A 144,179-nucleotide genomic window follows, 5' to 3' on the forward strand; every position below is an offset into this window, starting at 1 on the left:
TGGGGCTACTTCTTGAAGACAGTAGCAAAGCTCATGGGAGGAAGTGAGGGATAAGTGAAACGACTGACAAGTGGTCACAGGACCCCAGTCAAGGTGTCTTCACTTTCCATTTGCCTATTTCATAGAGAAAGGCTTTTAACTGCCTTCTATCTAAATTGGATAAAAAGAAAGACAGAAATATAAAAGGAAATAAGAAATGGACAAGGTGACATTTACTCGGTAATTAAGAAGAGGGTAGGTTTATAATTATCCATTTGCTTATTTATTTATTTTTCATTATTATATTTTTGAGACAGGGTTCTTGCTGTGTTGCCTGGGCTGATCTTGAACTCCTGTACTCAAGCTATCCTTCCGCCTCAGCCTCACAAGCTCATTCACTTATTCATTCAACAAATGGTAAACAGACCAAATTCCCACCTCATTAAGCCTACATTTTAGTCCTCTCCATATATAGTCGTCTCTTGGCATCTGAAAAGGATTGGTTCCATGACATACCCCCACCTCTGTCACCCTCAGCCCCAGCAGATACTAAAGTGCTCAAGTCCCATAGCCAGCACTGTAGAACCCAATGCTAAGAAAAGTTGGCCCTCCATATGTATGGTTTCTGCAGCCCACAGATACTATATTTTCAATCCATGGTTGGTTAACTCTGTGGATGCAGAACCAGTGGAGACAGAGAGCCAATTGTATACCAAGACAGTCCTTGCTAAATTTATTAGAAGTTTTTGGTTTTATCAGCACTCACTGCTGTACAGCATGTGCAAAGAGACAGACTCTCTTTCTAATACAGGGCTGTTTGCTGAAGTGCAAACAAGTGTGAATTAGCTACAATTTGGACAGATTGGCTAATACCCATGCAAATAAAGCCAGAAGGGCATTTCAGAAAAAGAATGCCATCATTCAGCTGGCATTTCACCAGGCTTCCAGACTTAGTCTCTGAAAGAATTAGTGTTTTCTAGTAATCCACCTGACAGATTAGGTTCAGAATGTAATTTTCTGATTAAGGCACTAGGCACGAAAATACTTCTGGACTAAGCAGCCGCCAGACGCTGCAAAATCAATGCAAGTTCCCCCAGGTGTTTGCTGCGGAAGCTGAAAGGGGCAAAGGGATGTGGCCATATCCTTTCTGGTCAAGTTTCAGGATACATAGATTTAAAGGACAGAACTGTAAGCAGGATTTGGCCACCTTGGGAAGGAACGTGGTATTTGGACAACATCCTTCCCAGACTGAAAGCTGCTCAGACATGGATCATCATTCCAGGCATTTGGCATGCTGGTTTGCACTAGCAGCCAAGTGCATAATTGCCAGGAACTGGCCAAATCCACAGAGACACCACTCACTTCTGAATGCTGAAAAATGTGTGTAATATACAGTAATAAATGTAAGCCTGACTCACTTAATCAGATTTGAATCCCAGACTGGGGCTTTCTGCACAAGAAGGAGATGTTTACTGAAATCCTGCTTTTCTCGGCTGCCATCGCCCATTCCAGGAAGAACAGAACTATCTGGATGGCCTTGCTATTTCTGTTTTATATTTTTGGTCATTAATATGGATGCTTATAACATACAGGTTCTCAGCTCATTCTGAACGTACTTCAATATGAAATGATGAAAACAAGGCTCTTTCTCCTTACTTTAGATTATATTTAAAAAGAGCTAAGTGCTGGGCACAGTGGCTCATGCCTGTAAATGCAGGCCTTTGGGAGGCCAAGGTGGGCAGATGGCCTGAGCCCAGAAGTTCAAGACCAGCCTGGGCAACATGGTGAAACCCTGTCTCTACAAGAAATAAAAAAAAAATCAGCCATGCATGGTGGCACGTGCCTCTGTCCCAGCTACTTGGAAGACTAAGGTGAGAGAACCACTTGAGATTGGGAGCTTGAAGCTGCAGTGAGTCATGATTGTGCCACTGCACTCTAGCCTGGATGACAGAACAAGACCCTGTCTCAATAAATAAATAAATAATAAATAAAATAAGATAAAATGAACTAAGTATTTCTGAAAGACAGAGATTTAAGATTATCAGGCCCTTCTCCATTCCTGGCAAATTTATCTGCCCAATCTCATCTCACTCCTGAAACCAACGAGATGAGATGGGGAAAAGATGCCAGTTACACTCTCCTGTGAGAGTTGTCTGATTCAAGACCTCTCTGGGTTTGAAGCAATTGGCTAGGTGAATAGCCCAGCTTCTGAAGCTGGCTGAACTTTCCCCTAAAATTAAGGTGGGAATCAAGTCGGTTCCAAGCTGATATTCCCAGCATCCTTGACAAACAGCCTTAGTTCCTCAAGTTCAAAAATCTGACTTTTCCAAAGATTAACCCAGCCCCAGGCAACTGATTGATACCAAACAAGCTCAGTAGGAAATTCTCTGAGTTCAGAAGTCAATTCATCTGTTTTCAAGTGGCAATTTCATTCTACCTGCCACAGATGAAGGGATTATTATTCAGGTTAGGTATCTAGGTGATTCATCCATGGACACATGGCTAATTGAGAAAGTAGGACCTGAATCAGGTCTTTCGAATTCAGAGCCCTTGCCCTTTCTGCTATAGTACCTTGCCTTCCTGGTGGAAATCCCACCTACAAGTAAGAGGAGTTACAGCACAGCTTCTAAAAAGAGCAAACTGCACTTTGGGCAGGCGGGAGAGGCAACAGGGTAAGAGAGGCCATGTGAAGAGAGCTGCAGTGGATGGCAGATCCTGTGTCACTGAGGTCAACAGCCAGAGTCCAGGTCCAAGGCAGGCCGAGGATTGGAGGAAAAGACAAGAGACCATTAGGGCTCATTCAGAACTAGGAAACAAATGAAATAGAAACTGTCTCCGGAACACAGCCGAGGCCAGGTTAGGAAAACTAGGCACAAGGGTATGGGAAAGACCCACCACAATGATTAACCCCTGGCTGGGTTTCAGAGCATCCCACCCCAACTCATTCAATCCTCCACTTGTGATCTCTTTCAATCACAGGAGCTCCTTCTGAGAAAGGAAGAAATAGTCTTCCACCAGAGCAGAGCAGAGCCTGTAGATGGAGCCAAGTAGCTGCCAGCTAGGAGCTGAGAGGCAAGGCAGGACTCACAGGCTAGGAGATTACTACAGTGTTCACTCCAGCCATCGGAGGTGAAAATTCTTCTCTACATAGTGTATTTCTCGACTATTCTATATGTGTTGGTGATTCTGTTCTACTTCTGTAATGTTTTCCTAAAGATGGATTGAGAGAGGGTAACCATATACAATGAACCGTTCAAAGGAGGAGGCTTTCAAGAAGGAAAGAGAGAGCTATTAATAATTATGCCAGTACAACAGTCATAAACCAGGACTAACCCATGCCAATGAGGACACACGATGAGTCTCAGCTTGAGACCAAGCCCTCAGGACTCACCCAGCTTGGGCACAGGTGGCAGAGGGTGAAGTAATATTGCTAGGATTGCTTACAGGAGAGACCACAGGACTCCTGGGAAGTAACTCACCCAAAGGGAAGAGAAAGTCAAAGCACACAAATTGAGCTCAGTGACATCAAGACAAGGTCAGAGGGGAGGGAAGAGTCTTGGTGCCTCCCAGTGGTGGCCAGCCCCAGTGTCCTCTAATCCAGGGACCATGGATCTTAAAAGCAGGTGAAACTAAAAAGATCTGTTTTGTTAAAACTTCCAAAGAACCTTGAAGATGCAAGGACTAGCAAAATCCTGTGCCAGCATTATCAGCAGCATCAGAGAAAGTACAGCTGGCATTGCAGTAGAGTGGGACATTAGTGGGCTTGGGCAGTGACCCGAGACTTTACCCCAGCAAAGGAGAGCCAGATGTTGGGTGCCTTGCTCTTATATCTCAGAGAACACAGAGGCCATCCTGGAGGACTCACTGAACTACTATGAGGGGTAGAGAGAGAGGTTGCAGTTTCACATAGTGGATAGAGGAAGAAACAGAAAATAATATTTTGTAAAGGACAGTAACTGTGACTTTAATTTCATTCCCAATCTATGATGCTTGGAAAACTTAGGTAACGTTTCTTTCATCAGAGTGTGAGGTGCTCACTGATGTTATGTCTAAATTAGAGGACCTTCTTAATTTGGAGCCACTCAGTTTATATCAGTATGGTCTAAAGTAGGCATGTACTCCCAAAATATACACATTGCAATTATACGTGCATTTAATATATAATGCAGCAAAATATTTACACATGGTTGACAGGTAATACAGGAACATTTTCTTAAAAGTCCTAAAAATTATGGGCTTTGCGATCTCTTAAAGCATGGTATCTACTGATTCTAATATTCAACTGGTTAGTCTTTCAACAATTTGAAATTAAATATTGCTCTGAAACAAAATAGCTCGCTCATTAAATAGCTAAAGTGAAAACCACAAGCAAAGATGTTGAGCTAGAATTCTAACACAGTGCCAGTGGAAATGTGAATTCATATAACCTCTTCGGAAAACTGTTTGGCAGCATCAACTAGAAGATGAACATATGTACTTTCGCTCCTATGATATACCCAACAGCAATGTATACAATATGTTTACCAAAGACAAGAATGTTTATAGCAGCACTATTCATAATAGCCCCAAACTGGAAATGACCCAACAGTATATTGGATGAATAATTTATGGTATATTCATAGAATGGAATACTGCCATGAGAACAAACAAGCACAACCACACACAACAACATGAATGAATATCACAAACATAAAGTTTAGCAAAAGAAGCCAGACAAACGATTCCATTTAGATAGAATTCACAAACAAGCAAAATTAAGTTATGACATCAGAAGAGAAAATAGACGTTACCCTGGGCAGGGGCTAGTGGATGGGGACACAAAGGAGGCTCTGGGTGCGGCGAATGTTCCATTTCTTGATCTAGGTGCTGGTTAACGGGTATGAAAATTGATCGATCCTATTATTTGTCCCTTGTGCTGCATTCTACTAGGTGAACTGGTCACTAGGGCCAGCCCATATTTAAGAAGAGAGTATTGGACTCTACCTCTTGATGGGGAGTGGTAAGCCACATCACAGCAGAGTAAATGAGACGAGTGATATCATTATGAAAAAACAGTTCATTCCTATTATAAAATACAATCAAATTTTTCAAATTTAAGGAGTATTTTAAATAAAATTTACAATCTACTCCAATTATCCAGTGCAAATTAGAACTCCGCATCCTCTTGGGGTAAAGCAGAAAACTTAGAAAGATAGAGAAGAAAGTGAGAGCGCCAGCCACCAAAGTGTGGGAGTTCACTCAGGGTGGTGGCAAAAATATTAAGGAAAAAAATATTAGATAAAGGTATAGAACATAGTCTCAAACCCTTTTGGAAGGCCTACGGCTTTTTCCATAGTTTCAGTAGAAGTTTCGGCTGAAGGCAGCCTAAATTCCCTTTACATTTAGTTAATAAGAAAAGCAAATAGCTAGGGTATGGGGGGAGTTTATCCGAATAACCCATTTACTCATGTGGTCTTAAAACTAAACTTTGAGCCACATGGCCCTCTTGAGGGGAAGACAACCAGAAATACTACCCACTAATGGAGTTTGCTTTGGACATAGGAACCTGTCCTTTAATCTTTTACTCTAGCGGTGTTGACTAAAGCCTTTGTCAATTAAACTTTTCTAAATAAATGTGGGTCTGACCGAGTGGTGGGGCCAGCAGTCACAACTGTTTACAGCACTCTCCAGGGAGTCTGTAAGCTGCCAGTCACTCAGTCAAACTGTCAAAGCATAATATCTGTGTGTCAGTGTACTTTATTCATCTGTCACTGAGTCAGGGTCTGCATGACACACTGTTGCAGGTGGTGACCCTGACAGTGGCACCCAATGTGGGGCGACCCAACACCAAAGCGCACAAGAAAAGGAAGGATGCTGCAGCCTGGATCACATGCCTTCCCTGGACCCATAACTACGACCAGACAAACAGGGTACATTTACAAGTGAGTTCTAACCATGTGCCCAACAAGACCGCATGAAATAAGAGAGAGGCAAGTCACCAAAGGGAGAAATAATAATGGGGAAACAACATATGTCTACTAAAGACCACATGAACTGTATCTGACGGTCATCACAAGAGAAATTATTGTGTTTTTTTAGAGATGGGGTCTTACTCTGTCACCCAGGCTGGAGTGCAGTGGTGCCATCATAGCTCACTGACACTTCAAACTCCTAGATTCAAGAAATCTTCCTGACTCCATCTCCCAAGTAGCTGGGACTATAGGAGTATACAACCATGCCCAGTGTCATGCAAGAATCTTTTTTTTTTTAGTGGAGTCTCGCTCTGTTGCCAGGCTGGAGTGCAGTGTTGCAATCTCCACCTCCCGGGTTCAAGTGATTCTCCTGCCTCAGCCTCCTGAGTAGCTGGGGCTACAGGTGTGCGCCACCATGCCTGGCTAATTTTTGTATTTTTAGTAGAGATGGGATTTCACCAAGTTGGCCAGGATTGTCTCAATCTCTTAACCTCATGATCCACCCACCTCAGCTTTCCAATGTGCTGGGATAACAGACATGAGCCATCACGCCCAGCCACAAGAAATTCTTAAACTTGGTATGTCAAGAATGAGGAAGCGTGTTTTCCCCAAATTACATTCAACTCTGAGACTCCAGCCTTCTCTACTGAACACATGTCAAATCCATTCACATTAATATTGAAATATTTTTAAAATATGTATCTAGTGGTAAAACACACATCCAAGTACAACTATGGATAACAATCATGTTTAATTTCTCCTTAAGCACTTCTCAACAGGCTCACTTGTCTATGAACATGTGTTAACACTTTCCTCTCTGGTAGTTTGAAAAATCCTCCACATTATTTTGAACACATACGTTTCTGTTAACAGCCAAGAGTCATACATCAAAAATTTAACTGAAGACTACAGGTGTGGCAGGCTGAACTTAAGCCTCCCCTCTTCCTCTCAGGAGAGAATCTTGGGGATTAGAGGCAAATCAGGTGACTATGATGCCATCTAACCAGATGGCTCAGTCAGAGGCCTTGTCTATTTATGTGGGACCCTCCATGATGAAGGGACCAACCTGAGCAGAAGAGAGGACTTTCGCATCATAAGGCCAGAATTACTGGTTTGCAAGTAGACTTTATTAGAAGAAATACATCTCTCTCTCAGAGACTAGACTGGGGTAGGCAAAATTTTTCTGTAAAGAGCCAGATAGTAAATATTCCAGGCTTCTCAGCCACGAGGTCTCTGTTGCAACTACTCATCAGTATTGTTGTAGTACAAAAGCAGCCATAGATAATTCCAGGAGAAAGGAGTGTGAAGCTTGAAGAAAACAGGCCTGTGGGTTTGAGCTCATCAGCCATAGTTTGCCAGCTCCCGGACTAGCCAGAAAACAACAACAACAGCTACATCACAGAGGTGAATTGTGTTTGTCACGGGCTAAAGGGAAAACCTGGGCAAACCCCGCCTGCAGATAGAACAAATGGAAGCTGAAACACCCCTAATTTACTTTAGCCCCCCACCTCTTTCCTACCATGGGAACAGAGCTGGTCCTCCCCTCTCTGCAGAGTCAGCAGGGGCTAGAACAGATTGGGACTCTGCTCATATCCTGCTGACACCAGAGGTGGCAGAATTTGTACCACACTCTAAGGGACTGGGATTTCCTTCATCACTGGGAGTAGGGTGGCGGAGACAGTAGGTTCTGAGGAAATGAGCAGACACCTGATATTGAAGAATGAAAAGAAAATCTGGGGAGCCAACCCTAGGAGAACGGGGAGAAGGTGAGAGTTAGAGAGTAAGGGAGTACCCAACATCCTGAAGCCCACTCACAAAGGACTTGTCCCCTGTGTCAACACAGAGGTGTGAATTCACTTACCTGGACCCTCTTCTTGGATCCTTCAACAAAGGAACCTCTTAAGACCCCACAAGGTCCTGCTTCGCCTCCTCCTCCGGTCTTCCTCCCCCAGTCAGCTCCTCCCACACTGGCCTCCTTGCTGTTCCTCAAACACATCCAGGCTCTGCACCTCCTTACTCTTGAAAATGAAAACTCTTCCCCTAAATATTCATATGGCTCACTCCCTCTCTTCATTCAGGTGCTTCTCAAATGACATCACAGAGATGCCTTCTCTGCCTTTTCTATTTAGAGTAATATCCTCTTCAGTCCCCATCTTGTTTTAATTTTTTTCCATAACACATATCACTACATGACTATCTCTCCCAAGAGTATGTGAACCCCAAAAAAGCAGCTATCTTGGCTATTTTATTCACTACACTATTCCTAGCACCTTGAATAGTACCTGGGGTATAGATGGTGCTCATAATATTTACTGAGTGAAGCCAGGCGTGTGGCTCACGTCTGTAATCCCAGAACTTTCGGAGGCTGAGGTGGGCAGTCACCTGAGGTCAGGAGTTGGAGACTAGCCCGGCCAACATGGTGAAATCCTGTCTCTACTAAAAATACAAAAATTATCTGGGCATGGTGGCAGGTACCTATAATCCCAGCTACTCGGGAGGCTGAGGCAGGAGACTCTCTTGAACCTGGGAGGTGAAAGTTGCTGTGAGCCAAGATTGCGCCACTACATTCCGGCCTGGGTGACAGAGTGAGACTCTGTCTCAAAAAAAAAAAAAAAAATACTGAGTGAATAGATGAATCAAAATTTAACATGCATGTGATGGTCAATTTTACATGCTATCTTGGCTGGGCCATGGGGTCCAGATATTTGGTCAAACATTATTCTAGATGTTTCTGTGAGAGTGTTTTGTATGACATTTACAGGTAAATCAGTGGACTTTGATTAAAGCAGATTGCATATGTGGTTAGGCGTCATCCAATCAGTTGAAGGTGTGAACAGAACAAAAGACTGGCCAAGCAGGAGGGGATCCTGCAGCAGACGGCCTTTGGACTTGAACTACAGTGCCAGCTCTTGTAGATCTCCAGCCCGCCAGACCACCCTGCAGAATTTGGACTTCCAAGCCTCCATAATTACTTTAGCCAATTCCTTAAAATAAATGTCTTGATCTATTAGTAGATTGGTAGATAGATAGATAGTGTGCATGTGTGTGTATCTGCTATTGATTCCATTATCTAGAGAACCCTAACTAATGCAATGTGTATCTGGCCTGAAGAAGATGTATAAAGAGGTATTCAGAAAGTGGTTAGCCCTCTGCTCCATAATAATCCCATGGGCACTGGCCACCCACTGTGGAGAACTACCAGAACTAACCAGTGCATAGCTTATTAGACCAATCCCTGCCTCCTTTCCTGTACCTCCACTCATAAGAGTAACTAGAGATGTGACTATGTGACGTAAAAAGAGAGGTTGCTTGATTATGTGTTCCCTTCAGTTTGGTTTTATTTTCCCATATCAGTTGTTTTATTGGAGGGTGGCTGTTTTTGAAGAGAAGGAACTTCCCTTGTTAATTTGAAAAGTGAAGATTATACAGTTTTATTTCAGAAGGCTCAAACTTCAATGCCTATGGGACTCTGAGAACAGAATTAAGCAAGGTAAGGTTGTAATTGGCAATAGGGAGTGATGAAGCTTATGGACAAATAATTTGGCTTAAAAGAGGTCTAATGGGCTTTCAAGGAATTAAAAAGAAAGAATTAAACAAAGTAGCTCTGGCTTATTGTTTCCATGCGGAAAAACAGAATCTTTGCTGTCACATCTGATTTTTTTAAGAGAAAACTAGCCCTTCCATGCTCCCTGCTTTTTTTTTTTAAGACAGACAGGGTATGACTCTGTCACCCAGGCTGGAGTGTTGTGAATATAGCTTACTGCAGCCTCAAACTCTTGGGCTCAAGTGATCCTCCAACTTCGACCTCCTGAGTAAGCTATGACTGCAGGTGCATGCCACCATGCCTGGCTAATTTTTTTTTTTTTTTTTTTTGGTAGAGATGGGGTCTTGCTTTGTTGTTCTTGAACAACTGGTCTTGAACTCCTGGCCTCAGGCAATCCTCCTGCATCAGCCTCCCAACACTCTGGGATTACAGGTAGAAGCCACCAAACCCAGCCACCTCACCCTTTTTTTTTTTTAATGTAGACTTTTCCAATGATTAGAACACTGTACAAGCTACCAAGATGTGCTGACCAGATTCAGCCTGTTGGCCATTAGTTTACCACCCCTGCTTTGGTCTTTATTTCAATCCCATATTTTAAGCAATTAAGCAGAGGAAGGAAAGGTGAGAAGGGAGAAAGACAGAAAGAGAAGAAAAAAAAGAACAAAAAAATAGAAAAAGAAAGGAGGAAAATAGAACAAGGCTGATAAAAAGGGAAATGAGCAAATGATTATGTTTTTATTAACTGCTAAGTTTTTGGGTAACTTGTTACACAGTAATAATTACTTCTGCCTCAAGAAGTAAAATAATAAAAATTAAAACTGAATGGGCACAGTGGCTGACGCCTATAATCTTATCCAGCACTTTGGGAGCCTGAGGTGGGTGGATTGCTTGAGCTCAAGAGTTTAAGACCAGCCTGGGCAACATGGCAAGACCCCATCTCTACTAAAAATACAAGAATAGCTAGGTATGGTGGTGCATACCTGTGGTCCCAGCTACTCAGGAGGTTGAGGTGAGAGGATCACCTAAGCCTAGGAGGTCAAGGCTGCTTGCAGTGAACCAAGATCGCACCACTGCACTCCAATCTGGGTGACAGAGCAAGACTCTGTCACACACAGACACACACACACACACACACACACACACACACACACACACACACACAATTAAAACTAAGCAAAAAGAAAAAATGAAACAATTTTTTTAAAAAAACAGAAATTACTGAAATAGCAAACCACCACACAACAGAGAGGGTCAACAATCCACAAGTTCTTTGAAACGAATAAATCAATTTACAGGTAATAACAAAAGGTACAAATACTTCTTATGGTAAATTTCATATAGCCAATTGAGTCTCATAAAATGTTTTTGTTGACTTTTGCCAAACTATTGTATGCTTTTAAGTGATGGACAAGTGTAGCCATAGCATGAATATTGACTGGCACATTCATTCGCGTTAATGAACAAGACAAAAGTGAAACAACAAAGAATTAGATTCATTCATCAGTGACATGAGCAAAGTCTGCTGAATCGGATAATAGTATTCACATACTAAGAGAACATTTCCTCAACATTTCGGTGCTATTCACAAGAAAACAGCTAGAGATATAGCACACTATAAACTGAATCTGCCTTTTGCCCTCCTGGAGACATTTAGCAATGGCAATTTTTATTGTTATGACTGAGAAGGTTCTATTGCAATCTGGTGGGTAAAGGCCAGGGATGCTAACAAACCTCCTACAATACACAGACCAGCCCCTCACAGCAAAGAATTACCTGGTCCAGAATGTCAGTACTGCTCAGGTTCAGAAACCCTGGTCTAGACTACCGACCAAATAATAAATCAAGGCTGATTTCTGGTGTTTTAGCCATTTCCGACTACCTTAAGGCAGATAGGGATTGAGATGATTCAGAGCTGGCATCAGATCCTCTGGACACTGGTCTACTTTCATTCACTCTTACTCCTAGGGTATGGCCCTTTAGAGTCCCACTTGAAAGCCTTGGGTGCTTATCGAGACCCTCCTTTTCAACAAGTCTTGAACCCAAATTTTTTATCTACTGGCACTGTGAGTCCATAGAAAGCTCCACTCAGCTTCTCAGATTTTCAGCTCCACTTTCAGAATTAAAGCCAGCCATTAGGGGCAAATAGCCCCAAATGCCAGACCTATATCTCTCCATTCCTCTCCCCTCCCAGATCTTTGCCCTATAATTTGCCACTTTCTTGGTAGCTCTCTGATGCCTTGACGCATTTTTTAAAATATTTTTATCCAGCTTCCCTGGTTGTATTAAGTAGGAAGACTAGCCCAAACCACCTAGCCAGTCATTGCCACAAATGAAATCCTGGAATAATCTATTATAATTCTTAAAGGATGTCTCTGACTAATAAGAACAGTCCATAAGAGGCAGGAATGCCATCAGAAAAGCCATCAGGAGCTGTGACAATAGTCTAAGAGACATGATGATGATAAGGAGTTTGGTGGTATTCGTGTGTTTTAAATTATCTGATCCAAGATATAGTTCAAAAGGAGGGTATAATATCTTATAAGGCAATTGTGTGGATTAAATATCTGTAAAGTGCTATATAAGTCAGTATAGTCTAGGTTTTCCTCAGTAATAAAAAGAAAAGTCTCAGTGATTTAAAATCACAATAAGGTTATGCCTTTCTCATACTGCATGTCCATGGCAAGTTAGGTAAAGCCTCCACCTGTGCCATCCTCACTCCTGGCTGAGATCCTCTCTCTGTAACTAGGACAGAAGAAAAGAGGAAGTGGAAAAAATCATACACTGGCTCTTAAAAGCTTCCACCTGGATGTGACACATGCCACCTCCACTGTCAATGTATTTACTACAACAGGGACTAACAAACTTTCCCTGTAAAGGGTCAGATAGTAAAAAGTTTCAGCTTTGTGAACCACATATGGTCTCTTTCACATATTTTATTTTTTTATGATGCTATAAAAAATGTAGAAATCATTCTTAGCTTACAGGCTGAAGAATGTATTTGCTGACTCTGGACTAAAGTCAGTCAGTTGGCCATCTCTACTTCCAGAAACCAAGAAAGTGAAATTCTACTGTGGGCCCTGGAGAAAAACTGAAGGTATTTTTGGACAGCACCAATGATTACTACAAGTGCTTAGCAATATCCACCACTTAGCAGATGCTCGATCTCTATTAATCATCATCATCATCAAGCTTTTCTCAACATGATTCTGAGATTTATTTTCTATTTTTCCCCTGAGATCTCAAAGCTTGCCTTCACAACATTACATTCAAAACAAAGGTAGAAGAGGAAGGTTCTAACATGATTTTCCATGATTCTCTAACACAATTATTTCTCTTCTCTCTTGCTGGCCTCCCGACTGCTTTCCTTACAAGATGTGCCTATTCTTACCTGAGGCTTTGCAATTCTCCCAGTTCCAGCTGAAGCTCCAAGATGGCGGAAAGCAATTGTTAGGCATGCAGGCTTTAGAGTCGAAATTCTGCCTTCAGATCCTGGCCCTTCCACTTAGAAGCTGTGGGACTATGGAAAAATGGGACCTTAATTTCCCTCTTTGGTTTTCTCAGTTTCCTCATCTATAAAATGAAGTTCATAATATTTACCTTGGCCAGGCACGGTGGCTCATGCCTGTAATCCCAGCACTTTGGGAGGCTGAGGTGGGCAGATTGCTCGAGACTGGGAGTTCAAGACCAGCCTAGGCAACAATGATAAAATCCCATCTCTGCAAGGAAAAAAATACAAAAATTAGCTGGGCGTGGTGGCATGTGCCTGTAGTCCCAGGTACTTGGGAGAATGAGGCAGGAGGATTGCTTCAGCCCAGGAAGCAGAGGTTGCAGTGAGCTGAGATTATGCCACTGTAGTCCAGCCTGGGTGACAGAGCAAGGACCTGTCTCAATAATAATAATAATAATAATAATTACCTAATAGTGCTATTGGGAGTGTTAAATTCGTGTATCATTTAGCTACTGCCACAAACCACCCTAAAACACAGTGGATTAAAACAATTATTCTCACAGATGTAAGGGTCACCTAAGGATTGACTGAGGGTCAGCTTACCTAAGCTGGACTCAGCTGGACAGCTCTGCCTATATCAGCTGAGCTCCTCACATACAGAGACCGCCCAGGGTTGTTGGTTGATTTTGACTGAGGTCTTCTGGAGACCCAGCTTTATTTCCTATATGTCATATATTCCTCCTCAGATAAGTGGGCTACACCAGGAGTGTGTTTCTCATCATAACAGAAGAGAGAAACAAGGACGAGCTTGATTGGCCAAAAACTTTTTGAACCTTTTGCCACATCATACTGTGCAGAAAAGAGCATAGCAAGCCTGGTACTGCTGTCCTTAGAAAAACCTGCTTGCAAGATTGCCCTTGGCTGGTATCTGGGAACTTGAATTTGGGGAGAGTTCACATTGTCTGATAAGAAACGTTCACTATACCTAAGCATTTTGTGCAAACAATATGTTTATCCTGAAAATCTGCTTTCTTTCCAGGAGCCTGAAATATTATTACATGCTAGGCAAACACGCCTGCATGATCAGCCCCCACTAGAAACTCTAGTCACCAAGTCTCTAATGAGTTTCCCTGATAGACAACATTTTGAAACGGGAGAGTCCCCTGACCCCCTTTGCAGGATGGCAACAGAGGTGTGGCTCATCTGTTCGGTCACCACCGCTGCTCAAACCCCTTACAGGAGGGAGAGCATGCAGACAGGTGCAGGAGCCCAAGAAGGTGTGTGTTACAGTGCGCTCTTTTAGCCTTGCTGTCCGTGGACAGCTTAAGTGTTAATCAGCTCAGTAGACCCTCTGCCTTTTTGCAAGAACAGAGAGCCAGTGTGACAGATTTTTATATCCTTAGCTCTTGTCCCACATTCTGGAAGAATTGGATCACACATGGACTTGAAGGACAGTGAAAGCAGAGGTTTTACTGAGTGGTGGAGGTGGCTCTCAGTGGGAAAGATGGGGAACTGGAAGGGGGATGAAGCAGGAAGACGATCTTTCCCTGGAGTTTGGCCACCCAATAGCTGATCTCTTTCCCACCATCCCCAGTCAAACTCCTCAGCATTTGGTTGTTCTCTCTCTTCTCTCTGATGTGCCATTCTGTCATCCTTCTGCTCTCTGTTCATCTCCTGGTCTCCCTCTGGAGCCAGGGGTTTGGGGTTTATATGGGTACAGGATAGGGGGGCATAGAGGGCCAAAAGGCAACTTTTGGGCACAAAGATAGGAATGCTTGTTCCCATTTAGGACTGTGGGTATCCAGGCTTCAGAGTGGGGCCTTTGCAGGGAACTGCCCTCTTCTACCCAGTATTTTCCTGTCTCCTACTGGTATCAGTTTCACACATGTTGTCACAACTCATTGCTTGGAGAATTAATCACATCCTGTGTGATTCCCCTGGGAGACTATATGTGAATGCTTGAACATAGTTTCCTCCAGACTTTGTCCCATGTCCCTTTCTTTTTGCCGATTTGCGTGGTATCCTTTCACTCTAACAATTCCTAGCTATGAGTGCAACTGCATACTGAGTCCTGTCAATCCTAGTGAATCCTCAAATATGGAAGTGGTCTTAGGGATCTCCCTGACATATATTTTGTGTCAAAAGCAGGATTCTCTAGACCAACTCTGACTCAATGAAATATGAGAAATGCATTCTTTCGTTAAAGGAGGGATTAAGGGACAGGAGGTGACAAAGCTTTAATGCCTGGGTGGCTATAAAGTTACCCATGATATGAAACAGCATCTGGGCTGCTCAGTGTTGTGAGTTAAAAACTACCTATGGAACTTTTAAATAATAGATCCCTCCCCAGGAAAGAAGACTCATTCACTGGATCACCTGGCTATTTTCAGCTATTCTGGCTAAAGTGAGAAGGGAAAAAAGTATAGCTCTAGTAATACCTTTGGTTTTCATTCTTTCCTCTAGTTGGGAGGAAAAAGGACCAAAAATACCCAAAGGTGAGTTTTGGATGAGTTAAAAATGTTAAAAAGAGCTTGGTGCAGTGACTCTCATGCCTGTAATCCTACAGCTTTGGGAGGCCGAGGTGGGAGGATCACTTGAGGCCAGAAGTTCAAAACCAACTTAAGCAACATAACGAGATCCCATCTTTACAAAAAGTAAATAAATAAAAAATTAGCCAGGCATGGTGGTACTTGTCTATAGTCCTGGCTACCTGAAAGGCTGAGGCAGGAGGCTCCCTTGAGCCAAGAAGTTGGAGGCTGCAGTAAACTATGATTGTGCCACTGCACTCCAGCCTAGGTGACAGAAGGAGACCCTGTCTCTAAATATTTTAAATTAAGAATTTAAAAGTTTATATTGCTCTTTCCTCCAAGTAAGTCGAGGGAACCATTAAATCAATCCAGGGCTAGACAAAGCTCTCGATAAACCAGAAAGTGGAGGAGGACGGGGAAGAAAAAGACACTCTGTCCAGTCTTCAGCCTAGCTGCCGCCACTGCCACAGTAACCATTCCTATTCCCTTGCATTCTAGCAAGAATCTTCCCTGACAGCTGGAATATTAACCCTACAAATGTTGAATTTACTGCTAGAGATTTGAGTAAACCTGCAATGAGAAAAAAATAAATTTTTAAAAATATCTTGTTTTGTGACTATTGCATCTGCAAGTATGATAAAAATTGATGCAAAATATTATATGCTTGTAATCTCATAATTACTACTGAGATCATTTCAATCAGGGAAAGTTGCAAAGAAAGAGTGTTAATGAGACAGGAGGTTCTTACTTTTTGCCACCAGTAAGTGAATCAGAATGTGAACTCTGTTAGTACATGAATACTTCATTTTATTGAACTTTGTTTTGCTGCATTTTGCAGATATTGCAGGTTTTTTACAAACTGAAGGTTTGTGGCAACCCTGCCTCAAGCAAATATATCAGTGCCATTTTTCAATAGCATATGCTAATTTCATATCTCTGTGTCATATTTTGCTAATTCCCACAATATTTCAAACTTTTTTATTACTACTATAGTCATCTGTGGTCAGTGATCTCTGATGTTACTACGGTAATTATTTTTGCGGCATTACAGACTATCCCTGTATAAGGCAACAAACGTAATTGATAAATGTTGTATATATTCTGACTGCTCGATGGACCGGCTATTCCCCCACCTCTCTCCTTCTTCATAGGCTTCCCTATCCCCAACAATATTGAAATTAGGCCAATTAAGCTGGGTGCAGGGGCTCAGGCCTGTAATCCCAGCACTTTGGGAAGCTGAAGCAGGCAGATCACCTGAGGTCAGGAGTTCGAGACCAGCCTGGCCAACATGGTGAAACCCTGTCTCTACTAAAAATACAAAAATTAGCCAGGCATGGTGGCAGGCACCTGTAATCCCAGGCTACTCAGGAAGCTAAGGCAGTGGAATCGCTTGAACACGGGAGGCAGAGGTTGCAGCGAGCCAAGATTGCACTAGTGCATTTCAGCCTGGGCAACAGAGGGAGACTCCATCTCAGAAAAAGAAAAGAAATTAGGCAAATTAATAATCCTACAATTGCCTCTTTAAGTATTCAAGTGAAACAGTCACATATCTCTAACTTTAAGTCAAAAGCTAGAAATGATTAAGCTTAGTAAGGAAGGCATGTCAAAAACCAAGGCAGACTGAAAGCTAGGTCTCTTGTACTAGTTAGCCAAGTTGTTAAAGCAAAGAAAAGCTCTTAGGGGAAATTAAAAGTGCTGCTCCAGTAAACACATGAATGACAGAAAGGTGAAACAGACTTATTGCTGATACGAAGAAAGTTTGAGTGTCCTGGGTAGAAGATCAAACCAGCCAAAATATTCCCTTAAGCCAAACCCTAATCCAGAATCCAGAGCAAGGCCCTAACGCTCTTCAGTTCTGTCATTGTTGTTGTTGTTGTTGTTGTTTGTTTTTTCTCTTTGAGACAGAGTTTCACTCTGTCGCCCAAGCTGGAGTGCAGTGGCGTGATCTTAGCTCATTGCAACCTCCACCTTCTGGGTTCAAGAGATTCTCCTGCCTCAGTCACCCAAGTAGCTGGGATTACAGGCATGCACCACCACACCTGGGTAATTTTTGTATTTTTAGTAGAGACGGGTTTTCACCATGTTGGCCAGGTTGGTCTCGAACTCCTGACCTCAAGCTATCTATCTGCCCACCTCAGCCTCCCAAAGTGCTGGGATTATTGGCGTGAGCTACCATGCCCAGCCTAACTCTCTTCAATTCTATGAAGGCTGAGAGAGGTGAGGAAGCTGCAAAAGAAAAGCTGGAAACTAGCAGAGGTTGGTTCATGAGGTTTAAGGAAAGAAGCTGTGTCCCAAACCTTCTTTCAAAGTATAAGCAGCAAGTGCTGATGGGAAAGCCACACCAAGTTATTCAGAAGATCTAGCTAAGATCATTGATGAAGGTGGCTACACCAAACAACAGATTTTTAGTATAGATGAAGCAGTCTTTTATTGGAAGAAGATGACAACTAGGGTTCTCATAGCTAGAGAGAAGTCAATATCCAGCTTCAAATCTTCAAAGAACAGACAGACTCTCTCATTAGGAGCTAATGCAGCTGGTGACTTTAAGTTGAACTCAATGCTCCTTGACCATTCCAAAAATCTTAGGGCCCTTAAGAATTACACTAAATTGATTCTGCCTGTGCTCCATAAATGGAACAACAAAGCCTGGATGACAGCACATCTCTTTACAGCTCGGTTTACTGAATATGTTAAGCTTACTATTGAGACCTGCTGTTCAGAAAAAAGATTCCTTTCAAAATATTACTGCTCATTGACAATGAACTGGTCTCCAGAGAGCTCTGATGGAGATGTGCAAGGAAATGAACATTGTTTTCATCTCTGCTGACATGACATCTATTCTGCAGCTGATGGATCAAGGAGTAATTTTGACTTTCAAGTCTCATTATGTAAGAAATACATTTTGTAAGTCTATAGCTGTCATGGGTGGTAATTCCTCTGAAGAATCTGGGAAAAGTAAGTTGAAAACCTCCAAAAAGGATTCACCATTCTAAATGCATAAAGATCATTTGTGATTTGTGGAAGGAGGCCAAAATATCAACATTAACAGGAGTTGGGAAGAAGCTGATTTCAGTCATCATAGATGACTTCCAGGGGATCAAGTCTTCAATGGAGGAAGTGACTGCAGACATGGTAGAACTATCAAGAGAACCAAAATAAAAAGCCTGAAGTTGTGACTAAATTGCTGAAATCTCATGATAAAACTTGAATGAATGATGAGTTGCTTCTTCTGGATGAGCAAAAGAAATGGTTCTTTAGATGGAATCTGCTCCTGGTGAAGATGCTGTCAACACTGTTAGAATGACAACAAAGGAATAAGAATATTACACCAGCAGTTGATAAAGCAGCAGCAGGGTTTGAGAGGACTGACTCCAATTTTTTAATTCTACCATGGGCAAATTCCTATCAAATAGCATCACATGCTACAGAGAAAACTTTCATAAAATGAAGAGTCAATCTAGGTGGCAAATTTCACTGCTGTCTTATTTTGAGAAATCACCAGGGTCACTCCAACCTTTAGCAACCAGTCTTCAACTGATCAGCCAGCAGCCATCAACATCAATGCAAGAGCTTCCTCCAGCAAAAAGATGACAACTTCCTGAAGGCTCAGACGATTATTAGCATTTTTTAGCAATGAAGTATTTTTAAATTAAGGTATGGACATTGTTAGACATAATGTATTTGCACATACCTAATGCTATATACAGCGGTATGTATAGTGTAAATATAACTATGCACTGGGACACTAAAAAATTTGGGTAACTCACTTTATTGAGGCAATCTGAAACTTGAATCTACAATGTCTCTGAAATGGGCCTGTAGTAAAAACAGAGCTAGTCTCCATAACCCATGATTTTTACTATTTTTGCCAATTAGAGCCTCAGGGAAAAAGGAGGTAACATGAGAAAAAGAGAAGCAATCTCCAGATAGAGATACATTTTTAGAATTTTAAAGACTAGCTTTTAGTTTGCTAATGAACTCTCTTGAAATCAGATGTCTGACCCTTAGAAAGGCTGATGAATTTCTGGCCTGATGTGCATATTTTAAGGAGGTCAGTTTGGACTGACATTTATCATAAGACTTAAAAAAAAGCTTTGCTTGTCACCTGGACTTGGAACACAGCTGTCTGCCCCTGCAAGAGTTTGCCTTTGCTCCTGCCAAAGCAAAGCCTCTGCTTTTTTTTTTGAATTTTGAAATCAAAGATCCTATTTCCTGGGACTTAAAGCTAAATGCTGACACTATCTGTTATGAGCTGTTACAGCTTCCAGACAAGCTGTACTCAACTGAAAACAGGCATAGGTTCGATGAATAGGACTTCAACTGGAGGACCAGTGCAGGTTTGAGACACTCCTCTGTGCAGCCATATGCCCTGAAAACATCATGGATGCTGGCTGGACCATCTGGGTTCACATACAGATGCTCAGGGAAGAGAGTTTACTCTCTGATGGGACCACCTGAAATTGAGCTGTTCAGTTCTGTGTTTCTAATGCATCTGCAGACTGTGTCCCTAACTTGTGTTTACTGCCAAAAGCTACACCCTGGGTGACTGTGATGGAAGGATCACAGTGACCCCTCCATCACCCGGACAGATCAGACTATCAGGCCCCACTGGGTCTTACATCTGTTGACCTGTTGTGTTGTGGATTCGCTGCCGTTGACTATAATGAATTGATAACCTGACTCTACTTCCCTCACCTTTCTCCTGGTACACACAACATAGAAGGCAGTTTGATTATTAAATGCAGCTGTTTCCAGAAAGAGGTTGATCCTTTCTAGGCTGCTCACTAGATAAGTGATCAGGACAAAAGAGATGTGAGGTTCTGTACATCATTTTGAAATTTTTTGAAACTTCAGGATTCTTGCCTGACTGATTCCTGAACATGATGTGCCTTTCTGGTCAAGTGGTATAAAACTGTTTTTCTGTGAAAATGCTTTTGTCCCCTTGCATATAACCTTTCAGACAAAGGGTCTGATGAGTTGAAAAAAAAAGTGACTAGGAAAAACTATAAAATAATGATTACGAAACGGGAAATACTGATTTTGTAACAAGGATGATAAAACAAAACACGGGATGTTTGAGGCGGGGGTGGGGAGGCATTAATGACCTCTGTGTTTAGAACTGTTTCTGGAAGCTTCCTCCTCTTCTTGAAGGAAAACTCCCCATGCCGCCTTTCCAAGCTCAGAGTAGGCACTTTGAATTCAAACTGACTCCTCAGCCAAGACCACAAAGGGCCAGCACTGACCGGGGCACCCACAGCTGGCCAGCCCCCTGCTCTCCATACAGCACACCTACAAATGTTCACACACATAAGACAAATGAAGCCCTGTCACTGACAAGCAGAGCTGTTTGGAACTGACTGTCTCAGAAAGTCTCCCTAAAGCCAAGGACTGAACCTAATTTATGTGGACTGGAGTGAGAACCCTGGAGTAGGAGGCCCCACCATGAGGCGCTGCACTGCAGCACTGCACTGCTCATCTATCCTTCCTGGCCCACGTATGTCCTGCCTGCAATGCCTTAGAATTGTAAATTCTGTTTTAAGGGGTAGCGTGTACACCCTACAATTCTTGGGGGTTTACCTTGACTACGGTGGAACTGCCCTCACCCTGGAGGCTCCAGCTTACTGGCAAGAGTTGTACTGCACCTGAACTGATGCCTCAGGCCAGAAACAAAAGGTTTATACAGAAATTCAAAGAGGAAACTGTCTGGCTTTCTAAGATAGACCTTTATGGTTAATGGGGTTAATTTTAACTGGCTAAGCCCAGGACTCCTAACAGGGATAACTGCAGGTGGGTTCCACCCTACTGCATGGGATCCTACTGATAATTTTTCTACATGTCCCTATGACAAAACTTCATGTGGGTTTTCACAATTCATTGCTAAGAAAGTTAGTCATGTCCTGTGTGACTTCCTGGGGAGAGAACTCTGGACCTGGTTCCCTCTGGACTTTGACCCATGCACCCTTCTCTTTGCTGATTTTTCTTGGTGTTCTTTCTCTGTAAGAAATCATAGCTGTGACTATGAATGTATGCTGAGTCATGTGAGTCCTACTAGCAAATCATTCAACTGTGGTGTGGTCTTGAGGACACCCCAACATATATAATTACTAACATTCCAATGGCCAAAACAAGTTGCATAGCCAAATCTAAAGTCACAGGTCTGGAAAATATACTTTATTAGTGGGAGGAACTGCATCTCATGGCAAATGATGTGGTAACAAAGAGAGACAAAGATTGGGGTCATTAATTCTATCTACCACCATTTGTGTAAACACATAAAGAAATTAGAATAGCCCTTGACACATTGACAGTGTTGAATAAATTGTTATTCTACAAAGCCATCCCAGATGTTTCTCATGTTGATTTCTCCTTTCTCTAATCTTTTTTCAACAATTGTTAGTTACCTATATGACAGAACTTCGTTTTTCTTCAAGTTTCTTACAAAATAGATTGTATCCCCCAACAATGCTGTCAACCATTAAGGTAAAATGGCTGATTCACTGAGTTTCTTGCCACCATCTGAAAGCCTTCCCATGGCTAAGTCTGAGGAGAGCTGACTAGTTTGTCAGGCAAGGCCTCATGGAGCCACAGGCGGCCTCCGACTTTGTATTCATTCCTCCAATAAATGTTTGTTCATGTGCAAGGGGTTTTTCAGGTGCTGAGCAAACAGTAGAGAACAAAGCAGATAAAACTGAGCTAACATACTAGTGGTACTGATCAAACCACATATTGATCAAACCCTTCAGGACTAAGGCATTCTAACTAAACCAACAAGAACTCAACATATAAATCAAATGTTCATATATCGATTACAATGGAGACGTACCTTTCCAGGGATCAACATATCCCCATTCACATATTTGAGTAAGATTCACTTTTTTTAGCATTTAACATTGCAGAAGTTGGGTTATATCTTACGATCAATGACATCTTAAAATTAATGTGCAAGGTATTTTCTTCTAGGCTTCCAAGATCACCTGCTTCTCTGACTTAAGCTATTGCTACAACCAAGAAGGCTCATCTGTGCAAGGCTCTTTATAAACCAGGCCCAGTAGAGGCTCACAGCACCTCCTATCCACTAACTAGAATACAGTCACATGGACACCAAACTGCAAGGGAAATGCAGTCTAGCTATGTGTCCAAGAAGAGAAGGAAACTCGTTAAGTAAAAAACCAGACTCTGCCATACTCCTCCCAGGGAAAGTAAGGAAAAAACACAGCCATTTTATTTTTTAGAGGTTCTCTTTTCTGAACTTTAAGCCAGTCACCATCCTATTAGGATATTCTTGAAACAGATTTATTAATGCAGTTATCAATTTAATGATATCTTTCACATTTAGTTATGCCTTCCTGATACTGAACCCTAGTTTGCTTGATTCGATTTTTGTAAAACTCTACCATGAGACCCATTTTATCTTTAATTAACTTCTGCAGATCACCTAATGTATGTGCAGTTTACTAGTCTGACATTTAGTCACTAATATGGTTTAGCTGTGTCCCCACCCAAATCTCATCTTGAATTGTAGCTCCCATAATTCCCACACATCATGGGAGGTAATTGAATCGTGGGGGTGGTTACCCCTACACTGCTGTTCTCATGGTAGTGAGTGAGTTCTCACGAGATCTGATGGTTTTATAAGGGGCATTTCTCTCCTTTGCTCAGCACTTCTCCTTTCTGCCATCATGTGAAGAAGGGTGTGTTTGCTTCCCATTCCACCATGATTCTAAGTTTCCTGAGGCCTCCCCAGCCAGGCTGAACTGTGAGTCAATTAAACCTCTTTTCTTTGTAAATTACCCAGTCTCAGGAATACTTTATTAGAAGTGAAAGAACAGACTAATACAGTCATTATGCCAAAGTTCTGAGGACTTTCTATTGAGCACAGATAGAAAAGATACAGACCCAAGTTCTCCTAGGGATTCAGTACAGCATAGTGCTTAAGAGTGTCAGCCTCTAGTATCAACTTGCCTCCATCAGCTCCCAGGTCCACCCCTTACTGACTGGGCTGTTAACCTTGAGCAAGTTGCTTTCATCTTTTTAAACCACCTCTTTGGAAAACTAAGTAAATTAAAGGAAAAGATGCAGACAAAGATCTTAAAACAGTGCTTGGCACATAATAAGCCTTTTTTAAAATGGCAGCTATTACCAATTATTGTTAAAGACCACTTAGTTCTCAATACCTCTTCCCAACCACTGAGCTCCATTCTATGTGCAATGTGGATTCTTATTCCATCAGCTAACCAAGAAGTATATATTTTCTTTTTGAACTTTACACATTCCTGACTGTGGTTCAAAATAAGTTTTTCTTTTAATGACCTTTTCTGACCACCCAAGGAGGCAGCAATTGTCTCTTCGTTCTTTGGGCCTGCCCTGAACACAAAGAGTGAGGGGCATCTGCTGACCCAGATGCCACAGGCATCATCCCACTCCTCAGTTCCCAGAGGACCCCACCCACCTCATTTATTATTCCTTCTTTTCAGCCCTCCTTAACCTTCCACTCTCTTTTCAACTCAGCTGTTTATTTTGCTAGCATCACTCAGTCTTTTCTAGTTTTCCTCCCCGCCTAGTATCTACAGTTAGAACAGCGCTATACAGCACAGGCACACTAAGGCAACATCCTTTTTTTATTTTTTAAGTTCTTTTGGAGACAGAGTCTTGCTGTCACCCATGCTGGAATGCAGTGGCGAAATCATAGCTAACTGTAGCCTCAGACTCCTGGGCTGAAGTGATCCTCCCACCTCAGTCTCCCAAGTAGCTAGGACTACAGGCACCTGCCACCATACCCGCTAATTTTTTTAATTTTTTTAGAGATGGGGTCTTGATATGTTGCCCAGGCTTGTCTTGAACTCCTGGACTCAAGTGATCCTCTTGTCTCTGCCTCCCAAAGTGCTGGGATTACAGGCGTGAGCCACTGCACCTAGCCTAATTTCTTAATTTTGGAATAGACAAGCAAGGAACAAAGAAGCATACGCATATATTAATAGTTTTATATTAACCAAATAACACGTACAGAGATAATGACATGCCTGGCAAAAGGGTACAAGCAATTAGGTGTTTATATAATTAACAACTTTATAAGAAGTCAAAACAGCCAGGCATGGTGGCTCACACCTGTAGTCCCAGCACTTTGGGATGCTGAGGTGGGTGGATCACCTGGGGCTGGGAGTTTAAGACCAGCCTGGCTAACATGGTGAAACCCCATCTCTAATAAAAATTACAAAAATTAGCCCATCATCATGGCAGGCACCCTATAATCCCAGCTACTCAGGAGGCTGAGGCAGGAGAATTGCTTGAACCCAGGAGGGGGAGGTTGCAGTGAGTCAAGATTGTGCCATTGCACTCCAGCCTGGGTGACAAACAGTGAACTCAGTCTCAAAAAAAAAAAAAATTAAAACAAAATTTAAAGTTCTTTTTTTTGTGTGCTAACCTCAAATGTGTGAAAGACGTATATATTCATGGGATGATGGGGGCTCCATTCCAGAAAACTTAAAATACTATAAAATCCCTATAATTACATCTTCATTTTTAGTCACAATTTTCAATCACATGTCATTAACGATATTTTGTATAGGTTTATCTTCTATTTCTTTTCCTTCACAATTAATCTCATGTGGTTGACCCATGCTAGGTTCATTAAACATCGAATTGAAACAAAGTTTTGCTGCTTTGAATGTGCTTAAGATTGGCATCTTAATTTTGATTGTAACATGTTTATACTTAGCTTCCTATCATATGTTAAGACTTCTATTTTTTCTTAATTCTCCTCATGTTTATAAAAAAATAAGGATAAAGTATAATAAAACAGTGAGTTGATTTCTGGCAAGATGGCCAAATAGGAACAGCTCCGTGCACAGCTCCCAGAGAGAGCAACACAGAAGGCAGGTGATCTCCTCATTTCCAACTGGGGTACCAGGTTGATCTCATTGGGACTAGTTAGACAGTTGGTGCAGCCCAAGGAGGGCGAGCTGAAGCAGGGTACAGCTTTGCCTCACCCAGGAAGCACAGAGAGCCGGAGAACTCCCTCTCCTAGCCAAGGGAAGTTATTCAGGACTTTTCCCGGCACTCTGGCACTCTGGCTTATATACTGCGCTTTTGCCATAGTCTTCACAACTTGCAGACCAGGAGATTTCCTCCAGTGCCTACAACAACAGTGTCCCGGGTATCCAACACAAAATGAGGCAGCCATTTAGGAAGATACTGAGCTAGGTGCAGCAGTTTTTGTTGTTATTTTTTTTTTCACACCCCAGTGGTGCCTGGAACACCAGCAAGGCAGAGTTGCTCATTCCCCTGAAAAAGGGGGCTGAAGTCAGGGAGCCAAGTGATCTGGCTCAGCAGGTCTCACCCCCATGGAGACCAGCAAGCCAGGATCCACTGGCTTGAAATTCTTGCAGCCAGCACAGCAGTCTGAGCTCAACCTGGGACCCTTGAGCTCGGTAGGGGGTGGGGCGTCCACCATTGCTGAGGCTTGGGTAGGTGGTCTTAACCTCACCTGTGTATACAAAGTCACTGGAAACTTTACACAGCAACTGGATGGAACCCACAGTAGCACAACAAGGCCTCTAGAGGCAGACTGTGTCACTAGACTCCCTTCTTGCTGGGCAGGGCATCTCTGAAAAAAGGCAGCAGCCCATCAGAAACTTATAAATAAAGCCCCCACCTTCCAGGGACAAACCACCTGGGAAAAAGGGCATTTGTGGGTACAGCTTCAGCAGACTTAAACGTCCCTGCCCAGCAGTTCTGAAGGGAGCAACAGATCTCCTAGCACAGCACTCGAGTTCTGATAAGTGACAGACTGCCTTCTGAAGTGGCTCCCTGACCCCCATGTATCCTGACTGGGAGACACCTCCCAGCAGGGGCTGACAGACACCTTATACAGGAGAGCTCTGGCTGGCATCTGACAGCTATCCTTCTGGGACAAAGCTACCAGAGGAAGGAACAGGGAGCAATCTTTGCTGTCCTGCAGCCCCCACTGGTGATTCCAAGGCAAGCAGGGTCTGGGGTGCACTTCTAGCAAACTCCAGCAGACCTGCAGCACAGGGTCCTGTTAGAAGGAAAACTAACAAACAGAAATAATTTCAATATCAACTGAAAGAACGACCACTCAGAGACCCCCTCCAAAGATCACCAACCTCAAAGATCAAAGGTAGATAAATCCATGAAGATGGGAATAAACCAGTGCAAAAAAGCTGAAAACTCCAAAAACCAGAATGCCTCTTCTCCTCAAAGGGATCACAACCCCTCACCAGCAAGGGAACAAAACTGGATGGAGAATAAATTTGACGAATTGACAGAAGCAGGCTTCAGAAAGTGGGTAATAACAAACTTCTCCAAACTAAAGGAACATGTTCTAACCCAATGCAAGAAAGCCAGGAACCTTGAAAAAACGTTAGATGAAATGCTAACTAGAATAACCAGCATAGAGAATAACATAAACAACTTGATGGAGCTGAAGAAAACAGCACGAGAACTTTGTGAAGCATACACAAGTGTCAATAGCTGAATTGATCAAGCAGAAGAAAGGATATCAGAATGAAGATTAACTAAATGAAATAAAGTGAGCAGGCAAGGTTAGAGAAAAAAGAGTAAGAAGAAATGAACAAAGACTACAAGAAATATGGGATTATGTGAAAAGACCAAATCAATGTTTGATTGGCATACCTGAAAGTGATGGGGAGAATGAAGCCAAGTTGGAAAACACTCTTCAGAATATTATTCAGTGGAACTTCCCCAAACTAGCAAGGCAGACCAACATTCAAATTCAGGAAATACAGAGAACACCACAAAGATACTCCTCGAGAAGAGCAACCCCAAGGCACATAATCATTCAGATTCACCAGGGTTGAAATGAAGGAAAAAATGCCAAGAGCAGCCAGAGAGAAAGGTCGGGTTACCCACAAAGGGAAGCCCATCAGACTCACAGCAGATCTCTCTGCAGAAACCCTACAAGCCAGGAGAGAGTGGGGGCCAATATTCAACATTCTTAAAGAAAAGAATTTTCAACCCAGAATTTCATAGCCAGTCAAACTAAACTTCATAAGTGAAGGAGAAATAAAATACTTTATGGACAAGCAAATACTGAGAGATTTTGTCACCACCAGGCCTGCCTTACAAGAGCTCCTGAAGGAAACACCAAATATGGAAAGGAAAAACCAGTACCAGCCACTACAAAAACATACCAAATTGTAAAGACCATCAACACTATGAAAAAACTGCATCAGCTAATGGGCAAAATAACCAGCTAGCATCAAAACGGCAGGATCAAATTCACACATAACAATAATAACCTTAAATGTAAATGAGCAAATTCCCCAATTAAAAGGCACGGACTGGCAAATTGGATAAAGAGTCAAGACCCATCAGTGTGCTGCATTCAGGAGATCCATCTGATGCGCAAAGACACACATAGGCTCAAAATAAAGGGATGGAGTAATATTTACCAAGCAAATGGAAAGCAAAAAAAAGCAGGGGTCATAATCCTAGTCTCTGATAAAACAGATTTTAAACCAACAAAGATCAAAAGAGACAAAGAAGGGCATTACATAATGGTAAAGGGATCAATGCAACAAGAAGAGCTAACTATCCTAAATATATATGCACACAGTGCAGGAGCACCCATATACATAAAGCAAGTTCTTAATGACCTACAAAGACACTTAGACTCCCACACAATAAGAGTGGGAATCTTCAACACCCCACTGTCAATATTCGACAGATCAACAAGACAGAAAATTATCAAGGATATCCAAGACTTGAACTCAGATCTGGACCAAGTGAACCTAATAGACAGCTACAGAACTCTCCACCCCAAATTCACAGAATATACATTCTTCTCAGCACCATATCACACTTATCCTAAAACTGACCACATAATTGGAAGTAAAAGACTCCTCAGCAAATGCAAAAGAACAGAAATCATAGCAGTCTCTCAGACCACAGTGCATTCAAATTAGAACTCAGGATTAAGAAACTTACTCAAAACCATACAACTACATGGAAACTGAACAACCTGCTCCTAAATGACTACTGGATAAATAATGAAATGAAGGCAGAAATAAAGCTGTTCTTTGAAACCAATGAGAATGAAGACACAACATACCCGAATCTCTGGGACACATTTAAAGCAGTGTGTAGAGGGAAATTCATAGCACTAAATGCCCACAAGAGAAATGACGAAAGAGCTAAAATTGACACCCTAACATTATGGTTAAAAGAACTAGAGAAGCAAGATCAAACAAATTCAAAAGCTAGCAGAAGACAAGAAATAACTAAGATCAGGGCAGAACTGAAGGAGATAGAGACCAAAAAAAAAAAAACCCTTAAAAAAAAAAACAAAAAATCAAAAAGCTTTTAAAAAAAAAAAAAAAAAAAAAAAAAGATCAACAAAATAGACCACTAGCCAGACTAAGAAGAAAAGAATCAAATAGATGCAATAAAAAACAAAAAGAGGCTATCACCACCAATCCCACAGAAATACAAACTACCAATCGAGAATACTACAAACACCTCTAAGCAAATAAACCGGTAAATCTAGAAGAAATGGATAAATTCCTGGACACTTACACCCTCCCAAGACTAAACCAGAAAGAAGTTGAATTCCTGAATAGACCAATAACACGGTCTGAAATCGAGGCAGCATTTATTAGCCTACCAACCAAAAAAAGTCAAGGACCAGAAAGATTCACAGCTGAATTCTACCAAAGGTACAAAGAGGAGCTGGTACCATACCTTCTGAAGCCATTCCAAACAAAAGAAAAAGAAGGACTTCTCCCTAGCTCATTATGTGAAACCAACATCATCCTGACACCAAAACCTGGCAGAGTCACAACTGAAAAAGGAAATTTCAGGCCAATATCCATGATAAACGATAACATGAAAATCCTCAATAAAATAGTGGCAAACCAAATCCAACAGCACATTAAAAAGTTTATCCAGCATGATCAAGTTGGCTTCATCCCTGGGATGCAAGGCTGGTTCAACACATGCAAATCTATAAACATAATCCATCACATAGACAGAACCAAAGACAAAAACCACATAATTATCTCAATAGATGCAGAGAAGGCCTTTAACAAAATTAAACAGCCTTTTATGCTAAAAACTCTCAATAAACTAAGTATCAATAGAATGTATCTCAAAATAATAATAGCTATTTATTACAAACTCACAGCCAATATCATACTGAATGGGCAAAAACTGGAAGCATTCCCTTTGAAAACTAGTACAAGACAAGGATGCTGTTTCTCACCACTCCTATTCAAATAGTACTGGAAGTTCTAGCCAGAGCAATCAGGCAAGAAAAAGAAATAAAGCGTATTCAATTAGGAAAAGAGGAAGTCAAATTGTCTCTATTTGCAGACAACATGATTGTTTATTTAGAAGACCCTATCATCTCAGCCCAAAATCTCCTTAAACAGATAAGCAACTTAAAGTCTCAGGATACAAAATCAATGTGCAAAAATCACAAGCATTCCTATACACCCATAACAGACAGAGGACCAAATCATGAATGAACTCCCATCCACAATTGCTACAAAGAGAATAAAATACCTAGGAATACAACTAACAAGGGATGTGAAGGACCGCTTCAAGGAGAACTACAAACCACTGCTCAACGAAATAAGAGAGGACACAAACAAATGGAGAAACATTCCATACTCATGGAAAGGAAGAATCAATGTCATGAAAATGGCCATACTGCCCAAGTAATTTATAGATTCACTGCTATCCGCCATCAAGCTACCATTGACTTTCTTCACAGAATTGAAAAATAACACCTTAAATTTCATATGGAACCAAAAAGCTCCCACATAGCTAAGACAATCCTAAGCAAAAAAAAAAAAAAAAAAGCTGGAGGCATCATGTACCTGACTTCAAACTTTATTACAAGGCTACAGTAATCAAAACAGCATGATACTGCTACCAAAACAGATATTTAGACCAGTGGAACAGAACAGAGGCCTCAGAAAGAATGCCACATAAATACAACCATCTGATCTTTGACAAACCTGACAAAAACAAGCAATGGGAAAGGACTCCCTATTTTAAAAATGGTGTTGGGAAAACTGGCTGACATGAGCGGAAAGATGAAACTGGATCCCTTCCTTACACCTTATACAAAAGTTAACTCCAGGTGGATTAAAGATTTAAACATTAGACCTAACACCATAAAAACCCAAGAAGAAAATGTAGGCAATACTATTCAGGATATAGGTATGGGCAAGGACTTCGTGACTAAAACACCAAAAGCAATGGAAAAAAGCTAAAATAGACAAATGGGATCTCATTAAGCTAAAGAGCTTCTACACAGCAAAATGAAACTATCATTAGAGTGACCTGGCAACCAACAGAATGGGAAAAAATTTTTGCGATCTACCCATCTGACAAAGGGCTAATATCCAGAATCTACAAAGAAGTTAAACAAATTTACAAGAAAAAAAAAAAAAAATCAAAAAGTGGGTGGATATGAACAGACACTTTTTAAAAGAAGACATTTATGTAGCCAACAAACTTATGAAAAAAAAGCTCATCACCACGGGTCGTTAGAGAAATGCAAATCAAAACCACATTGAGATACCATCTCAAGCCAGTTAGAATGGCGATCATTAAAAAATCTGGAGACAACAGATGCTGGAGAGGATGTGGAGAAATAAGAACTCTTTTACACTGTTGGTGGGAGTGTAAATTAGTTCAACCATTGTGGAAGACAGTGTGGTGATTCTTCAAGGATCTGGAACCAGAAATTCCATTTGACCCAGCAATCCCATTACTAGGAATATGCCCAAAGGATTATAAATCATTCTGTTATAAAGATATATGCACACGTATGTTTATTGCAATACTGTTCACAATAGCAAAGACTTGGAACCAATCCAAATGCCCATCAATGATAGACTGGATAAAGAAAATGTGGCACATATACACCATGAAATACTATGCAGCCATAAAAAAAGATGAGCTCATGTCCTTTGCAGGGACATGGATGAAGCTGGAAACCATCATTCTGAGCAAACTAACACAAGAACAGAAAACCAAACACCGCATGTTTTCAGTCATAAGTGGGTGTTGAACAATGAGAACACATGGACACAGGGAGGGGAACATCACACACCGGGGCCTGTTGAGGGGTGGGAGGCTAGAGAGGGATTGCAGGGGGTGGGGGGATGGGGAGGGATAGCATTAGTAAAAATACATAATGTAGATGACAGGGTGATGGATGCGGCAAACCACCATGGCACATGTATACCCATGTAACAAACCTGCACATTCTGCACATGTACCTCAGAACTTAAAGTATAATAATAATAATAGAATGAAGAAATAAAAATAAAACGAATTAAATTTGTTTAAAAATAACAATACTAAAGTTCTTTTTTTCCGTTTGCTGTACTTTTAGTATCTATAAATAACACATGTGGATTAATAACACATATCTTTCATAATATACTTCTCTACACACACAATTAAAAGATAAATTTATTTCATTTGCTGTACCAACAGCCACTTCTTGTGCTTTACCCACTGTACTATCCATCCACATTCCTCGTTTCCATCCCTTGTCTCCATCCCAATCCCAGCAGCATGTAAAGAAGTATATCCACCTGTTCTTTTTCTTTTTCTTTTTTTTTTTTATTTTGAGATGGAGCCTGGCTCTGTTTCCCAGGCTGACTGCAGTGGCATGATCTTGGCCACTACAACCTCTGCCTTCTGATTTCAAGTGATTGTCCTGTGTCAGCCTCCCAAGTAGCAAGGATTACAGGCACCCACCACAACGCCTGGCTAATTTTTTTGTATTTTTGGTAGAGACAGGGTTTCACCATGTTGGCCAGGCTAGTCTCGAACTCCTGACCTCAGGCGATCCGCCTGCCTTAGCCTCCCAAAGTGCTGGGATTTCAGGCGTGAGCCACCGCACCCAGCCCAGCTGTTCTTAAAATGCAAAAACTGGCAATTCCAGGTTTGGGGGCTGCAAAAATTGAAACAGCAGAAACTCAGGGACATGAGGCAGTGAATGACCAGGCCGGGAAGGAAGAGCACCATCATCACTCCTCAAAGGCTGGAGTCAGGGATGGAGCTGAGGGAGAGAGCAGAAGATGGCCAGAGACAAGGCTGACAGGTGATAGGGCAGAGTGGGCATTCTCAACATCCAGGAGTCAGATAAAGAGAGGAGAGTGGAAGGGAAGGGTCAGCTGATAATAAAATCCTGAGCTCAAGATACTGAGATTAGGATGGAAATAAGCCTGTGGTTTAAATGGTCCACCTGGAAATAACACAAAAGATGCCTATGGTTAAATGAGCTTATTCTACTGAATGTGAGGCTGGATGTTAGTTGTTTTTTATGGTCTTTTGTTATCATTTTCAACATTCCTGGTCAAGGATCCCTTTTCCAAGGGTACAACCTGGTTCCCACCCTAGAGCTCAATCTCCATTGAGGGTTACTTTGTTTTTAAGCATACTCACCTGCACGCCTCTGAGTGTGCTTCACCATCCCACACACTCCACAGCTCAACCACTTTCTGGAACTGTTCATCCCTCAGTGGCTTCGTAGCAAAGCAAGCATAGCAGATGCTTCCACCATCCCTTTTCCTCCAACACACCAGCCCAGCCTTGTGGATTCTTGCCTTTGAGAGGAGAAGGTCAAAGATGAGGAATGAGGGCCCGAAACACCAACCGCCAACCATATTTCACAATTTCACCCAGGGCCAGCCTGGTTTACTTTCAAACACATGCAAATATATTTAAAACTGTGCCACTCCGCTTAAAGAGTCTACAATCCTAACCATAAAACAAAACATAGGTGCACCTTAAATACTGGTTATTTGATCAAAGGCAGGACTCTACGTCTAGCTATACATACCAACCTACATTCTCTTGTACCATGACCATTTCTAACATGAAATGCAAACTTACACATCAAACCAATAGCTATAAATATGTGATGGGTGTGGTCTGTTCCTGAACCCTAAGGACTTCGTCTAAGGAAGCAGATCTATATTAAAAGAGGCAGGTATTTCCAAAGTAGGCCTTGAGTTCACACAAAAATTTAGTTTTCTAATTTAGCCTTTGATTGTGGAGATAATCAGCCAATATGGTCACTATATTGAACAGCACAGATCTAAAAGGATTTCCTGAGTATGGAAAATCTCTGTGGATCTCTAGGATGGTTAATTTTATGCATCAACTTGGCTGGGCCATGGTGCCCAGTTAGTTGGACAAACATCATTCTAGATGCTTCTGTGAAAGTGTTTTTGGATGAGATTTACATTAAATTGGGAGACACTGAGTAAAGCAGATTGCCCTCTATAATATGGATGGGCCTCATCCAATCAGTCAAAGGCTTGAATAGAACAAAAGCCTGACCCTGCCCTGACCAAGGGGTAATTCCGCCAGTAGACAGCCTTCAGACGACATGCAACATTGCCTCTTCTTTGTCATACAACAGCCTCTGGACTTGAATTACAGCCTTTCCTGAGTCTCCAGTACACTGGCCTCCCCCCATCCAATTCTGGACTCATCAAGCTTCTGCAAGCACAGGAGCCAATTCCTTAAAATAAATCTGTTTCTAAATGCATGTATACACATCCTATTCATTTTTTTTTCCTCTGGGCAACCCTGACTAATACAGTCTCTAAGTCAAACTGTGATACCTTCTTTACTAAGGAATTTCTTCTAATAGCTCTATACCCATTGGCTTTCCCAACATGAATCAGGAGCTGAAATTTCTGCATTTTTTTTCTCAGGTCTGCTCTAGGTGACTTCCTTTCCTATGGCTACTTCAATAGGGACTGGAGAAGGGGGGAACATACTCAAAAATTTTTCAAAGATTACAGCTAATTATGTAGAAACACTGGCCCTTAGACCTATCTTACCTGGCATCTTATAATCTCCCTTCACACAATATAATTTAATTCATATTTGGGGGACAGGAAGATTTATCTACACTGTCACTTGTCTAGTTCCTGAAGTCATAAAGAAAATAGAACGTCAAACATATAAAATATGTTTATACTCTAGATTTTTTAGTTTTTTCCCTAGTATTTGTATGTGTATATATAATTACAAAGTCTATGTGATGTTTGTCATGTGACGATCCAATAAAGTGCTTCCCCGAGCCCTTAAAAAATAAGAAAAAATTTACAACTTAAAGAAAAAAAACGCCCTACCTTAGCCGCTACAACGTAGGCTGAGGCGGGGGGATTGCTTGAGGCCAAGAGTTCGAGGCCAGCCTGGGCAAACTAGTAAGACCTCCGTCACAAACACAAAAAATCCCAACCCTATGGACCATGGTGACATCCTGCCATCAGAAAGCATAGCTTTCCAGCGTCCCCCCAAACGCTAGGGCCGCCTTCTGACGCTTTAGCCCCGACTCCGCCCCTGCACTCTCTCAACTGGCGGGAGGAGGTGGGCACCCTTCCAGCCAATCAACTTCTCACAGGGCCCGCCTCCCGCGCGTCTTTCAAAGGTCTTCTAGGAACCAATCAGCGATTAGAGGACGAGCTGTCGGCCACCCAAAGGCGGAGTAAGAAACCAGAAGCGGATCTGATTGGTTGCTGGAAGACGCCGCGCCCACATCACAGAAGGAAGAACCAGTGAGCTAAGGGGAGGGGCGGGTTCGGCGCGGGGCACTGGTGAGCCGCCGGCGCTGCGGAGGGAGGCGGCACTGGTCTCGACGTGGCGCGGCCAGCGATGAAGCCGGTGAGTCAGGCGTGCCGTGGCTTGGAAGAGCGAGGCCGCAGGGACGCAAGCTTTCCCGGGGACCCGATCCTGAGCCGGAGGGCAGCCCTGGGCTGGAGGGCAGCCCTGGCAGCCCTGTCTGTAACCGTCCTGTGGGTCGGGGAGGTGACGCTGCCCCCCACGGGCACGAGAGATGGCTGCGAAGGAACAGGGTTGATGGCCGACGAAGGAAAGACGGACATTCGCTGTGCACCTGCTGTGGGCTGACACCTGTCGCCTGCGGGGTCTCATAAGCCTCCCAACCGCCCAGCCAAAGAGTACCGAGCCCCGTTGTACGGAGGAAACCAAGCCGAGGAGCTTGAGTGCTAGCGATGAGTGGGCGAGATATCCCAGCCCCGAAGGGTGTCCGGGCGCTGCCCTGCGTCCACTGGGGAAACCATGGGTACGAATGCCACGCCCCGGCTTGTGGGCGACATCACCGCTGTCACCATGCCCCAGGGCCACCTGGCAATGCTGCCCTTTTCTTGTGACGTTAAGAATTACAGGGCTTGGGGAAGTGGAAACGTCCAGCTCTGTTAGGATTAATAAACATGGCTGGCAGAGGCATGGTGAATGGGTCACACAAATTTGAAATATGAATCATCAAAGCTGCTTAAAAGAAAAAGCAGATCCAGGCAAGGAGCTGAAGATTCCTCACCTAACCCATATTTCCTACTACCGGGGTTGACAACCTACTGGAAGTCTTTCGTTTGGGGGCAGTTGATGATAATACTTCAGATACAGCCAAAGCAACAGAAATCCATAGCCTAGGGCCAGGCGTGGTGGCTCATGTCTGTAATCCCAACACTATGGGAGGCTAAGGTGGGCGGATCACTTGAGGCTAGGAGTTGGAGACCAGCCTGGCCAACACAGTGAAACCCCATCTCTACTAAAAACACAAAAATTAGCCGAGCATGGTGGTGCGCACCTGTAGTCCCGGCTACTCCGGAGGCTGAGGCACTAGAATAGCTTGAACCCAGAGACAGAGGTTGCAGTGAGCTGAGATCACGCCACTGCCCTCCAGCCTGGGCAACAGAGCGAGACCCTGTCTCTAAAAAAAAAAAAAAAAAGCCTAAATTGGCCATCCTGTGATCTTTCCAGTACCAAGACTGTTGTAGAATATAGCTTCAGAACTAGAAAGGGCATTAAGTGGTTATAGTTGATAATCCCTATGTTGCTATGTGGAGGGACATCTGCTGTCCTTCACTCCTGAGCTCTTTCTCCACCTGTCCCCATTGAGTTATCTGATCCCCAAGTTTGGAAGGAACTGAACACCAGTATCTCAACTTTTTCTTCCCTTCTCTCTTGGGATCTACCTGCCTGCCTGCAGAAGGTGCTTTCTGGTCCACTTTGTAGCACACAGGAGCCCCAGACAGTTCATGGCCTCCTGTGACTGGGTGGATATGTTTGTCTAATTCTGGGGTGAACAAGGGACAAGCCCACTTGGCCACAGGTTTAAGCTGCACACTCCATTTAATATACAATAATAAAACTCAGTTTGCTTCTCCAATGCCTTATCTTTCAATTAGTTCCAACTAGGGAGTGAGAAAAGGGTGTGGGTTTTGTTCTGTTTCGTTTTTCTTTTTCTTTTGATCCTTTAAAATTTCAACAGGGAGTGTAGATGCCTTCCATGACAAAATGCTGCATGATTAAGTCCCAACTGCTTAGATCAGCATACAAACTATATCTCAATCTCTCTAGTCTAGTGATTCATAAAACTGGGGGCAGATTAGTTCATGTACACAACCCGCACCAAACTACTAGGCGATGTGTTGATTATTTTTTGAGAAAAAGGGTGGGTAAAACTACTTCTCTAGCTTCATCTCCTCTACTCCATCTCTATTTTGATATCACAGTTCCTCAATACACAAGCCCTTTCCCCTTTTGCCTTGTCTTAATTTCTTTCCTAAATTTTGAGACGGAGTCTTGCTCTGTCGTCCAGGCCGGAGTGCAGTGGTGTGTTCTTGGCTCACTGCAACCTCTGCCAGGTTCAAGTGATGCTTCTGCCTCAGCATCCTAAGTAGCTGGGATTACAGGTGTGTGCCACCACGCCCGGTTAATTTTCAGATTTTCGGTAGAGCCAGGTTTTGCCATGTTAGCCAGGCTGGTCTCAAACTCCGGACCTCAGGTGATCCGCCCACCTCTGCCTCCCAGAGTGCTGAGATTACAGGCGTAAGCCACCCTGCCTTTCCTATCTTCTTAAAAACCTTCTGCTCTTCCTTCAAAACCCAGCTGAAGCATCTCTTCTCTGAAACCTTCTCCAGCTCCTTAAGTGGTCACTCTCTTCTCTGCCCTACAGTGTGTAGTTCTGCTTCCATTTCAGCACTTATATAATACCTTTCTTCTGTAATCTATGCACACATCTGTCTCTCCAGCCATACGGAAAGTATGCTATTTATCTTACAGATCTTTTGCATCTCCAGAGCTTGGCAAATGAAGGTAGCCAAGAAATATTTGTGAATGAATAAATCTCCTCACTTTATAGTTGAGGAAAACAGATTCAGAATAAACTGGCTTGTCAGAGAGTATACAGTAAGTGGCAGAACCAAGACCAGAAGCCAGATTTCTTGGTTCCCAATCCAACTCTCTTTCCACTATTCAGTACTATAATTATTAATAGGAAAGTAAATATCAGTCATTTATTATTAATATTGCTGATCATATGCATATTCTGGGTTGATGGCTGAATGCATTGCAAATACGAATTCAGTGTGGATTCCTTCAGCAAGGATTAGCTATCCTAAAACTACAAAAAAATTATTTACAGTTATTTAACATAACATTTCTTTTGAAGCCTAGTTCAATACAAGCAAGTGAGTTTGACTCATCAGACGAAGAGCCTATTGAAGATGAACAGACTCCAATTCAAATATCATGGTATGTTAGCATTTCTGATCAATGATGAGCTAAAATCATAATTTACATCATAAATGTAAATTTAGTTACATCATAATCTTAGTAGAATGTAGTTCACCTATTTAAAATATTAAGTGAATCCCCTGCTGATTATATAATTCTAATCTTTAGAGCCAGTTAGGATAATTCTAACTCCATGATTCATTTATTATCTATGATATAGAATAAGACCCTTTTTTTTTTTTGGTCCTTCTTTATACATTGAGAAAACCTTAGTAGAAGCAAGTAAGTAAGAAGTAGAGGTAGGATGAAATAATCTCTCATTTAGTACCAAAATCTCATTCTTTTATGACAAAAGAAAAGTATACCAAATATGAGATGAAATGTTTAGTCATTTCTCATTAAGTCAAATCCTAGGTAACAGTTAGAAGTAATGTCACAGTAATGCATCTATTAACAGACTCTGTTTAAGATAAAAGCCACATCAATGCAATGACAAAAAGTTTCTACATAAAATCAACCTTTTAATCTTGGCAAGTAACTTATGGTTATACCAGATTCTCTACAATGAGCAATCAAATGCTTTCTGTCATCACTGCAAATGTAATCGTCTCTCTTCTTAAGAAAGCACCATCCCTACTGCCAGAAGAGAAAAAGGGTCCTAACGGTCTTTTGTCCTTCCATCAAATAGCATTACCTTTCATTTGCACTTAAAATCCCCATTTAAACACCAAAATTTGTCTACTTTTCAAAGTCAGGTGGTATTTATATGATGCCTCCTGTTTTCCTCTAAATCATCTTCTGGCATGCAGACAAGATGATCCTCTGTCCCTGAGTACCATAAACTGAGAATATGATTTCTTGACATTATTTATTTTTAACCAAAAACCATTACAACAAAGAATTAGTAGCCTGTGGTTTTCATTATATGAAATTATATCTTTTAAGGAAGCTCTACCAAAACATCTTAAAATACTAATGTAGTATAAATGCTGGGAAGAAAATTGTCAGATAGTCATTTTTTATTTATTTTCCTTAGATTACTAATACAAATTACCTCAGGTAATATACCACAGGATAATGTAAGTATACTGTATTCTACCTGTTGGCAATCTAGGCATTATTATCTTTAAGGTACATTTAAATTAACTTGGTTTTTTGTTTTTTTATTTTACTAGAGACCGGGTTTCACCATGTTGTCCAGGCTGGTCTCGAACTCCTGGGCTCAAACAATCTGCCTGCTTTGACCTCTCTACGTGCTGAGATTATAGACATTAACCACTACATCCAGCCTAAATTGTCATTTTTAAGACTTAAATAAATAATCTTTTAACTTCCTTTAGTGATCTAAACTCTAATCTTGATAAAACTATGTTACTGGAAACTACATCCTTGGACTACTCTTAAGTGAATTGCATATCACTTTCACTGTGTTACATTATTCACTGTGTTACATCTTAATGTTATTGGAGTTCATGACTTCAATAAAAACATTGATAATGTTATTTTTTTAAAATGAGTCCCTGTTTTAAAACTTTCAGTCTTTCTATGTCTTTTTGAGACCAACATATTGATATTTAATTATGAATTCTTATTTTGTGACCACTATAAAACTTTAACACACCCTTATTCAGTGGCAAGCAACGGTATTGATTAAACTGAATTCCTATTTATAACATTTTTTTTAAAAAACTTAACTAAACTTGATACATTTTTCTTCTTTTCAGGCTACCTTTGTCACGAGTGAATTGTTCTCAGTTTCTTGGTTTATGTGCTCTTCCAGGTAGGTAACACGGTAATGGGCTTCCTATCAATACATATATTTTTTTTCTATTTTTTATTACAGTAGCTTTTGGGGGAAAAGGTGGTTTTTCATTACATAGATATGCTCTTTAGTGGTAATTTCTGAGATTTTGGTGCACCCATTACCTGAGCAGTGTACACTGTACCCAATGTGTAGTCTTTTATCTTCATCCCCCTCCCTCCCATTCCCCCAAGTCCCCAAAGTCCAATGTATCATTTTTATGCCTTGGTGTCCTCAAAGCTTAGCTCCCAATTATGAGTGAGAACATACGATGTTTGGTTTTCCATTCCTGAGTTACTTCACTTAGAATAATAGTCTCCAGTTCCAACCAGGTTGCTGTGAATGCCATTATTTTGTTCCTTTTCATGGCTCAGTAGTATTACATGGTATATATATATATATATATATATATATATATATATATATATACACACACCCCATATTTTCTTTTTGTTGTTGTTGTTTTTTATTTTTTGTTATACTTTAAGTTCTGGGATACATGTGCAGAACATGCAGGTTTGTTATATAGGTATACATGCACCGTGGTGGTTTTCTACACCCATCAACCCGTCATCTACATTAAGTATTTCTCCTATTGCTACCCCTCCTCTTGCTCCCCACCCCCCAACAGCCCCAGTGTGTGATGTTTCCCTCCCTGTGCCCATATGTTCTCATTGTTCAACTCCCACTTATGAGTGAGAACATATGGTATATGGCCTTCTGTTCCTGTGTTGATTTGCTGAGAATGATGGTTTCCCGCTTCATCCATGTTCCTGCAAAGAACATGAACTCATTCTTTTTATGGCTGCATGGTATTCTATGGTATATATGTGCCTCATTTTCTTTATCCAGTCTATCACTGATGGGCATTTGGGTTGGTTCCAAGTCTTTGCTATTGTGAACACTGCTGCAATAAACACATGTGCATGTGTCTATATGGTAAAATGATTTATAATGCTTTGGATATAGACCCAATAACGGGATTGTTGGGTCAAATGGTATTTCTGCTTCTAGATCCTTGAGGAATCACCACACTGTCTTCCACAATGGTTGAACTAATTTACACACTGCCACCAACAGTGCAAAAGTGTTCCTATTTCTCCACATCCTCTCTAGCATTTGTTGTTTCCTGACTTCAATGATTGCCATTCTAACTGGCATGAGATGGTATCTCATTGTGGTTTTGATTTGCATTTCTCTAATTACCAGATGAGCTTTTTTTCATAAGCTTATTGGCTGTATAGATGTCTTCTTTTGAAAAGTATCTGTTCATATACTTTGCCCACTTTTTGTTGGGGTTGTATGTTTTTTTCTTGTAAATTTGTTTAAGTTCTTTGTAGATTCTGGATATTAGCTCTTTGTCAGATGGATAGATTACAAAAATGTTCTCCCATTCTGTAGACTGCCTGTTCACTCTAATGATAGTTTCTTATGTTATGCAGAAGCTCTTTAGTTTAATTAGATCCCATTTCTCAATTTTGGCTTTTGTTGCCATTGCTTTTTGTATTTTAGCCATGAAGTCTTTGTCCATGCCTAGGTCCTGAATGGTATTGCTTAGGTTTTCTTCTAAGATTTTTATGATTTCAAGTCTTATATTTAAGTCTTTAATCCATCTTGAGTTAATTTTTGTGTAACATATAAAGAAGGCCCAGTTTCAGTTTTCTGCATATGGCTAGACAGTTTTCCCAACACCATTTATTAAATAGGGAGTCATTTCTCCATTGCTTGCTTTTGTCAGGTTTGTCAAAGATCAGAGGGTTGTAAATGTGTGGCATTATTTCTGAGGCCTCTGTTCTGTTCCATTGGTCTTTATATCTGTTTTGGTACTAGTACCATGCTGTTTTGGTTATTCTAGTCTTGTTGTATAGTTTCAAGTCAGGTAGCATGATGCCTCCAGCTTTGTTCTTTTTGCTTAGGATTGTCTTGGCTATATGGGCTCTTGTTGGGATCTATATGAAATTTAAAGTAGTTTTTTCTAATTCTATGAAGAAAGTCAGTGGTAGCTTGATGGAAATACATTGAATCTATAAATTACTTTGGGCAGTAGGACCATTTTCATGATATTGATTCTTCATATCCATGAACATGGAATGTTTTCCCATTTGTTAGTGTCCTCTCTTATTTCCTTGAGCAGTGGCTTCTACTTCTTGAAGAAGTCCTTCATATCTCTTATAAGTTATATTCCTATTTTATTCTCTTTGTAGCAATTGTGAATGAGAGTTCACTCATGATTTGACTGTCTATCATTGGTGTATAGGAATGCTTGTGATTTTTGCACCTTGATTTTCTATACTGAGACTTTGCTGAAGTTGCTTATCAGCTTAGGGAATTTTTGGGCTGAGACAATGGGGTTTTCTAAATATACAATCATGTCATCTGCAAACAGAGACACAGACTTCCTCTCTTCCTATCTGAATACCCTTTATTTCTTTCTCTTGCCTGATTCCCCTAGCCAGAACTTCCAATACTATGTTGAATAGGAGTGGTAAGTGAGGGCATCCTTGTCTTGTGCCAGTTTTCAAAGGGAACGCTTCTGGCTTTTGCCCATGATATTGGCTGTGGGTTTGTCATAAATAGCTCTTATTATTTTGAGATACATTCCATCAATACCTAGTTTATTGAATGTTTTTAGCATGAAGCGGTGTTGAATTCTATCAAAAGCCTTTTCTCCATCTATTGAGATAATTATGTGGTTTTATCATTGATTCTGTTTATGTAATGAATTACATTTATTGATTTGCATATGTTGAACTAGCCGTACGGTCCCAGGGATGAAGCCAAATTGATCATGGTGGATAAGCTTTTTGATGTGCTGCTGGATTTGGTTTGCTAGTATTTTTTGAGGATTTTTGCATCAGTGTTCATCAGGGATATTGGCCTGAAGTAATGAGCTAGGGAGGAGTCTGTCTTTTTCTACTGTTTGGAATAGTTTCAGAAGGAATGGTACCAGCTCCACTTTGTACCTCTGATAGAATTTGGCTGTGAATCCCTCTGGTTCTGGGCTTTTTTTGTTCGTAGACTATTAATGACTGCCTCAATTTCAGAACTTGTTATTGGTCTATTCAGGGATTTGACTTCTTCCTGGGTAAGTCTTGGGAGGGTGTATTTGTCCAGAAATTTATCTGTTTCTTCTAGATTTTCTAGTTTATTTGCATAGAGGTGTTTATGGTATTCTCTGATGGTCGTTTGTATTTCTGTGGGATCAGTGGTGATATCCCCTTTATCATTTTTTTGTGCGTCTATTTGATTCTTCTCTCTTTTATTCTTTATTAGCCTGGCTAGTTGTCTATCTATTTTGTTAATCTTTTCAAAAAACCAGCTCCTGTATTTGTTGATTTTTGAAGGTTTTTTTGTGTCTCTATCTCCTTCAGTTCTGCTCTGATCTTAGTTATTTCTTGTTTTCTGCTAGCTTTTGAATTTGTTTGCTCTTGCTTCTCTAGTTCTTTCAATTGTGATGTTAGTGTATCGATTTTAGATCTTTTCTGCTTTCTCATGTGGGCATTTAGTTCCATAAATTTCTCTGTAAACACTGCTTTAGCTGTGTTCCAGAGATTCTGGTCCACTGTGTCTTTGTTCTCATAGGTTTCAAAGAACTTATTTATTTCTGCCTTAATTTTGTTATTTACCCAGTAGTCATTCAGGAGTAGGTTGTTCAGTTTCCATGTAGTTGTGCAGTTTTGAGTGAGTTTCTTAATCCTGAGTTCTAATTTGACTGCACTGTGGTTTGAGAGACTGATTGTTATGATTTCCATTCTTCTGAATTTGCTGAGGAGTGTTTTACTTCCAATTATGTGGTCAGTTTTAGAATAAGTGTGATGTGGTGCTGAGAAGAATGTATATTCTGTGGATTTGGGGTGGAGAGTTCGGTAGATGTCTATTAGGTCAACTTGGTCCAGATCTGAGTTCAAGTTCTGAATATCCTTGTTAATTTTCTGTCTTGTTGATCTGCCGAATAATGGCAGTGGGGCGTCAAAGTCTCCCATTATTATTGTGTGGGAGTCTAAGTCTCTTTGTAGGTCTCTAAGAGCTGGTGTTATAAATCTGGGTGCTCCTCTGTTGGGTACATTTATGTTTAGGATAGTTAGCACTTCTTGTTGCATTGATCCCTTTACCATTATGTAATGCCCTTCTTTGTCTCTTTTGATCTTTGTTGATTTAAAATCTGTTTTATCAGAGACCAGGATTGCAACCCTTGCTGTTTTCTGCTTTCCATTTGTTTGGTAAATATTACTCCATCCCTTTATTTTGAGCCTATGTATGTCTTTGCACACGAGATGGGTCTACTGAATACAGCACCGATAGTTCTTGACTCTATATAATTTGCCAGTCTGTGTCCTTTAACTGGGGAATGTAGCCCACTTACATTTAAGGTTATTATTGTTATATATGTATTTGATCCTATCATGGTGCTAGCCAGTTGTTCTGCCCATTAGTTGTTGCAGTTTCTTCATAGTGTCGATGGTCTTTACAGTTTGGTATGTTTTTGCAGTGGCTGGTACCGGTTTTTCCTTTCCATATTTAGTACTTCCTTCAGGAGCTCTTGTAAGGCAGGCCTAGTGGTAACAAAATCCCTCAGTATTTGCTTGTCTGTAAAGGATAATATCTTGAAGAATGTTTTTCAGCTTGGGTCCATTCTCCCTGTCACTTTCAGGTACACCAATCAAACGTAGGGTTGGTCTTTTCACATAGTCCCGTATTTCTTGGAGGCTTTGTTTATTCCTTCTCATTCTTTATTCTCTAATCCCATCTTCACACTTTATTAAGTTGATCTTCAATCTCTGATATCCTTTCTTCCACTTGAATTGATTCTGCTATTGATACTTGTATATGCTTCACAAAATTCTTGTGCTGTGTTTTTCAGCTCCATCAGGTCATTTATATTCTTCTCTAAACTGGTTATTCTAGTTAGCACTTTCTGTAACCTTTTATCAAGGTTCTTAGCATCCTTGCATTGAGTTAGAACATGTACCTTTAGTTCAGAGGAGTTTGTTATTATCTCCCCCTACCACCTTCTGAAGCCTACTTCTCCTCATTTGTCAAACTCATTCTCTGTCCAGTTTTGTTCCCATGCTGGCGAGGACTTGTGATCCTTTGGAAGAGAAGAAGCATTCTGGCTTTTAGAATTTTAAGCCTTTTCATGCTGGTTTTTCCTCATCTTCGTGGTTTTATCTACCTTTGGTCTTTGATGTTGGTGACTTTCAGATGGGGTTTTTGTGTAGGTGTCCTTTTTGTTGATGTTGATGCTGTTGCTTTCTGTTTGTTAGTTTTCCTTCTAACAGTTATGCCCCTCTTCTTCAGGTCTCTTGGATTTGCTGGAGGTCCACTGCAGACACTGTTTGCCTGGTATCACCAGCGAAGGCTGCAGAACAGCAAAGAATGCTGCCTGCTCCTTCCTCTGGAAGCTTTATCCCAGAGGGGCACCTGCCAGGTGCCAGCCAAAGCTCTCCTGTATGAGGTGTCTGTTAACCCCTGCTGGAGGTGTCTCACTGTTAGGAGGCATGGGTGTCAGGGACCCACCTGAGGAGGCAGTCTGTCCTTTAGGAGTGCTTGAACACTGTGCTGGGTGATCTGTTGTTCTCAGAGCTGGCAGGCAGGAACGGTTAAGTCTGCTGAAGCTGCGCCCACAGCCACTCCTTCCCCCATGAGCTCTGTCCCAGTGAGATGGGAGTTTTATGTATAAGCCCTTGGCTGGAGCTGCTGCCTTTATTTCAGAGTTGCACTGCCCAGAGAGGAAGAATCTAGAGAGGCAGGCTGGCTTCAGCGGCTTTGCGCTGCTGTGATGGGTTCCGCACCCAATTCGAACTTCCGGGTGGCTTTGTTCACACTGTGAGGGGAAAACCGCTTACTCAAGCCTCAGTAATGGCACGCCCCTCCCCGCACCAAGCTTGAGTGTCCCAGGTTGACTTCAGACTGCTGTGCTGGCGGAGAGAATTTCAAGCCAGTGGATCTTAGCTTGTTGGTCTCCATTGAGGGTGGGATCCACTGAGCAAGACCACTTGGCTCCCTGACTTCAACCCCCTTTCCAGGGCAGTGAAAGGTTCTGTCTTGCTGGTGTTCCAGGTGCCACTCACCCATCTTCCCAGCACTGGGCTCTCTGGGAACTGCAGACCAGAGCTATTCCTATTTGCCCATCTTGCCTGGGAATCTCACATTTTCTTTGTCTGCTATTGACTGATGAGCATTTGGGCTGGTTACATATTTTTGCAATTGCAAATTATGCTGCTAGAAATATGTGTATGCAAGTATCTTTTTCATATAATGATTTCTTTTCCTCTGGGTATATACCTAAGTAGCAGGATTTTTGGTCAAATAGTAGATCTGCTTTTAGTTCTTTAAGGCACCTCCACATTGTTTTCCATAGTGGTTGTACTAGTTTACATTCCCACCAGCAGTGTAAAAGTGTTCCCTTTTCACCACATCCATGCCAACAATGTATTTAGAACAAGTATCTTATCAATATACATCATTCTCTGTACTGAGCAATAAGGAAATTTCACAGACTGTCAGCACAGATGAACACACTTTGAGAAGCCCTCATGGTGGACTCTAGATAAAGAAACATAGGTCTACCTTTTGTCCCTTCCAGATCTGCAGTCACAGTTCTTCAGTTCTGCTTTTCCCATCTTAATAAAGCTTAAAGCCTGGGGTAAAAATGAGGCTGAGGACTATAACCAGGTACTTGCTACAGAAGAGACACAGAATACAGAATCCTTGATGAGGATGAACCCCTGTAATTATATTCCTAGAAATAGAAGAAATTGACATTCACGTTGAGACTAGAACTGAAACATATCAATGATCATGTGGAATGACTTTATAAAGTAGCTATCTATGTAAGTGTTTAAACATATCTGTTATATATGACCAAAAGCTGACCTTTTTACTTGCTTTATTATTACTTATAGGTTGTAAATTTAAAGATGTTAGAAGAAATGTTGAAAAAGACACAGGTAGGTGTAATATCACACAACCACACTAATAGGATTTTTTGGGCTTTTGTTGTTGTTGTTGTTTGAGACAGAATCTAACTCTGTTGCCCAGGCTGGAGTGTAATGGTGCAATCTCAGCTCACTGCAACCTCCACCTCCCGGGTTCAAATGATTCTCCTGCCTCAGCCTCCTGAGTAGCTGGGATTACAGGCACATGCCACAACACCCAGCTAATTCTTTTATTGTCAGTAGAGACAGGGTTTCCCCATGTTGGTCAGGCTGGTTTCGAACTCCTGACCTCGTGATCTGCCCACCTCGGCCTCCCAAAGTTCTAGGATTCCAGGCCTAATGGGTTTTTTAAATAAATAACATTGAAAATCTCTCTGTCAAAAGGAACAAACAATAGTTTATTTTTAATATAAGAATACATTTTTAATATTTTGTGAAGTTTCAAACTATAGACTTATTCTAATATGTAAAGAGGTATTTGTGAAAGGGCACAGAGGACTCAGCATTTACCTACGCATGGAGTTGCTTTTCACTGATTGTTGTAGTTATATTATACATATAAACTGCATTTGAGGTAGAAGTTGGTGGGGAAAAAGTATGTAAATAGAAAACTGACATATTGCTATGCCCAGGTCTTTGCTGTTCCTTGCAGACTTGACTGTGGTAGTAGAAATTAAGTCTGAGCTGGGAACTCCAAGTCAACAGTGAAATTGTGAATCCTGGATGGAAAATGTTGAGAGCCAGCATCTAGTTGGAAAAGACAGAGTGGGAACTGGTTTTTGCATGCTCAAGGATGTTCATACCAGTATAGCCACAAGTCTAATAATCCTCATAATCTGCTCCAATTTGGAATTCACATATTGCATGATACTAACACATATGGATTTTCTTAATTTTCTTTTCTTTTCTTTTTTTTCTTGAGACAGTTTTGATCTTGTTGCCCAGGCTGGAGTGCAATGGCACCATCTCAGCTCACCACAACCTTCGCCTCCCAGGTTCAAGCAATTCTCCTGCCTCAGCCTCCCAAGTAGCTGGGATTACAGGCATGTGCCACCACGCCCAGCTAATTTTGTATTTTTAGTAGAAATGGGGTTTCTCCATGTTGGTCAAACTGGTCTTGAACTCCAGACCTTGGGTGATCCCCCCACCTGGGCCTCCCAAAGTGTTGGATTACAGGCATGAGCTACCATGCTCAGCCCACAAATGTGAATTTTTCAAAAGATTTTATTCTGATTGGCCTGGAATGTCTCAAATCTACTAGTTCTACCAATGTCCTTAGAGTACGGCAAATTAAAATGTATATATTGCTTGTTTCTGACCAGTATAGAATTTTTGAACCTTAAAACCTTTTCCTGGTTATTCCAGAACATCAGTTTGCTAATTAAAACTTTATTCCTGGCCAAGTGCGGTGGGTCACACCTGTAATCCCAGCATTTTGATAGGCCAAGGCGGGTAGATTGCTTGGGCTCAGTTCAAGACCAGCCTGGGCAATAAGGCGAAACCCTGTCTCTGCAAAAAATACAAAAATTAGCCGGGCATGATGGCATGCGCCTATAGTCCCAGCAACATGTGAGGCTGAGGTGGGAACATCGCTTGAACCAAGGAAATCAAAGCTGTAGTGAGCTGAGATGGTGCCCAGATCACAAGTCATGCTCTGTCGCCCAGGCTGGAGTGCAATGAGCTGAGATGAGATTGCATTCCTGCATTCCAACCTGGGTGGCCGAGCAAGACCCTGCCTCAAAAAATATATATATTCCTTACCTACCAAAGAAAGACTTAAAGACCCTAATAGATAGTTGACCCTTGTATATTTATAAAAACTTTTTGCTTTAGATACACCCATCATGCTAGGAAATTTACATTTGGAGAACATTTAGGTCATAAGCAAATATGTGTAATTTAAATCATTGGCTCAAAGTCAGTCTTGTACATTTTGACTGCCATATTCATTTAGCATTTTCTATAAAAGTGGTTTCCAATTTTTTTTCTAAAAGCTTTTTTTTCTGCAATGAAATCTGAAATGGAATCTAGTACATAAAACAGGTCAAAATATTCGATGGGAGACCTAGAATCTCTCTGCAGCAGTTCCTGAGATACCTCCTCAGCCATTTTTCAGAAAGTTGGAAAATCACTGGATAATAAAAATTACCAAATGTGTACAAGAGGCAAACAGATGTACAGTACTGTATATCTCAGGGACTAGTTCATGAGAAAATACTCTGTACTTAAATAGCTAAATGTCCTTGGATTTAAGGGGTAGGGAGAGGGCTGGGGTTCGGGGCACTTAGATCAGCCAGAATTATTTATTTTAAACCAAATGCTCTATAGTGAATATTGCCATAAAGAAGTTCCAGTGTATAGAATGCCTATAGTATTCATATCATTATTATGAAAATAGCTAGTTCACATAAGCTTAATACAGTTAATGTTTTATTTTCTGGAGACCTAGTCAATAAAATTAAATACACAAGGATATGTTACAGTGCAGATATGAGGGAGAATGCTAGCACTCTGGTGCCAGGGCCCTGCTGGAGACTTTGTATGCAATACTCAGAGTCAAGCAAACAGCTAAGTGATGAAGTAGCAGACATGGTTGATTTTGTGGAAAAAAAAAAGAAAAAAAGTGCTATCATTCCTTAATTGAACATAGATCTATCATTCCTTAATTGATAGCACTTTTTTTCTTTTTCTCACAAAGTCAACCGTGTTTGCTACTCAATATTAAGTTATTTTAAGCCAGTATTTATTGCAAAAAAAATTTTTGCAAGAACAGCAATTGACTTATCTTGAAATTCAGTAAGAGACATTTTGACTTGTAAAACCAGGCTTAATTCGTCGCCTTTTGATTCAGATATATCAATAGGCACTTCAGATTTATAGATTGTCATTTGGTATTACTTTGGCTTAAGAAACTTAGCTTCATATTCTCCCTCTTGCTGGTATTTAAATGTGTGATGTTTTCTATGTGTGTGTCTCTGTGTATCCTGGTCTATTGGCAGAAGAACTAAAGAGCTGTGGTATACAAGACATATTTGTTTTCTGCACCAGAGGGGAACTGTCAAAATATAGAGTCCCAAACCTTCTGGATCTCTACCAGCAGTATGGAATCATCACCCATCATCATCCAATCACAGATGGAGGTACTCCTGACATAGCCTGCTGCTGTGAAATAATGGAGGAGCTTGCAATCTGCCTTAAAAATAACCGAAAAACCTTAATACAGTACGTTCTCCTTTTCTCCATATGCTACATGAGAAATGTCTCAGACAAAATGATTTCTGAAACTATTGTAGCCCTATTCAGTTATTACCTGCTTCATAGTTTGTTGTAAGGATTAAAAGGTAATGATGCACTAGAAAAGCAGGATAGACAGTGGACGGGTAACTGTGCATATGCTGAATGTTTCAGTCTCCCATAAAATAAAGCATCTGACAACTGGAATTTTTCATTGTCCCAGAGCTTTTAAAGGTATCCTACAGTGACTGGTTTATTTTCTCTCCGTCCTGCCATCTTTGAGACCCACATTGTGAGACAGCTACAGAGCTGATCCTTCAGCACAGGGTATACCTTTTTCACTGTCCTGTTGTCTACCAGTGCCGTCTCACTGGTTCTGCCTGGGCATTTTCCGCCCTTTATAAAATCAGTGATCACTGCTTGCCTACTGTATTTTGTAGTTTCCTTGGGCTATTTTAACAAAAAGTACCACAAACTGGGTAGCTGAAAACAACAGAAATTTCTTATTATCCATTTCTAGAGCATGTAAGTCTGAAATTAAGGTGAGAGCAGAGCCATGCCTCTGAGACTGAGTAGAGTCCTTCCGTGCCTCTTCCTAGCTTCGGGTGGTGGCCGTCAATCCTTGGCAGGCCCTGGCTTGCAGCCGAATCCCTCTAATACGCTTCTGTCATCACACTATTCCTTGCGTGTCTGTGTCTTTGCATGGTGTTCTCCTGTTGTAAGGACACTAGTCATCTAGGATGTGGGCCCACTCTAATTCTTCTGAACTTGAATATGCCTGCAAAGACTCTAATTCTGAATAAGGTCCCATTCACAGGTATAGGATAAGGACTTCAGCATGTCTTTTGGGGGAACATAATTCAACCAATTACATCTACTGTGTGCCACACTCTGCAACTACCAAAGGAGGCATAGTTCCCACTTTCAAGGAACTTCTAACTAACAACACTACCATTTAAGTGCAGTAAGACAGGAGAGGCGGCACACAGAAGAATGATCCTTTCTGTAGGAGCACAAAGGCATTTTAGGAAATGGAATTTGAGGTTTTAAAAGATGAGTAGGAATTCACCAAATAGAAGATTTATTAAGCTATGTGCACAAGGCACTGTGCTAGGCATTAGAGTTATAAATAGAAGGCAGAAAGAGTGAGTCTTTAGTTGTAACTGGGGATGGAATGAAATGTACAAACTTCAAAACTGTATTTCCCTTTCAGCTGTTATGGAGGACTTGGGAGATCTTGTCTTGGTAAGAAATCTATTTCTATTATTTTTTAGCTTCAAAATAGACGAAATTCTGTTTCTGGACCATATGATCATTTTGTATTAAAATGGAACCAACCACAATATAAGTTTGCTAAGACTCAAAGGATTACTTAAGGCCCTAAGCATGGTGTTCCCTGGAAAGCTTGGGTGGGAGTGGGAGCTATTTTCAGCATTGTTCTGGAGGATTCTGGCAAAACATCATTTACAAGTCTTAACACCTGCATTCTTATTTTTTAACATTTTCTGATGTTCTTCCTGTGTCGGTGTTATAATACAGTAACCTCCAAATAGTTTCCATGGGTAACTACTTATGAATACAAAAGTTAATTACTATATGTTAATTTAAAAATTTTTAAAAACATACTAGGAAAAACAAAAAGAGCTCATGAAATGCCACACTGGAGTAATAGTTATTTTTTTTAGTAATGGATGGCATCAAAATAGAAAGCTTTTGTGTTTCAAAGAATACTATCAAAATGACAAGACAAGCCATAGAATGGGAAAAAATATTTGCAATCTATGTATTTGATAAAGGCTTTGTATCCAGAATATAAAAAGAACTCTTACAACTCAGTAATAAAAAGATAGGCTGGGCCTGGTGGCTCATGCATGTAATCTCAGTACTTTGGGAGGCCAAGGCAGCAGATCACCTGAGCTCAGGAGTTTGAGACTAGCGTGGGTAACATGGTGAAACCTCGAATCTACAAGAAATACAAAAATTAGCCAGGTATAGTGGTGCATGCCTGTAGCCCCAGCTCCCTGGGGGGTTGAGGCTGGAGGACTACTTGGGCCCAAGAGGTCAAGGCACCAGTGAACCGAGTTAACGCCACTACACTCCAGCCTAAATGACAAAGTGAGATCCTCTCTCTCAATATAATAATAATAAACAAAGACAACATAATTTTTAAAATGGCAAAGGATCCAAATAAACCTTTCTCCAGGCAAGATACACACATAGTCCATAAGCACATGAAAAGATGCTCAGTATCATTAATCATCAGGAAATACACATCAGAACCACAATGCATACCACTTGACACCCATTAGGAAGGGTATTATTTAAAAAAATGAAAAATAACAAGTATTGGCAATGATGTAGAGAAATTTGAACCATCATACACTGTTGGTGGGAATGTAAAATGGTGCAGCTGCTTTGGAAAATAGTCTAGCGGTAGTTCCTCAAACAGGTAAACATTAACATATAACCCGGCAATTTCACTCCAAAGTATATACCCAAAAACTTGTATACAAATGTTTATAGCAGCATTAATCATAATAGCCAAACAACGGAAAGAGCCTAAATGTCCATCAGTTGGCAAATGGATATACACAGTGTGGCATATCATACAATGGAATATTATTTGATCATAAAAAGGAATTAAATACAAACATATGCTACAGTATGTATGAACCCTGAATACATTATGCTAAGAGAAATCAGACACACACACACAAATATTGTATGTTTCCATTGATGTGATTGCTCACAATAGGCAGATCTACAGAGACAAAGTAGACTAGTGGTTGCCCAGGGTAGGGGCTGATGGGAATAGAAGAAGATAGTAAAAGGGTACACTTTTTTCTGAGGTGAGCAAATGCTTTAAAACTGACTGTGGTGATGGTTGCATCTATCTGTGAATATACTAAATATCACTGAATGGATGAACACTTAAAACGGATGAAAGAATGAAGCCAATGTTAAACTTTCATTCAACCATATGGTCATTTAAGATCATAATTTAACTGTCAAAAACACACATTAAAAGTTCAGGCTTTTAATTCATTTGGAACAATTACACCAGTCTTCTGTGTCAACAGAAGTCTTATTAAATATAAAATGCTCTACCCTGTCAATAATTATTTAATGACATTATTTTTTTGTCATGTTCCATTAGTGGCCGCTTGTCTCCTACTGTACCTGTCTGACACAGTATCACCAGAGCAAGCCATAGACAGCCTGCGCGACCTAAGAGGATCTGGGGCGATACAGACCATCAAGGTGAGGAGGTGGGCAGTGCTTGCTCGGTTGTGGTTGGGGTAGCTGTTACAAATAAAGATTCATATGTAACCAAAAGGGTAGTGAAATTAAAATCCAAAGCACTCTGTTATGCGAATACCACTTGCTTAGGCTTTTAGTTTTTAAAAATTTACATGTAAATATAATCCAGGTAGTCTAAAATGGCACGCAGTATTTCAAACAAGATAATGAATATGCTGAACTTCCTGGTTTACTTTTCCAGGATCTACCTACTGCTCAGTTTTTGCACCAGTCAGTTTTGGGAATGGATCCTCTCACCTACAACAATGAGACAGTTATTATTAATATAAACTTGATAGGTCTTGGGTAGATTCTTGGCCAAAAAAAAAAAAACTAAGGAAGATCCTATTATGTCACCAAAACATTTACAAAAGATAGATGAATGACTATAATACAAAAAAAAGAAAGCAATGCTAATTATCCTTTGCTGTGGATAACTGGGGACATCTTCCACATGTACGTTCCCCTAACACTTCAAAACACTCCATTAGCAATGCCAAGGATACTGCATTAATCATGTTACTGAAAAGATTCTGCAGATTACACTTTATTTTGTAGGTCTGTAAAGCTAATGCACCTTCCTTTCGGAAGCATGCCCTCTCAGCATTAGAGTCCACTCATCAGAGGAGTGGGCACTGAAGAATCCTGGCCATTAGGCACCTCCCTAGAATTGCGAGCCCATCTTCCCAGGGTTAGAGGTCTAAACCAGTGTTATTAACAGTGAATTACTATAATTACTGATAAATTCACCAAGCAACCTGATTCTTGGGGCTTAAATAAGGTCATTCACAAGACAATCTATGCAGGATCCACTCTATTGTACAGGTCTGAAACAGAGAACTCCCCTAGTGTTAAAATCAAATGATGTGGCCCAGCACAGTGAATCATGCCTATATCCCAGCACTTTGGGAGGCTGAGCTGTGTGGATCGCTGAAGGGCAGGAGTTCAAGACAACCCTGGCCAACATAGCAAAACCTCATCCCTGCTACAGATTAAAAAATTAGCCAGGGGTGGTTGCATGCGCCTGTAGTAGTCCCAGCTACTTGGGAGGCTGAGGCACAAGAATCACGTGAACTCAAAAGGCAGAGGTTGCAATGAGTCAAGATCATACCACTGCACTCCAGCCTGAGCGACAGAGCAAGACCCTGTTTCAATAAATAAAGAAATAAAGCTTCAAATCTAAAATGTTCATCTCTCTTCTCTTGAAAACAAAATACATGGCCATGGTCAGATGTAAATATGAACATGCATGTTTTATATCTTTAATATTGCAGATAATTAAGCCCACATTACTACAGACTGTCAGTTTATCACATCAGCATTCTGTGGCAAACAGGCTTGCTAATGTTAGCAATGCAGTTTCCACTTCTAATAAGAGTATGAAATGAAATGATTGGCAGAGTAAAAATATCTTCTGGGAAGCGATTAAAACTCCGGATAAATTATTCAAGGCTTTTATTTTGCGTATCTGCTGAGATTAGTGATACAATTTGTTTTTAAAAAATATTGTCTATGAAAATTATTCCTAGTGGATTATGTCATCACAAAAAGCAGATGACTAGGGCTTCTATAAATGAAGTAATGTATTCTCTTAAATATACCAGTTACTTGCTACAGAAAGTGCTCTGTCCTTCTTACTTAGCAGGGGGGAAAAACATTAGCAAATATAATGCCATTATGTGCTTTTTAAATCTTATTTGGTCCTGTAAGTAAAGAGAGAAAGCATTTTAGACTTATAACACATCCGTCTGTATTTATTTCACCTTCTGATTTTTCGAGACTTTTAGAGCAAGTTTTTCACACTACTATATGGCTTTACTAAAGGATAAAACTTCCCTATGCTGCAAATGCCTCCTTACCCAAAAACATGTAGAATTGTGCTTAGCAAGTATTTTTTTTATTCCTGATACCTGCTAGTGTTGTGCCCACACTGATAACTAGTTTTCTACAGTGTATTTCAATGTATCTTTATTTTTTTCAGCAATACAATTATCTTCATGAGTTTCGGGACAAATTAGCTGCATATCTATCATCAAGAGATTCACGATCAAGATCGGTATCAAGATGAAGAATTTCAAATAGCACATATATGACCATGTCTGAAATGTCAGAGTTCTCTAGCATAATTTATATTGAAATGAAACTGCTAGTGTCATCAACTTGAATGTAAATGTACATGTGCAGATATTCCTAAAGCTTTTATTGACAAAACTCATTGTGTCTCTTTCATTTCTTATAGCAGGATAGGAAAATTGGTATGAAATTTGCCTTTTTGAACTGGTTGCTCTGGTATATTTTACCTGGAGGTAATGCTGAAAACAAGCATATGGAAAAATATTTGACTACATCTTTTTAATATTTAGTACTGCACTTGTACTTCATTTACTGTTTGTAACCACTGGGTAGCATATGACAAAGCAGTAAGTATGACAATTAGTATGAGTGCCCAAACTTACTTTTAAATAATGTCCCCTCCCCCTCTATTCCTCCCAAAACTGCTTCCGCTTTTTACTTCATAGATCTACAGAATTGAAAAGGATCCTGTGAGTCTTGCAGTCACCCCTCCCAGTGCTGGATCAGCCCCAAGGGTGTGTATCCACTATCTGCTGGAACATTTTCAGAGATGAAGAATTCACTAGTTCAGACAGCTGCTCCACTTTTTTTCCCACCCTAGAACTACACGGAATGAGCTTAATCCTTTCACATTTATTTCATAAAGTACTTAGCTACAGATTTACAATTTCCAACTCTCTTACTCCTTCACTTCCCCCTATGCTATCAAACCTAATTTTTTTCACTTTTAAATTCAACTTTGAGTTACCCAAAACAGTCATTTGGGCTGTAGACAAGGATCACACAATGTGTCAAACAGACACACTTGTTTTAACAGTCAATCAATTGGTGGTTTCAGTAGGGCTTACAGTAGTCACATGGCTCTCTTGGCTACTGGTAATTACAAGTGTGAACCAGTGGGTATTTGGCTATGACCACCAGGTTGCAGACTCATAGGCACTTCAAAAGACAGTTTTGCCACATCAAAATTTCATTTTTAAATAATTATTCAATGACTGGCCAGGCGTGGTGGCTCACCCTGTAATCCCAGCACTCTGGGAGACCAAGGTGAGAGAATCGCTTGAGGTCAGGAGTTTGAGACCAGCCTGGCCAACATGATGAAACCCCATCTCTACTAAATATACAAAAATTAGTTGAGCATGGTAGTGCACACCTGTAATCCCAGATACTTGGGAGGCTGAAGCAGGAAAATCGCTTGAACCCAGGAGGCAAAGGCAGAGGTTGCGGTGAGGCAAAGGCAGAGGTTGCGGTGAGCCGAGATCGCGCCACTGCACTCCAGCCTGGGAAACAGAAACTCGGCTCAAAAAAAAAAAAAAAAAATATCATACAGTGACTAAAAGTCTTACTTTGTCTCACAGTACTCTTCTTGCTGCTGATGAACTGCTTGAATTTCAACACAAAATACTGGAAAACAATTACCAGCACTGTTCGGAACTTCAGAGCACTAGTATGTACCGTAATATAAGATCAATGTTAATACCATCATCCCTCGGTATCCTTAGGATTCATTACAGGAGCCCCCACCCCACCCCCGACAGCAAAACCCATGGATGCTCATGTCTTTGATATCAAATGGTGTAGTATTTGTATACTTTAAATCATCACTACTTATAATACCTAATGCAATGTAAATGGTGTAGTTATACTGTATCAATTTTATTGGTATTATTTTTTATTTTTCAAATAGTTTTAATCTGCAGTTGAGTCAGCAGATTTGGAACCCACAGATACAGAGGGCTGACTGTACTTTTATACATATACTGCTTCTAGAACTTAACATTTTATGAGAATATTAAGGAAGGTAGGAGGATCACATATCCCAGAAGTAATCTAGGGATTTCTTTTCTCATATAATAAATGCCAAAAGTTATAATACACACGAATAACAGATTGGCCTTCTTTGTGATTTTGGTATTATAACCATATACAATTTTAAAATCACAATTTCTATTAAACTTTAGACAGTCACTGAAATTTACATTAGCAAATCTTTTACAGATAGCCCCCAACCTACAATGGTTCAACTTAGGATTCCTCAACTTTACAATGGTATGGAAGAAGTATGTATCTGGTAGAAACTGTAGTTCAAGTATTCATACAACCATTCTGTTTTTCACTTTCAATATAGTATTCAACGTTTCTTGAGATATTTAACACTTTATTACAAAATAGGCTTTATGTTAGATTACTGTGATGTAAATGTTATGAGTACATCTAAGGTTGGCTAAGCTATGATGCTTGGTAGGTTAGGTGCCTTCAATGCATTTGTGACTTACCTTTTCAACTTAAAATGGGTTTATCCGCAGATGACTCCATTGTAAGTCGAGAAGCACATATATTATCCTTCTCTCAACATAAATACATAGCTTATTCCTGAATACTTAGGAAAATGGAGAGAAAATATTGGCATGGATTAATCAAATACTTTAATAATCAACTGAATTTTCAAAGTATATGCATCTCTCAATTTTCACAGCAAGTGCTATTTAAGCCTCTACATTTAAAATGCTTGAGTAGGCCAGGTGCAGTGGCTCAAGCCTGGAATCCCAGCATTATGGGAGGCTGAGGCAGGCAAATTGCTTGACCTCAAGGAGTTTGAGACCAGCCTGGGCAATGTAACAAAACCCTGTTACAATGCAAAAATTAACCCGGGTGTGGTAGTGTGCATCTGTGGTCCCAGCTACTTGGAAGGCTGAGGTGGGAGGATCGCTTGAGCCTAAGGAGGCAAAGGCTACAGTGAGTGATGATAACACCACTGCACTCCAGCCTGGACGACAGTGAGACTGTCTCAAAAAAATTTTTTAATTTTTTAAATGCTTGACTAAACTACTTTAATACTAAGCGAAAACATCAATTACTCCATAACAGAGAAACATGAGATGTCACTACTAAAATATAATTCTCCAGATAAGTTAAAAAAAATATCATTCCAGCATTCCAGGGAGAAGTAGTTTCTCTACCTAACCTGTGTGATACCCACAAAACAATGAGGGAAGGGGACAAAGAGAGAGTCTAGAGTCCTGGTCATACACAAACTAGTGGCATTTGAAACTGAATTAACACACAGACTCAACCATTATGCATAAACTACACAAGGAAACATTTAAGACAGTTTTTATTAAATACAAAAGCAAAATAATCTCTAAGAAGTAAGGTAGGGCTGTTTAAGGGCATTTTCTGTGGACAGTGGGTACAGCACCGTTAAGGTTAGCTTAGATTTTAACAAACCATGAGCTAACTACATTTTATGTTTCTCTTAGTAGTTTTAGGGTCTGCCTAGTAATCACTCAAGAAATTTTACTTCTCCAGAATATATGAACATGGTAACCAAAGAAATGTAAATATTTAGAAAAAGCACTACACAATAAAATTATGAGATGCAGTTCTTATGCATGTCAGGATGTTCTTTACATCTTCTACAATGTGCATTAACAAAATTAATGCAGGATAAGACCTTCACTCCAACCCAAATATCTTACATGGTTAATACTATTTTCAAAATCAGCAGAACAAACTGCAGTTACTTTTTTTCAGACATTTAGCTTTAGAACTCTGCAGTTCAAAGTAAGTTGTTAAAAGTAAGCTAGTTGACATATTTAGCAATAGAACCACTGTTTTACTTTTGACATCATTCTTAGGCATTAATTCAGAACCATCCTCTAAGCTATACTGCTGGTACCACAGGCTTACTAGCTGCTGGTCATACTGCAGATCAATGACTGGTTTGAGCAAAGGAGCTTAAGATGATTTTAAGGCATGATTAATAGTTTCCAAAAATGATGAACATGAGTACTTTTATGAGCAATGCTAGACGAAGTATCAATATTTTTCTTTGACCTACAGAATGTTTTAGAATATTTTTGCCACCAAAATTTCTGATTTGCAATCATACAACTGATTGGGAGATGCACACTTATGGATGTTAAATGGCATAAGTAAACGACATATTCTTTTAAATATAGGTCATTATTTGAGTGAGCTTGATACACTGCTAGGATATAACCACACCTAAAGTGTAAACTCACCCCTACAGGGTACAAGTGACACACAAAAGTCATTATATTCACCACGGCAATATTATTCCATGAACTCTCTATTCATAAACACAGAAGGAAAAGAGAGGTGTTGCACAAAGGAAAGTACTTTGCTGGTTTCAAAGCACAACTTTATTTCCTTTCTATGTAAATATTTGACATATTTTCAAAATACAATGATTTGGGGAGCAGAGAAGAGCTTTGTAAGAACTGCTAGCAGGAGTGATTATCAAGGTGAAAACACTGAACTGGCTTGAAGAGAGACATATGCTGTAAACTGCTGTATACTTTGTTTCCATGTGAAGGACCATTAACTGGGTACATTAACTTGACTGGCAAGTCTGTCCATTCACAGTACAATCAATGAGGCTTGGAAACTACTATTAATACTCGATCCATACACAAGTAAAAAGTGGATGGTCTTGGTCATTTCCTATCACTTCCCTTTCCCATGAAAAATAATTCACATTTCAAACAAATTAGCAGTTTGTCCATAGCCTGGAACCAAACCCTCCCCTCCCCTGGAATGGGAAGTGAGGAATATCATTAAGCATTGAGAAAACTGCCAAGTATCATTAATAACATTTAGATGAGTATTCAAATAGTTTCTACCATATACCTCCTTAGTATTAAAGGGCCATATTGCCATGATATAGTAGTATTACTCAGTAAATGCTGAACAGACTACATTTATTATATTAGAGCTTTAATTCAGGAGAATCTGTAGTAACCATAGCAACAAAAAGCTGGTATAGATGTAACCACAGTGTTTCACTAGATACAATAAAATAGACACAAATGGGGAAAACAGTTTTGGAGAGATAGAAAGCTTTTTTTTTTTTTTTTTTTTTTTTTCCCCAGACAGGGTCTCGCTCTGTTGCCCAGGCTGGAGTGCAGTGGTGCAATCTCAGCTCACTGGAACCTCTGCCTCCCAGGTTCAAGCGATTCTCCTGCCTCAGCCTCCCAAATAGCTGGGACTATAAGCATCTACCACCATGCCTGGCTAATTTTTTGGAAAGCTTTTAAAGATAAGCACATAATACCAAAAGTAACTGTAATAGGGAAAAAAAAAAAAAAAAAAAGGAGTACCTAAATGAACAGCTGTTGATGCACAGGGAATGTTTAACACAAACTGGATTATAAACCCAAGCTGGCTAACTATGCCTCAGCTGAACCTGTAGGAATAATAGGCTAGGGCCACCCCAAAGAGATTAATGTGGAAAATAAATCTAGAGCAATAAAAAGAGCCTGTCCGATACTGTGAGATTCAAGTATTTTGTTTCTGCTTTCTCTTGGTAAGCGATCTAATTCATAAAACACTGATATGGTAAAAGTGGGTAGATATTAGGAGAGCAGGTCCTCAGTCTTCTAATCACTTACGTGCCTAACAGCCTACCACAGAGATGGGTGAACTTCACTGTCAATCATCTTTGAGGAATCAGCTGAGGACTACATATCTAATTTGGGAAACTTGAGAAAGTGGCTTCCACAAATTCCAACCAGTAAACTTACTCCTGGAGACTATTCTGGAATAGATTATTAAAAGGATATTTGTTAACACTTATGAAGGAAACTAGTGTTAACAGAGGCAAGTTCATGAAAATATTTTGACAGGAATACTCAAGTAACGGCCCCAGGAAACCCATCGGGATTATGGAAGACTTGGCCAGGTCTCTCATGATCAAAAGTCCTTGTGAACAAGAAAGAAAAATAAATGGATGCTGACGTAATTAGGTTGACTGGAAACTGAGTGATTGCTTGTGCTTAAAGTATGAATTTTTAGAGCCCAGCAATTGCTCAGCAAATAATTTTTTGCATGAACTGATGAGGAGTCAGGTCCCTCTAGGAGTTCGCCAGAGTGTAAAATACAAGGTCTTTAAAGATTTCCTTGCTTTGGAATGGTTCGAGTCTCCTCACTCTTCTGGTTCTACATCTCTTCCTTAACATACTCACCCCCATTAACAAGAACAGTTAACAGCTACTCTCTGTCTCCCAACCATGGTGAAATAAGGCATTTTTTCCACAAGTAGAGAATAAAACAGCATCTAAATCCAACAAGTTATTAGAGTAAGATTTCCACAAACACATCCATAAACTCCCTTGATCATTATGTGAAATTTCTATATACTGGTTCTCTTTCTTTCAATCCTCTTCTCAAGAAACTTCTGAACCACTTGTACTATTTTCAACTGCCTTAAGTTCCTCTTTCCAAATAAAGCACAAGATTTATTTATGCTTATAAAAACATGCAAGCCATAATTTCCCTGCCTTACAAGCAGCAGCAAAAACTCAAATTACAAGCCATTTTACCTTAAAACCGACTGTTCCAAAAAGGAATAATAAAAGTAAAATATTTTAAGTGCCACCATAATTTTTCTTAATTGGTAAGAGAAATGACGCTATGCCATCCACATTTATGAATCTTGTCAAATGACGAAAGAGTTACCGTAAATGGGCTCGGCATTTAAAAATTGTCTCCACTTTTTAAAAAATGACAGCTTATAAATTAAGCAAGTTTAAGAAACACTATTTGTAATCTCAAACAATCCACTGAAAGTGAGTCTTAATTTCAGAGTTTTATTGTATTGCACTAAAGGAACAGCAGGATGGTTATACAATTTTCTCTCTCATTCAGTTTTGAAAATCTAAAGTACCTGCAAATTCTTAAGAATACCTTTACCACCAGATTAGAACAGTAAGCATAATAACCAATTTCTTAATAAGTAATGTCTTACAAATAAAAACACATTTAAAATAGCTTTAAATGCATTCTTCACAAGTAATTCAGCATATATATTTTATATCATGTTTACTTATGCTTAAGAATTAAAGCAAGTATATTTATTACTCTGATGGAAATATGGGAAATCTCTCATTCATGCAATATACAGGGATAGTATCAAGTCAAAGGGAAAAATCCCGCTTTTTATTTTTGTAAATGTATCCATATATAATCATCTACATGACAGATGAGAAAACCCAAGAAGTTTCCCACTAGACAGATATACATTTTCAGTTCATCAGAAGCACCTGATATCTACAACTAATTTATAATTAGATACTGTTTCAATGAAACCAAAATGAGCCCTACAAGTTCCTATAAACAAAAACTTCCAATGTACTAAGACAGTCAGTAATTAATGCATCATTCAGAGGATTATGGCTGTTCCTTAAGAAGTGCAAGTTCAAACCTGTCAATACCAGAGGTAATCATTTTATATTAATTTATATGTAATTCCATTTAAATTCTTTATCCGAGTATAACATATGAAAACAGTCTTTCCACAAGCAAAAAATGTGGAAACATTTAAAAAATAAGGAGTCATTTTTAAAGTAACTGATCAGATTCCACAGGCTACTCTTGGAAACAGGATCTTGCTGGATAGAATCCCTTCATGTGGTGGCTTTTTGCATGCACTTAACTGGACCAATTCTTCTGTGTGTTGTTCTAAGAGCTCACCAAAACATAGATCATGCTGAAAAGAAGAAAAAAGCTGTTAATTTTAATATTCCTAATTATAAAAAAAAAACTCAGAGCATGAGAAAATATGCTTTCTACGGCAAACTAGTATCACAGAAAATGAAAAGACTAATGACAAGTTCACAGCGATGGTCATTTGCATTTATGGACTTTTGCCTGCATAGGACTTGGCTCAGTGCATGTGCTGCAGTTGTCCTCTACTTCCTTTCCAATTTTAGCAAGTAGAACAGCACAGCTGAAAGCTTCATGGGGGATCAGAGCTTAGAGAAGCTATCCAAACACCACACTGCTCTGGAGTTGTGTCTAATAATAGGAGTGAGCATCTCTGCAGGGCTCACTTCACTCTAGGCCCTGTTAGGTCTTTTATCCACATTACCTTGCTTAATCCTCCACGCAGTCCTAGAAGGCAGGTACCACATGTAACCCCATTATATAGAAGGGAATGATCAATCAACGATCTTTCCCATTAGACAAAGGCTCTAAGCAAGAGCATAACTTTTAGGAAGCGGTTAAAAAAGGAAGGGGGCAGGAAACAGCAAAATAAAAGGCAGTAACCATTTGATTTAGGCTTAAGAACTGCCAAGGGCCATTCTACACAGAATGATATGGGAAAGGTACCGGGGCATGGTTCAAAAAGCATGAATCTCTAAACAGAAATACAAAGCAAGGAGTTGAACAAACTTGATAGACAACTTTAAAACAGAACAAATGTCCTGGTGCTACCATTTCCTGGTGAACATTTTCCCACAACTGCACATCTCCAGCTTTATCATTTATTCAGTCATTCATTTCATTTCTTTCATTCAACAAATACATTTGACATGCCTATTAATATGCCAGCCTTGTTCCAGACATTTACTATGGAAACTTACAAAATGAAAATCAACAGGAAATTAAAATGACACACGGAATTTCACTTTTCAGAGCATTTCTTTGTTTCATAGATGAGTAATAATCTGCATATGCTCTAAAGGATACTCATTTTCACAGTAATAGCCTCTAAAAGCATAAAAATAGCTTTTTCCTAAATTTCAGTCTAACCATTCATCCTTTTCTATGATGGAAACTTATGTATAAAGAGAAATATGAATATGAATAAAAGCCTAGCCTAGCAAGTTTTCAAGTCATGAAAAAGAGAGGGAATGGAAGCTGCTGTTTTTTCAAAGTTTACAGATTTTTTTGAAATATTTTTAAATCAGGGAGGAAAGCCCTCTCTAGTTGTATATCAATAAAAATGAGAAGGTATTTTCTAGAATATGTAAATAATGTGTAAAAGTATATTCATATAGCTTAAAGAAATCTATAATTCCACACTTAACAGCATCATTTTCTAGTTTTAAAAAGCAGTCATTTCACTGCACCTACAACACACCTATAGGTAGTGATTCTCAACCAGGGCAATTTTGCCTCTCAGGACATCTGGCAATGTCAAGAGACATTTTTAGTTGTCATGAGGAGGGCAGGAGGGTGCTAATGGCATCAGTGGGTAAAGGCCAGGGATGCTGCTAAACATCCTATGATATACAGGACAGCTTCCAACGGAAATTCCCACACAGCCCAGAATCGTCAACAGTGCCAAAATTGAGAAACCCCAACCTAGAGAAACAACGATGAGTCCATCAGAGTATAAAAGGAAAAAAAATCAGGCCAGGCACAGTGGCTCATGCCTGTAATCCCAGTACTTTGGGAGGTCAAGGCAGACAGATCACCTGAGGTCGGGAGTTCAAGATCAGCCTGGCCAACATGGTGAAACCCCATCTCTACTAAAAATACAAAAATTAGCCAGGCATGGTGGTACATGCCTGTAGTCCCAGCTACTCGGGAGGCTGAGGCAGGAGAATCACAGGGGGCAGAGGTTGCAGTGAGCAAAGATCGCGCCCCTGCACTCCGGCCTGGGCGACAGAGTGAGACTCCATCTCAAACAAGAAAAGGAAAAAAATCAGAAAATGCACCACCTGTAAGGTAGAACTACTACTTTCATTCACCCGACTCACATCAAGCAAATCAGAAAATAAAGGGCAGAGCACACCACTTATGATGAATAATAAGAACAAAAAGAAACACAATCTCTGGAGAGATACTGAAGACAAGCAGAAAATTCTACAAACTCACACATCCCTATCCTTCAATGCCATCACTCTTCCATGCAGAATGAGGACCATCCTTTACCGATTCAACGTGTCTGAAAACTTAGGAAGCAGCATCCCTGACCAAACCTTCTGCCTCTGATGGCAAACTGGCTTACTGCCTTCACAAGCACCAGTGTGGGCCACATTCAATGTGTATGAATTTGCTGGTGTGCACCATGAACACTTAAGACACTAAGTTATTCTTCGAGTGGATTTTAAGGTGCTCAAACCATAATGCCTGCAAACTTTTAAAACAGCAAAGTGAAATCATATTTCATTTTACCTTTTAAACTTACCCGTATAGGTAGTAAAAAAATGCTAGAAGATAAAAAGCTAATTTACACCATCCTTCCTTCTGACAATATGCTAGAATATCTGCATTCATGATGGTTGTAGGATCATAGAGTCCTGGTCCACTCATCACTGGTCTACTCATATACCTGGAATAAACACAGTCTATTAGGCATTCAGAAGGGGCAGCAAACATTCAGATGAGACAGAGGATCCTTCTTCTGAAACATCTGTTACCAGAGATGGTCCATACAAGGAAGCATTATTTTACTTATGGGCAAAATGCTTTCCTTTTATCATCTTAATTTTAAAAGTAGAGCCCCTAAATGAGCAGAATGAGACAGCTAAACAGGTTTCATCTAGTCTCTGCCTTTTCAGAAATCCAAGAAAAACAGGAAGAACTGTAAAAATAGATGTTTTGTTTTTATTTACCTTGACATAATTTTAGACTTACAGAAAAGATGTAAGAACCTTTCACCCAGATATTCCAAATATCCATTTTTACTACATTTGCTTTAACCTTCTGTTTCTCATTCTGGGTACTTTTTTTTTTTTGGAGACAGGGTCTTACCCTGTCACCCAGGCTGGAATACAGTGGCACAATCTCAGCTCACCACAACCTCAGGCTCCTGGGCTCAAGCAATCCTTCTGCCTTGGTCTCCCAAGTAGCGGGAACTACAGGCACATGCCACCATGCCTGGCTAATTTTTCTGTATTTTTGGTAGAGAGGGGGGTTTCGCCATGTTGCCCTGTCTGTTTTCCAACTACTGGGCTCAAGTGATCCACCTGCTTCAGCCTCTCAAAGTGCTAGGATTACAGGCATGCCCCACTGCACCTGGCCCTCGGTACTTTTTTTTTTTTTTGGGAATGGAGTCTCGCTCTGTCACCCAGGCTGGTGTGCAGTGGTGCAATCTTGGCTCACTGCAACCTCTGCTTCCGGGATTCAAGCAATTCTCTGCCTCAGCCTCCTGAGTAGCTAGGATTACAGGCACCCGCCACCACGTCCAGCTAATTTTTATATTTTTAATAGAGATGGGGTTTCACCATCTTGGCCAGGCTGGTCTTGAACTCCTGACCTTGTGATCCGCCCACCTCAGTCTCCCAAAGTGCTGGGGTTACAGGCATGAGCTACCGCACCCAGCCAAGTACATTTTTTTCTGAATCATTTCAGAGGCCATTGTAGACATGATACCACTTTACTCCTAAATATTTATTCAGTATATATCTCCTAAAATCAAGGGCAATAAGGTTTTGACATGCCTATTAAAAAAAAAAACTTCTAACTCTATATATGGCAGATTTAACTATGGAAGTTATAAAATATGATTATCTTTTACAAATAACCAAATTAATTCGTTATCAACACAAAGAAATTAGACACACATTGTACATTTGGACTTATCTGAAGTTCAAGGACAAACAAAGCTAATCTAAGTTGATAAAGGTCAGTGGCCTTGGGAAGTATGGAGGGTAACTCACTGGGATGGGGCACAAGTGAATGCTCTAGAGGCTACAACTGTTGTGTATCTTGATCTGGGTGGTGGTTTAACAGGTGTGTATATATGTGTAGAAATTCGTTGAGCTATATACTTCAGACTTGGGCACAACACCTTAAGTTATACCTCACTTTTTAAAAAAAAATCCTTTAAAAATAAAGTAAGCTTGGCTGGGCGCAGTGGCTCACACCTGTAATCCCAGCATTTTGGGAGGCCAAGGCAGGCAGATCATGAGTTCAGGAGTTTGAGGCGAGCCTGACCAACACAGTGAAACCCCGTCTTTACGAAAAATACAAGAATTAGCCAGTTGGGGCACGCCTGTAATCCCAGCCACTCAGCACCCTGAGGTAGGAGAATCACTTGAACCCAGGAGGCGAGGTTGCAGTGAGCCAAGAACACGCCACTACTCCAGCTTGGATGACAGAGCGAAACTCCGTCTCAAAAAACAAATAAATAAATAAAGTTCTGTAAGAGATATTAAAACAGTTTTTGTTCATCTACTCGATTATTTAAAAAATAAATGTCAACTAATCTTCAACTTTTTTTCTTTTTTTTTTGAGACAGAGTCTCGCTCTGTCGCCAGGCTGGAGTGCAGTGGTGCAATCTTGGCTCACTGCAACCTCCAACTCCCTAGTTCAAGTGATTTTCCTGCCTCAGCCTCTCGAGTAGCTGAGATTACAGGCATGCACCACCACGCCCACCTAATTTTTGTATTTTTAGTAGAGACAGGGTTTCACCATGTTGGCCAGGATGATCTCAATCTTCTGACCTCATGATCCGCCCGCCTCGGCCTCCCAAAGTGCTGGGATTACAGGCGTGAGCCATAGTGTCCAGTTTAATCTTCAATTTTTATGTAGGTGACTAGCATGTAAGATAACCATATCAACCACAGTATATTTAAGGTTTTATTTTAAAAAATATTAAAAGTATATCTAAATATTACCTCCAAATATGATATGCCAAGAGGGGCATATTGAGACCCAATGTAAGCCACTCTGCTGCACAAAGAAACATGACACAGAAGAAAGCATGGATGAGGTACTCTGGGAGTACAAGCTGGAAGGAAAACACAAGCCAGTTATCAAAATGCCTTGTCATTAAGTCAACTGCTAATCTGGAAAGCAGGTGGCAACCAAGTTTCTATAATGAAAAATCACTATTTTCTTGGACTCCAAAATAAAAATGCTACTGAGTTTTATTTCCATGTTTAATTTTTTACCAAAAGTAGGATTACAAGCAAACCGACCAGAGCATATAGCTTGCACTAACACAGTAAGATATATGACTTAAAATTTAAAGCTCCAATTCTTAAGAGTAATAGATCAAATTACACAAAGTTACTAACCAGACTGTTAAACAATTTTCCAGCCAACTAGAATACTTTTTCTTTCCACCATTTAACAATGATAGAAGCACAAAAATGAGATATCTGATCACATGCAACATATTTAAAATTTCACAGAAACAAAACTCCCCTTTAGAATTTTACACATTAGTGTTTTTAAGAAACCAGAAATGCTACATACACAATATTTAGCAAACCACATCACCTTCCCACAGAAGTCACTTTTTATGGAAAGCCAATCAGCCAATAATCTCAGCACAGTGGGGGGAAGAACACTAATGTGCACAAATGTAAAAGATTTGCTTTCTGCAATGTAGGAGGGAAAAGACCGAGTTCTTAACCATGTAATTAGGATTTTCCAGGTTCCCAAGTTCTCATTCTTAGATGGCCTTTCCGTTTCTTTACGCCTGCTTGCCAACAAAATGCTACAGACAGAACAGAAGACCAGTAGAAGCTCAGAACCCCAAAACAAAATAAGTAGGTAGAGGTAATATTAAGTGAAGAAAAATTAATTCACGTAACATGTTTTTTATAAAATGAACAGGAGTTAATGCTTTATTTTAAATTATCTTTCTCATCCTACAGATTTCAGCCTGATGACTCCGTTAAATAAAAATACCAAAACCTCTCATTGCAAGTTTCAGCCAAAGCGTTTCCTATTAAGTCACAGCTACAAAGCAGTTTCTCAAATGTTTACTTCATACCAAATGGAAATCATATGAATAATTATTATCATCAGATCACTCCTGAGGGGAAACTATGGCTGTAGATAAAATAGAATCACACTACATACTGAAGCCCATTTTCTCATGCTCCCAAACTACTCTTTGCAATTTAAAGCTGTAGAGGGGACTTTTTAATGAATAGTATTTTAAATGAAATGTAGGTAAACAATTGATCTACACCACTAACCAAATATTTTCTACAACTTAAGCAATATAATAACAAAAGATAAACTGTGCACCTGTATACAAACTTGTAACTAACATTTAAACTGGCATCTATTTAAGATCAAAGTTCTCTAAACAAGAAAATGGGCATAGGACTCTGAAACTCAAAGACTATAAACAGAACCAACCAAGAAAAATACACATTTTAAGAGTTCCATTAGAGTTGTTTTTATAACAGTAACTTAAATTACAGAAGTGTCCTTAAAACATGACAAGCCTATTTCAGCCCTATAAAACCAACTGATACCTAACAAGCAAGGTTTCATCCTACACTTACAGACTGAAATATGGAAAGAATAATTTTGAAAGCATGACCGCCCCACCCCGCTCTTAATATACTTTAACAAAAGTGTTAATAAAGATAATCTACGACTCTACCAATTCTAATATGAAACAACTGTCATTCCCTCCCTTCTCCTCAAAAGGAGTCCAGAAACATTTACTACGAATCTCTCTTTAAAAACCAACCCTCTCCAAGCATTCTTTAATGATGAAATTCCCCCTAAGTGACACAAACATTATTCCACTTAGGAACCAAGGTTCAAATAGAAACTAGTATCCAGAAAAAATACCTCATGCAAATATGGCTGAAATGATAGTATTTAAACATGCAAAACATAATATTCTCTTGTTAAAGATCACAATTTAAAAAATAGCGATATTTGTCTTCCCCCATACTTTGGCAGAACTGTCAAAACAAATTTAAATAGGGAAAACTGTCAGATGCACTGCTATTCAGCCAATTATCGGCACCCTATCCAAAACGCAACCTGTGCTGCTATAAAAACGTCCTTCAACCTACTGCAGCATTAGGATGACCCAAGCACATGTCTTTTCTCAGTGAGAATATCCTTCCATTAAGGAAAGCCAGAAATCACACATTACATGTTAAAATGAAACCAGTCCCTCTTAAATTTATAATACATTAAGGAAATACAAGAGCCTGAGCTTCAAAAATTAGGCTGTCTTGAGTTCAAATGCTGACTCTATTTTAGCTGTATGACCTTCGGCAAAGTGCTTTAACCACGCAAAGCTTCAGTTTACTCTCCTATTCGTAAGATAACAATATACCTACCTCAGGATTCTCATGAGGATTAAATGAAAAAATTTAGTCAAAGTGCTTAGTGCAGAGCCTAGCACCCAGGTAAATCCTCATCTGATTTCAGATATTTTTACCTTCATTATCATTTGGTTATTTGAAGTGATGAAAAGACAAACAGCATAGAATACTATTAATAAACAGCTATCAAAAGGGGAAATTTCAGTTTCTTCATTTTTTGGTAACAACTTCAACTACTTAGGTTAAAATGTTTTACAATTAACACTACTTTCCAACAGAAGGCAAATTCATCTCATGTCTCGTTTCATAAGAGCAAAGAAACAACTAATAAGTTAATACTTTTAATTGAACCTACATCAACTCTTACTGTAACAGTTCCAACTAGAAATCTCTTCCACCATCCATGTTTATCTGGGAAACAATAATAAAGTAACAAACTAACTCTATAGATGCTTTTCCAAATAAAATCCCTCCAGCAAACTAGTGCTAGTACACTAGTATGCTAGACAACTAAAATCTATACAAACTCTCCCCTTCATTAAGTAATTTTTAAAGCTGAATTACTGTAGTTTATTTCTTGAAGACATACCCACTGCTTTCTTATAAACAACGTTTCAATTCCTGACCAATCAGGCAAAATCAAATACACGGGCTAAAGGAGAATCTTCCTAAATGCAGTCAAAAATATAAAAAACAAGCTGGGTACCCTGGTGTACGCCTGTAATCCCAGCCACCCAGCAGGTTGACGCAGAAGGATCGCTTGACCCTGGAGTCTGATACGAGCCTAGGCAATATAGCGAGACCTCCAGCTCAAAACTTAAAAATACATACATACATGTTTTTTCAAAATCCCTACGCACAATGGAGTCACATTATCACTAAATTCATGATGGCTCAGAACTTAGTGTAATTCAGGCCTGTTTTAGAAATATAAAGCAGATACACACTAGAAATAACTACATAGACATTTGTATACAAATTATCTACAAAATTATGGGACCCTAAGTCCAAAGAATGGCATTACTGCAAGATCCCAAAGTACCCAGAACAGAACTATCCACCTAACAGGCTCTGAATAAACATCAGCTGAAAGAATGACTCATGTATTCCAGAACATACACAACAAAGATAAAACTCGATATGGCAGATAAGTCCATACTAAGGATTTCAGTCACATACTACCTCACAATAAGTCACAACTCGAGAATTATCTCAACATCTGCTGGTCATTTTATGTTAACCAACTTTCAAGTACTACACCAAATAATTTCATAGAGAAGTGCCTATGGCTATAACATAAAAAAATGCATACGCATTTAACAGCTTTCCCTACTTGACTGGGCCAGCAAGCATATATTTGCATAAAATATGACATTTCATGAAATCATAAACCTCAACAGGCGTATGAACGAGCACACTGAACAAAACATTACAAATACAAATGCCTAACCCTCCCCATGAAATGAACAGAGCGTTAAAACATTAAACTAAAAAGCAGTACACACCTTTAATGCAATTTTGACTCTTTTAATCTTTTTGACCTTTTCAACTGTCTTTGGCCGACAATGTAAAAAGCAGATTGGAAGAATGTTAGTATGACAGCTGACAAGATCACCAGCAGATTAATAATAGTCAGAATAGTCAAGCACGACAGGAAAAAGAAGATTTTTAAAATTCTACCCATTTCAAAAAGTATAAATACATCATGCTACTGAGAATATTGGCCATTTTCAAATTACATCAAGTTAAAAACAAATATACTTTTAAAATCCAAAGATAAATCCTATATTATAACTTACGGGATTCAGGGTATTACACTGGTCTATAGGATTCTTGTAATCAGTCTTCAGCTCATCAAATGCTATAATCTAAAACAAAATTAAAACAGTTAGGACCACTCACTTTAATAAAAAGGAGAAGCAAACCTGCCCTATCTTCAAATAATTATTAAAGTTAATAAAACAAGAACAAAAGTACACCAACATCACAAGTACCAATTTATAGCAAACTCATATACGACAAAAAGAAGAGCCAGAATCCGACTTAAAGAAGTAAAAACACTCTTAGGTCAGTATCACTAAAATGATCTGGTATCACTGGAATAAATACTTTCAATTTCCAACATCTTCAATGCCTCGCTCAAGTTATTTTAACTTATCTCTGCTTAATATAATCTTCCAAGTAGAAAAAATCATTTCAACTGTTTATCCAAATTCCTCTTTATCCTAAAAAAAAAAAAAAAAAAAAAAAAACCTTCCTATGCCAACTGCTTTCTGTAGGTTTTCCTAACTCCTTTGGGCAGAAGAATTGCAACCTTGTCTACATCTCCACATAGCACAGGACTCTATAATGCCATCGATATGGCTTTTCTCATACTGGAGTGTGGTATTTAAATACAGGTCTGTCTGCCCCTCTACACTCTCAGGGAGAAGGACCATTTTTATTTCTTTGTGCATGCTCCTCCTCCCTTGGCACAGTGCTCAGTGGGACACTAGAGATGGACTCAAACTCTTCAATTTGTTCCCATTTGTGCCCAAACACATAGGTTTCTAAGGATGCTTTTGTCCACACTCTGGGGGAACATGACTTCAACCTCAAGGGTCACTAGCATGTATGTTACGAGTCAAAATAGAGACTATGCACCACTTTGTGGCATCAATTCAAGTGTCAAAGAAAGACAAAGGGAGCAAATTGATGGGGGAGTCATTTTAGTTGCTAACACTGCTCACCCCAGGGACACACACCCTAAGCTACCCTTCCCCTAATGAGTTAGGAATAGTATCTTTATTTGTGAAATGGTGTTGATCAATACCATCAGTAATCAGTAAAGTTACACATTTCCATCTTTTAACATGACTGCTTATTTCCCTATTAAAATTCTTAGTTTCATAAAAAGATAAGTTTTCTTTCAATTTCCAGAGTTTTATAAATTTCACCAACCTGTCTTAATAAAAACTCCAACCAAAGAGCAATAGAAAGAAAATAATAAAACATTAAAATGTAATATCTGAAAGAACCAAGACTGTTGTATTTACTATTATGTCCCAGGGCCTAAAATATAAAATAGTGCCTGGCACACATTAAGTGCTCAATAAATATTTATTACATGGAAGGAGGGGGGTGAAAAAATAGAACTAGGGATTAAAAACGTATGGAACTCACCAGGAGGGATTTTCCTTGGCTAATGACACCTAACACAAATGTTAAAAATATAAATATGTAATTAGAAAATACTAATTTCTGATTACTTATGGACATTATTAGTCAGCTACCTGACACCAGCCACAGTGTATCCCCAATGCATTTTAGTAGTCAAGTTCAAGACAAGGATCATAATCGTAAGTACGTCTATAACAAGATCTAACTTAATAGAATACAAAACACATCTTTAATACTGACATTTAATTGGACATTTTCTTCAGGTGACTTTAAGGGATTTTTTTTTTTTTTTTTTGAGACAGGGTTTCACTCTGTCATCCAGGCTGGTGTGCGGTGGCACAATCTCAGCTCACTGCAACCTCCACCTCTTTGGCTCAAGTGACTCTCCTGCCCCAGCCTCCGGAGTAGCTAGGACTACAGGTGCATGCCACCATGCCTGGCTAATTTTTGTATTTTTTGCAGAGATAGGATTTTTACCATGTTGCCCAGGCTGTTCTCAAACTCCTGAGCTCAGGTGATCCACCTGCCTTGGCCTCCGAAAGTGCTGAGATTACAGGCATGCGCCACCGTGCTCGGCCACAAGGGATCTTTTAAGTATGTTGTTGAATGGGCTTCTGTTTGAGTTGCTATAGGCTAGGGTCTGAGAACCTCTTCTGAGCAGATTCCTAAACTAATGATTTTCGAATATTTCTGCAGCTATGTGGCTGAGCAAAGACACCCACAAAATTTCCCACAGAAGTATAACAAAAATAAAACAGATAAGTCCTTAAAGATGCCAAGTACACAATTCAGGCTACCTTCCAATTTGATGTACATCTTTAAAGAATGACTTCTGCACTTTCAATTTTGCAAACAATCTATGTTCCCAACTCTATTCTCCACAGAGCATCAACGATGTGAATTAGGACTAAATTGACAAATATAATCATCAGCATAAAAAACATTATTTAATACAATGATTAATGTAAATAAGATTTTGGGAATGTAATTTTAAAACTGTAAAATGAATCTTCTGAAAGGTACATCAACTACCTGCTACAGTTCGGTTTTTAACTCCTCCAAATCTCAGGTTGAAATCTGATCCCCAACGTTGGAGGTGGGATCTAACGGGAGGTGTTTGGGTCAAGGTGGCAGATCCCTCATGAATGGCTTGGTGTCAACTTGGAGGGAATAAGTAAGTTCTCCTGCTATTAGTACCCAAGATAACTAGTTGTTAAACAGCACCTGGCACCTCCCCCTCTTTTTCCTTTGCTTCCTCTCACTGTGGAATCTCTACGCACTGCTCCCGGCCCATGAGTGGAAGCAGCCTGTGGCTTTCACCAGATGCCAGCAGAATCCTGAGGCAAATAAACCCCTTTTCTTTGTAAATTACTCAGCCTCCCATATTCCTTTACAGCAACACAAATGGACTAGGATACTACCTAAGAAAATAAACATAAGGTTTTATGGATAATAGAAAAATTAAAACTATCTATTTAGAATTGTTTTTAAGAGGATACTAATTCTCTGAACGAAGAAATCCTTAAGCATAAAAGCTCTCCACAAATCCGTGACATAATTTTAAATTCTATAACACGACTTAAAATTATCTGCTTTGCCCCGACAAGCGTTCGTTTCAAAGCTGAAATTAAATTGCCCATTTTTTTTAAAGTGCAGTTCAGGTTTTCCTTAAGCCAAACACAACCTGGTTCAAAACATAAAAATGTGAAAAAGGCTATCCCACAGCTCTAAGAATCCCTCATCCCAGAAAAAAGGAACACCCATGAAGCAGAGAGTGACTTAAAGCTACGTCTACAGATGAAACGGAACCACACATTTTCTTCAGAGGGTTACTAAGGCTGAGCTAGTCTGTATCCCAAATTATTTTACGTATTGTTCTTCCACCAAAGCAGAGCTGAAGACGCTCTTCAAATTACTGGTTCCTACTGACAAGCATTCTGAATTAGCAGTTATTTCTGACACAGTTAATAGCCTACATAAGTATTCCTGATTACAATAAGCAGTCAGGTCCCAAAATAATTACAATCACACTGCTTGGCAAAAAGAAATGGATTTGTGATATCCTTCCACTTTGGAAACCTTTTTGCACAAGACGCTGCTGCTATTTAATCATTCTGTCCCTCCTTACGTTTCATAGAAATCCTTGTTATGGACATGATGAAACCTGACTTAAAATCTACATCAGAGTAAACATGCTCATTCAAATTAAAAGCAATATTCCAGAAGGTACTGGAATATGGGGAAAATAGCAAGTATGAGATAAATTTTTAATGAATGTTGACTCCCAGAGGGCTCCCAATGCTTTCAATTTTGTGCTCGAGCAACAGAAATTCTTAAAAATCTCTGCGGAACTATGTCACAGGGAACTAGTACTTTCTCCTTACAGGCACCAGTAAGACTGTGCTTCCACCCTTGCAATAGGGATGATGTGTGAAACAGAAATAAATACTGCTCCAGAAAAGCTTAAGGTTTCTGAGCATCTCAAAATCAAATGAAAACTCCCTCTACTAAATCAAGCAATCCTGACTATAGGGGTGGCTTGGAAGGCTGCGGGTTGAAACTCCAGCGGTCAAAGTATGATTTGCGGGGGTAACGCGAACATGCAATCAACAAACTAAATCAGTCCAACTTGCATCAAAGTTCACCAGGAAAGAACAATCTGGAAAAAGAAAAACAAGTGATTTTATTTGAAGCGCACCCAACAAATGCTGAAAAGTAGAGTTGGAAATTCACCCTAAGTAGGTTACACTTTGGCCAGAGTCCTGTGGAAACCCTAAAAGAAAGGCAATCGGTATTAATAAAAATTCTGAAAACTCCGTTCACACTACGCCCGTACCACCTCGCCAGAGGCATCCTCCCTGAGGATGCGGGGCCGCGGGTCGGCCGAGGTCTGTGCAAGCGCTGCGCGGAACCGCAAGGGCCCGCCTGGACCGCGACCGCCCCACCCAGCCGGGGAGGAGTAGCGGTGCGCGCGGCCTGCGCCGAGACACCGCGGGCGCATCCACCCGGCGACCGCGCGCCACGGCTCCTCCAGTACCCGCGGACTCCAGACCGCGGACGGACGGCGCGCAGACCCCTAGCCGCGCTGTCCGCACCGCCCCGGCCGCATCCCCGGCGCGCAGACCCAGGGGGCCGTAGCTGCCCCAACTGCAGGCCCGGGGCGAAAAGACGCTGCGCCGCCGCCTCGCCCTCCTTCCCCTAGCCCCGGCGACTCACGTGCCAAATGGCGAAGAAGATGAGCGCGGCGGTGAGCAACAGCGCCAGCATGTAGCAGAAGGCCGCGAATGTGAACGCCATGGCCGGGGAGGAGGAGCGGGGAGCGGCGCCGGTGCCAACGGAGAAAGGCGGCGCAGGGCCCTCTGGGTAAAACCATTCACTTCCCCCGGCCGCAGCCACGACCGTCGCCGCCGCCGCCGCCGCCGCGGCGCCCGCCCCCCCCCAGCGCGCCTGCGCACCAGCCCAGCCGCGCTGGCGCCCTCTGATGACCGGAGCCTGCTTTGCACTGACCTGATCCACACAGTTGATTGATTGATTTTTCCTTCCTTCTCGCGTTTATTCTTTCAACAAATATTTATTGAATGAGTGCCTAATTTGTTCCAGGCACCGCGCTTCTTGCTTCAGATACAAATATGAACAAGATAGTACTTGCATTGAAAGAACTTAGTATAAAGCCGGAAATGAACACCTAAATTAATAATTACAGCATTATAACCCCGTAAACGGATGTTCGTGTGTTGGTCTGAAAGGTCAAAGAAGGACAGCCAGCCCGCCGTGAAGCACTTAGGCAGAATTCCTGCTGCAAGTGTTTCCTAAGTTGGCCTTAGATGATGAGCAGAAGTTCTCCAGGCAAAAAGAAGATAGAACTGGCAGTCCAAGGAAACGGTTCAGAATGAGCAAAAGCATAGAGATGGAAAAAAAGAAAAGAAAAATAAAGCTTTGTGTCTCAGGTGAAACCAGTAGCAGTTCTTTATTAATGCAATATAAGTGCAAGACAGTGGCGAGAGTTAGAAAGGAATTAGCGAGGGATCCGATCACAGAGGACCTTACATGCTGCGTTACAGAGCTCAGACTTCAAAACCCATGAGCCCAAATTTTTCCCATTTTTTTTGCTCACCACACGAAGCTAGAAAGATTTTTTTCATTGCATCCCCACGGAATATCATACAGACATCAAGTTATGAAGAGGTGGAAATCTAGATATAGAGATAAAGAAATATATGTATAACCGAAACAAAAATTTCACAAAATTGTACTAACGATCTATAAGTACTTTTCCTTCTACTCTCTTTTGGTATTTTTTTGTTTTTAATGCTGGTTGTAACCCACAAAATTGATTCAAAATCTATTAACTTTCCATTACAACCATTTTTGAAAGGAAAAAAAAACTGTTAACTGATTGCTGCTGATGGAAGTGAAAATCATTGAAGGCTTTTGAGCAAAGGAAAACCATGTTTAGCTTTGCATCAAAGATCATTCACCTAGCAAATTGTGTAGAATTGTTTAGAAGCAGGGTCTGTCCGGTGCTGTGCAATATAACTTTCTGTGATGGCGAAAATTTTCTCTACCTATATTGCTTGATACAGTAGCCACTAGACACATTTGGCCTTGTTGAGCACTTGTAAATTTTCTAGCATGACTGAGAAACTAAACTTTACATTTCACATCATTTTAATTAAGTAAAATGTGGCCAGTGTATTGGACAGTGCAGGCCTGTGCCACCAGGATTGCACCTATGTACAAATTATAAAGTTACTTTTGGCCAGCCACAGTGGCTCATGCCTGTAATCCTAACACTTTTGGAGGCCAAGGCAGGAGGATCACTTGAGCTTAGGAGTTTGAGACCAGCCCGGACAAAGTAATGAGACCTCATCTCTATTTCTTTTTAAAAAATAAAATAAAATCCAATAAAATTGTTTGCAAAGTTACTTTCACCAGATGGACAGAGGCCGACACCAGAGTATAGGAATATAGACTACACTTCAGCCCACTAACCTGCTTGCCCAGGCACCTATGTGCAGTACACAAACTGCCCAACCGTGCACAATGACCCTGATTAGAGGAGTGTTCGATTGGAAATGGGGCCGACAGCAATGGTCCAAGCAAAAGTTGCTGTGGATCTGAACTAGAGCAGTAGAAGCTGGGGAGGAAAGGGGTGAACATATTTGATAGTATTTGGGAGACAAGCTCAGCCAAACTTGATTAACTGGATACCCTGGTGAAAGAAAGGAAGGAAGCAAATATGATTTAATTCATTATTTCAGGCCACAGGGGCATGGCAGGACACAGCACTGGGCAATATTCATGTAGGAGAACTCACAATCTAATGAAAGGCAGATGCAGCTTTCTGGGCTCAGATAAAAGAGAGTTTGCAGGGAACTCCTCAAGCCAAACCATGAGATCCAGCCCCCTTTTTCTAAATGAATCCCATCTACAACTTGGGAAATGATGTTTCATCACCAGATACCAAGAAATCCTACATTTTGGCAACAAGCTTTTCTCCAGCTTCACTTGAAATGTATATTTTCCTTATCTGGTGACGAGGCTAGCACCTTATCTCATAGACTGAAACTGTCTCCTGTGGACCCACCCTTAATTAGAAGGGGCTACCCCTATTTCACATGAGGAGGAAGAGGAGGTTTGTAAGAGGGATTTTGCCTGCCTCAACCCCCACTACTGCAGTTACATAAAAACCACGTTCCCCCACCAACTTTCTTCAAGGTTAGCATTTTAAGTATTTCACCAAAGGTTTATTGAGCACCTTTTCTATGCCAGGTGAAGCACTGACTGATTCACACAGTCATTTAAGCTGTGGTGGGATGAAGCCCCCTTCACATATTACCAGAGCACACAGGTAAACTTCAGACTTCTGCTATCTAATACAGAAGCTACTGGTCATATGACTATTTAAATTTAAATTAGGTTAAGCTGGGCAGGGTAGCTCACGTCTGCAATTCCAATACTTTGGGAAGCCGAGGCACAAGGATCGCTTGAGGCTCTGGGGTTGGAGGCTGCAGTGAGCCATGACTGCACCACTGCACCCCATCCCGGGTGGCAGAGTGAGACCTTGTCTCCAAAAATATTTTTTAATTAAAAAATTAAAAATTAACTTAAATAAAATTAAATTAAAAATTCAGTTTCTCAGCTACCCTAGCCATATTTCCAGTGCTCATATTTCCAGTACTCAATAGCCTCATGTGGCTACTGTATTAGACAGCATAGATATAGGATACCTCCAACACAGAAAGTCGTATTGAACAGCAGTACTTTAGACAGCATTAAGCAGCTACAATCTGTTAGAGAATACACCCTTTTTAATGAGGATAAAGGGCTAATTTGATCAACCAAGCCCTAGGTAGTTAGTGAGGAAAATAATGAGTTTACTTGACATTTTGGAGAACCATTATGAACAGTGAGAAATCTATATCCTCTGTGTTCAAACAGTTCCTCGTGTTCTTTGGAATTTGCATCAGTTCTTTTAGCCCCTGGGAGTACTTTTGCAGTAAAGACTGAATTAAGTTCCTGCTTTGACTTGTATGTATGAATGGGGCTGGATAATATTTCAAAGAAGGATTGATTTATATGCTTGTTCTCTATCTCTCTCTTCCCCCCCCTTCCCTCAAACTCCTTTGTTCAAATTCTTTCCATCAATTTACCATCACTGCCCCCACTAACCATGCCTCCAACCTGGAGAGCTAGACGCAAGTCAGCTGCTTGGAGCCCCGGAAAACAAAGCTGGTAAATACAAAGCATCTAGTCTAAGAAAAAAAATCAGATACACACCTGAGAAATTTTCCAGCCCCAACTAGATAAAGCCAGTACTGAGGAAGGGGAAAGGAGAGGCGCTGAGCAGCTAGAAGAACGTGACCTCAAGAAACTTGCAAGGCTCCACGGAACAAGCACCACCATGCCAAACTCCAGGGAGTTGCTTGGCAGCTCAGCTCAGCTTCTCTGCCAATTGACAGCAGGCCACACTTCACCACTGATCATCCAGGTGGGAGTGAGGCTTGGCACTCTGCCCAGCACTCCTCCAGCACCGAGGGCAGAGCAAGTGAGGGCGTAGGATGCTTAGAGACATGGTGGTAATATAAACGGAATGCTCTGCACTCGTGTGAATTCACCCTCAACCAACTAAGGTGAGGACTCCCACAAACGAGAATAACAGGAGAACATCTCATCCCGGTTACAAATGCCGTATCCAAACCACTATGCTTTTGGAGAATCTGGGCCCTTGCCTTGAATAATGAGGCATTTCCAAGAGGAAAGAACCCTGGGCCCAGAAGACTGTGGGCCAGCAGTCCCCAATCTTCCAGAAGAGGTTTGCCAATTTGGGGAAGAAGCAATTTCACCTGGTAATTAGCGGCGGTCGTGGGTGGGCTATGGATCTAGGCATGTGACTCAGACGTGAGACTTGAAAAGAATAGTAACAAAGGTGGGAAAAGTGGGATGCGTAACAGAAAGTATTGGTTGCCCCCAAACCCCACCCCCATTTCTTTCTTGTTGGCAGAGCTCAGAGTTTGTTCAAGGCTTCAGAAGACAAGCCCTCCCCAAGTCCAAGCTCTGAGAAAAAGTAGTTCTGCCACCCCAGAGCAATGTGTGATTCTCAGTTGTTTCTGTATGTGGCAGAGCTGACAAAGTGTTCATGTGTTTTTCTGCTCACTACGTACATTTCCAAAACCTTGGGTTAAGGCAGCATGCAGTAGAGAGCTTCAGGCTGTCCAGCAGGATGTGGTTTCTCAATATTGGTGATTGTGTCATGCACTCTGCCCTTTGCACTTGGGAATGCCTGTTACACAACCATGATGAAGGGAATTCATGTACAGAAATGACTTAGTCAACAATCTCATATGTGCAAAAAAAGTCTCATTGTTGTTGTTGTTGTTTTTTTTTTTTTTTTTTTGGAGGCACTCGCCAGGCTGGAGTGCAGGGGCATGATCTCAGCTTCCTGCAACCTCTGCCTCCCGGGTTTGAGCAATTCTCCTGCCTCAGCCTCCTGAGTAGCTGGGATTATGGGTGCCCACCACTGTTCCCAGCTAATTTTTTTTTATTTAATTAATTTATTTATTTATTGAGACAGAGTCTCACCCTGTCCCCCAGGCTGGAGTGCAGTGGCATGACCTCGACTCACTGCAACCTCCACCTCCCGGGTTCAAGTGATTCTCCTGCCTCAGCCTCCTGAGTAGCTGGGATTACAGGTGCCCGCCACCGTGCCTGGCTGATATATATATATATATATTTTTTTTTTTTTTTTTGAGTCTCACTCTGTCCCCCAGGCTGGAGTCAGTGCCGTGATCTCAGCTCACTGCAACTTCTGCCTCCTGAGTTCAAGCGATTCTCCTGCTTCAGCCTCCTGCGTAACTGGGATTACAAGCATGTACCACAATACCCAACTAATTTTTTTTTTTTTTTTTTTTTTTTGTATTTTTAGTAGAGACAGCGTTTCCCCCTGTTGGCCAGGCTGGTCTCGAACTCCTAACCTCAGGTGATCCACCTGCCACCGCCCTCCAAAGTGCTGGGATTACAGGTGTGAGCCACCATGCCAGGCCTATTCCTACTTTTTGTGTCTTTCCTAAAGCCACATATAGACGGTGAAATGCACAGATCTTAAGTGTACAATTCAAGAAGTTTCAATACACATATACACCTATGTAACCTTCCTCCTAAAGAGAGAGAACATTTCCATCACCCTACAAAGTTCCCTCATGACCCACCCCTAGGCAATAACCATTCTGCTTCCTAGCACCATAGATGAGTTTTACAGGTCCTTCAGCTTCACTAAATGGAATCATATAATATGTATTCTTTGTGTCTGGCTTGTTTTGGCTCAGCAAAATCTTTGGGGGTTTTCTCTTCAGTACTCATCCACATTGTTCATGTATCAGCAGTTCATTTACTTTTTTAAAAATCAACTTTATTAAGGTATAATTTACAGAAAATAAAATTTACCCATTTTAAGGGCACAGTCAATAAGTGTATGGAAAAGTATACACTCAGCCACCCACAATCAAAATGTTCAACATTTACAATACCCAAAAAATTTCCACCATGGTGCTTCCTAACCCACAACCCAAGGCAACCACTCATCTGCTTTCTGGCATTATAGACTAGATTGGCCTTTTCTAGAGCATCATATCATTGACATTATATAGTGGCTACTCTTGTCTGGCTTCTTTCATTCAGCATATTTCTGAGATTCACCCATGTTGTTTTCATAGGGTTTCTTTTTTCATTGTTTTGTAACATTCCACTGTATGATTACATCACAATTTGTTTCTGTATTCTATTTATAGACATCTGGGCTATTTTTAAGCTGGAGCTATTATGGACAACTATAACATACATTCTTATTTTTTTCTGAATATATATTTTCTTTTGGGCAGATATGCATGAGTGAAACTGCTGGGTTATGGCACGAACGTGCTATATTCTTCTTTTGTTTTTTTGAGATGGAGTCCTGCTCTGTTGCCCAGGCTGGAGTGCAGTGGTGCAGTCTCAGCTCACTGCAACCTCTGCCTCCCTGGTTCCAGCGATTCTCCTGCCTCAGCCTCCCAAGTAGCTGGAACTACAGGTGCGTGCCACCACGCCCAGCTAATTTTTTTTTGTATTTTTAGTAGAGACAGGGTTCCACTGTGTTAGCCAGGATGGTCTTGATCTCCTAACTTTGTGATCCGCCCATCTCAGCTTCCCAAAGTGCTGGGATTACAGGCATGAGCCACCGTGCCCGGCCTATATTGTTTGTTATGTAGCTGTATTACAACTCCAATTCCCTTTCCAGTGGATTAGTAAAAAAATCTGTCTCCGGCATTATTGGCAGCCTCCCTTCTGAAAGTCATACTAGAGTCCTGGAAATGTATGTGACCACTGTAGCAGAACAAGCAAATATTAGAGTCTGTGCCAAGGTTGGGAACTCTGGTACCTCCAGGCACCGCAGGGCTGTCCTCCCTATGATGCCACTGCCTCCCCACAGCCTGCAGAACAGGGCACGGGTCCCTACTGCCTGCAGGACTCACAGATCTCTCTCTGATCCCTTGCCAGTTTAGGAAATTAGCTACTCTTTCCTCTCTCCTGGACCCCCAAAAACCTTTGCTCACCACCCTCCCACTCTGGGACACCTAGGAAATTCTCTTCAGTGAAACGAGGGCTTTCACAAGAGGCAAGAAGAGCTGTTGATCAGATGGCTTTTTCTTTCTGTACTTCCATATACAACACCACAATAACACCTGACCACAAAACAGAGACAGAGCCACTGAACACATGGAAAGATGTTCAACATCACTAGTCATTAGGGAAATACAAATCAAAACCACAATCAGATACTACTTCATACTCATTAGAGTAATTATCATAAAACAAAATAACAAGTGTTGGTGAGGATGTGGAGAAATTGGAACCCATGTGCAATGCTGTGGGAATGTAGAATGGTGCAGTCGATATGGAAGACAGGATGATTTCTCAAAAAATTAAACATGGACTCGCTGGGCGGTGGCTCACGCCTATAATCCCAGCACTGTGGGAGACCAAGGCGGGTGGATCACAAGGTCAAGAGAGTGAGACCATCCTGGTCAACATAGTGAAACCCATCTCTACTAAAAATACAAAAATTAGCTGGGCATGGTGGCGCGCGCCTGTAGTCACAGCAACTCGGGAGGCTGAGGCAGGAGAATTGCTTGAACCCAGGAGGTGGAGGTTGCGGTGAGCCCAGATCGCGCCGTTGCACTCCAGCGTGAGTAACACGAGTGAAACTCCGTCTCAACAACAACAACAAAAAAATTAAACACGGGCTTATATATAATTCATCTGAACCTCTGAACCATGCCTTGGAAGTCAGGCCATACAGGGGATTGAAGCCCTTTGTTTTGGGTTAAATGGAGGTTGCTAGGTGGAGGGTAGCAAGAAAAAATGCGATATAAATTGCATGCTTTTTACAAACAGTAGTGGTTCTCCTGTCCAGCTTACTGCCACTGGACAGCCTCTACATGTAAGTCCTCAATAAACATAACCCAGCCATTCCATTTCTGGATATACACCTAAAAGAATAGAAAGCAAGGACTCAAACAGATGTACACCAACAGCAGCATAATTCACAACAGCCAAAAGGTGAGTGGAAAAACAAAATGTGGCAGATATACACAGTGGAATATTACTTAGCCCTAAAAAGGCAGGGACTTCTGATACAAGCTGCAACATGGATGAGCCTTGAAAACATTATGCCAACTGAAAGAAGCCAGGCACAAAAACACAAATATTTTATAATTACACTTACATGAGGTACCTACAATAGGCATATTCATATTCACAGAGATGGAAGATAGAGCCGCTGCTGTCAGCTGCTAACGGGAGAGAAATAGGGGGAGTTATTATTTAATGGGTACAGAGTTTCAGTTTGGGAAGATAAAAATTCTTAAGACGGTTGGAGGTGATGGCTGTGAGGGAAGGTGTTCTCTTTCCGGGTCCACAAGGGGGCGTAGTTTGAAGGGCAAGAACTTCCCAGCGCCATGCCCCCCTCCCATCTCTCTCCATCTGGGAGATTTAACGGTTTATGTTTAAACTTTCGAGAGCGGGGGTGGGGAGGGGGAGAAACTAGAGTCAATCACTCCAGCAGGAAGTTCTAAGGAACTCCTTTCATTGGCCAGGGGTCTTAGAGAAGGTGGGGGTTCCTTCCAGACTAAAAGTCCCCTTCTTCCGGAACCGCTTCAGACTCCATGTTTCCGCTTCCCCGAAGTCGTGGAGACTGTTTTTCTCTATCCTGGATTTTCCTTCTGGAGTCTCCTTCCACACTCTCTCGTGGAAGCCTGTGTTCCCCTCCTAAATCCCAATATAACGTTTTCTCTCCTGGATTCCATCTTTCTGGATTCTCTCAGTCGAGGAGCTTTCCTTCTCTGGTTTTCCCCCTCTGGGGACCCTTCTCACTCGGTGTGAGAGCGGCTTTTCTTTCTCCCACCCAGTGTGAGAGGTAGCTGTTTCTTTCTCTCTCCTTCTCCGTTTTCTTTCTCTACCTAAATAAAATCACTTTCTACAACACTTCTTGAGTTGGCATTCACTGCACATTGCGCTTGGTCTCCTCAACCATTCTTGGGGAGCAATTGACCAAGAACCTGGAGAAATGTCCTCTCAGGGGAACTGAGGGGACACCCCTGAACCCCAGTATTACAGTTGCACAACACTATGAATGTAGTGAATACTACTGGTATTAACCACCACAAAAAAAAAAAATACCAACCTTGGTGAAACCCCGTCTCTACTAAAAATACAAAAAATTAGCTGGGCATGGTGATGCGTGCCTGTAGTCCCAGCTACTCAGGAGGCTGATGCAGGAGAATTGCCTGAACCCAGGAGGCGGAGGTTGCGGTGAGCCGAGATCGCGCCATTGCACTCCAGCCTGGGCAACAAGAGCGAAACTCCGTCTCAAAAAAAAAAAAAAAAAAAATGTTAAAAAATAAAAAGAAAGGCCGGGTGCAGTGGCTCATGCCTGTAATCTCAGCACTTTGGGAGGCCGAGGTAGGTGGAACACCTAAGGTCAGGAGTTCGAGACCAGCCTGGCCAACGTGGTAAAACCCCATCTCTACTAAAAATACAAAAACTAGCTGTGTGTGGTGGTGGCACCTGTAGTCCCAGCTACTTGGGAGGCTGAGGTAGGAGAATCACTTAAACCTGGGAGGCAGTGGTTGCAGTGAGCCAAGATCATGCCACTGCACTCCAGCCTGGGCGACAAGAGTGAGACTCTACCTCAAAAAATAATAATAATAAATAAATAAATAAAACGAGAAAGAAGCAGAACACCATGTGGTTCAGAGCACAGTTTGGAGTCCAGTCCCACTTACACTGGAGCCTGGCTCTGCCATCCACTAGCTCTGTTAATCTGAGCAAGTTCATTTCTCTATGCCTTAGAGGCTTCGTTTCTAAAATAGGGCAGATAATGCTTATTCAATTATTTATCAAATACTTACTTGTCATCAATCAATGATGTGGCAAATTAACATCACATGTCTCCTAATATGATGCATTGAGGAGAACATATTTACATAGTATTCTTACTAAGAAATGCTTAATCTGAATCTAATTATGAAGAAACATCCCCAAAAAACTTAAAGGACATTCTACAAAAAACAAGAATTGGCTTGTACTATTTTTAAATGTCGATGTGAAGAAAGGCCAAGAAAAATGGAACTGTTCAGGCTTAAAGAAGATGGGAGTGAGAGGTGAGAGAGAGTGAGAGAGCGAGAGAGCGAGAGAGAGAGAGACAGAGAGAGAGAGAGAGAGCAAATATGGCCAGGTGCTAACAACTGGTAACTATCAAGAAATGTAAAGGGTCTGAGACTGTATGGTACTTTCAAGCTAACAACTTTAGCCTGCTGGCTGGGCATATTGGCTCATGCCTATAATCCCAGGAGTTTGAGACCAGACTGAGCAACATGGGGAAAGCTTGTCTCCACAAAAATTACCAAAATATTAGCTGGGCATGGTGGTGCACACCTGTAGTCTCAGTTACTCCACAAGCTGAGGTGTAAGGACTGCTTGAGCCCAGGAGACTGAGGTTGTGGTGAGTCAAGACAGCGCCACTGCACTCCATCCTTGGTGACAGAGCAAGATCCTGTCTTAAAAAAAAAATTTAGCCTGCTGTTGTTTCTTGTTTTGTTTTGTTTTGAGACAGAGTCTCGCTCTGTCACCCAAGCTGGAGTGCAGTGGCTCAATATTCTTTCTCTGCAACGTCTGCCTTTCCCCTCCCAGGTTCAAGCAATTCTTTTGCCTCCGCATCCCAGATAGCTGGGATTACAGGTGCACGTCACCACGCCTGGCTGATTTTTGTATTTTTAGTAGAGACGGGGTTTCACTATGTTGGCCAGGCTGGTCTCAAACTTCTGGCCTCAAGTGATCCACCCACCTCGGCCTCCCAAAGTGCTGGGATTACAGGCGTGAGCCACGGTGCCCAGCCCTGCCGTAGCTTTTTGAATGCTGGCAGACGACATCAGACTCTTAGGTCAGTGATTAAGGACTTTATTATTCACAGCACTGCAAGAAGCATGAGCTTCTGTTCACATCAGTTTCTCTCGCCTCTCATGTCCCAACAGCGTGACGGAAAATGGCCCAACTAAATACCGCACATTCAGTGTAGTTAGGTCATAGATGAAAAATCCTGAGCTTAGGAAACCTTTATTATTTATTTATTTACTTATTTTTAATACAGGCTCTCATACTGTCCCCCAGGCTGGAGTGCAGTGGCGGGACCTAGGCTCACTGCAGCCTCGACCTACTGGGCTCAAGCAATCCTCCCACCTCAGTCTCCCAAGTAGCTGGGACTACAGGTGCATGCCACCACTCTGGGCTGATGTTTTTGGTATTTTTTATAGAAATGAGGTTTCACCATGTTGCCCAGACTGGTCTTGAACTCCTGGGCACAAGCAATCCTCCTGTGTTGGCCTCCCAAAGTGCTGGAATTATAGGCCTCCCAAAACCCCCAATCTTTTATAATGAGTTTTGAGCAACCCTGCACACTTCTGCAACAGAGACAGACATTATACTTATTATTTTAGACGGTCTTACTCTGTCGCCAGGCTGCAATGCAGTGGCATGATCTTGGCTCGCTGCAGCTTCCGCCTCCCAGGCTCAAGCCATCCTCCTACCTCAGCCTCCAGAGTAGCTGGGACCACAGACACATGCTACCACATTCAGATAATTTTTGTATTTTTTTGTAGAGATAGGGTTTTGCCATGTTGCCCAGGCTGGTCTTGAACTCCTGGATTCAAATGATCCTCCTGCCTCAGCCTCCCAAAGTGCTAGGATTACAGATGTGAGTCACTGAGCCCAGCCAAGACATTCTACTTACACTGAACAGTAAACAAACCAGTCCCACATTCCAAATGGAGACGCTGTTTTCTAAGTCTGTTCACTGGTCAAAGAACCTTGAAAAGATAGTCTAGAAAAGTCTTGAAAAGGCTGACAGTGCCTCCATTTGTAGAGAAAATGAGATCTCCATGAAGAATTGTCAACAGTGAATCTGGGTGGGGGATACGGAGGAGTTCATTATACTATTCTTAGAAATATGCTTACTTTTTTCAAACTAAAATGTTAAAAAATATATTTATGGACCTCCTACTGTGTGACTGTGACAGGCAGTGGAGTTGCTACAGGATTAAAAGAAATAACGTATGCAAAGCACTTACCAGAGTGGCTGGTATATAATAAGCACTCAATAAATGGCAGCTATTTAAAAACAGAAAGAAACCACTTTTTTTCCCCTCCACTTCAGTAAAAACAGAACAAGTTAGAAACTGTGCACTCCAGACATTAGGCAATGACAATTTTCCAAGGTAAGTTAGGATGACTAACATTCTTGAATAACAGACTTTAAAAAGTCTAAGACCTGAAAATATGTTTGGTGGGCAAAGTAACACGTTAATGTTTAGGGATCTGACATATTACCAGAAATCAATACTGGATTTTAAAAAGCAACATCTGCCTGGGCATGGTGGCTCATGCCTGTAATCCCAGCATTTTGGGAGGCTGAAGTGGGCAGTTCACTTGAGCCCAGGAGTTCGAGACCAGGCTGGCAACATGGTGAAACTCTGTCTCTACAAAAAAATACAAAACATTAGCCGGGTGTGGTGTCATGTGCCTGTAGTCCCAGCTCCCCCAGGGACTGAAGTGGGAGGATCACTTGAGCCCCGGAGGTCAAGGCTGCCGTAAGCCATGATGTCACCACTGCACTAGCCTGTCTAAAACAAATAAACAAAAAACTAAAACTAAAACAAAATCTTATATATATATTAAAAAAAAATTTCTCAACACAAGGGTGATAACAGCCTGGGAGTACAGGCTAGCTTTATACTTATTTATAGCCTAAAGAGTTGGTTAGGTCTTTGGAGCCACTATCCATTTGAGTTTAGAAATTGACCTATTACTGAAAACTTTGATACTTTTGGCAAAATATGAAGTATTGTCCATTTATACAGGATTTGTCCCATATCAGTCAGAATCCCACCAGAAAAACAGAAACTACTCTATTGATTTAAAACATTTTAATACAGGGAATTAGCAAATCACGGAAGAGCTGAGACCCCAAAGACAGATGAACAGTAATAAATAACCATCATTCCAAGGAAGAGACAGAATGATTAGAACCCAGGAGCCAAGGTCACCCATAGGAAGCTGGAACCACAGTGGGTCTACTCAGGGCAGGCTGAGCTGGAACCACAGAAGAAATGCACCCTACTTCACAGGAAGGAACAATGTGTGGACTATCGTGACATCTCCCTTCCTCTCACTCTCACCTCCCATTGGCTGAAGCCAACTCATAAAAAAGCCCAGTAACTGCTCCCTCCCTACTTTCTCCAATTGTATTCTCTGGAGAAATTCAACTAGAGAGGTTCTGAAATGAAATACAGCAGATATAGAGAGGAGATATATAGGCGATGACATTCAAGACTGAAAACAGGGTGATAAAACGAAAGTCCCTATACTGAGCTGGGAAACGTCTGCCTTCTTCCCTTTTCCTGTTCCTTCACAATGCTTCCAAGTATGCCCTCTAATCAGATATGACAATGGACAGAGGCCTCATGCTGGTAGTTAGGGGTCCCAAACCCAAAGTCAATTTCTTGCTTGATCACCCTACAAAGAAGCCGACTACCCAACAGAAACTCACACAGAGATTCTAATTAACCTTTCAATTTTGTCCATAGAGCTCAAATCCAAATGAATTGCCACTCATAACCAGATGTTTGAGGAAAGGCACATCCACCATGGAAGGGAGAGACTCATAAGTAAATGCTAAACCCAGTGAGAGAATATACTGTGTATGTGAAATCAGAACAGAATGCTGTGGAAAAGGAACAGTCCAGGCACAAGCAAAAGCTCTTGTAAACTTAAACTGTGATGACTTTCTTAGCACATAAACTTCTGTACCCACACATTCATCTTTAGGAACAAATTTTCAGCAAAGAGATTTTTTAAAATGCATCTTCTTTTTTCCTTTCCTTTTCTTTTTTCTTTCCTTCCTCCCATTCTCTCTTCATGTGGATATAAATTGTTGCATTTATGACTACACCTCTGAGAAGCAATATTGTTTTTCTTGGGATTTTAAAAAATATGATATGGATTTTATGTTTTTTAATACCAGTGGACTAATGCACAGTCCTTTATTGTCTTGGCAAATAAATGTTTTCATTTACTATTTTAAGATTAAATATTTTTAACAATTCTTGCCCTTAAAAATTATTTGCTGAAGGAAATTTAACTTTATTCACATCAAAGCTCTATCATTTTATATTATATTGTATTGTGATTGTATAAATGGACGTTTATTTGAAGTGTCTTATAAGTAGTGTTTCTAATTAATGAATAGAAGTGTTAAAATGTCTTTGTTTTGGAAAATCATGCAATGTGCAGAGGCAAAGAAGAAAAATAATTTCTTTTAAAGTTTTTACATATCATAAATTTTGTTGAAATAATTTTCCCTTAAATTATATCAACTATTGTAATTCCATCAAGTTGATATATACATTTTCTAGCATATGTTGCTACCTAAAAATGCAAATATTTTTATTTAAAATTTGATTTGATTTGGTAGAAATTTACTGACATGCTGTACCTGCTATATAAAATATCTTAGAGAGTTAGAATGTTTGAGCATTTTCCTGATTTTGCATAGGCAGACTTGGGCAAATTTTTATTATATAGTTGTTGACATACTAATAAATCCAATATAAAGAGATGTAGCAAAAATGCTTTATTTGTATAAATGTCTTTCGATGATCTCTTACACAATTTAAATCAACTCGAAAAACTATTTTATAGTTTTAAAACTATTTTAAACTAAAAGTTCATTAATAATTTAAAATTATGAGAACCCAGGGAGCCACAGGTGTATAAGTCTTAAAAGTCCAAAGTCCAGGGAACCTAGAATTCTTGTCCAAGGATGGGGGAGAAGAGTGCATCCCAGTTCTACCGGACAGATTGGCGTATTTGCCTTTTCTGTTTTTGTTCTCTCCAGGTCCCCAGCAGATTGGAAGGTGCTTGCCCACACTGAGGGTGGATCTTCCTCCGCTACTCCACTCAGACGCCAACTAAAATTAACCATCACATTTGGTTAGGCTGGAGTTAGTGTAAATGTAGGGAACCGTGGCAGATGAAACCAGACGTAGCATCGAAGTTAGGTGCTTTTGTGCACAAGTAAACAGACATCCCCAGGTTAATAAGTAACAGAGGGCTTCTGGTAGGGACAGACATACAGAGGAACCTAGAAAAAGCTGACCAACCAGGCCTCAGAAAAAGGGACAATGAAGAGTGACCTTGGTTCAAAGGAGGGTCTAGAAATCTAAAAGGCGGGAGTGGGGCTCTTCAATTTGGGGCTCCATCTTTAACATAATCCAGCTACGCTCTGCATGCCTGCTTATTTATTTTTAAATTATATTTTTTGACAGCGTCTCACTCTGTCACCCAGACTGGAGTACAATGGCACAGTCTTGGCTTACTGCAGCCTTTGCCTCCCAGGTTCAAGTGACTCCCCTGTCTCAGCCACCCAAGTAGCTGGGATTACAGGCATGCGCCACCACACCTGGCTAATTTTTTGTATTTTTAGTAGAGATGGGGGTTTGCCATATTGGCCAGGCTGGTCTCGAACTCCTGAGCTCAAGCAATCTTCCTGCTTGGGCTTCCCAAAGTGCTGGGATTATAGGCATGAGCCACCACATCCGGCCAGACCTGCTTTATTCTACACTATCCCAGCTGGCATCTTCTTTCCCTCTTCTCCATCTAATGACATTCTTTCAAGGTCAGTCAGCTCACACTGCTGTCTGCCTCCCTCAAGAAAGTGATTGGCCTAACTTGTTGTTGGATTCCACTCTGGCAAGATCATAGAGGTTGGCTGCCCTTGGGTTCAACTAGCTGGGGCTGAAAATACCAAGAGTCCTGTGTGTACTGTGGGTGTGGAGGGGGCTTAGAACAGGAAAGTACAGCCAGGCGCAGGGGCATTTCCACCTAACAAGTTGTGGGCATATTTAGCCTTAGCTGTTGCTATGGTCTGAAGATGTCCTCCAAAATTCATGTGTTGGAAACATAATCCCCCATGCAACAGTGTTGGCAGATGGAGCCTTATGGGAAAAGCCCTCATGACTGGACTGATGCCACCATAGAAGGGACTTTCAAGAGGGGGTTTGCCCTTTCTTGTAAAAACACACCCAGAAGGCCCTTGCCAGATGCCAGTACCTTGATCTTCGACTTGCCAGTCTCCCTAGCTGTCAGAAATAAATTTCTGTTCTTTATACATTACTTGGTGTCAGGTATCGTGTTACAGCAGCACAAAACAGACTAAGACAACTGTCCAGTGCAGATAAGAAATGGGCAGAAATATGAGGAGCCTTAAATTCCAGAGTAAGAGAATCTATACTTAACTTTTTAAGTAACGGTGACTTTGGAAGTCACACATATACCCTCCTTTTCTGCTTTGCATGGTGGCATTTGGATACCACCAAGGCATTCTTTCTTTTCTATAATTAAGATGGCAGCAACCTCAGCAGAGAACTTTCACATAGGCTGGAAGCGGATCTCAAATAGAAGATAAGAGGATTATCTGTGAAAACTCCTAGTGCTCAGCAGTGACATCTTTAAGCTAACTGGCTCCCCAACACAGCTAAAACTACACTCTGCAAGGATACAATATCCACGCAGGGTGTACCCTCATGCAAATAAAACTGCCTTTGCGAAAATTCTAACAATGAGAAAATTATGACAGTGAAAGAGTGTATGATCTAACCAACTCCATCTTGCTTCTAACCTCCAAGCTGTCCTTGTTTATTCCTGGGCATAGGCTAACTTTGGGGAGAATTTATAGTTTAACTTTGAAACAAAGATGGTAACAGCCCTTTTGTGAAACAAACCTCCCTTCTTGCCTAGGGACAAGTTTGCCTTTGTAGGACTAATAAATTAGCCACTACAAGATTAGAAATTATGGTTTAGGAGTCACCGTAGCCAAGGCTGCATGATTCCGGAATCTCTCAAATTGTTCCTAGGGATAATATCACTGTTGTAAAATGTAAGATCAGTGCTTGAGATATTTTGCAGACCCTGTGTTCTGAAGTACCACAGGGTTGAGCCTGTGGTGAGTAATCTGGCTCTACTAGTTTTATGATCCCACCTAGGAACAGAAGACACCAAGAAAAGCCCACTTGACCCCTACAATTTCATCTCTGATCCGACCAATCAGCACTCCTCACTTCCCAACCCCCTACCCACCAAATTATCCTTAAAATCTCCAGTCCCAGACGTGGGGGACCACTGATTTGGGTAATAATAAAACTCAGGTCTCCCATACAGCCAGGTCTGCGTGATTCAAAAACTCTTGACTGCAGTTCTCCTAATAGATTGGCTGTTTCTGGGCAGCGGGCAAGGAGAACCCATTGGGTGGTTCCAAGAATGCGCCCATGCTCTGAGGCTAAGTGCTTACAAATGCTTTTGTTGCTGCAAAGTGAAAAGGACAAAAAGACAATAGATATTCTTTAGTGAAGGTGAAAAAATTTAAGAGCTGGCTGTTTGAATAGGTAGGTGGCTAAATTTGAGAAATAAGAAAGATATAAATGTTTCCATGCTCGGGCCAATCCTCCTTGTGAAATTCTTGAAGACAGGAAGGCATAAACTACTCCTTTCCCAATCATAACAAGTTGTGACTATCACAGAAGTAAATGGCAAACTAAAAACTATGTGTTAGTGATTTGTATTCATTTAGTAGACACCTATTAAACACATACCATGTGGTAAAGTTGGTAATAAAGGTAGGGTGGGTTGCCAATGAGTGTTTAATAGTGATAAACTATATTCAATTAAAAAAAAAAACCCTTCAATTTTATTTCTTAGGAAGTACACAGCTGTCCTAATTCTAACTCTCCCTTTGAAAGCAAGCATTCATCATTTGAAATAGCTCTCTCTGTCCCTACTATTGTTCACCGACATTTTCTACATTTTAGCATCAGACCAAGTTTTAGAAATTTTTATAGCTTCATTATCCTTTCCTTCTATGAGCTGCCAAATGGCTCTTGTTTCTTTGCCTCTCAGTTTGTCCAGATAAAGTTTGTGGCTCACACAAACTGAGCCAGGTAGGTGCCAATAACTCCAAAGGGGGAAAGAGGTGAGTAAAAAAAAAGCTAGAAGTCTTTTAATGTTAACATTTTATTTAAACCAGTACAAGCACCATGCTTAACAAAAGACTATCCAAAATAAACATGCAATATGAACTAGCAGAGACTGAAACCACAGCTTAAGAAGTTGTGCCAGTTGTTGGTTTTGTTGAACGATGACAGAGAACTGTTAAAATTCACAGGACTAAACCATTAATGTTTCAAGCCTCCTGAATGAGATTATATTGGACCATCTAAATCAGTGGGAACTGCCCTGGCATATTAATGATCGCAAACAATATTCAAGTAATTATATGAATTATACTTCAAAAAGCAAGATAATACAATTTCTATCACAAGTTTACTGTATATGAGCACTGATTTGAAATGTCAAATGGCATAATAAAAACAAATTTCTCAAGAATATTCAGCTTGGGACCATTGGTTTTAAGTGGCCTAGAAGATTATTACATTCTTCCAGAAATACAAAATAAGATTTGTCCAGAAATGTTTAAAACACATCCTCACAAAAGTCATAATGGCTCAAACGCTATAGATTCCAGTACTATCAGTCTATCAAACAAACAGGGAAAGCAACCGTAGTAAGAATACTTGAATTGATAGAATATGAGTTACTCTCTACTTCCACCAAATATCAGCATTTAAACTCTTATGAAAATATCTATTCATCACTAGTCCACATATGGATTAATGACATTGCTCAGGTTTTAAAAGTAATCCAAACATTTTTTAACTACACCTTCCTTAATATCAGTATGGACTGGGGGAAAACAGCCAAATTTAATTTGGCAATAAACTCCCCTAACTGGAAATTTTTAGCTAAGTGTCAGACAAGGATGCAGTTTATGGCTACATTTGACTCCTGAAAATAGGAGATAAAAAGGGAGGGAAAAGTGCTGACACACATTTTGCCACACAGATTATTTAGTAATGACAGTAAAAAAATTTAGCAACACACTCTTAAATAAGAGCATGTTTAACTGCACAAGGCATTTAGCAAACTTTTAGAACTAGACAATTTGAACATTTATTTTAGAAGTCAATTAAACAAAAACAATCAACTTTTTTCCTAATATAATTGCATGAATACCAGAACAAAGTGATCACTATTCAAAACTCAGACATTTTGGAATTTCAGCATAGTAACCTGAGAAGTTTTCTTCATGTGTATTTTTGCTGTCATGGAAACCACACTAAATAATACTGTGATTACCAGTTGGTTCTATTTTGACATTAGATACTATGCAGAACTTATGGAGGGCCAACAATTTCAAAATTAACACTGACTGAGAAGACCACGCAGGAGGGTCCCAGGAAAAAAGTTGCTGCCTAAAAGGAAAGGTTAAGATTTAAGGCTGAATGGGAATGGTTGTACCAGAAAGATACGGAATGTAAAAACTGGAATTATGAAGTCCGGAGTTATTATTTGGGGGATGGTAGAAAAAAGACACTAAATAGGAAATAACTTGAAAAGAACAATGCGAAATCTAGTAAGATGAAAGGGAAATCTATATAAATGTTTGAGAACACTGTAGAGCATGGGATTTGTAGATCTCCCCATCGGACAGATGAATAAAAATGTTCTACTGATCCTCTAACCTCAATCTGTTATCTTACAAAAAACATGTTACTGATTAGAAGTCAGACAAGCTCAAAAAAGCATGGTTTATCACAGCTCTTTGCTCCTGTTAAAGAGAGTAGGGGAACTAAAAGTTCTAATGTATGACAGGTTAATATTATCTGACATTATGGAGAACCTCCAAGTTTAAAAATAAACAAAACTAAAACATGCAAGACAAAATAAGGAGCTTCATTAAGTTCCTTAAAAAATACATTCTTGCAGCACTAGTTTCTCTTATTCCTGCAAACCAGGTGAAACAAAATCTCATTTCCTTCATTCAAAAACATTAAAAACACTCTGCACTCACTTGAGTTACTTTGCATTACTACAGAATTATATGCATGTTACTCTCCAATATCAAAATACCTGTTTAAAGAATTCTTAAAACTTCCTGGGTGAGTTCTCAATCTCTCTCTCTCTCTCTCTGCAAATTGGAATAATGAATCTTTTCCCTCCAAGAACCAAAACAAACACCTACTCTAGCACTTCCTCATCTCCAACTTTCTATTGCTTCCTGACTTCTAAATTAGTGAAGCCAAACAGTGTTGGGAACAGAATATGTTCTATTCAATATCATGAAAATTCCAACTATCTTTACTTCTCACAGATAAAATGCAAAAATAAAATGCAAAGAACATATGAATGGAAAACATGCCAAAATTTAAATTTTGCTAGTTTTGAGATGACTAAGATAAGAATTCACTCACAAAATTTAGTTAGCCTTTAGTCTCTAGACCTATTATCAAATTAATGTTCAATGGTTACTTATATATTTGTTTTTACAAGTATGCCAAATAGCAGAATCCTTGCTTCATGCCAAGAATACCATCATCTAACAAGACTGGTTTAGTTAACTATTCAGGCATCCAGTTCAGAGTATCTTCTGACATTTAGGACATAAGATGTGATTTCTATTTATGCGTTAATGTTATTAACTATGGCCAAAGTTTTAAGTTAACTTTTTCCTATGGCACAAAACTAATCGCAAGTATACCCAAAATTATAACTCTCAACTGCCATATATTCACCATTGCAAGCAGATAGTTGGAATTTTTAAAATATGAAGTTGACTTTATTACAAATTTCAGATATACACATTAGAAAATTATTTTATTTGGACCCTTTAAAAAAGTATTAATTTCACCAAATCTGGAATACTGGCAGTGTAAAAGTCTTAAACTAACTTTAAAGCTAACAAATCAAAGGCACAGTATTAACACATTTAAAATAATTAGTGTTCACAGGACATTAAGAGGTGCTTTATAAATAAGTGTTATTAACCTAGATTCAAAACTGTCTAGAAATGACATAAAAGGAACGAAGCCCTTGATTATTACAACCCACCAATTTCTAAGACTAAGATGCTATTTTCCATAAGGAGAAAAGCTAACAGTCATAACTCTATCATAAAATCTAACTTCCCGACCTTAAAAATGAGTGATTGATGAACACAGTTTCTACACTAAATTAAAAAGATACAGGAACCAAAGAAGATACAGAATTGATCAATGTACTTATAATGCAGGTTACACTACAGTAAAGTATTCATGGCTCAATCCTGGGTCACTCAAGTCTTTGACCCCAAATTAATTTCAATGATTTGACAAGTGATAATATGCTATTTTCATAAATAAACTGCTAATATCCAGTATTTGTCAAAAGGAGGCAACAGTTGTCTCTCACAATCTAATATATCCACTCTCCAATGGTGTCTGTAAATAGTAACAAATTCTGAACCTTAAGTTATAGAAATTAGTCACAAGAATGCAAAAGTCCCTGGGGAAAAGTAGTCCACCTAACAAGTACCAAAATAAGGAGACACTTTACAAAGTTTCATTACTATGAAGATGATTTCCTCTTTGTTCAAACTTTGCACAAATGAAGAATTTTTCTTTACTGCAGGAAACAAACTGTAAGTAACAGTGCATTTTTAGGCATAAATAAGTATTTATGTCTGGTTCCAGTATGGTAAGGTTAATACATAAATACTTTAAAAACACAGAAGTTCACATTAGTGGAAAAATCCAAGTTTCTCACGTAACCATTCTTCAGTTAGGTCTTCAGTATTTCTTATTTCAAATACCTTAAAAAAAAAAAAAAAAAACTTAAGTCATACTTTGATACTCCAAAAAAAAAAAAAAAAACAAAAAAAGAAAACAAAACAAAAGGCAAACACATTACATATTTGAGCATAAATATCAAATTGTGCTTCCTTTCATATTGGTCATGACTTAACCTGTGTAAATCAGATATACCTTTTAGGTAGTACCTTACTTCTTTTAAATGCTAAGTACTCAGTTACCAAAGAACAGCAATCAAAACAGCATAAAACCAAAACTACAATCTAAATAAATACATAAAATCAAAAGCACAAATCTACAAATAGTCTAAAAGAGCAGTTCTGTAAATCTTATCTCCTAGAAGACATCCCAAGTTTACACAACTAAAATCAATCTAGTTCGGAACTGAGGAACATACACTGGTCTTCTGGAGCCTGAATGTCAAATGGAAATATCAGGTGGGGTTGGAGATCAGCCACAAATCTCTAGCAAGAATCTGAATTAGGTCCAGAAAGTATAACGGCTAAAGAAAAACAACGTATTACAGAGAAAGAATGGGATTTGGAGCCAGATGTGAATCATAAGTCCTAGATAGCTAAATCCTAGCTCTGTCTAAATTTACCATTATACAACCCTGAGCAACTCATTCATCCTCTGGGTTTCCTATCCACAGAATATCTCACAGAGCTGTTGTAAGGATTCAGTAAGATTAACTGTAAAAGTAATTTGTAAAGTGTAATGTCTCAACTCCAGCACTGTAGGGCATGCCCAGGATTAGAACAGACTTGAGACTCTTAACAGCTCCTTAACCACCCAAATCGTTAGAGCAACTCGTGTTCCTGTGTTACAAATTAGGAAAAAGTAATGTCTATAAAGTGGTGGTCACAATCATATGGACTAAGGGGAAATAGCAGAGGGCACTTAGAGGCATTCCAGAGTTGACGATTAAGCACCTAAGAAGAAAATACTGACACTGTTCTTAAAATAAAACTTGAAAGGGAATATTGTTTAATACCGTTTTAGTAATATAACATTCTATTTCAAAACCTTAAGGGTATATATTTTTTCAACTTAAACTAATATGAAGTTAAAGTTTGAGAACCAAGTACCTCTCTTACCTTTACCTTTCAAAAATACCATAAAATAGGGACATATTAAATCTTAAAGCAAGTTCTCATATCAAATAGAATCTTCTAACTTTATTAACATTCTTAACAATTTTATATTTGGAAACAATACAATTAACTGCATAATACTGAATTCCAGCACAGAACTTGGTTCATTTTAGATTATGGTAAAAGATGCCAAGAAGCTTCAATGGTGACCTTTATCTATTAGAAATTATCTTATGGCAGATAAAATAACTCTCAATAGATTTAATAGTTGCAGTGGCTTTTTAAAACTGCCTATATTTTGAATGTGATTTCTTCCAACCAACTTATCCAAAAAACACTTTGGTTCAAACACTTCTATCTCATTCTATTTCCAATTACTAAAAGATTTTGGCTAACTAACTTCACCTGTATTTAAAAAATACCCCTTTTGACTATGTTAGCTATTGCTCTATAGTCTAAAGGAAGATATTATCTCAACAAGTAAGTCAAATACAAATGCCACCTTGGTTAGTTCAGCTGTCTGGACTAGCTTATTCTTACTCCCAGCATACATCATCTGTTGTTCAGGCTTACATCCTGGAAAAGAGAGATTAGTGTAGAAATGAGACACAGATTTTAAGAAAGTTATGGGTTATCATTATTTTTATTTTTAAAAATGACACATTTTGGATTTCTATTGAGTTTACAGAATGTATATGGGTTGTATTTTGAGTCCTACATTGCACACTGCCTACAGAAAGAGACAGTTAAGTTGTAAATAAGTCTACAGGTTGGTAAAAATAAAGATTCTAGACATTTGTAGATTCTGACTTTTAGAGCCCTGCAAACAATTAAAAACTTTCTGTACTGTCTTCACTTTGACACTAAATAACAAGATCAATTTTATGGATAACTAAAATAGAAAAGGTTTTGGGATGGTAGTGGACCAGGAGGGCAGGGAGATCTGTTCCGGTAAAAGTTTCTGATAAAAGATTAAAATATAAAAATAAAGTACTTCTGATATCTTAAAATGTCATTACATTTCAAAATCCTTAAAATATATGTATGACTTGAGTCAGCAATTACACATCTAGAAATTTATCCTAAGAATATAAGTTCTAAGAGATGATGCTTCATTCTTTCTAGGAATGCGTGCACACAGGCGCAAGGACACATACAGACACAGACCATCCTTAATTTAAGTTATTCGACATTGTCCATCTTTAAAAACAGCATAAAATTTGTCTAGTATAAAATGGCTGAATTGGATCTGAGCCAAATACGCATTATTTAAAGAAATTCACTTACCAACAGGACTGGAGAAAATAAAGCACAGAGGATATGAAACTCTTCCATCGTCATGTTGATATTTATAACTATATACAATGAAGGTTTTTCTCAAGTTAAAGAAACTAAAGTTACTGCCCTGAGACAGGTATTTACCAACACCCAGGGGGCTACTGAGCTGCAAGTTTCTATCCTATTCTTTTAGGCCACATCTTCATTATTATCTTTCCACAAAATTAAAGGAGTCCCAAGGATAAGTTAAAAAAATCATATAATCTCGCCAAAAAAAAAAAAAAAAAAAAAAAGCTTTAAAGTCCAGGCTTAATACAGATTATTTTCTTCTTAATTTTTATTGTACACATAATAAAGGATATAGTTCAAAAAAGAAAATTATTCATCGCACAAATAAACCAACTTTCATTTTTCTTAATCCAATATATGCATACTTATTTTAATTTGACTGTGATCATAACACAGAAGGATACTTTTAGGCGTTTAACAAATGAGTTCACAAACAAGTCTGACCACTAAAGAAAATCAATCTTTTAAAGCACTAAGAAAAGGATATCGAGGTTGTCGTTCAGGTAGTTCGTCTTTAAGTTCATCTGGTGAAATGCCCTGGCATCAGAGAGAAAGCAACTTTCAAACATTTTCTTACCCATAAGTCCTTAAAAGATACACCAAACACCCATTCTACTAACAGTTACATATTTATTACCATATGCTACAAAGTAAAATTTCATCTTACCAAATTACACATAAACTCAGGTTACTAAATTCTCAATCCAACAGAAGCCTCCTTCTGCCCACTTGGTTTAGCTCCATTTATTAACTAAATATGGGGCTGGGAGGCGCAGATTCTATGCTTATGTTCCAGCTGTCAGGAAATACTGAATGACATAAACCAGTATTTTAGCGGAAACAATAACATCTGACTACAGAAAAAAGAATTGAATTATTTTCACTCCAGTTACTTAATTTGACAAACTAAATACTTATATTGCAGGGTTTTAAGTACTAGTCAAGCAACTTACAAGCAAGTTATAAAGTTGACTCACTTCTTACTAGTTATATAACCCCAACTTATACCACTAATAATGGTACTTCACTAATGCTTTTAAAGAAGGTAGTTAAATTAGCAACATAACATACTACACAATTAGCACATGCTTTTCATGCATAACGAACATGTATTTAAAGGAGATTCAAGACTCATTTTAGAAGCACATGTAACTAATATAGCATCTTTTGAATAATAATAATTACTTAACTATAAAACTGTATTTAGTTCATTGAACAAACCTCAAGTTCCTCATCCAGTACCACCAGGCGTTTATCCTTGTCAATCTTCACTAAAATAAAAATCGAGTATGAGTAAGCTGAGATTCTAATGCGACCTTGAGCTACCCAACCCACACAATCTCAGCCTTTTTTCGGACATCTAAAATTAAAACATCAAGAAACACAAGTATATAACTCATTCAAGCTTTAGTTTATATTTGATTAGTTCGCTTTGCTTTTCAAGCGGTCAGCTTTTACCCATAATTCCCAATACCCAGTTTGCTTATTTAGAACTTTATGTCAATTTCTTATATTTCCTGTATATATGAATAACTCTGTAACTCAAATGCAACTTCCTAGATAATAAGAAAAAGCCTGAAAGGGTGACTACGATTGAGACTGGTCTATATGCAACATGGTCATAACTGCAAGGGAAAAAGTGCATGATCAGGGACCAGAATAGAGAAACCTCAAAATTCCTGGCTTCTCCAAGGTCAGGATTTCACGGCACAGTATTATTATTCTAAGAAAGTGATTAACTAAATAGAAGTGATATCTACATTCAACTATGTCTAATGTAATCCAAAGCTAAATCAAAATAAGTTTAGATACTCTATGCCTCTATTCTTTCCTGTTAGTCTGGCAAAGTTGACCATGTTTGGTTTTGCACCAATTTCATAGTAAATCCTGTGAGATATAACATAATCTCAAATAGCTTCAGCTTTTGCAGCAAAATGGCACAAACACACATTTTCACTTTGAAGAACTACATGTCGACGTTGTAGTATTTATTTAGAATGAAATCAGAATTCATGACAAGTTGTCATGACCTCTGGTTAAATCACATCTGCCAGATGCATCTCTGCTAAGCATGGTCTCTAGAGTTTTCCATTTTCACCCCCTCATACTTCCCCCATCTTTCTAAATCGCTACCTACATATTAAATACTGCCTATGAATACAACGGAAATCTGCATAATGTCAGATATAGCTCACAGTGGGAGAAGCAATATGCAAATCACTTTTTCCATTTTCAGAAGACAGTGCCACTTAAAAGTACTCTCCCTGAAACCAGAGTTCACGTCTACAACTGGAATAATATACAAAGTCACTCTGCACACAATGCTGAACTTTGCCATTTTAGATGCAGGCAAAGGTTTCTGTTTGAGGATGAATGGACGGGCTTTTTTTTTTTTTTGAGGTAGAGTTTCGCTCTTGTTGCCCGGGCTGGTGTGCAGTGGCATGATTTCGGCTCACTGCAACCTCCGACTCCCTAATTAAAGCAATTCTCCTGCCTCAGCCACCTGAGTAGCTGAGATTACAGGCACGCACCACCACATCCAGTTAATTTTTATATTTTTAGTAGAGACGGGTTTCACCAGGTTGACCAAGATGGTCTCACTCTCCTGACTTTGTGATCTGCCCACCTCGGCCTCCCAAAGTGCTTGGATTATAGGCATGAGCCATTGGCCAGGCTATTTTTAGTCCCCCAAGAAGGATGGGTTGGATGGGTCACTGCAAATGGAAATCCTCATTACCCAAGTGACCAAGATGACCACCTCCAGAGCTGTACAGGCAGCTGAGAGGAGAACTATGGGGAAGGTGGGACAATACACCTCTGTTTTGTGACATTAGAATTAGCTGCTACTTATTTTTTAAAGTGATCTAAAGGTGGCGCTGGGGAAATGAAACAGAAGAAGTAATATTGCGTTCCAAAGGTTCAGTTCATTCAATGTAGCTACAAGATTAAAAACAAACAAAGAACATGTAACTTGGAGGCAATCACTTTTAGCTTACTTATAATAGCAGCATTGTTCGTTTCTTTGCGAAAACGAAACTTTCTCAGCTTTTCCACTAAATCTTCAGCAACATCACAAACCACCAAAGACTCACTCTATAAAAGAAAAAACACATACATATAAAATGCTATGACTTCAATATATTACATGTTATATGTACAATATATATCATGTTAGTTATAAAACCTAATACCTTTATAATGCACCCTGACATTCACAAATGTCAATTAAGTGAATGCATTAAAGTAAAATATGTGAACACATAAAAGTATACTTTAACTTTTTCTTTGGCTAACGAATGTCTCAAAAACCATTCACATGATAATGTGCAATATCATCAGAACTGGAGAAGAAGAGAAGAATATGAGGAAAGTCAAGAATCACTGTCTGCTCTTAGAATGTAAGGCAAGCATGCTATTTTTATACAGTGAAGGAAGAACAGGAAAATAATCTGATTACACTTAGAATTAATAAACTCGTTTTCATCCTCACAATTACAGGGGATAAAAACAAAACAAGCAATGAAAGTGTTAAAAAACCTCCTAAGAATAAAGATCAATAACATTTCATATTATAATCAGAATTAAGGCCAATAGCATTTTATATCATAATTAAATAACTATGGAGATATTAAAAGGAGCTACTAAGAATGTGCAAAAGAAATAAAAGCTGAGACAAAAAAAAATACTGAAATTGATACCACAGAAACACAAAGAATCATTAGAGACTATTATGAACACTATACTCCCATAAAATGGAAAACTTGGAAGCAATGGATAACTTCTTGGACACACAGAACCTACCAAGACTGAACCACGAATACAAAAACTGAACAAACCAATAATGGGTAATAAGAGTGAAACAGTAATAAAGTCTCCCATCAAAGAAAAGCTCAGGATCTGATGGCTTCATTGCTGAATTCTACCAAAGATTTAATATACCACTTCTACTCAAACTATTCCAAAAAACTGAAGGGGAAAAAATAGCAACAGGTTCATTCTACAAGACCAGCATTACCCCGATACCACAACCAGACAAGTATAAAAAAGAAAACTATAGGCCAATATCTCTGACGAACACAGATGCAAAAATCCTCAACAAAATACTAGACCACCAGACTCAACAACACATTAAAAAGATCATCCACCATGATCAAGTGGAATTTGTCCCAGTGATGCAAGAATGGTTCAACATGAGCGAATCAATAAATGTGATACATTACATTAACAGATTCAAGAACAAAAATCGTATCACTTCAAGAGATGCTGAAAAAACATTTTATAAAATTCAATATCCTTTCATGATAAAAACCCTCAACAAATTGGGTATAGAAAGAACATACCTCAAAACAATAAAGGCCATATATGACAAACCCACAGCTGACAGCATACTGAATGGGAAACTGAAAGCCTTTCCTCTGAGTTCTGGGTGCCCAACTGCACCACTTTTATTCAACACAGTACTGGGAGTCCTAGCCAGAGCAGTTAGGGAAGAGAAAGAAATAAAAGGCATCCAAGTTAGAAAAATAGAAGTCAAATTATCCTTGTCTACGACAACACGATCTTATAATTAGGAAAACCTAAAGACTCCAATAAAAAAAAAAAACAAAAACTGTTACAGCTGATAAATTACATATTTATAGACACCAACAAGAAACAATCTCAAAAAGAAATCAAGAAAGCAACCTCATTTACAATAGCTACAAGAAAATCTAGAAATAAATTTAACCAAAGAAGTGACAGATCTCTACAATGAAAATTATAAAACACTGAGGAAAGAAATTGAAGAGGGCATACAAAAATGGAAAGATATTCCAAACTCAGGGATTAGAAGACATACCATTGCTAAAATGTCCACACTACCCTAAAGTGATATATTCAATGCAATCCTGATCAAAATACCAATGACATTCTTAAGGGAAAGAAACAATCCTAAAATTTGTAAGGAACCACAACGACTGTGAATAGCCAAAGCAGCCCTGAGCAAAAAGAACAAAACTGGAGGTATCACGGTACTTCAAAATATACTTCAAAACAATAGTAACCAAAACAGCATGATCCCGGCATAAAACCACACACACACACACAGGCCAACGAAACAGAATAGAGAACCCAGAAGTAAATCCACACATTTACAACCAACTCATTTTAGACAAGGATGCCAAAAACATACACTGGGGAAAGGACACTCTCTCCAACAAATGGTGCTGGGAAAACTGGGTATCTATATACAGAAGAAAATCAGATCCCAACTCTCAGCATATACAAAAATCAAATTAAATGTAAGATGTGAAACTATGAAACCACTAGAAGGAAACATTGGGCAAATGCTTCAGGACATTGGTCTGGGCAAAGATTTTTTTGAGTAAGACCCAAAAGCACAGGCAACTAAAGCAAAATAGACAAATGAGATTACATCAAGCTAAAAAGCTTCTCAGAGGAAAGAAAACAAAAGTGAAGAGACAATATACAGAATGGGAGAAAAAACTGCAAACTCTCTACTCAACAAGTAATTAGTAACCAGAAGATGTAAGGATCTCAAACAACTCAATAGCAAAAAAATCCAATTTAGTCCCAATAATAGTTAACATGTATCAGAACCTATGAGAGAAACACTGTGTTATATCCTTTACATAGATTTCCCTTCATGCTCAAAACAATCTCATGAAACAGATACTATTAATACTCCCATTTTGCAGGAAACTAAGGTTTAGAGAGGTTAAGTATCTTTCCCCAATTAAATAGCTAGTGGAGCCAGGATTCAACCCAGGCAAGCCTATCTTAACTCACTCTTAACCACTACAAAGGAGGTGGTGACACATTGGAAATTGGGGGTGGGGGTGGGGGTGGGGGTGGGGTGTGGGTGAGGAAAAAAAAGGTTACCAAGATAACTCCTAGGCTTCTGGCTTGTATAACAGATTGAATGACACAAACTTTCACTGAGTTAAGGAACACCGACAGAGACCAAGTTTGAGGAGAAAGAGCATGAGTTTTATTGACAAACTGAGGTGGCTTTGAGGGTGCCCAAATGGGGGAAAAGCTTCCCAGGGGATGTTAACTTAATACTGAAATATTAATATATAGCTCTGGAGCCGGGCGCGGTGGCACACGCCTGTAATCCTAGTACTTTGGGAGGCCTAAGTGGGTGGATCACTTGAGGTCAGGAGTTCGAGACCAGCCTGACCAACATGGTGAAACCCCGTCTCTACCAAAAATACAAAAGTAGCTAGGCGTGGTAGCACATCCCTGTAATCCCAGCTACTTGGTAGGCTGAGGAAAGAGAATAGCTTGAATTGAACCTGACAGGCGGAGGTTGCGGTGAACAGAGACTGCACCATTGCACACCAGCCTGGGCAACAAGAGTGAAACACCATCTCAAAAAAAAAAAAAAAAAGGACATATAGATCTGGAATGGATCTCAGAAGCCAGGTGTTCTGAGCTGCAAATTTACAAGTAATCTGAAAATAGGTGGTAAATGAAGCCATAGTTTAGGATAAAGAATACAGAATAGAAAATGATGGATTATAATAAAGCCTGGGACTACTTCGAGTATTGTCCAGGGAAAGGAGAAGAGACTGCCAGAGAAATAGACAGACCAATAGGAGAAGTAGGAGGAGTTCTGTATCCCAGAAGCCAAGGGGGAAGAATGAAGAAAATGCTTCAAAAACGAGCGTGTAACACTCTGGAATGCAGCTGAAAGGTCAGAAAAGATGAAAACTGAAAAGAATCCATTGGATTCAGCGACCATGACAAGATCTACTCGATAAAAGTGCGTTGGGACTTGACTAGATGGTCAGAGAGTAGTGTTTTGTTGTTTCTAATGAAATTTATGCATACTTAAAAACCTGATGGGATAGATCAAAAGATCCTTGATGGCGATTTATTTAATTCTCCACTTTATTTTTATGCTTGGGGTCCGGCCCATGTAAGAACAGAAGCCATAACCCCCAGAACCAACAAAACTAAAGCTTTTGACAATTACTTTAAGGCCCAGGGCCAAAGCTTTGGGTCGAAAGGTTTCCAACGGCCATAGGAAAGCAAAGATAAGGAGAAATCCTCTGTAGGAGGCTAGGGAAAAGAGCACACAGAAAAAAGCCTTAGGCGAGGCCGAGGGAATTCAATCAGAATGAGTCCTCCCCTGAAACGCCGCCAGGTGGAAGATGCTCGGAGCCCACCAACCCTTGGGACCTGGTCACGGCCCTGGCAGGGAAAGCGGGGTTTGGGGGAGCCCTCCGATGGGGCAGATCCCTTTCCCTCCGACCTACAGCTCAGAAGCTGAAGCCCTCCCAGAATGGCCTGGCGAGGCTCCCCCTTACCCGCCGACTCGTGGCCACACCCTAGTCCCATGGCCCGCTGGGCGGGTCTACCCCGGGCCCGGCTGGAGAACGCTGCCAAGGCGCGGTGGCGGAGGCCAAGTCTCTGGCTGCAGGCGCTAGCCAGCCGCCAGGAAGGAAGCGGACGCCGACCTCTTCTGGGCGCTGCCCGCCGCTGCCGGCTCCGGAAATCAGGAAAGCCCGGCTGGCCGGCTCGCCCAGCCCTGCGGCTCCCGCCCTCCCAGCGGCAACTCACCATTTTCCTTCCGGCCGTCAGCTGCCTGTCGCCTTCACTAGGGCGCCTTTCAGAATGGCTTGGCGGCCGCCTCCCTTCCTGCCCGGTGCCGGGCCCAGTCGCCCCCACCTATCAACGCAGCCTTGGCGGGCCGGCACGTGATGGCGGACGGCAGGAGGCGCGGCTCAAAATTAGCCAGAACGCGAGCGCCTGCTTTTTTTTTTTTTTTTTTTTTTCTTTCCCTTGCGCCCTCTAGAGGAGGATGCTCTGCCTGGCTGCAAGTGAGAAACAAACCCAAGGTGCCTCCTTAAAAGTCATGCCAGTTCTCCAGACCGTTTTAACTGTCTTCGAGCTCTGAGAGCATGGTCATGGTTGACACTAATGATTTCAATGGTAAATGTGTGTACTGACCGTAGCCTACCTTCCAAATCTGATCTCCCTCAAACTAGGCACACCCCTCCTTTCTTCCCACCCTCTCCAGAACCCCACCTCTGACCACTGCAGCCTTCCAGTACTTGGTTGATACATTCCCCTCACCCACAGCCCCCCCCACCCCCCCGACAGGGTCTCTCTCTGTTGCCCAGGATGGAGTGCAGTGGCACAGTTATAGCTCACAGCAGCCTCAAACTCTTGGGCTCAAGCAATCCTCCTACCTCACTTCCCGAGTAGCTGGGACTACAGGCGCGTGCAACCACACACCCGATTAATCTTTTAATTTTTTGTACAGATAGGGTGTCACTTTTTTGCTGGTCTCTAACTCCTGGCCACACGCAATCTTCCTGCACACCTCCCAAAGTGTTGGGATTACAGGCGTCAGTCACCACGTCCATCTCTCTTCTCCATGCAAGTTATTTACTGAAGTACGATTGAATGATGATTTGCGTTTCAATGAGCACTCTTTTGGGCCACTGCCTAAGTGAACATCCAGAAGTCTTTGTCCCAGATGCAGACTCAGTGGAACAAGTCCAGTATTGAATACGTTAAGAAAGTGATTTGGAAGAACTAAAGTTTAGGCTCTAGGATTCAACCGGTGCCTTCAATAAAACAAATTGCCTGGGCAGTACTTTATTTTGTTATGACCAAGGGTTATTGGTCTCTCAATGCAAATTGACCTGAGGACAAATAGTTTCTCCAGACAAGGTTTCATTGGAGCTTATGCGAGGGGATAAGGGAGGCAGCATAAGAGAGTGAGAGAATTCCCTGACTGACTTTCCAGAAAGAGCACAACAAATTAGGAGTAGATTATGCAGGTCAGCATTATCTGCTTGCAAGGGTTGTCTTGAATAATAGGCCACCGATGGTCTGGTTTGTGGCAACAAGGCTGTGAATCAATTGTTCAACATTCCTTCTTGAGGTGGGACATTCTGCAACCTTGGTTGCAGAATTCTTTAAGTAAAGAATTCTTTAAGTAAAAGGACTATTAGCAGTAATGTAGTGGCGTGGGAAACGAGTGGGGATGCATGGAAAAAAATGCTCCAGTGAGGGAGGGGCGCCAAGATGGCGGAGAGAAGGTAACACCAGAATGCAGCTCCCAGCAAATGAGACGCAGAGGGCTACAGGACTTCACAATTCCAGACATTTTGGTGGGACTGATATGGCACTGAAAATAGCCCAGGGAAGAGGCCACAGGGTGAGAGCCGCGCAGGGGGGCAAATCAAGAGGGGGTGGCATGTCCTCACCTAAAACATGCAGCTGACTTGGGGGGGGACTTCACCCACTCAGTGGTCTAATTCGGATCCTGTGCTTACCTCATCCCTCATACAACCCACAGTCCACGAGAGCCCTGCCAGACGGTGGGGCCCTGTAGTCTATGCAGATCTGAGCAGCGGCTCCCACCTGGGGCAGCAAGTTGTCACACAGACCTGGGCGGAAGTTTGGACTAATGCCAACAGGCCGCACCGTCCCACGGGGGGAGGCAGAGTTGAAAGCAGGGAAACAGGCCACAAGGCCTGGCAGGGGCCACCTCCACAGAACTGAAACTAAAGCCCTCGCTAGAGAGTTAGGCAGCAAATACAGCAGTTTGAACCCAACCAGGAAGATGGAGCTCTGGGAGAGATACCATTGGGAAGGCGGGGCCAATCCCACCTGCAAACAAACTCCAGGGAAGGACCCCCCACCCAGCAACCTCACCGAACCCAAGAGAGCTCAGCAACGCCCTCTACAGGCCAAAAAAGATACAGCTCCAACCTCAATAGAAGAAAAAGTCTGCTCAGAGACTCCTCCTGAAACCAGATCAAAGGGACATAAATCCACCAAGACAGGAAAAAAAAAAAAAAAAAAAAAACCAAAAAAAAAGAAAAAAACAAAAAAAAAAACAACGCAAAAAGGATGAAAGCATCGAAGAGCAGAACAACTCTTCTCTTCCCAGAGATCACAACTCCTCACCATCAAGAGAACAAAAAAAGACAGAGAATGAATCTGATGAATTGACAGAAGCAGGCTTCAGAAGGCGGGTAATAAACTTTTCTGAGTTAAAAGACCATGTTCAACCCAATGCAAAGAAACTAAGAACCTTGAAAAAAGGTTAGACGAAATGCTAACTAGAATAACCAGCTTAGAGAATAACATAAACAACTTGATGGAGCTGAAAAATACACCACAAGAATTTTGTGAGGCATACACAAGTTTCAACAGCTGAATCAATCAAGCAGAAGAAAGGATATCAGAGATAGAAGATCAAATCAATGAAATAAAATGAGAAGGCAAGATTAGAGAAGAAAGAGTGAAAAAACATGAACAAATCCTCCAAGAACTATGGGATTATGTGAAAAGACCTAATCTACACTTGATCGGCGTACCTGAATGTGATGGGGAGAATGAATCCAAGTTGGAAAACACTCTTCAAGATATTATCCAAGAGAAACTTTCCCAACCTAAAAAGGCAGGCCAACATTCAAATCCAGGAAATACAGAGAACACCACAAAGATATTCCTCAAGAAGGGCAACTTCAAGGCACATAATTGTCATATTCACCAGGGTTGAAATGAAGGAAAAAATCCTAAGGGCAGCCAGACAGAAAGGTTGGGTTACCCACAAAGGAAAGACCATCAGACTCACAGTGGATCTCTTGGCAGAAACCCTACAAGCTAGAAGGGAGTGGGGGCCAATATTCAACACCCTTAAAGGAAAGAATTTTCAACCCAGAATTTCATAAACCGGCCAAACTAAGCTTTGTAAGTAAAGGAGAAATAAAATCCTTTACAAACAAGCAATTGCTGAGAGATTTCATCACTACAAGACCTGCCTTACAGGAACTACTGAAGGAAGTACTAAACAGGGAAAGGAACAACCAGTACCAGCCACTGCAAAAGTGTACCAAATGGTAAAGAACAACAATGAAATGAAGAAGCCACATCAACTAACAGGCAAAACAACCAGCCAGTACCAAAATGGCAGGATCAAATTCAAACATAATATTGACATTGAATGTAAATGGCCTAAATGCCCCAATCAAAAGACACAAACTGGCAAACTGGATAAAAAGTCAAGACCCATCAGTGTGCTGTATTCAGGAGACCCATCTCACACCCCAAGACTCACATAGACTCAAAATAAATGGATAGAAGAAGATTTACCAAGCAAATGGAGAGCAAAAAAAAGCAGGGGTAGCAATCCTAGTCTCTGATAAAACGGACTTTAAACCAACAAAGATCAAAAGATACAAAGAAGGGCATTACATAATGGTAAAAGGATCAATGCAACAAGAAGAGCTAACTATTCTAGATATATATGCACCCAATGCAGGAGCACCCAGTTACATAAAGCAAGTTCTTACCTACCTATAAAGAGACTTAGACTCCCACACAATAATAGTGGGAGACTTTAACACTCCACTGACAATATTGGACAGATCAACGAGACAGAAAGTCAACAAGGATATTCAGGACTTGAACACAGATCTGGACCAAGCTGGCCTAATAGACATTTACAGGACACTCCACCCAAAATCCACAGAATAGACATTCTTCTCAGCACCACATTGCACTTATTCTAAAATTGACCATATAATTGGAAGTAAATCACTCCTCAGCAAATACAAAAGAATGGAAATCACAAGAGTCTCTCACACCACAGTGCAATCAAATTAGAATTCAGGATTAAGAAACGCACTCAAACTGCACAATCACATGGAAAACTGAACAACTTGCTCCTGAATGACTAATGGATAAACAATGAAATGAAGGCAGAAATAAAAATGTTCTTTGAAACCAACAAGAATGAAGACACAATGTACCAGATCCTATGGGACACATTCAAAGCAGTGTCTAGAGGGAAATTTATAGCAATAAATGTCCACACGAGAAACAATGAAAGATCTAAAATCAACACCGTATTGTCAAAATTGAAAGAGCTAGAGGAGCAAGATCAAAAAAACTCAAAAGCAAGCAGAAAACAAGAAATAACTAAGATCAGAGCAGAACTAAAGGAGATAGAGACACAAAAAACCCTTAAAGAAATCAATAAATCCAGAAGCTGGTTTTTTGAAAAGATCAACAACATAGACAGACCACTAGCTAGACTAATGAAAAAGAAAAGAGAGAAGAATTGAATAGATGCAATAAAAAATGATAAAGGGGAGATCACCACCGATTCCTCGGAAATACAAACTACCATCAGAGATTACTACAAACAACTCTATGCACATAAACCAGTAAATCTGGAAGAAATGGATAAATTCCTGGACACCTGCACACTCCCAAGACTAAGCCGAGAAGAAGTTGAACACTGAATAGACCAACAACGAGGTCTGAAGTTGAGGCAGCAATTAATAGCCTACCAACAAAAAAATTCCAGGTGCAGACAGATTCACAGCCAAATTCTACCAGACATACAAAAAGGAGCTTGTACCACCCCTTCTGAAACTATTCCAAACAATTCAAAAAGAGGGAATCCTCCCTAACTCTTTCTATGAGACGAACATCATTCTGATACCAAAATCTGGCAGAGACACAACTAAAAAAGAAAAATACACGCCAATATCCACAATGAACATTGATGCAAAAATCTTCAATAAAACACTGGCAAACCAACTCCAACAGTACATCAAAAAGCTTATCCACCACAATCAAGAGGGTTTCATCCCAGGGATGCAAGGCTGGTTCAACATATGCAAATCTATAAATGTTTCACCACATAAACAGAACAAAAGACAAAAATCATATGATTATCTTAATAGATGCAGAGAAGGCCTTTGACAAAATTCAACAGCCCTTTATGCTAAAAACTATCAATGAACTAGATATCAGTGGAACATATCTCAAAACAATAAAAGCTATTTATGAGAAACCCACAGCCAATCTCATACTGAATGGGCAAAAACTAGAAGCATTTCCTTTAAAAACTGGCACTAGACAAGGATGCCCTCTCTCACCACTCCTATTCAATATAATATTGGAAGTTCTAGCCACAGCAATTAGGCAAGAAAAAGAAATAAAGGGCATTCAATTAGGAAAAGAAGAAGTCAAATTGTCCCTACTTGCAGACAACATGATTGTGTATTTAGAAGACCCCATCGTCTCAGCCCAAAACCTCCTTAAGCTGTTAAGCAACTTCAGCAAAGTCTCAGGATACAAAAATCAATGTGCAGAAATCACAGGCATTCCTATACAACAATAACAGACAAACAGAAAGCCAAATCATGTGCGAACTGCCATTTACAATTGCTACAAAGAGAATAAAATGCCTAGGAATACAACTAACAAATGATGTAAAAGATCTCTTCAAGGAAAACTACAAACCACTGATCAAGGAAATAAGAGAGGACACAAACAGATGGAAAAACATTCCATGCTCATGGTTAGGAAGAATCAATATTGTGAAAATGGCCATACTGCCCAAAGTAATGTATAGATTCAATGCTATCCCCATCAAGCTACTATTGATCTTCTTCGCAGAATTGGAAGAAAACACTTTAAACTTCATATGGAACCAAAAGAGAGCCCACATAGCCAAGACAATCCTAAGCAAAAAGAACAAAGCTGGAGGAATCATGCTACCTGACTTCAAACTATACTACAAGGCTACAGTAATCAAAACAGCATGGTACTGGTACCAAAACAGAGACCAATGGAACAGAACAGAGACCTTGGAAGCAATGCCACACATCTACAACCATCTGATCTTTGACAAACTGGACAAAAACAAGCAATGGGGAAAGGATTCCCTGTTTAACAAATGGTGTTGGGAAAACTGGCTAGCCATATGCAGGAAGCTGAAACTGGACGCCTTCCTTACACCTTATACAAAATTAACTCCAGATGGATTAAAGATTTGAACGTAAGACCTAACACCATAAAAACCCTAGAAGAAAACCTAGGCAACACTATTCAGGACATAGGCACAGGTAAGGACTTCATGTTTAAAACACCAAAAGCAATGGCAACAAAAGCCAAAATAGACAAAGGGATCTAATTAAACTTAAGAGTTTCTGCATAGCAAAAGAAACAATCATTAGAGTAGACCAGCAACCAACAGAATGGGAAAAAAATTTTGCAAGCTGCCCATCTGACAAACAGCTAATATCCAGTATCTACAAAGAACTAAAACAGATTTACAAGAAAAAAGCAAACAAACCCATTCAAAAGTGGGCAGAGGATATGAACAGACACTTTCAAAAGAAGACAAATATGCAGCCAACAAACATGAAAAAATGTTCATCATCACTGGTCATTAGAGAAATACAAATCAAAACCACATTGAGATACCACCTCACGCCAGTTAGAATGGCGATCATTAAAAAATCTGGAGACAACAGATGCTGGAGAGGATGTGGAGAAATAGGAACACTTTTACACTGTTGGTGGGAGTGTAAATTAGTTCAACCATTATGGAAGACAGTGTGGCAATTCCTCAAGGATCTAGAAATAGAAATTCCATTTGACCCAGCAATCCCATTACTGGGTATATACCCAAAAGATTATAAATCATTCTATTATAAAGACATGCACATGTATGTTCATTGTGGCACTGTTTACAATAGCAAAGACGTGGAACCAACCCAAATGCCCATCAGTGGTAGATTGGATGGGGAAATTGTGGCACATATACACCAGGGAACACTATGCAACCATAAAAAAACGACAAGTTCTTGTCCTTTGTAGAGACATGGATGAATCTAGAAAGCATCATTCTCAGCAAACTGACACAAGAACAGAAAACTAAACACTGCATGTTTTCACTCATAGATGAGTGATGAACAATGAGAACACTTGGGCACAGGGAAGAGAACAACACTCACAGGGCTGGGTGGAGGGGGTGGAGGGGAAGAAAGGGGAGGGACAGCAAGGTGAGGGGGGGGGAGGATGGGGAGGGATAACACCGGGAGAAATGCCTGATGTAGGCAATGTGGGGAGCGGGGGATGGAGACAGCAAACCACCGTGGCGTGTATGTACCTATGCAACAACAATCCGGCAGGATGCAGGATGTGCACATGTACCCCAGAGCCCAAATACAATTAAAAAAAATGTTCTAGTGTGGGTGAGCTGAAGCCAAGCCCCATTTCTACTGTTTCATTTCCCTTATAAAATTTTTCCTTTCTTTTTTCTTTTTTTCTTTTTTTTTTTTTTTTCTTTTTTGAGACAGAGTCTGGCTCTGTTGCCAGGCTGGAATACAGTGGCGCATTCTCGGCCCACTGTAACCTCCAACCCTCTGGTTCAAGCCATTCTCCTACCTCAACCTCCTGAGTAGCTGAGACTACAGGTGCACACCACCACACACAGCTAATTTTTGTATTTTTAGTAGAAACGGGGTTTCACTATGTTGGCCAGGATGGTCTCGATCTGCGGACCTTGTGATCCACCCGCTTTGGCTTCCCAAAGTGCTGGGATTACAGGCGGGAGCCACCGCGCCCTGTTACCTTCCTTGTTCTTAAGGAGAAAGGGCCAAAGCTTTCATCTTCTGAAGCTAGTTCCTGCTGAACAGGGTTGTCATCACTGCTTAACCTTGGGGATCATGAAAATCTCTCACCGACTGTTCTAAAGAATTTGAAGGAACTTGGAATACTTGAAGCCTGGAAAACATAACATTGAACATCTGCACCCCTATTGAGTATAACAAATAATTATTTTAAAAGCCAAATAGCACCCAGTGATAATTAATAAAATGCTTAAGCTCAGTTCAATAATGCTTGCAGGAAAAGATTAGATGCCATTTGGAATCTAAGTGAATAGTCTCCTGTAGTCTGAAATATAAGGCAACAGACTTTTAATAAGAGGTATTTATGGAAACAGAAGAAAAATAAACATTAATGGTGGACATAATCTATGCAGATGTTACACTCAAAGTATCTTTAGTTACAGAGGAGGAAGGCAGTGGCAATCTGACATGTTCTTCTTGCTTGCGTCACAAGGAACAAGCTTCAGCTTGTAGGGCCTCAGAAAAAAGAATAGTAGCAATTTTATTGAGTATGAATCAGAAAAATGGAAGAAAATTTTGAAAATATTATTTTGGAGAGTTATGGCCCAGAAAGGATTTAAGATTAAGTCCAAATTGTGGAAATATTTTATTTTCATTTATTTATTTTTTCAGACAGAATCTCACTCTGTTGCCCAGACTGGAGTGCAGTGGTGCAATCTCAGCTCACTGCAGCCTCCGCTTCTCAAGTTCAAGTGACTCTCACACCTCAGCCTCCCGAGTTGTTGGGACGACAAGTGTGGGCTACGATGCTCAGCTAATTTTTTTGTATTTTTAGTAGAGAAGGGGTTTCACCGTGTTGGCCAGTTTTGTCTCGAACTCCTGACATCAGGTGATCTGCTCACCTCAGCCTCCCAAAGTGCTAGGATTATAGGACATCACACCCAGCCAAAAATAATATATTTAAAATACTCAAAAACAACAGATAAGACTAGAATCTACCAGCAGGTGTGTTATAATACTTTTCAGTCTCTCATTTTTATCAGCTACAGATCAAGGTAGGCCCAATTTGTAAAATAAGTTTTAGTTTTATTATACTTGGCCTTATTATTTGTATCAAGTGCAGCAAAAATAATTACTTGCCATATAGGATCGCTTTTAAATTGGCTTAGTTGGAACTTTTTCCATAAGGAATCTCAGATGAGACTCTTTAAAGCCTCGAGTAGGCTGCGCTGCAAATACCTGTTAACTGGGTGAATTCCTCTCCTCTGGACATCCTAAGATAATTTGGAGCTTCTGGGCCTGTTAGAAAGTGACATTCGTGGTTGGGTGCAGTGGCTCACACTTGTAATCCCAGCACTTTGGGAAGCCGAGGCGGGTGGATCACTTCAGCCCAGGAGTTCGAGACCAGCATGAGCAACATGGCCTGGGAGGCAGAGGTTGCAGCTAGCCAAGATCAGACTACTTTACTCCAGCCTGGGCGACAGAGTAAGACGGTGTCTCAAAATAAATAAATAAAATATAATAAAAAGAAAGTGACATTCTGTACTTACATGGGTTGGGAACCCTTTATAGGTACTGCATAAACTGTGAGACCAGTTTTCCTAAGGGGCTTTTATGGGCTCTATAAGTCAACTTTGATTCCCTAAAATGGTCTATTTATATCTGAAAGCATGTCATTTCAGTGAAAGCCTTGGTAAAATAACCAGTGTTTCCATTTATGTTCTGTTATGAAAGAAACAGATTCTTATTGCAATTATGCAAATAACTATATTGCCACAAGTTAAGAATACTCAGGAAGAGTTTCCAAATTCTAGGGAAACCAGATAGGAAGAAATATGCTCCAAATTTTGTTCACAGGATTATACCTTACTCAATTGTTAAAAGCTGTAAAAAGCTCAAAAAAAAAAAAAGTTTTCTTGACTCTGAAAAACAAAAGGATCAGCAACATTTCAAGCTAAAGTCATAAAATGATTGTTTTACAGTCCACGTAATTAACTTCTGTTCTGCTCGATATATGACACCTTAGCTCTCCAAAAGAGCCCTGGAAGTTTTTCCCTCTATTTTAATGACCCAGTCTCCAAATTTATCAGAGACTTATATTTAAAAGCATCAATCAGTCTTATAGCTGATTATAAACTGCCTTTTGAAAAGGATCAAAACAAGACAACAAGCCAAGTGAGGTGGTTCAAGCCTGTAATCCCAGCAGTTTGGGAGGGCGAAGCGGGCAGAAGCTATAGAAAGTGATGTATTGACAAGAAGGCCAAATTGATGGAAATGTGATTTATTGTATGGGAAGTGTGAAATGAATATAGACTACTTGAACTCAATCTATAGAATATATTTAATCAGAAAAAAATATACCCGTCTATTTACAATGAGGCTTGGGAATGCCATTCTGGCTTGGGTTATTGTAGGGTAAGGGACAAGTTCCAGAATGTTTTCCAGCACTTTTCTGCCATGGAAATAGCCCTAGGTCACCTCTGTAGCAAACTCAAGAATCCATCTGTACTAAGCTATGTTGAAGTCACCGAAATGTGCTTTATCTTATGAAAAGATTTGACATAAGACAAGATCAGGGTAGAAAGGGAAGGAGTAGTCTAATTAAAAACTGGGGAAAGATCAGAAGTAGATTAATGATTTCTGGCTTGAATTTTTTGAAGATCTTCAGTCTCTGAATTAACAGCCTTGTTAGTATGTTTGTCACGTCAATCTGAAATAATTTTGAAGATCAGGATCCGGTTAAGAGTTTATTCAAGTGCAAGGAATGAGGGTAGCGGGCTGTCCATGGACACACAGACACAAAAGAATGGAGATTAGTTTTGTTTGTCTAGGCAAAAATGGACGTGCTGAACAGAATTATAACATGTTCCGTAGAAAGGCTAACATACAGACACAAGATTTGATTGGCTATTACCGATTACATTCTGAAGGGGTTCCTTAACATCCTGTTGGAAAGAGGTAACAATCACAAGGGTGTCTAACTCCACCGTCATTTAGTCTAGGTTTGAATGAAGAATAGGGAGTCTGGTTAATGTATCACAACTCAACACAAAGGTCAAGAAGCAACAGTCATGCACCGGAGAAGAAAAAGAGCTGTGTTATGCGACTCAGTTTCCAGGGCTGAACTTTTCCCCTTGGCATAATTAATTTGTAAAGTCCTGAAATGTTCTTTTCTTTTCACACCATTCTTCACGTTTTCCTACACATTCATTAGTTCAACATATAGTTGTTTTGTTTTGGTTTGGTTTGGTTTTTTATTTTTTTGGGTTTTTTTTTTGTTTTGCTTTTTTTGAGATAAGCAAGTGTCACCCAGGCTGGAGTGCAGTGGTGTGGCCTCGGCTCACTGCAACCTTCACCTCCTGGACTCAAGTGATCCTTCCACCTCAGCTTCCTGAGTAGCTGGGATTACAGGCACGTGCCACCACTCCTGGCTAATTTTTTGTATTTTTAGTAGAGACAGGGTTTCACCATGTTGCCCAGGCTGGTCTTGAACTTGTGAGCTCAAGTGATCCACCACTGTTGGCCTCCCAAAGTGCTGGGATTGCAGGCATGAGCCACCACGCTAGGCCAACAAATAGTTTTTGAGGGCCTATTATGGATCCTTCCTAGGTGCTAAGGTTCAAAGCCCTTTTCTCCTGGAAGTAACATCCTAATGGGAACAAGGAAGTGACAGACAAGAGCTAGCAAACAAATTGTATGTTAGAAGGTGATTAGTGTTATGGGAGAAAAAAATAGAAAAGGGGAGGTTGGGAGTACAAAGGAGGAGGGATTTCCAATTTTAAATAGGACAGTTGAGTCCTCACCAGGAAGGTCATGTCTGAGCAAATGTTTGAAACTGAGAATAAAAAAGGGGGACTGGGTGCAGCACCTCACGCCAGTAATTCCAGCACTTAGGGAGGCGAAGGCAGCAGGATCCCTTGAGTCCAGGTGTTCGAGATCTGCTGGGCAACATTGTTAGACCCCATCTCTACAAAAAAATGAACAAAATTACGTGAGCATGGTGGTGTGTGCCTGTAGCTCCAACTACTTGGGAGGCTGAGGTGGGAGGATCGCTTTACCCCAGGAGGTCAAGGCTGCTCGCAGTGAGCCAAGACTGTGCCACTGTACTCCAGCCTGAGTGACAGAAGAAAGAGAGAGAGAGAGAGATTTTATACTTCCAGCCCAAGGGAACAGGACACAGCATGGTCCAAGTGCTGCACTTGGGAACAGAATGAACAATCAGAAGCTGTGGAAGGTAGGCTTTACGGTGGGTGGGGTACTCAAGAGGGTGGGATACTCCCAAAGGAGTTCAGGGAATGTCACCCCCAAATACGATGCTTTGGTATGCCGATTACTTTGAACTGAGGACACATGTGGAACAAGGGTTACAGGCAGAGGCTTTCTTTGAGCATCCCCCAATCTGCCTGAAGATGAATCCTGCAAAAGGAATTTGATTGTCATGAATTCCCCTTTCTGGGAATCTTATTAACCATATCAACCAGGGAAGATGAGCTTGGATTGCAGGAGAGGAGACTAGAGGTTGACCCATCCCCAGACAGACTATCATCTATTTTTTTGAAAGCTGCTTTAAGACAACTTTTATTACCCAAGTGACTTTTTATCTGTATAACAAGACAGCCTTTATTCAGCAACATTTCCTCCCCTCGCTTTTCCATAACTTTTGTCACCACCCAGCCTCGGAAGCCCAGGGCCACCGTTCATTTCTGTAGCTCAGGATGCTGTATAAGCATCACTCATTTGACCACACTTTGAGTCTCAGATTTTGTGGGATTCTCATGCATACATCCATAACTAAATATGGCTTTTCTCCTGTTAATCTGTTGCGTGTCAATTTAATTTTAGCCCAGCCAAAGAACCTAGAAGGGTAAAAGGAAGCTATTTTTCCCTCCCCTATAGCTCTTTGTTTCCTGCAGGAGGATGGACGTGATGGGCTTATTTGGATAATTCTGTGCGGTGGCAGGGAACTGAAACTCACTACTCACAGATAAGCAGGCACTGTGCCTGTCCTTCTGATAAGGAGGGCTGTTTGGCTAGGGGACTTTATCCACGGGAGCGGAGTAGGGAAAGGGACTTGAGGTTAAGCCATTCCCAATTTCACCAGTTGTCAGAGTAGTACGTAATATTAGACCTTAATTTCAGGACTTGCACCATAGGAAGTCAAAACCTGTAGAATGACCAGAATGACACCCAAGTTTTCTAGTTATTTTTTTTCTCTTTTACTGTCTGACTCTGACTGAAGCAGGCTGAATCAGAGAAGCAGACTCACACAGCAGAGCAGAGACTTTGAAAACTGAGCTGCCCTTCTGTATCTTGATTGTGACTACAGTTACATGACCTCTATACATCTGCAAAAACTCATATCTGTACACGGCGAACATGGTGAACATTACTGTATATAAAGGAAAAATTAAATTTTAAATTCTCTTTTGTTTGAGAGGGGGTCTTCTTTGTCACCCAGGCTGTAGTACAGTGGCACGATCTTGGCTCCCTGCAATCTCTGCCTCCCTGGTTCAAGTGACTCTCCTGCCTCAGCCTCCCGAGTAGCTGAGACTACAGGCACGTGCCACCATGCCCAGCCGATTTTTGTATTTTTAGTAGAGACGGGGTTTCACTGTATTGGCCAGGTTGGCTTCAAACTCCTGAACTTGTGATCCGCCAGCCTCAGCGTCCCAAAGTGCTGGGATTACAGGCATGAGCCACCGCGCTCGGCCTTAAATAAGTATTTTTTAAAAAGAAGAAGAATAGCCTGTGGAGAGCAGAGGCAGAAGGACACTATTCAGGAGGCTACTGTGGTAACTCAGGAAAAGACATGCCTGGACCAAGGTGGAAACAGTGATTTGGTGAGAAGTTCCCAGAACCAATAGAGTTTTTTGTACCAGGGTTTCTCAACCTCAGCAATATTGACATTGGATAATTGGATAATTTTTTGTTGTGAGTAGGCTGTGCTATGCATTGTAGGATGTTTAGCAGCATTCCTGGCCTCCACCCACTAGAGAGGCCAGTAGCAACTCCCTAGCTGTGATGAACAAAAATGTCTCCAGACATTGCCAGATGTTGAAGTGGCAGGGAGGAACGCTCCCAGCTGAGAACCACTGTTCTAGAGGAATGTCCTAAGCTTTGGGTCACAGACTAAATACCACATTAATCATCAGTGTCAGCTCAGTTGGAGCAGGCTTCAGATAGCCTTCTACCACTTCATAGGTATAGACAATAGAAGCCCAACATCTGAAACCAGGAGAATTTCAGGGACTTGGAAGTTCAGTGGGCTATAAAGAGTTAAGCTGTTAGGTTCTGCCAAAGTACTGTAAGATTTTTCACAGTTTCTGTTATCTATGACCTGATATCAAAATTGTACTTTGAGTTCCATTTGCCAGTTTCTCAAAGTTTGAAACTCAAAGTGAGGACACTTTTTATATTTCTACCTATTGATATTTCCAAATTGAGATAAATCTGACCTTCTAAGACAGAATGTGGACTATAGAAAGACCATATGAATGTAAGGCTTGGCAGCTCCACCAAATACATAAGGGAGATTATAACTTTCAAAAACATGTTAATATTTATTGCATTTCTCGGCCAGGCACAGTGGCTCACACCTATAATCCCAGCACTTTGGGAGGCCAAGGTGGGTGGATCACCTGAGATCCGGAGTTCAAGACCAGCCTGGCTAACATGGTGAAACCCCATCTCTAATAAAAATACAAAAATTAGCCAGGCGTAGTGGTGTGCACTGGTAGTACCAGCTACTTGGGAGGCTGAGGCAGGAGGATCGCCTGAGGCAGGCGGAGGTTGCAGTGACCCAAGATCACATCACTGCACTCCAGCCTGGGCGACAGAGTGTGAGACTCTGTCTCAAAAAAAAAAAAAAAAAAAAAAAAAAATCACGTTTCTTTTATGAGGCCTTCTCCTTGGTCAGTCAGAAGTATCTATCAGCATCAAAGAATAAATAGAACTGTGATGTCAGAAATTAAAAAGAAAAAGCAGCTTTTGACTTCTAAAATAAGATGTTTGAATCTCAAGAAACACAGTCATCTTGAAAAAGCCAGACACTACCAAGAAAGAAAGCCTTTATAAATTTTTTAAGTTCAGTCACCATTTCAAAATCGAGACCTTGGCAACAGTAAGAGTGGTATTTAACGTATGCCATACAGCAGGGAAAGTGAGGCTCTGATATGAGGAAAGTACCTGCCGAGTGGGAAGGAAGGCAAGTCTTCTGCTTCTGATCTGCCGGAGCGTGGGGAGGAGAAAGGGCTAGAGCAAGTGCCGGATCATATCCACCCGTTCTGGCTTCCCCCTTGGTGAAATGGCCACATATGCAAAGCAGCTCCTAAAGGCTGAAGGAGCAGAGAGACCAAAGAAGGAGCCAGACAAATCCAGTTTGTTGGTTTTGTGTGATTTATTAGGGAAACACAGAAATGTTGTCTTGGGCAGCTGCAAGACAATTAGATCTCTACACTGCAACACCCCAGACCCAGGGCTTATATCTTGGGAAAAGAGCATATGTGCTCTGGAAGGAACGTGTAGGTGGCTATGGGTGTCAGAGCAGAGCCTATGATTTCTGCAGCAACGAGGGTTGTTTTGGAGGAAACTTACAATGAATAGGTGTTCCTGTAAGAGAAACACCTGCTTTCCAGGCCTCTGGTTTAATAAAGCGTGGCCAGAGGGACTCCATCATGAGTGAGTAGCTAAGCACTCACATGGCACCTGTAAGGTTAATACTTCTGGTCTGAAAATACCCACAACCCAAGCTGACCATCACTTATAATTGCAGAATATTTATGACCATACAGAGCATCTCGCACAAAGCCTTCAGAATGTCCAGATGTCTTAAGAGTGAAGCCCACTTTACTTAAAGATACCATTAATGAAGGATTAATGGTCATCTGTAACACCAATAGCCCCTACCTTTAGCCAGCATATCTACATGTTCCAAGTTTATTATTGCTCCTTGTAGTTTAAGTATAGAGGAACTAACCAAGGATGGAGTGTTTCTTCTCCTGCTGAAGACTCCTACTTTGTAACAGGGTAGTTTCCAATAAACTTGCTTATATCACTGCTCTCTTTGACTTGCCTCAAAATCTTTCCTACACAAGATCCAAGAACCTACTCTTGGGATCTGGATTGGGACCATCTTTTCCAGCAACGTTTCTACATAAAGAGCAATACATCAATTAGACATTTTGAAGGCATTCTCGACGCAGGATTAGTCAGAAGTTACAGGACAGATTAGCATTTAAAGTAAAGTCACTTGGCTGGGCTTGGTAGCTCACCGCTGCAATCCCATCACTATAACAGGCTGAGGCAAGAGAATCGCTTGAGCCCAGTAGGTTGAGGCTGCAGTGAGCCGTGATCACTGTATTCTAGCCCGGGCGAAAGAGCGAGACCCTGTCTCAGAAAATAAAATAAAGTCAGTTTTGTCTCCACCTCCCTCCAGGCTGGAATATTGGGTAGGTGGGTGATTGCAGTGGAAGCATCCAGATACATGGGGTATTGGGGCTAGGGCGGTGGCTCGCGCCTGTAATCCCAGCACTTTGGGAGACTGAGGTAGGTGGATCACTTGCGGTCAGGAATTTGAGACTAGCATGGCCAACGTTGTGAAACCCCATTTCTACCAAAAATACAGAAATTAGCTGGGTGTGGTGGCGGGTGCCTGTAGTCCCAGTTACTTGGGAGGCTGAGGCAGGAGAATCTCTTGATCCCGGGAGGCAGAGGTTGCAGTGAGCTGAGACTGCACCACTGCACTCCAGCCTGGGCAACAGAACAAGACTTCATCTCCAAAAATAAAAAATTACAAAATTTAAAAATAGGTGGGGTACTGGAGAAACTGAAGAGATTGGAGGTGGTAGTCCACTTTCCCTCTAGGAAAGGGGAGGCCTTGCATTTGGCTTTGCACCACCGGCACTGTGGTGCTAGAGCAATGGTGTTTGGTGGCAGAGGTAGCCTGATTGCGTATTCTGAGATATCTGTTGGTTCTCACTAGCCTGCATGTGACACACGTAAGAATCTACATGTTTACCTATTCCCCAGTAAGTAACATTGGAGATGGTGAGCAGTCTGGTGAACTAGTAGAGCTAAGGAGCCATAGTTTATGAGGGTTTTACAATCACAGGTAAATGGCTAGAACCCTGGATCTCTGCAGTGAGGGCTAGCCTGGTACCACAAAAAGCCAGATTAAATCTGCTTCACCTTAGTGAGGACCTACAGGTGTCATGCAGAGCTGAGGTCTTATTTTCCTGACCCCCACTATCGGGTCATGTGAATACCTTGTACAATCAGATATTGTCTTTGGAAGAATCTAGAGAAGAGAGAGGAGAGACAAAAAATTTTCTCGAACCTGACCAGCTTCCTAAAGGGAGCAATTAAACTTGAAGAGTCTAAGATACTTTTTTGTTTTTAGATGGAATCTTGCTCTGTCAGCCAGGCTGGAGTGCAGTGACACAATCTTGGCTCACTGCAAACTCAACCTCCCGGGTTCAGGCGATTCTCCTGCCTCAGCCTCCCGAGTTGCTGGGATCACAGGCACCCGCCACCAAGCCAGCCTAATTTTTGTGTTTTTAGTAGAGACAGGGTTTCACCATGTTGGCAAGGCTGGCCTCAAACTCCTGACCTCAGGTGATCCGCCCACCTCAGCCTTACAAAGTGTTGGGACTAGAGGCGTGAGCCACCGTGCCTGGCCTAATATACTTTTTAATTGATAAATTTAAGCTCACATTGTCTTCTCTTTTTACCCTAATACTTGGTGGGGGTGGGGGTGGTTCCTTCTTTTTATTCTTTTTTGAGACAGGGTCTTGCTGTTTTCTTTCTTTTTTTTTTTTTTTGAGACAGTGTCTTTCTGTGTCACCCAGGCTGGAGTGCAGTGGCAAAATCACAGCTCACTGCAGCCTCAACCTCCCTGGCTCAAGCAATCCTCCTGCCTCACCCAGTTAATTTTTCATTTTTTTATAGAAACAGGGTCCCACTATGTTGCTCATGCTAGTCTCAATTCCTAGGCTCAAGCCATCTGCCTGCCTTGGCCTACCAAAGTGCTGGGATTACAGGCATGAGCCACCACGCTAGGTCTAGGGTGGGGTTTCAAGCAAAACTAGCTCAGTCAGAGATAATAAAGAACTGCCATTCTTCCTGCTCATCTGAGAGTCAAACTTTTTTTTAAAAAAAACTAATATTGATGCTTTGTGCTTCCAAATAATCTCATGGAGAAAAGCTTCTTTCATTCCTTCATTAATTCAGTAATATGACTACCCCACATCTGCTAGGTGCTGGTGGCACAAACATTAATTAGGTGTCATTCCTGTGCTCAGAGAGCTGGGTACCTAGCAGGCTAAATACATCAGTGAGCAGAGGCTCACACCAGAAATAGGAGGGCTCCCATACGGTCACATACTGGTTGCTTTGGAAGAGGCATCTCCACAAGGGTTTGGAAGCATACAGGAAGGCTTGCTGGAGAAGGGAGCTTCAGAACTGAGTCCTTAAAGGTAACTAAAAGTTAGCCAGGAGAAGGATGGGGAGGAAAGAAGACGGGCTTTCCAGACAAGGGAAGAAATATGCACGGCCAATTCTGGGATCTGCAAATGGCTCATTTCACTAAATTAAAGATTGGTGTCCTCTTCCCCCTCCCCAATCACCAAATTTTAATTTCTCTGGAGTCCGGACACACCTAATAATCCATGGCATCTTACAATTTTTAATCTTGGTGATAGATAAAGTAAAGGTTCAGGTTAAAATACGCAAGTGTGAACGAAGTTTAAGTTTGTGTGGGCCCTTTTTATGGCCTTATGCTTAATTTTGTCATTGCAATTTTATGTTCACCTTCTTGGAATGGGTCACCCAAAAAGTATGAGCTTCAGGTCTTGAAAATCTGCATCTGTAATATCTCTATTGTGTTTTAGAAGATTGGTAATTCAGTAGGGCTAAAATTAGTGTTTGTAAGGAGGAGAGGATGAGGGAAGGGGAACAAGGATGAATGGTAAGAGACTGGAGATTCAGAATCCAATTTGGTGAAAGGAAGACATCCATTCTTCTTGGGGAAGAAGCCAGAAACCTCAACTCCTGCCTCTCTCCCATATGCCATGTCCAATCTAGCATTAAGTCTTACATATTTCTATGACACGGACGCTTCTCTTTTAATTTTTTCCTCCATCTATAAGTAATAGGACTCTCTAGTGTAGACAAGCACATGACTATCTTGAACAAAGACTGTGTTTTCCAGCTTCGCTTGCAGGTAAATGTGGGCATGATGCTGAATTTGGATGTATGATGTGTCTCTAGAGTATCCTTAAATAGAAATGGTGTCTCATTTTCCCTCCCTTTTGTCCTCCCTGCTAACAGGAATATGAACCTGATGGCTGGAGCTGCAGCAGCCATCTTGGATCATGAGGTGATCTTAGGAATGGAAGCTGCAAATGGTAGAGAGAAATAGAAGCCTGGGTCCCTTGCACTGTGCAGCACTATATTGGCCCTGTATTGCCTACCTCTGGACTTTCACTTGAGAGAAAAATACACTTTTATGATCATTAAGATACTATTTTTGTTGATTTTCTGTCACTCACAAAATCATTTCCAATTAATAATTCACTTTGCTGCAATTCCTGATGACTTTGCTAATCAGAGGTAGCAATATTTCTTGCCAGGCATTTTGAAATAATCTATTAATTAATGTCCCTATATTCACTCGTATCTGCCTCAGCCTCTTTCCAATTAGTTTTGCATACAATAGCCAAAGTGATTGTTACAAAATACAAATAGATTGTCACACATACCCCCTTCAATCTCATCCGCGGATTCTCATTGTTCTTAGTGTAAATTTATGTAGATAAAATGGCATGATTCCTGCATGGTCTGGGCCCTACCTATCTCTCCATCTTCATCACATACCCCGTTCCTTCTCACTCACTATGCTTTAGCCATACTAGTCTTTCAGTTCTCACCTCAGGGCCTTTGCATGTGCTGTAGCTTTTGTGCTAAATGCTCTTCCTCCCCTCCTCTTCTTTTGCCTCTCTCTCAACCATCTGTCCTTCCGGGAAGGTTTCCCTGTTCTACATTATATCCGCCTCATTTTCCCCATTATATGCTCTCACAACTGCGTGTTTCTCTCTCTCTCTCTCTGTCTCTCTCTCTCTCTCTCTCTCTGAGATGGAGTGTCCCTTTGTCACCCAGGCTGGAGTGCAGTGATGCAGTGAGTCAAGACTTACTTCCACCTCCCAGGTTCAAGCGGTTCTCGAGCTTCCTGAGTGGTTGTGACTACAGGCATGCATCACCACAGCTGGCTAATGTTTGTATTTTTCGTAGAAACAGCGTTTTGCCATATTTCCCAGGCTGGTCTCAAACACCTGGCTTCAAGTGATTGGCTTTCCTCAGCCTCCCAAAGTGCTGGGATTATAAACATGAGCCACCATGCCTGGCCGCCCATATTTCTCTTTTTAACAACATGTATCATAATTCTGCCTTTATATTTTGTTCCTGATTCTTTGGTTAACATTTGTCTCTTCCCTGAGATACTAAGCTCCGTAAAAACAGGGATATGCCATTTTTTGATTATTATTGTATCCCTAATTGCTTTCTAGAATGTCTGGCACATATCTGACACTCAATAAACATTTTCTGAATGAGTAAATGAGGGAAAAGTAGAAGTCGAGTCATGTAGAACTGGGTATGCCACACAAGGACCTTGGGAACTTTGTCCTCAAGGAAATATAACATGACAATCAAGGGTTCTTGGTAATAAAGTACATGCTGTGGAAAAATCATTTTTACTATCACTGTGCAGAGTACATTGGAAAGTTTCAGTGGCCCTAGCAGATATCCCAGTGGGAAATGATAAAGACTCCAGTTAAGTTTGTATTAGTTCTTGCTCTTTTTGAGAATTCTTCAAAGTAAATCGTTTGGGTCTCAGTTTTTTCCGCTGCTGGTTTGGGATTTGGTTTTCCTATATTGGTTAGTGAATTATCCTTGTTCATCGTCCCAATATGTTGCTGCTATTTTATATTTCCTGTTCTTGTTTTGTAGATTTACATTTTAAATCACTTTACTTTAGTTTTAGTGGACTTGAGGAGGAATAAAAATTCGATGTATGTGTTTAATGTCACTTTAACTTGGAACTTCCTACATTTTCATTTCATTGTAGAAATTCTTGTTGTTGTTGCAATAAAACTGCCTTTCGGATTGGCTAATATTTTTGTTAACTGACAATATCAAATGATGGCAAACTGTGGATGAAAGAGTGGGAATACAAATTGGTACAGTACAACATTTCTGGAGAGCAGTATTTCTACAAAGTCTTTTAAAATGTACAATTTTTTTTTTACCATAGTTCCATCTCTAGTAATTTATTCTAAGGAAATACTTTAGCTGTAGGGATGTTCATTGCGGTGTTGTTTATAGCAATGAAAAATTGTCCAACAATTGAGGGCTGATTAAACTATATACTTTCACAAGTCAGATATGTAGTAATTAAAAATTGTATTGTAGAAGTAAGCTTCTCAAACAGTGCTGCTCCAGAGAATACATGGTCATTTGCCAAGGAATATGTGAGGCCATAGGATAAACTTAGTTTATCTTTCTCAAGCACAAATTTTATTGGTGACTTAGGAGGGTGACAGAGGCTACCAGTTACCTATCCCAGTGTCCATCCTCTCTTTCTTCCTCAGTAACAAAACTCTGATTTGTAGCCGAGTGTGTTGCTGCTTACATATAGTAAGACTACATATTCCCATTCTCTGATGTAGACAGTTGTGGCTTTAGGATTACACGCAAACCAATGAATGAAGTGTTATGAAAGACTTTCAGGGAGGCCACCTCAATGGAGCTGACTCATGGGGTTGAGACGAGGGAGTGGGCATTTAGCTACTTTCTGTACTTAAAAAAAAAAAATTAAATTATTCTTAAAGTGGAAACGAATACAGGTTCAAATGTTTGGCTAATTCTAACTTGAGGAGTATAAGAAGAGGAGAAAAAGAGGAGGGTGTGGGAGGAAGCGGATGTTTTATTTCTAAGAGAATCTTGGATGAGCTGATTTTCCTATACGACTAAGTCCAATCTGAGAAGGCTGCCAAGTCTCATATAAATTGCTTGTGCTAGAGACTCTTGTGTTTTCACTGTGCCTATGGTTATTTCATTTCGTAGAACCCAAGATGCCCGCCCTCCTCCTCCTCCTCGTCCTCCCAAGTTTGCCTAAGATATAATGCGCAGGGTTTCAGGATTTAGAAACGGTGCACGCAGATTTCGGACTGTGCCTCTCTCTGATTTCAGAAAACCAGCATTGCCCAAGGCTGGGACAGAGTAGGGCCTCAAGTCTATTTAGAATTTGCCGGCGGAACAGCAATGACCGCTGGGTACCAATCCCTCGAGTCGGGGGCGGTGCGAGTCGTCCCCCACGTCTGCGTAGCCAATAGCTCGGGACAGGAGCGGGAGGGGCGTGGCGGATCCGGCAGGCGGCGCCGTGATTGGTACGCAGGCTCCCGCCGCCCGCGAGGCTGCCCTAAAGTCTAGCTCACGAGAACCCCAGGCGAGTGCGGATCTACAAAGTTTGTCCGCTCCGGGGCACCGTAGTGACTTTTAGCCTGGCCGGGCGGGCTGGATTCCGCTGGGCTGGGCTGGGCTCCGCTGGGCTGGGCTGGGCTGGGCTACGCGGCTGGAGCCGGGTTCAGCCCAGAGTGAGACCCTGATGGCTGCGGTGTTTCTGGTAACCCTCTATGAATACTCGCCGCTTTTCTACATCGCGGTGGTGTTTACCTGCTTCATCGTGACCACCGGCCTGGTACTGGGATGGTAAGTGTCCCAGGAGTGAGAGACGAAGGGGCGGACACTCCGGGAGTGGGGTCGCGACGAACTGCGGGGGGCACAGGAGCCGGAGGGCCGCGGGCCCGAGGACGTCGGGGATCCGGTGTTCCCCGGTGCCGGGGACTCCGACTTTCTCTGCGAGGAAAACAAGGTGGACGCTGCACCTGCGTCACTGCCCAGCATCACCGTTTGGTCCGCGTCGCTTGGGGCACCTTGGGGTGGTACCGGATTGGGGTGTTTTACTCAGCTTTGTTTGTAGGCGATAAAGCAGCCAGGAGGGGCTTGGTCTCGGTGTTGGGAGAAAGTGCTTCTCCGTTTGGCGTCTGTCCTGGATTCGGGCCTACTGTGTGTTTGGAATGAGTCAGTCAGCTGTGCTACAGTGCACAGACTGGATGGACAGTGAGCGAGGTTCCTAGTTGTGATTCTGACCTGAGTGGAGCCCTTAGCCTCAGATCTTTCAGCGTAACTTGTAACTGAACTGTTACCGTTTGAGAGTTTAATGGTTTCTATGTAGATTCCACACCTTTTGAAGTACTATTTAAGTCGATAGAATTGTAAAATCATAATTTTAGAGCTGGAAGAGACCTTAGAAATAAGTTACACTGAGGACAGGACACTTGCCTATTGGATACAAGTAGAATGGACTGTTAGATAACCGCTGAGCAATTCTAGCCTAGCGGTTCAGTTTCTCACTTGAGGAGATGCTGTTGTATCATGTTTAGACAAGGCTTGTAAATAATAGCGAGTTGAAACCGTGTTACTAGCCCACAGCAGTTTTTCTAGGCCGCAGCCTCCGGAGTCCCTTTGAGAAGATAATAGTTACAAAAAGATCAAACAGCAATTCTAAGTGGATAACAGCCATAGTCTGAAGAGGTCAGAGAAGACTCTGTTGAAGAGAGAGACATGAGCTGGATTTCGGAGAATGAGTATTTTTAAAAATAAATGGAATCAAATGTATATAGTAGTGAAGAAGAGGCATTTCAGAGAGGCAGTCTGGGCATGAGCAGAGGGGCAGAGGAGAACATGTTAGTGAATAAAGAAGGCTATGGAAAACGACTTTTAAAATAGCCTTTGGTTGCATTTATTTGATTGCCTTAAAGAACACGGACCCTTGTCAGTTTACGAAAATATATGCCATCTTTAGGAAGTGACCAAAGTTTTGACATTTCCACTTTGCCCCTCACCCTACTAGCAATAGAGCCTAGAATTCCTTGCCTTGTTTGTGGGTGAGGATTGGAAATACAAATTACTTGTATGTGAGAATAAGATTGGAAAACAAAGACCAATCTTACACAATTGGTTATTGACCCATCAGATTTTATTGATATTGTTCATTACATGAAAGTTTGTCATTGGAATTATGGGAAGGTGTTGCCTGTGTGAGAAAAGCAGTCTTAACACAAGATTTTTAAATGACTATAATGTTAGTGTTATTCTCTTAATGAAACATAATTTTCCACCACTAAGGAAAATAGTAACTAGTTGATAATTGCCTTATGTGCTTTAATTTTTATTTTAAATAGGCCAACTAATTAGATATCTTAGATACCAATCTTTAGTATTGGGAAGAGGGTAGGCAGGAGCCTTATGTTTGTAGTGGTTAACAGACAGACTTTGGAGTCAGACAGTTTCAAATCCTGGCTCTGCCAGCTTTAAGACTTGGTTTGAAAATTTAATAACTGCCAAATCACCCCATTTGGATAAGAGTTTTACAAGAGTGGAAGCCCATGGAGTCGTAGAACGTTTGGAAGTCTGGGCTAAGCACTGCCGAGGCCAGAAGACCATTTAAATGCCAGTCACGTTCATCCTGATTTAGGTCTAACCAGTAACCTTGAGCCTAACCCAGCCATTCTCTCCATCTGAGTTAGCTTTGCCCCTGTAGATAAGCTTTTTACCATGTTTATTTGCAAACTTAAGCCAAGGCCACATATTTATGGACTAGAAGTGATGAAAACTTGGACACCATGTAGATCTCATAAAAACATCTTTCTGATAGTACCCCAGTCAGAAGGGCAGACTAGTTAATATACATGTTTCCACCCGTCTCATTGTTTTGTTTTGTTTTGTTAACTTCCCATAATACCATCCCTATTGGTCACGTGTTTTCTCTGTCATGGCTTTCCCCTTAGTACTGCTCTGAGTTTTTCACCATTTGCTTCTTTCCACTGTTTACCATGTCCACCTGCACTATGTGGTAGTGGAAAAAGAACAGGAGCATCTGATTATTGGAATCCCAATAGCAATAGCAAAGAGGCATGCAACTGGAAGTATAGTATTTTTCTTTCACCATATGATGTTTTCTGTGAGCTCTGATAGCTTCTGCCAGGCACTGAGCACAAAGACACCCAAAAGGCCATTTACACCCTTTAACAATTTCAAATAATCAGGGACCATGACTCAGTAACTACTCCCAGCCTCCTCTTGACTGCAGTTTATTAAGCTGTTGACCTCAGCTTCATACCACCCTCTGCCTTGTGAATCTAGGGCAGAACTCTAAACTACATTTCTTCTTTGCAAGCTGACTACCTATTGGGCCTTGCCAACAAGGGAGGGAGACTGGAAGGCTGGAAGGGATGAAGAGACATGCTGCTTTCTGTTGATTTCTTTTCTTGTCTTTCACTTGCCACAATAATGCCTCCCTCTGGCATTAATAGTTGGTCCCACTTGTTCCAGTTTATGCTTCCCTACTCTGCTAGAATCAGCCTTATGCACTCCCTTAAAGCTACCAGTATGCTTTCCTCAGGTCTGAGTCCTGAGCTCCATAGTCTCTTCTCCAAAGTTCTAAACTATATAATTTTCTTTATTCTCTTTTCTCTGTTCCCTTGTCCTAGGAGTGATAGCTGCTTCCTGCTGTTGCTACTTCTTATCAAATAAGTAGCGACTCAGTGTCCTCTGTTTGTCTTTTAAGTTCTTCAACATATGGTTAACATTATTCATATTAAAATTTCTCTTTGTTGATGCTGATAACTTAAAAAATAAAATCTCTTTGTTAAAATAACAGATGCAGTTTCAGACTCCTGCATGGACTGCGACTGATAAATTGTCACTAAGAATGAGATTCTGGTGAGAAAACTTTCAAAGATAGAATTTGGGGGTCGGTTTGGTAAACTTTAGCTCTTTGCCAGTGGGAAATAATCTAGTAACCCACTACATATAGTGGCATCACAATCAAATTATTATATTTGGTTGGTTGTGATAAAATTATTTCTGAAGCAGTGCGCTGGAGGACCAAGTGGCTAAAGGGCTTGCCTGTTATGGCAGTAATGGTGACTACAGGGACTGAGGGAGAAGTGAGATGGGGGCTTCTGTGTTCCCTGGAGCACTAACAGAAAGAAAATGACAAAGTCAGGTCTTCAAACTGTTAGATTGGTCAATTATTAGAGAATCAGAAAGTTTCTGTGGCTCTAAAGCACTTTATTTTGTCTTGCTAAAAATTGAACACAGTTTTATTTATTTTGTTTTTGAGACAGAGTCTTGTTAGGTTGCCCAGGCTGGAGCAGTGGTGTGGTCTCGGCTCTCTGCCTGTAATCCCAGCACTTTGGGAGGCCAGGGCAGGCAGATCTTTGAGGTCAGGAGTTCAAGACCAGCCTGGCCAATATGGTGAAACCCCATCTCTTCTAAAAATACAAAAATTAGCTGGGCATGGTGGCGGGTGCCTAAACACAGCTTTAATTACACTAGGAATAGAATTACCTGGCTTTTGTCGGTGTCTCATGTAGAATATTTATTGGAAAAAAGTGGAACCCTGAGACTTGGAATGGGGACAATCTAGGTAGACATGGACAGAGTTGAGAATCTTGAAAAAAACTCCAGTCACTCGGAGCATCCATTGTTGACAGAAGCTGCTTACTTTCCATGTGTGAGAAAATTAGCCTTTTCTTGCTTGAATATCCTGTAATAACCTCACCTAGGGCAGTTGCTTTGCAAAGGGCTATCCACACTTAAGACCTACCTCTATTATCTTGTCTTGAAGCCCAGATCTCTGCATGTTGTGTAGTATAGGGACACAATCTGATCTTATTAGAAATAGTTCGTCCTTGAAAAGAATTGCAAAATTTTGCTAATGTATATCTGTGGAATCCTGGGAATATATGTGAGGATGGATTGTAAATTTGTTAAGCCAGAGAATAGAATGTAACACTAGATCAGATCATATTGATTGATCTGGGTATATTCTCAAGAAATTCTGCATCTAAAGTGTTAACTCATACTTGTTTGGTTGATTGAAACTTGGACTCATTGGTGACCTGTATTTTATAAGGTTGAGATTTCTGTTGTTTTTGTTTTTAAACATTTATTTTAGGTTTAGAGGTACATGCGAAGGTTTGTTACATGGGTAAACTCGTGTCATGGTTTTGTTGTACAGATCATTTCATCACCCAGGTATTAATCCTCCCTAATAGTTATCTTTTTTTTTTTTTTTTTTTTTTTTTTTTTGAGACAGAGTTTGCTTTTGTTGCCCAGGCTAGAATGCAATGGTGTGATCTCAGCTCACTGCAACCTCAACCTCCTGGGTTCAGGCGATTCTCCTGCCTCAGCCTCCTGAGTAGCTGGACTTACAGGCATGTGCCACTACACCTGCTAATTTTTTATATTTTTAGTAGAGACGGGGTTTCCCCATGTTGGTCAGGCTGGTCTCAAACTCCCGACCTCAGGTGATTGCCCGCCTCGGCCTTTCAAAGTGTTGGGATTACAGGCATGAGCCACCACTCCTGGCCCCAATTGTTATCTTTTCTGCTTCTCTTCCTCCTCACTACCTCCACCCTCAGGTAGATCCCAGTGTCTGTTGTTCCCTTCTTTGGGTTCATCAGTTTTCATCATTTAGCTCCCACTTATAAATGAAAACTTGCCGTATTTGGTTTTCTGTTCCAGGAGATGGAACAGAATTGTTTAATACCTTTTAATTTCCCTGTAAATACTGCTTTATCAGCATTCCACACATTCTGACACATATGTCTTCATTTTTATTCAGGTCATAATTTAAAATAATTCCCTTTTGATTTTTTTCCTGATTTCCAAGTTATTTAGAGGTTTGTTATTTAATTTCCAAATATTTGGAAATTTAAAATATATCTCTGTTATTGATTTATAATTTGATTCCATTGTGGTTAGAAAACATACTTTTTTATGACTTGACATCTTGTAAATTTATTGAGACTTGTTTTATAAACCAAATATATTCTCTCTTTTGGCAAATGTCCTAGTGCACTTAAATATAATATATATTCTGCTATTGCTGGGTGAGATGCTTTATAAGTGTCAATTAAGTCAAATTAGTTGATAATGTTATTCAAGTTTTTGATGTTCTTAGTGATTTTCTATATATTGGACCTGCCAATTATTGAAGTGGTGGGGATTATTAGAATTTCTGACTATAATTGTAGATTTGTCTGTTTCTCTTGGCAGTTGTATCAGTTTTTGCTTTATATTTTGAAGTTCTACCAATAAGTACATCGACACTTAGGAATATTTTGTCTGCATGATGAATTGACCCATTTATCAGTATGAAATGGACCTCTTTGATCCTGGTAATAGTCTTTGCTCTGAGATCTACTTTGTCTAGTATTGATGTAGCCACTTCAGCTTTCTTTTGATTAGTGTCAGCAGATACATCTTTTTTCATCCTTTTACTTGTAAACTATTTTTGTCTTTTTATTTAAACTGGGTTTCTTGTATGTACAATATAGCTAGGTCTTATGTTTTTATCCAATCCAATAATCTTTGCCTTTTAATTAAGGAGTTTAAAACATTTTCCTTTAATGTGATTATTGATGTGGTTAGACTTAATTCCACCATCTTGCTATTCATTTTTTCTTTGTTTCTTCTCCCCTCTTTTATTTTACTTGTCTGCTTTTTTTCTTTTTCCCTTTTGTTCAGCCCTCATTTGCATTAGTTAAATAATTTATGTGATTTTATTTTACCTTCTTTGTTGGTTTATTAGCAATAACTTTTTTAATGGTTCCTTTGAAGTTTATAATATACCTCCAACTTATCACCATCTACCTTCAAGTAATGTTTTAAAGAGATATAGGAAAAGCATCAATTCCTGATGGAGTTACCATTTCACTGCTATTTATTTCTTTGTATCAATCCAGGTTTCTTTTTTTGGTATCATCTTTCTTCTTCCCAAGGCATACTTTAATTTTTCTTGTTGTGCAAGTCTGTTGGTGATTAATTCTTTTAGCTTTTGTTATGTTTGAAAAATCTTTAATTTTACTTTGGAAAAACAGAGGTATAGGATTCTAGATTAACAAGATTTTTTTCTTTCTTTCTTTCTTTCTTTTTTTTTTTTTTTTTTTCCCAGACAGTCTTGCTCTGTTACTCGGGTTTGAGTGCAGTGGCACAATCTTGGCCCACTGGAACCTCTGCCTTCTAAATTCAAGGGACTCTGGTGCCTCGACCTCCTAACTAGCTGGGATTACAGGTGCATGCCACCACGCCCAGCTAATTTTTGTATCTTTAGTAGAGACGGTTTTGCCATGTTAGCCAGACTGGTCTTGAACTCCTGAGCTCAGGCAGTTTGCCCTCCTTCCCACCTCGGCCTCCCAAAGTGCTGGAATTATAGGCGTGAGCCACTGTGCCCAGCCTTGACCCATAAGATTTTTTTTTTCCTTTTAGCTCTTTAAAGATAGTCTGCCTTTCATTATTTTTTATTAATATTAAAAAGCTACTCTCATTTTTATCTTTGTTTCTCTGTGTGTAATGTATCTTTTTTCTTTTTCTTTAGCAACTGTAGTGTATCTTTTTTCTTTTTCTTAGTATTTTCTCTTTATTACTGGTTTTAAGCAATTTGATTATTATTTGCCTTAGGTAATTTTCTGTTTCTTGTGCTTGGAGCTCATTGAGATTCTTGGGTCTGTAGGTTTTTATAGTTTTCAGTATTTGGGGGAAGTTTTAGTCATTATGTGTTCAAATACTTTATCTGTCCTCTGCAAACTTGAGCGATAGGTTCAGACTTCAGTTACATGACTGCTTAAAAGTTGTCCCTTGGCTTACTGATGCTTTATTTATTTTTATTCAGTCTTTTTCCTTTCTGTGTTTCATTTTCAGTACTTTCTATTATGTTGTCTTCAAGATTGCTAATCTTTTATTGTGCAGTATCTAATCTGGTGTTAATCTCATCTACTATATTTTTTTTATCTAAAACGTTATGTTTTTCATCTCTAAAAATTGATTTGGGACTTTTAAATATCTTCCATGCCTCTATATCATATGTGCAGTCATTGCTTTTCTTCTTAAACATATGGAATATAGTTCTGAGAGCTATTTTTATATTCTTGTCTACTAATTCAAGTATCTGTATGATTTCTGGATCTATTTTAATAGAGTTTTTCCCCTCATTGTGGGTAATATTTTCCTGCTTCTTTGCATGTCTGTTAATTTTTTTTATCAGATGCAATACATTGTGAATTTTACCTTATTAGGTGCTGGATATTTTTGTATTCCTATAAATATTCTTGGGCTTTATTCTGGGCCACAGTTAAGTTACTCAGAAATAGTTTAGCCTGTTAGAGTCTTGCTTTTCAGCTTTGTTAGGCAGGACCAGAGCAGCCTTACTTCTTTTGTAAAATCAGATTCATCAAAAGTGAACTTTTATTTCATTTGTTAATTTTATTGGTTATCTCTCAGTGTTATGTTTGTGCGTTTTGAAACTTCGGTTTTCAACCTAAATTTTAGTAGAAGATTTGTTTTGTTTTGTTATTTTTCTGCCTTTGTTCTCATCCTCACTGTTTATCCACTGTACAGTTATTATTATTAGTTGAATATTTTATTTTATTTTTATTTTTATATTTTTCCTTTAACTTTTAAGTTCTGGGTTGCATGTGCTGCAGGATGTACAGGTTGGTTACATATAGGTAAATGTGTGCCATGGTGGTTTGCTGCACAGATCAACCAATCACCTTGGTATTAAGCCCAGCATCCATGAGCTATTCTTCCTGATGCTGTTCCTTATCCAACTCCCACCCTGACAGGCCCCACTCTGTGTTGTTTCCCCCCCATGTGTCCATGTGTTCTCACTCTTCAGCTCCTACTTATAAGTGAGAACATGTAACATTTGGTTTTCTGTTCCTGTGTTAGTTTGCTGAGGATAACAGCTTCCAGCTTCATCTGTGTTCCTGCAAAGGACATGATCTTGTTCCTTTGTATGGCAGCATAGTATTCCGTGGTATATATGTACCACATTTTCTTTATCCAGTCTCTCACTGATGGGCATTTGGATTGATTCCATGTCTTTGCTGTTGTGAATAGTGCTGCAATGAATGTATGCATGCATTTATCTTTATAATAGAATGATATATATTCCTTTGGGTATATACTCAGTAATAGGATTACTCAGTAATAGGACTCAGTAATGGGATTGCTGAGTCAAATGGTATTTCTGCCTCTAGATCTCCCACCAACAGTGCAAAAGTGTTTCTTTTTCTTCACAACTTTGCTATCATCTGTTGTTTCTGGATTTTTTAATAATTGCCATTCTGATTGGCGTGAGATTGTATCTCTCATTGTGGTTTTGATTTGAATTTCTCTGATATCAGTGATGTTGAGCTGTTTTTTATATGTTTGCTGGCTACATGAATGTCTTCTTTTGAGAAGCATCTGTTCATGTCCTTTGCCCACTTATTAATGTTTTTTTTTCTTGTAAATTTGTTTTAAGTTCCTTATAGACTCTGGATATTAGACCTTTGTCAGATGGATAGATTGCAAAAACATTTGGTAGTTATTTATGCCCAGATTCCTAGACCTCTAGTCTAGGACTGAGTGTTTTGTTTTATTTTGGTTTTTTTGAGATGGACTTTCATTCTTGTTGCCCAAGCTGGAATGTAATGGCATGATCTTGGCTCACTGCAACCTCTGCCTCCTGTATTCAAGCAATTCTCCTGCCTCAGCCTCCCGGGTAGCTGGGATTACAGGCATGTGCCACCATGCCCGGCTAATATTTTGCATTTTTAGTAGAGACAGGGTTTCTCCTTGTTGGTCAGGCTGGTCTTGAACTCCCAACCTCAGGTGATTCACCCTCCTCAGCCCCCCCCAAAGAGCTGGGATTACAGGCATGAGCCGACATGCCCGGCCTTTTTGTTTGTTTGCTTTTTCTTTTTTCTTTTTTTGAGACAGGATCTCTCTGTGTTGCCTAGGCTGGAGGGCAGTCTCTGCTTACTGCAGTCTTGACCTCCCAGGCTCAAGTGATCCTTCTACCTCAGCCTCCCAAGTAGCTGGGACCACAGATATACACCACCATATCTGGCTAATTTTCTATTTTTTTGTAGAGATGGGGTCTCGCTGTTGTTACACAGGCTAGTTTCAAACTCCTGGGCTCAAGCATTCCTCCCTCCTTAGCCTCCCAAAGTTCTGGGATTATAAGCATAAGCCAGTGCACCCAGCCTAGGACCAAGTCTTAAACCACAGTTCTGCCTGCTTGTGTTGATATTGACCTAATCCAGCTCCTGGTTCTAAGTTATGAATCTGGCTCCAGCCCTTTTCTGGAGTGGACTGCCTATACTCGTCTCCTTAATACGTGAAGGCTTGGTTACCACTGTCTGCTGCCAGACCGAGAACCATGAAACCATGGCATAGCCTTACTCATTCCTTTATGTTTCTTTCCTTTTTTAGATCCATAAAGGTATTTGCCTTTAAACCCAGGTATGACTTTTTCCCAGCATTTTATGATAAAAATTTTCAAACATATGGAATACTAGAAAGAATTATACAGTGAACAAACATTTGCCTGTCACTTAGGTTCTACCATCAGCATTTTACTGTAATTGCTGTATTACATATCTGTCCACATTAATCCACTCTTTTATCCACACATTGGTCTATCTTTGATGATTTTAGAACTTCACTGTAAGTTCTAAAATGTTACGTATTACTGTTCAATATTTGTTTTCGTTTATAGTTGTTTTGAAGTAACAATTACATGTAAGATGTACAAATCTTAAGTGAAACATTTACCACATGTTATCAAACACATCGTCTATACAACTTAAGCCTCTGTCAAGATACTGAGCATTCCCACCAATTTTCTTATGCTCTTTCCCAGTCAGGGAAAGTTACGTCCTACTCCTGTACTCCCCGAAGCAACTATTGTTCTCATTTTTATTTCTACCATAGATTTGTTGTGCCTGCTCTAGAATTTCATATTAGAGAATCATACAGCATGTTTTCTTTCGCATAAGGTTTCTTTTGAGTCGGATGATGTTTCTGAAATTTATCCATTTGGGGGTAGCAATCAGTTATTCCTTTTCAGTGCTGAGTACTTCTGTTCTTTTGTTTAAATATGCCAGAGTTTGTTTACTCATTTCAGCGGGGTCTTTGTTTTTTTGTTTAAAGCATATGGGACTCGGGTATCTGTGGGGTCTTTTTTATTTTTCTTTTTATTTTTTAATCTATCACTGATGCATGTTTGGAGAGAAGGGAGTGCATCAAATAGGACCCTGACTGTGCCGTCTTAAGCTGAAGTCTCCAAGTTTAACTGTATATGTTAATTTTAAATTATTTTATGTAAATTGAGTAAACTAGCTGTTCTTTGATTTTACTAAGAATTGAGCTTAGCCCCTTTCTTTTTCCTTTTAATTCTGTTCTGTGTGCATTGTCAGAGTCTACATTTTTACGTGAAATTTAAAAATAGAAGATATATTATAAATGAAGAGCTGTAGTTGGTGTTTTAAAAGTTCTGTTGTCTCAGCCACGCGTGGTGGCTCATGCCTGTAATCCCAGCACTCTGGGAGGCCGAGGCAGGCAGATCATCTGAGGTCAAAAGTTTGAGACCAACCAGGTCCACCTGGCGAAACCCCCTCTCTACTAAAAATACAAAAATTAGCTCGGCATGGGGGCATGCGCCTGTAACCCCGGGAGATGGAGGTTGCAGTGAGCCGAGATCACGCCATTGCACTCCAGCCTGGGCAACAAGAGTGAAACTCCAACTCCAAAAAAAAAAAGTTCTGTTGTCCCATAAATCCTGTTAAATAGTTTGCCTCTTGAATATATATTTGTTTTTCATATTTAAAAAAATTCATTAAGTTCATCATGTGTTTGCTGTTGTATTAAGTATAATTTATAATCTCCATATTCCTTCGGTGTTATCAAAAGTATTAACAGTAAAACTCTTTGTTTTCAAGAATATGTTGATTCAGCCAGCTGAATAATACATAGTCCTTCCTTGATATCTGGGGAGGATTGATTCTAGGATATGCACCCCCCATATTCTAGGATTATAGGCATGAGCCAGTACACAAATTACATAGTATTTGCATATAACCTACACACATCCTTCTGTATACTTTAAATAATCTCTAGATTACTTATACCTAATACAGTGTAAATGCTGTGTAGTTGTTATACTGTATTGGTTTTGAATTTGTATTATTTGTTATTGTTATTTTTTATTCTTCCTCCTGCCCCCAAATATTTGTGATGTGCAGTTGGTTGACACAGAGGGCCAACTGTTTTGCAGTTGGGTGGGATCCCTAATCTCCCTTAGTTCTAGATTAATTTCATAAAATAACGTAAATTGAGAGATTTAACCTCTTTTTCTGACAATGCTGAAAGGAATAGCTAATGCAGCACAGCAGATTTTTATATGTAACATAAAGTTTCAACATTTGTTAAAATAATATTTTTTACCTTTTTTTAGGTTCGGTTGGGATGTTCCAGTAATTCTGAGAAATTCGGAAGAGACCCACTTCAGCACAAGAGTTTTCAAAAAGCAAATGAGACAAGTCAAGAATCCTTTTGGCTTAGAGATCACTAATCCATCTTCAGCTTCAATTACAAGTTTGTGGCTATTTTCCAAAGATTTTCTCTCATTGCTTGCGTTTTTTTTTTTTAGTCCTTTTATTTTCTTTCTCTATTTCTTTCCCTTCATTAGTCTTTTAACAAACATTTATTAAGCAACTATTTTGTTCCAGGGTCTGTACTGTGTATTACAGATACAAAGATAAAGAATTGAAACACTTTACATCTGAAGAATTTATCACCTAGTAAACAAAGGTAGATGTATATATGAAGGAGCAGAATGAAGTATTACAGGTGTTAATGGTGAAGTCTGTTAGGACACTGTGCCATTTTTATTGGTCTGTAGTCAAGTGAGAAATGATGTGTTATGTCTAAATACAGTTAATCTAAGGTTGCTAACCTTTTGAAGAACAATTGCCTTTTTTTGTTGTTGTTGTTGAGACAGTCTTATTCTGTCATCCAGCCTGGAGTGCAATGGCGCAATCAACCTTCGCCTCCTGGGTTCAAGTGATTCTCCTGTCTCAGCCTCCCGAGTCGCTGAGATTATAGGTGTGCACTACCACTCCCAGCTAATTTTTGTATTTCTAGTAGAGATAGGGTTTCACCATATTGACCAGGCTGGTCTCAAACTCCTAAACTCAGATGATCCGCCTGCCTCGGCCTCCCAAAACGCTGGGATTACAAGCGTGAGTGAGCCATTGCGCCCGGCCAGAACAATTGTCTTTTAATCTGAAACTATGGTATTTTCGTATAAATTTTTTTGATGTAACATGTTATTTTGTAGATGGTAGGTAACAGATGGCAGTTGATAGCTTTTGTGCTTGCTTGGAAAAATAAGTTGTCTGCAGGACCATTTCGGAAGCCTTAGAATTGTGAAGAAAGAGGTGGTTAAATTTGTTAAGCTGAAGAGGCATATTCAGAAAAGCCTTCATAAAAGAGAGTATGCTGAGTCTCTTTATTTTTTTTCTTCCTTCCTTTTTTTTTTTTTTGAGTAGAATATTGAAAGATAAGTAGGTGTTTACCTCTTGGGTAAGAAATGGAGTGATGCATTAAAGAAACAGTCAGTTATGGTGCAGGTAAGAGAGGAGTCTAAGAAGACTCAGGTTCTTCCTGTGGGTTGTCCATAGCCAGATCCTGTTACAAAAATGAGGAGTACAGGAAGAATAGCAAGTATTAGAAGAATGGCAATTAATTCAGTTTTGAACTTTCAGACTTTGAACTGGTTTTGTGACAGTTCAATAGAGATGAAGAATAGGTAGTTCTGGATACAGCTCTGTAGCTTTTTTCTGGGCTGAGACCTGTCACCTTCTATACTTGCTTACATTCCAGGTTTCTTGAAAACAAATAAACCAGATCTTTCTCTGCTTTTCATCCTATTCAAGCTACTGCCCTATTTCTCTTCTTTCCCTCACAGCTAGCTTCTTGGAAGCTGTTTGCATTTGCCTTCTCCTCTTACCTCAGTGCAGTGCAGTCTGACTTTTCCCTGTATCCTTCTACTGAAATGCTTTCTCGGAGGTCACTAATTACTACTTCTGCCCTGTGCTTTCGACTCCCAGCAGTCATCAAATCCAGTGGGAGTCTTTCAGGCCCGAGTTAATGCTCTCTCTCTAGTATTTTACAGAGTAGACCTTCCTTCGCAACATCCTGCTCCCTTGCTTCTGTGGACCATTCTTGTCTGTTCATCCTTCCTGCCTCTAACTCTCA

General features: G+C 40.4%; 4 protein-coding genes across 10 annotated transcripts in view; 2 read left to right on the top strand and 2 right to left on the bottom strand.

The window, feature by feature from the left end:
* The first annotated feature begins 34,990 nt into the window (after positions 1-34,990).
* On the top strand, positions 34,991-55,498 carry CDKN3 (cyclin dependent kinase inhibitor 3). Of its 3 annotated transcripts, none has more exons than XM_032251105.1 (8): positions 34,991-35,133; positions 37,946-38,028; positions 39,735-39,790; positions 46,717-46,761; positions 49,749-49,971; positions 51,197-51,228; positions 53,141-53,244; positions 55,265-55,496. In XM_032251105.1, exons 1-8 carry the CDS (start codon positions 35,125-35,127, stop codon positions 55,349-55,351), a joined length of 639 nt encoding a protein of 212 aa, XP_032106996.1. In that variant the 5' UTR covers positions 34,991-35,124; the 3' UTR covers positions 55,352-55,496. The 3 variants fall into 3 exon arrangements, with proteins under 3 accessions (XP_032106996.1, XP_032106998.1, XP_032106997.1); XM_032251107.1 differs by lacking the exon at positions 55,265-55,496 and adding an exon at positions 53,486-53,602; XM_032251106.1 differs by lacking the exon at positions 46,717-46,761 and having other exon boundaries at positions 35,026-35,133; positions 55,265-55,498.
* Positions 55,499-59,496: 3,998 nt separating this feature from the next.
* On the bottom strand, positions 59,497-76,745 carry CNIH1 (cornichon family AMPA receptor auxiliary protein 1). 2 transcript variants are annotated; one of them, XM_032251108.1, is made up of 6 exons: positions 76,518-76,743; positions 71,942-72,010; positions 71,648-71,695; positions 67,731-67,843; positions 65,297-65,440; positions 59,497-62,866 (listed from the first exon to the last, which is right to left on the bottom strand). In XM_032251108.1, exons 1-6 carry the CDS (start codon positions 76,596-76,598, stop codon positions 62,839-62,841), a joined length of 483 nt encoding a protein of 160 aa, XP_032106999.1. In that variant the 5' UTR covers positions 76,599-76,743; the 3' UTR covers positions 59,497-62,838. The 2 variants fall into 2 exon arrangements, with proteins under 2 accessions (XP_032106999.1, XP_032107000.1); XM_032251109.1 differs by lacking the exon at positions 71,648-71,695 and having other exon boundaries at positions 76,518-76,745.
* A 17,690-nt stretch (positions 76,746-94,435) lies between these two features.
* Positions 94,436-108,389, bottom strand: GMFB (glia maturation factor beta). Of its 3 annotated transcripts, none has more exons than XM_032251112.1 (7): positions 108,133-108,389; positions 103,563-103,659; positions 101,788-101,837; positions 101,054-101,103; positions 100,507-100,589; positions 99,722-99,795; positions 94,436-98,127 (listed from the first exon to the last, which is right to left on the bottom strand). In XM_032251112.1, the coding sequence occupies exons 1-7, from the start codon at positions 108,133-108,135 to the stop codon at positions 98,056-98,058; spliced, it is 429 nt and encodes a 142-aa protein (XP_032107003.1). In that variant the 5' UTR covers positions 108,136-108,389; the 3' UTR covers positions 94,436-98,055. The 3 variants fall into 3 exon arrangements, with proteins under 3 accessions (XP_032107003.1, XP_032107002.1, XP_032107004.1); XM_032251111.1 differs by having other exon boundaries at positions 100,507-100,592; positions 108,133-108,282; XM_032251113.1 differs by lacking the exon at positions 94,436-98,127 and having other exon boundaries at positions 99,731-99,795; positions 100,507-100,591; positions 108,133-108,284.
* A 22,175-nt stretch (positions 108,390-130,564) lies between these two features.
* Positions 130,565-144,179, top strand: part of CGRRF1 (cell growth regulator with ring finger domain 1) — a 27,774-nt gene continuing 14,159 nt past the window's right edge. For both annotated transcript variants that reach the window (XM_032251114.1, XM_032251115.1), the window contains exons 1-2: positions 130,565-130,730; positions 142,375-142,514. In XM_032251114.1, the coding sequence (XP_032107005.1) occupies positions 130,627-130,730; positions 142,375-142,514 (244 nt within the window). In that variant the 5' untranslated portion in view covers positions 130,565-130,626. The remainder of the gene's footprint in view (positions 130,731-142,374; positions 142,515-144,179) is intronic.

Source organism: Sapajus apella, unplaced genomic scaffold, assembly GCF_009761245.1.
Source record: "Sapajus apella isolate SASKATOON/1434 unplaced genomic scaffold, GSC_monkey_1.0 scaffold74, whole genome shotgun sequence".
In the NCBI taxonomy this organism is placed as follows: Eukaryota; Metazoa; Chordata; class Mammalia; order Primates; family Cebidae; genus Sapajus; species Sapajus apella.

Bases quoted from the DNA above. Each gene is read 5' to 3' on its own strand.
- CNIH1 (XM_032251108.1), bottom strand. From the start codon at position 76,598: ATGGCGTTCACATTCGCGGCCTTCTGCTACATGCTGGCGCTGTTGCTC. The intron at 67,844-71,647 runs GTGTGTACTGCT...TTTTCCTTCCAG, and splicing joins GAGTCAAAATTGCATTAAAG to CTTGTACTCCCAGAGTACCT. The intron at 62,867-65,296 runs GTAAGTTTAAAA...TCTTCTTTTCAG, and splicing joins TTTTTTTACTACCTATACGG to CATGATCTATGTTTTGGTGA.
- CDKN3 (XM_032251107.1), top strand. The intron at 39,791-46,716 runs GTAGGTAACACG...TATTACTTATAG, and splicing joins TGGTTTATGTGCTCTTCCAG to GTTGTAAATTTAAAGATGTT. The intron at 53,245-53,485 runs GTGAGGAGGTGG...TTACTTTTCCAG, and splicing joins GGGCGATACAGACCATCAAG to GATCTACCTACTGCTCAGTT.
- GMFB (XM_032251111.1), bottom strand. The intron at 100,593-101,053 runs ATATCCTTTTCT...TAACTTGAGAAA, and splicing joins CTACCTGAACGACAACCTCG to AACCTTCATTGTATATAGTT. The intron at 98,128-99,721 runs GTGGCATTTGTA...TTTTTTTTTAAG, and splicing joins AGACAGCTGAACTAACCAAG to GTATTTGAAATAAGAAATAC.